The sequence below is a fragment of the Poecile atricapillus genome, chromosome 1 (genome assembly GCF_030490865.1).
Source record: "Poecile atricapillus isolate bPoeAtr1 chromosome 1, bPoeAtr1.hap1, whole genome shotgun sequence".
NCBI classification, from domain to species: Eukaryota; Metazoa; Chordata; class Aves; order Passeriformes; family Paridae; genus Poecile; species Poecile atricapillus.
The window spans coordinates 161,078,625-161,194,661 of record NC_081249.1 but is presented as its reverse complement, the minus strand read 5'-3'; the positions used below and the strand labels follow the sequence as shown (position 1 = coordinate 161,194,661).

The window sequence follows — 116,037 nt, the reverse complement described above, 5'->3', positions numbered from 1 at the left end:
GCGGGCGGCCGGGACTGCGCGGGGCGAGCGGTCCCTCTGCCCTACCCAGCCCGGCCCTGCCCAGCCCTGCTCTGCCCGGCCGCGGCGAGACCGCGCAGGCAGCGGGACCGGCCCGTCGAGACGTTTCCAAAGGCAGCGGCGAAACTCGGACCCCGACCATTCCTCCTGGCATCTTCGCGGAAAAAAACAGGAGGAACGGGGGCTGAGTAAGTGCCATACGCACCTGTGAAAGCAGTGAAGTTAAAGTAGACCTTTACAATCAGCAAATATTCACTGACTGCAAGTTAGATATGCATTAAATATAAAGAGGTTTAAAAAGCACTGAAAATTCAAAAGAGTGATTATGAAAATGACAGGATAAAACAAAAGAGAAGAGAGTAGCATTTTCCACATTATCAGACAAGATAAAATCCATTCACCAAAGAAAATAAATGGGGGGAAAATCTAACCCTGACAGAAATAAAGTGGAATTATTGCCACCTTAAGCAGGTACACAATGAGAAAAAGTCAATATAAATGTTTGTAATCTTCAGAGGATGAAACTTGAAAATTTAACCTATGCACAGTATAAATTAATTACAATATTTTTGGATCTTGGATAAAGAGTCCCCTTCCAGCAACATTATTCAAACATTTTGAGTACATCAGATACAGCAGATACTATTTTGGTACAACTCTTTAAAAGTACTTTAAGTCAGTTCACCAGTATGTGTTTCCTAAATGTAATGAATCCCCTCAATACATCTTTTTAAGGTAAGCAAATGATACTATGGCCAAAAGGAAACAACATAAATCTCGATCTTACAACTCATGTTAATCAGTTAGATCTTGTCTAAGTGAGAAATCCCATTAGTTACACTTATCCCATTTAGGATGGGGTATCCTTAGGGGCATCCCAGAGAGGGGACAAGCAGAGACATCCACAACAGCGTCCTAGAGAGCTTCACACTCCATTACATGAATTCTCTTAGAAACACTGGCTGTCCTATGCCCTGTTAGTCACGTCCTTCTGACACAGTGCTCACCTCTGTAACTCACCTGCAGCCCTAAGAGCCACTGCTCACCACCACTTTTTGGTGTCTGTACCAACCTGACTAAATAACAACAAAGCCACAGGCAGATCACTGGATTTCAAGGCAAATGAAAAAGAGATATACACATGCCACAGAGGCACAGATAAGACAAAAGTTGTGATTTAGACTTGCCAAGTCAGACATGCTTAGCTCTGTAGCTGTTCACCACTATGGTCAGTGGTAAGGGAGACAAATCCAGCACAGCATAAGCCAGACTGGCTTGCTCAAGGCTGCTAGACAGGTGTTCAAGGTTGCCATCTCTCAGCAGTGGGATTATGTTCTTTCCCTGCCAAGAGCTAATGACACATTTCATGAAGAGAAAGCCACAAAGCATTACAGGTTCTGATAGTGGAAACACACCTACTTCTGTTCTGCTACCCTGTCTGGTCCTGTCCCACCCATCTTGTCCTCTGTGGAAATGAGACACAGCATATCCTTCCTGTTTGGCATAGCTAAGAGTCAGCAAGTACAACATTGCTACAGTTGCTACAATCTGCAAAACTTGCACTCTTACCCAACACAGAGTAATATTGCCTGGCACTCATGAGGCATAGCCTGTCTTCCTGTTTTTGGAACTACAGACAGGATAAAAATTCTCATCCACCTATTATATCAGTTGTGGGACACAATTGTATTATTTAATAGTAATTTGAGGTCTTATTGATCTCTGAGGACTAATCACAAGAATAGGGTAGTGAGGCAAGCTCAGGGTTCCTTACTCTGTGTGCTCCATTCAATCCTGATGATCCTTCCCACATCTGGAAACACCACCTCAGTGCCCACTTGTACTGTAGGGAGGCTTTTGCCAGGATCTGTGAGACTTGCCTTCTTTTTTCTTCTCATGCTATTGTGGTTTCCATGGACATAATTTTTTAAAAATTAAATGCAGATATATCAGAGATCAAACAAACATAAAAGTTTAGTGGATTTAGGCCTTGGATCCCCTACCCAATGGGAGTAATCAGCCACTTAAACTTCACCTAGTATGTTACATTGTCCCATTATGGACTTCGTGGTTAGGTTCCTTTTCCCTTTGAACTGAAATTGATGAGAGAGAGGCAGTTTTCTCTGGTTTGGTCTTGGTTGTTTATTCTTTTCTTATCAGCATTACAAGGTACAAGGAGCTATGTGCACTATGGTGTAAAATAGCTAACAAAGATCCTTTTCAACATCTTTTATATATCTATTTACCCACTTAACAGATGCCAACTAAATTGTTTTTCTTACTGACCCAATGACCCAACACCTGTGTACTGCACTGCGGCATTCTTTATCTAACCACTTACTACTACCCAAAAACCTCTAGAAGAAGAAGATGAGGAAGAAAGAAGAAGGACAAGAGACAACACCCTAAATCCTCCATCTTGTTTTCTGCTCTCTAAACTAGTTTAAACTTTAACTTTTTCACCCAGTGACCTAAGAAACTTTCTAATTTACACACTTATATTTCAGCTTTTTTTACTTAACTCTAACATTTGTTTCCATGGTGCTATGTGAAATTCAGTAGTTTCCTGGGTGTCAGAGTTAGGCATTACAGATAAATGCATACAGATATCTTGCATCTCTGACCCCAACATTACATGTTACAAAAATCATGCTATACCTGCCTACATACTCCTCTGGTTTTCTGCTTCTTACTGCCAAAGTAACAGCTTGTCCCAAGAACACTGTACACCTTATTAAAAATGAAAAATGAAACTCTCTACTCCTTTCGTCTTTGGCGAAGAAATATTTTGGTTGACGCAGGCTGACACAAGGCATACAAAACCATCAACAAAACAAATGTATCATCAAAGGAATTTCTGTTGTCTTTTGGACCTATCTCTTAGCTGTCATGAGCCTATTCTACACCTGATTTCCAGGTGCAGGATACGAGTTAAAGTTGTTTCATCCAGCAAACAATATTACCTGGCACTGTCCTTAGGCAGCTTGTCAGCTTCAAGCATAAAATTCTCTTCCAGCTTAATCTCTGTTTTCTCACAACCAATTTTGATGACTTAGTACAACTCTGAGAACAACAGAGGAGTTCTTACTTCTCACAACATGACCTAGTTTGCTGGAAAAGACCAGAGATGTGTATTCCATCTCTAATTTCAGTACTGATGGAGTGATTTGTAGCAGTATCTTGTGTGTACTCTCTGGCAGCCCGTCTCTCTTCCACTTTTATTCCAACTTCAGAATTACTTTTTTTATGTTTCACTGTGTATGGACAAAGCAAAGGAAAACAGATTTATCAGTGGGAAGATAAGTAGTCCCAGGATTTGAGTCATTTCAGTAGGTTATCATAAACCAAATACTCACTAATCTGGTGTACTTACCTTTACTAATAGGGTAACTTGCATTAGCTACTCCATCATAATTGTGTTTCAGATTCCTAAACAAGAGGAAGTGTAATTTCTTCATTGCTCTTTCACTGAGAGCAATGTATTTTCAATTACTTTTCATTTATTAGGGAAAAGGAGCATGCATATAGATATTGGCATCAGAGGCTTTGGCATGGCAACAGCTCTGTGGCAGTGGTGATAGTCTAGAAAATGTTAATGGAAGGAAAAGTATCCTCCCAGCTATTTCTAGGGGATCAAAAATGGAAACTATATAAGATTGTATACTGAAAACGGCAAAGCTGACACAAAGATGTTCGGAACGGGTTATAAAATAAGTAAGAACTGCTTAATATATGATTTCTGGGCTTTAACTACAAATGAGAAAAGCAAGGGATTCCTGTCATTGAAGGCCTGATAGCGTTGAAGAAAACAGGACAGAACATGTACCTTCAGCCTGGGAAGAGCTCCAGGTCAGGATGCACCTCCTTCTGTGCTCCAAGACTTGGGCTGCACATTCTGAGCCAGGAACATCAATGGAGTTTGGGGAGAAAAATGACTGTTGCTAACCATGTGGTGTTTCCATGGACACTGGTTTTGCTCAGAAAAGTTATGTTCTAAGCAAGATAATGTTTGCATCGTGGTTTTTATCATGTTTAAGGAATTTTCTGGTTACAAGTCTGCAATCACCATTCAGTTGTTTCCCCCTGTCAGGGCTCCGCCCTGCCCACCCCAGCACCATGTACCCTCTCTGGTATTACCAGGGCTCTGGATCAGCTCAGGCCTGGGCTACACTGAACTCATGCACAGCCTGATTCCCACAGTTCTGTCTTGCTGACTGGTTCTCCTGCATTTACTGGGGACCTATGTAGAAGGTATTGTTTCTTGTCTTCTCTCCAGTCCTCTCCTTGACAGACCTTGGACCTACATTGTAGTCTTGTCTCCAGGTGTCTCTTGCTCCTCCTATCTGGACCCTGGATCTATTTTCATTCCATGCCTTGCTGTGACTGTCAGTATCACTGATCCAGTCCTGCTGAGATGTTGCAGGGTAGTTGGCATGGTCCCTCTCTGTGCTGTGGCCACGCTTGGCTCACAGCCTGCAGTCCCCTCCTGGTGCAGCCTGTCAGAGCTGAGAGCACTGATGGCCCTGACTGCCCCTGTCTGGTCTCCACTAGGACCTTCTCCCAGCCTGCACAAAACCCAGGACCGTGTCAGCCTGCAGGGCCATCAGTCCCTGCCCCAGCACCACCACACTGAGGCTGGTCTCCAGCTGTCCTGCCTGGCCATGGGCCCCCCTATGCCAGCCCTGACACCCAGGCTGCCATCCTGGCCAAGCCTTAGCCTGTCCCAATTCCCTGAGGAGGTGACAGTACCTGGGGTTGTGGCTGCCCCAAAAGCCACCAGCTGCCCAGCCCCTGGCTGGGCTGGTGTCCTAGTTTAGGGCAAATTAGGGAGGAAAACTCTAAATGGGGATTTCCCCAGGGAAATGCCCCTCTTCACTTTCTGGTCCGGGAAAAGAAAGAAAAAAATTCTTTGGAGGGAAGTGGAAAAAGCTGTTTATTTAACAGAAATTGAGTAATATTAAATAATAATAAAACCTCTTGCTGTTCGATGGGATGGCAAGTCTAGGAAGAAAAGTCCTTTTCATGTGGTGTAGCTCGGCTCGCTCAGGTTCTTATCAGTCCCTCCAGCGCTGGAAAAGTGCCAAAGCTCAGGCCCCGGTGGGCCACAGGCGTGAGCTCCCGGGGTTTGGCTGGGTGTTCAGTCCAGAGCAGGCTTGCACAGATCCAGGAAAAAAGGGAAAAACAAAGGTCCGGGGAACTCCTCTGCCTCAGCTAGCTAAAACTAACTAAAAGCCAGGGAGAAGCTCTGTCCCGCTGTCTGTCTGTGCTGCAGACAACACAGTCCAGGAGCGAGATGTGTGGGAGTGATGTTTTCTTTAACACAAACTGCGGCTTCTTCTACCCCCCTCTCTTGCTCTCAGAGTCAGTCTTAAAGGTGCAGAACTTAATATATAACATAAGCCAGACGACTGGGGATACCAGTATCATAAAGTCACCCCAGGACAGCTGGTGGGATGGAATGGGCTGCCAGTCCCTGTCTGCTGCTCTAGGGTGATCCCCTGTGGCTCCTGGTGCCTGGCTCTGAGGGAGCTGCTAGCCTTGCATTGCCATACTTTGGCTTCTTCTAGACAGCTCCTGCTCCTTCTGTTCAATTTTTCAAGAAGAGGCCCAGTGATGGGTAAACTAAGAGCATATTTGTAAGTCTACAGATAACCTCAGGCTAGGGAGGTCTCTGAACTCTGAATCAGAATGTAAATTCAGAATAGAAAAACACAGGTAGCTACATGTAATAAGACACACCCTGCATGACAGAAATATGGGACTATGTTGCAATTATTCCATTTCATTTTGTATTTATAGAGTCATCTGGAATACTTTATCATCAATAAATAGAAAAGCAGGATTATTCACAGAATAGTAAGGAAAATGGGAGGTTTAGAAACATGACCTCTATTGAAGGAATGACAGAACATAGTTGCTTGGCTTAGTCAAGACTGCAAGTGTTTTAAGCTGTAATAAAGAACAATAATCAATAGTTCTGATCACATCAGTTTTGAAAAGTGATGGCATTTAGCAGCTTAGAGTGACTGGAAACTTTTCAACCCTGTGGAATATTAATAAATGTTCCTCTTTTATATACTAAAACCAGTTAATGTATTAAAAGTATCACCAACAAGTGTACATCCACAATTATAAATATAATCCTAAGAACATAGTATATAAGAATATATATATAATATATATATAAATATAATCCTAAGAACAGACATGCAAAATCCTGTATGTCCTGAGGCTAGAGATATCAAGTAATTTTTATCAATTAAAATGTCTTGTGCTCTGACTGAAATAAACAAATAGGAAAGAAAATCACTTTTAAATCACAATATATTGCAGATTTTTTTCCTGGTTCTTTTTTAAAGACCCCTGCATGTCTCTATTAATTTCAACACAGCAAGAATTGACAAGCATATTTTTCCACTGTTACGGGCACTCCCTCTACTGACAGCCACAATTTCTCGTTCAGTATGTATCATCTCAGGCACTGCAAGGTTCCAAATTCCATTGTTTTTGTGGTGCTTTCTGAAAAAAATAACATTATTATCATCATCTGCCAGATTTGATGTGGCTTCTCACTTATCCATTCACTGCTTATATGGTTTATACACAAATCAGATCAACCACAACAGGTTCTAACAAAGAAGTAATTAGGTCTAATTGGTGCTCCACATAAATCACCACATATCAACAGCCACATCTAGGAATATCTGCATGAGGAAATGTTTAAACTGGGAAAATAAATCAGTAAAGAGTAGATTAAAATATTTGGTGGGGATTTTTTTCTGACTAATCCACATGCTTTGTCATGCTAGATGCTTGGAAGATATGCTAATTCCTACCTGTTTCTATTTCAGTATTGCAAATAATTTCTGGCCTGTCAGAAAAAAATACATTAGACACATTGCTTTGACACAGCATCATTCATCAAGTGTTTGAACAACTGTATGAAATAATTTTACTCTAGGTTCTTCAAGATTCATGTTGATATAAAAAAAATTTTCTTCTATTTCAAGGTAATTTTGGAGTTTTATGGTTATGGGATATTGAGGAACTCCTGTGCTTTTCCTAACTTTAAGAAAAATCCATGAAAACCTGTGATAATTGGAATACCCAGTTTGCTGAAGGATAAAGAGGAGGTACTGCTGTGTAAAGCCTTATAAAGCCTAACGCTGTCAATTCTAAGAATGCTCAGAAAGAAGAGCAAGATGAAACTATTTCTTGGCCTTAAGCAATAGGTAAGAATAATGAGAGCTGTTTTCAGGCAGGTATATTTGTCTACAGAAAGAGTTACTGCATCACTGAGTCACAGAATCATTAAGATTGGAAGGGACCCTGGAAGCCATCTGCCCAAGCCCCTGACCAAGCAGGGTCACCTAGATCTGGTTCCCCAGGACTGTGTTCAGACAGCTTTGGATCATTCCAAGGATGTAAATCCACAACATCTTTATGCAACCTGTGTCAGTGTTTGGTCACCCTCCAAACTGAAAAGAGTTTCCTGATGTCCAGATAGAAGGTCCTGTTCTGTTTGTGCCCATTGCCCCAAGGGGCAATGCCATTGGACACCATCATATCTACACTCTCCCTTCAAGTATTTACACACAATGATGAGATCCTCCAAGCCTTCTCTTCTCCAGGCTAGACAGCCCAGCTTTCTCAGCTTTTCCTCAATGGAGAGTTTAATTATCTTGGTGCTCCTCATCATGTCAGTAGCTACCTCAGAATGCATGGGTGCATTCCAGAGCCTATGGACTTATGTCTCTGTATTTTTTTTCCATCAGGCTCACATTCCCTGTGCCTCTTCATCTAAAGTCAGCTTTCTAGCCATCTTTGACTTCATTCTGCTCTGTCTGCATCTCTTGCATGGGCATCCAGGCTTAGAAATAACCTCTAGCAAAAATGAATTTACCCTCAAAATTCATACTTCAGACAGATCTTGTACTTTTTTTGACTTGGATATGGCACATATTTCCTTTAATAAGGAGACCAGCATATTCAATAGAAGAATTTGAGTGTTTATTACAACAATCATAAATAAAAAATTGCTTTTAAGCTCACTGACTTAGGTGACAATTCATCTACCATGCAGTGCTTCTCCTCTTCTATGCATTTATGCTAGTTGTTCATAAAAGAACTCATTTTCTGAGTGTGGAGGAAGGCCAGTCCTCCAAAAGGCTTCTGCCTTGGAGATAGGGTAAAACAAAACTATTTAGTTATGGTGACTATACTGTGGACCTCTTCATGCTTTGGGACCCCATCTTATCTCCTTGTAAACTATTGGTCATTTTACCCCAGTCTTAAATCATTGGTCCTTTTCCCAATTCTCCCCTTCCCTATAAAAACCCCAGCTTTTGCCCAGTTCAGGGGATGTGACCATCACTGGCCCCCTTCACTGAAGCCTGCCAATAAAGGACTCTGTGGAACGCTACATGGCCTCCCATCTCTTGTCCATGTGTTGGCTGGGGTAACCCCTGAGCTGAGCTGATCACTACAGAGCTGAAATCACATCTAAAAGAGCTGATCACTTGAAGCCCCAGGCTGAGCTTATACAGGTTACCCCCAGCTGGAAACTGCCTGAGACCCCTGGACAGCCGTTCCTTGTGGGACCCCTATCTGGGAAGTCTGCGGCAGCAGCTGGGGGTTGGGCAGACCCCCAGAACCAGCCACCAACATCTGAATACCATGAAAGATGAATCTGTAAGAGAATTATTTATTTTGTGTTGTCTTTTTTGTTTTGTTTTGTTTTTTTTTGATAGCCCTGTGAAAGAAATAGTGAAACAATCTCCTGAAAGCTATATGAATAATGACTTGTCATGGAGGACAAGTAGTATAGCATGAAAATGTATCACTAATGACAAATACAAGAATTAAAAAGAATTAAATTGAAGCTTAAAATAAAGAAATTATTTTCAAAGAAAGTTATATCCTTCTGGATTTTCTATCCTTAGGATCTGTGTCAGATTCAATACACATTTATTTATATATATGCAGTAATGTAATAGCTCAGAAAAATATTCTTTTTAAAAGGTTTTAGCCAAGATCTATATTTGTATTATATATTTGTATTAGTCAAGGGGTACAACAGTATTAATCATGCAGTACTAACCTGAAGTAGAAATACCATGCTGCCCTCTCTAAATGTAAGCACTGTCATGTTACTGTCTCAGCAGAGCATTCCAGATAAGAGAATGCTTGGATAAATGTTTTCAAATTCATCTAATAAAATAAAAGGGTTCTGTTCTTGTAAAGTTAAACTTCTTTATAATTATGTCTAGTATAGTGATTTGTAGTGCACAGTCAAATAATTTCTTATCATCCTCATTCCAAACTGAAAATGTTCTGTAGCAATCTTAAGCACACATTTTACATCCTTATGACAAAAGCAAACAAACAAACAAAAAAATCACAACACTATTCAGCTTCAAAAAGAGAATTCCAGAAATATGACTCTGACAGCTGTAGTGGGTACAGTATATCAGTATAAACTACTAGGAAGAATAAAATTAATGTATGCATGCTCTTTGAAGGAAGAAGCAGCTTTTTTGAAAGAGATGTTTCTTATATGTTTTGAAAGTCCTCTGAAGCTGTCAACTGTACTCTAGATACAGTTTATTTAAATTTTCAGTCTGCCTTTAGCACAGTCTTCAGCAAAGGCCCTTAAATGATGAAAAACCATAGAGTAGTAAAAAAGCACTTTTTCACACACTCAGAAGTAAGCTTCCAGAGACCATTGCTAGGAGGTTGGGAAGGCACACAGGATTATACAAACTTAGGGTCTACAGGCCTGTAAACAGACACCAAAGCAAACAGCCTTCTTAGAAACGTGCTCTGATGTGACAAATGTAGATTCCAGAAGAAGCTACAGAGGGCTAGATCATAGTACGTAGCCAGGTTTGTGTGCTCTCTCTAAATATAACCTCCTGCTGTCACTGATGAACACAGTATGCTGGGCAAAGTGGCCCACCAGGGCAGTGGACACAGCGACACATACGTGCACAAAAATCATAGGCCCCTCCCTACTCTAAAGGAAGTTGTAGTAACCTCTAATACATCCATCTACTCTGGAAATCAAAATGCACAGATACAAAGAACAGACTTTACTGAGCTGACAGATCATTGCACTGGTAAATTAGCAACCCTCATGAATACCCCATCACACTTACCTGTTCTTTCATTCCTCGAATTTTGAAGAGAACAGAAGACACCAGAAGTTGGCGCCATATATGTTGTACAAAACCCACAGAGCACTTGAAGTCGTTTTTTACTTTATACTGATGTTTACCGAATCAATGGAGTGTGAAAATATCAGTGAAATGCCACATTCTTCTCTGTTGAGAGTAGTGGGATCTGGATGGTTTGAATCTTTCTCATTAAAGATACACAAAATCCAGCATGTCCTGGTTCCAGTCAGGACAGGGTTTATTTTAGTAGTAACCAGAAGGGGGCACGGTCAGGACCCAAAGGTTATTTTATACCACCTAAGCAATTTGTCAGGTGCAGGAGAAAGGGAATCTTTCTGTGCTGGGAAGAAGGAGCTCCTTCCAGTTGAGGAAATGTGGTGGAAGGAGCCATCTGGTATTGTCTATTACTGCAGGGTTATTTTCCATGGATCCTTTTTTTTTATATCCTATGTAATTAGTATTTTTGCTGTTTCGAGTAAATGGTTCTTGTCTCAATGTGTGATCTTTATCTTCTGTGTCTCCAATTCTCCTCTGCAGCCCACCACGGTGGGTGGGGGTGGAAAGGGAGGGGGTAGTGAGGGAGCAGATTTGGGTTTTTTTCAGTAGGAATAATAAATTGGGGAATACAATTCCTAAACCATGACAGAAATCTTAGCATATATGCCTGCTTACATGTTTTCTGTAGCAGTTTTTAGTATCTCAATTTTTATACCAAGCAAGCCTTAACTTGAAGGGGAAGAAAAAACTATGTCCTAATCATTGGCATAAGCTTTATTACACATGCATATATGAAAGAGAATATTTGTGCAATGCTGCAGCTGACAACGTAGCTGTGTGCAGACAGACGTTTGAAGCACTGTAAGCATCTGTTTGTTCTGCTACAAACTAGCAAGTGCTCTTTGCCGACTAGCTACTTTCTCAGTCGGTGCATGCATGGTTAGCCCTGTCTTTAGAACCAATGGCTGTGCCAGGTATGTTGTCTCACGCACTGGCATAAACTTCCATTGGAAGTTTGCATTAGCAGCAAATCAGATGTGCTCACACTCAGCACAGATGTAACTACACTTCTCATATATGTACCAGTCACATCCAGGACATGATATTTACCCCTGCATCCTCTCTGTGCTGGTTTGAGAGACACTACTAAGGCAGGAAAAGGAATTTGCTCACAGATTAATTCTGTTGAGTCTGTGAAGTAGTAAATCCACTGCCAGGTGCAAATCTGAGAGAAAAGCCCTCAGCGAACTCAGGAAAATTCAGGGCCTTTCTCCCAGAAACCACCATAAGCAGAAGACTGACCAGAAGCCCTGACTCTCACCCTGCATTTAGACCTGCAAACACGACTGTGCTGCAGTTTGCAAAGGAAAAGCCAGGACAATGACCATGTATTGAAACTAGGGAAGACTTATTCACTATTCACTAATGCTTCAGGTCACAGTGAAATAAATTACGTCCTTACAGTCCTGTACTGTGTTTGTCTCACCTGCCTTCAGCTCAGATGAGGTTAATGCCTCTTAAACACGACCGCAAAGACCCAGGGGCCAACACCCACTGCCTGGATTACTGGTGAAAGCTGCCAGTGTGGGAAACCTGTCTTAGACCTGATGTGTGTCATAATCATATGGCATTCAAGCATGCCTGCTGCATTGAGGGCTCATGAAACAGTCCTGCAGCACAGGAATGAACGTGGGCACTATGGATTGCCAGCCATGCCTTAATACTGTGCTCAAAGAACAATGGTCACTGCCTGGACTCGATCCCAGGGGCAACAGACAATATGTATTAAAAACTCCAGCTCAGTGCATTTACCTTTGGCTGGAGTGCTCACCTATAGGTGATTTGCAGTCAAGTATTCCAGTGTCTGTTGGCCTATTGCAAGTTCTGCCCAAGTTTCAGAGGCCCAGGAGACATTTCCTGTAATCAGTCACAACACTCCTTATCCTTATAGCTCTTCAAGGCCAGTCAGGGTAGCAGTGTGTAATATTTGGTCTTTTTTACTGCACAGAAGGGTAATGGATACAACATTTGGGAGCAGGGAGACGCGTGGCTTAAAGAAACAAGGAAAGCCGAGAAACAGAAAGGGAGATGCCTCCTTGTAAGCAACAGCTGCTCTCCGTAGCTCTCCCAGCGCATCAGCCGTCTGCTCGAAACGGAGAAGACTTGCCGGCTTTACCAGGGCAACGGCTCTTGTTTCTGCTTTTCACAGTCATTTAGCTGACACGTTTGTAAACGCCAGTGTGCATTTTGTAAACATTTTGCGTTTCACAAAACAACTTTGACAAACAGCAGGTCTCTCCCACCGCTGCCAGCAGCGCTCTCCGCAGGCCCAGCGGCCTCCCAGCAGGGCGGAGCCTACCCGGCCCTCACCGCGCTGCCGCCGCAAACCCTCTCGGGAGTTGAAGTTCCGCACGCTGCCTTTTCCATGGCGGGCTCGTGGCTTGCGGACTTCCTGTCCCATGGACCGCTGCGGGGGCCCCCGCCCCGCCCCGCGGCCCCGGCGGCTGGCGGCAGGGCGGCTAGTTCAAGTTGCCATAGCGGCGAGGTGAGGCCGGCAGAAGGTGCCCGGGGACGGGACGGTCTCGCCTCGGAGCGCTGTGCGGTGAGGGCCAGGGGTGCGGGAAGGGCCGCAGCCAGGGCGGTGTGCGGGAGCGGCTGTCCGGCTTGGAGCGCCGCGGGAGGGCGGGCGCGGATGGGAGCGGCTGCGGCAGGCGCGGGGTGCGGCGGCCGCGGGGTTCCTCGGGACAGTCCGGAGGCCGTGCCCGGCGTGCCCGGCGCCGTTCTGGGTTCCGTTCTTGGTCCTGTCTGGGCCAAAGAACCAGGAGACTCTCAGAGATGGAGTCGGGTGTTAGTGGAGTTCCCTGCGTGCCCACCGGGAGGAGGATTTGCAGGGGGCATTGCTTGTTTATGAACAGTGTGAAGGAACTGTTTTCTGTGTTGTGTTGCTGAAGTGTGCCGGGAGCACGGTGTGACAAATTGATAATTAATTGTGGTGCTGTTCCCTGAGGGCACCATGGTAAAATATCATCATATGGGATCACCTTCCGGTCTTTTTCCGGGCTCAAATACAAGCGCTGAAGGAAAGGGCCTTTCAGGTGTCATGTTGTTCCTTTCTGGAACGACTATAATTTTTTTTAATTTTCCTTTGTTCCTGCTCATTCTTAGCTATAGGACTTTAACCATTCCTTTAATACTGAGTTAGTTACCTAGTGATAGATTCGTCTGTGTGGAGCTGAACAAATAAAACACTTGAGGAATAATCAAGTTGTGTACACTGACTATCTTTTGTTTACTTGAGCTGGAGAGCTTGACGTTGATATTGTCAGCTCTGCTTCTTACCTGGCAGATCTCTTAAAAAGAGTCCTCAGTGAAGCTGAAATGCTCTGCTTCCTACAGGAAAAGAAAATACTGAGTATTGATGCTTTTCATCAATTCAACAAAGGTTATGATCTGTTTGGGTAGAATAAAAACCAGTAAGAGCCAAATAATTTTTACTGTCAAGTTGGCCATATGATCATGTGCTGAAATTAGTGTAGCTTTTTGGAAAAAGTGGCAAGCTTTTTTTGTTTGTTTCATTGATAGGCAAATGTGCATATGGAGCATTCCTACAAGTTTCTACTACTTTGTGATTTTTGTTTTTTAATCTAAAGTGAAACTTGCACAGTTCCTTTAAAAAATGAGGATGTTGTTTTATGTGAAACAACTTCTTCACCTTAAAAGTATTTGTGGTTCCTTTTAGGTTGCTAATAAGAACAAAGAGGAATGTTTAACCATAAATAGTAAGTTTTCTTCAGACAAAATGTCCTCCTTATCCTGTGCTTTCTTTTATGTTTACCTTGATTACTGACCTTTCTTTTGTGCTTTGGCTAGTATATATCTTAATGAGCCTATTTTTGGACAGCTGAAAATAAACCCATTGTCCTTTCCTGCTGTAAATCTTTAGTTCCCTTTTTTCCTTCTGCCTTTGCTTTTCAGTAGTTGGGAACCTTATGGTTGGGTTTGTATTTTGTATTTGTTTGTTGGGTTTTGTAGAGATTTTTTTTACCAAATTTATTCCATGTTGTTATTTCTACCAGTGTTTTATTTATTTTATTTTTCTTTGTCTTTGAAAATATCCCCTAATTCCTGTTTCCCAGTGCTATGTCTTTATTCTTTTTCAGTCTCATTAAGACTTCATTGCAGCTGACTAGAGTGGGGCACTGGAATAACAAATTCTGATACTGTTAGTAAAAATGTGCTCTAGTGAAGTGAGATAAGAAGAGGAAAGATGAGGTAAATTCACCAGTTCAGAAAATAAAAGGAAAAGTGATGTGCTTGAGCACAGACTGAGCATGCTGGTTTGCTCTTTTTGGTATTTGAAAGGTTTTTATCCAAGTCTGGGGGACACAAATTGTCAACCTTTTAAAATTAAGTATAAGGACCTGGAAAAAGGTCAAGTTGCCATATAATATAATATAATATAATATAATATAATATAATATAATATAATATAATATAATATAATATAATATAATATAATATAATATAATATAATATAATATTTGAATCCATCCATTATTTCTTTTCGAAATTTCAGCTCTCATGACTAGAAGAATTACATCTTTGCTATGACCTTTTTTTTTTTTTTGACTACAGGAATTTAGGAATTTGCCAGTCTATTTCTTCTTTCACCAAGTCATCCCATGACCTTAAGGCAAACTGCTGCAGTGTGTAATAGTTGAAGAAAAAATTTCGATTTAACCTACCTTTTGAGGGTTGTTATTTTAATCAGTTACTATGTGACTTTACTATACTAGGCATTGCTGTCTGTAATTTTTAATAATTTCACTTGTCTGATGACTGTTGACCTATTTTTCCCTCTGTCTTGCCATCCTTGAGATTTAGCAATCCCCATTCTGAAGACAGCTTAGTGAGTAGTGTGAGTTAAATGAGAGTGGTTCTGCACACCAGGATGGTTGATAAAACATTGATGTCTCCACTGTATGTTTTGGGGGGAGAATTTGCTTTGGGCCATGATTTTATCATGAGAACTGAACACTTGGAAGCAGTGAAAGTATATATTTTGATTTAATTTGCTCCTAAGAGGCTCTGCATCCTGCATCTTGAGCATGCTTCATAGTGTGAACAAAGGTAACAACGGAGGAGCAGTTTGAAGATCTGCTTCAAAAGTACATCCTGCTGACCCAAACCAGAAAGGCTAATGTAAGTGTAATCTGAGTTTATGAAGTTGCTTTGGGAATATTGTGCAAGACTGTTCAGTTACAGGCAGGAATTAACAAACGTCACTTTTTCTGGTCTTCCTGCCTAGGCTTCAAGATACTCATGGCAGATTCATCCAGTGATTCAGACAACTTTCTTACGGGTCGAGTGGGAAGGCGGCCTTTGAGAGCATCCCACAATACAGCTCAGAACTATGGTGCTGAAGAAGTTACAGAGAAGATCCATACTTTAGCAAGCACTTTGCAGGTTGTTTACAAAATACAGTTTTAAAGTATTTATAGAGTGTGCATTTCTGTAACACAGGGTCAAATTTTCATTTCTAAAGTTGCGGAGTGTACTGTACAGATGGGAAACATTGCTTTCTGTGCAAACCAAAAAGGGTTTTGGGATATTGATCATACTGCTTTTGAGCTGAAATTGTGTGGCTTGTTGCACTTTTATACAGCTGCTATTTCAGACAGTAATAGAATGTTGTTAGTAACAGTGATATGTGGGGGAATACTATTTATAGTTAGCAAACTGAATAAGTCCAAATCAGCTTTCTTATATTCTCACAAGAGGCATTAAATTTTCTATCAGAAATTTTCAGTCTTGTCTTGTTTGTCTTTGTACTGTGTAAAATTTCCAAGTCTCCGATAAATATGTAAGCAGTCAATTCCTTCAGGATAGAGCTTACATTTTAAATATTTTCTTGATGTGAAAAAGCTAGATTGTTTCTAATCTAGTTTTAGCTAGCTGAAACTTTCTAGATGTGAGAAACATTATTTCTAAACTTGTAAGAGATACATACTCATACTAAGAGCAAGAAAATGTGGAGGGTGCAGAGGGAATATCTGAATTTGTTTTCCAAGTGGGAGGAGTCATTTAACTATCCTGACACCATTAGTGCTTGAGAATTTATTCCCATTCTTCTCTAGCTGACAGTTCTAAATATCTAGAGTCACTGGGTGTATGTTTTATTACTTATTGTTTTGTCAGCAATATTTTTTTTCCTTTTAATATATGAGAAGAGAAAAATCAATATAGAATGGTAATTTTAAACTTCAGAACTTCTTATCTGAAAAATAAACATCAATCTAGAAAAAAGATAAGTTAAGAATACAGTCTAACTGTTTTTTAAAAGAGATTCTTTGGTATTCTGATTCTGTATAGCCTCTTTCTAGCTGCTCTTCTGAAATTCTGATTTTAAGCTAATTGGTTTTTTGTGGGCTGCTTTTCAGTTGATCTTTCATCTGATCCAGGTGTTTATCTGGTCAGAGAATACTCATGCAGTGACCTTACCTAGTGTGTTCACCTTCAAAAATTTGTTATTTCTCAGATAACTATTCTGTTCTGCAAGCAGGTAATATTAAGATTTTTGGATTAAAAAGATTTTTCTACAGAATGTCTGACACCTGAAAAAACCTTTTATTTGAAGCTGAGGCCTTATTGTTGTACTGAAATTGTAGCGTTTTGTTTTTTTCTTTTCTTTAATTTTCCCCCCTTTAGCCATGCTGTAATCCTTCACATTCTGGTTACTTGAACAGGATTATGAATGCTTAGACCCTTTAGAAAGCACTTGTGTTTTCAGTTTAATTTTAGAAAACAGTAAGAATAGAGACAACAGTAATGTTTGATTACAGGAGGTTTCTGTTTTGACTTTTTTTCTAAAACTTTTTTATTTAAGGATACCAACAGAAATCTAAGACACGTTGACCATTTGCTAGGACAATACAGAGAATACAACAAGGAACAAACCAAAGCAATAACAACTGTGAGCAACTTTGAGTTTATCTTGACTTCTTAGGTCTTTTCCATTAGTTGAATTCATAGCTGAAAACTCGGTATTAATGGACAGAATATATAAAGAGTTAAGTAGCTATAAACAGTAAATTTTATAAATATTTATTTGAGCAAACTAATAGTAATATGTTAGATAATGAAATTCTGACAGGTTTTCTTGGCTCATTACTTTTCTGCTTTATAACTGCCCAGTAGATTATGTTATGGTACTATGCCAAATTCAAGATGTGTAGCTGAAATAGAGTGTTAGGGAACATGTTTATTTTGCATCAAGAAGTGATAAGATAAAAGCTGAATTATAGCAGGGAATGGGATTGTGATCATACTGGTGTAGTGTTCTTCAGTTTCTGGATCTGTTGACCAGCTTGCTCTAAATTGCAGAAAGGATGAAAATTCTAAAATGAGTCTTCTGCAAGTTTGAAAACAGGTTTTCTAGAGAAAGCAAAGCAAATTAGTGCTTCTAGGGCAAGGGAGGTTTACAATTTCATTACAAACAAGCTGCAGCAGGTGCTGCCTTGAAACAGATGCGTATGAAATATAAGAATATTTTACATGTGAAGGTAGAGCAAAGAAGCAAATGTGTAGAAAAGAAAGCTTGTTTTCTTCAGAGAAGGAAATCCAACACAGTGTATAATTCTGCAGGAGTAAGGCATCAATTTAACCATTGTTTATAAGCTTCTTCTAGAAAAAAGAGAACCTTTAGAAACTGATGTTTTGTGGATTGTCAAATAGAGGTGTGACAAAGTTAGTGGCTAAGGACCAAAGTTAAGAAATGCAATTGTAATATGTAAGTTTGAAAAATGAAGAACTAATTTTTGAATATAGCTAGTTCTGTAGTCTTAAATTGTGAATTGCTTCCTGTTCCTTGAAGTGAAATAGGGGGTTTCTGTAAAGCTGCTTAGGGAAATTTGATAGCCATATATAAAATTGATTCCAGGTACAGCTGGTGGAAAAATTCCAGTAAAAAATAATTTATTTGAAGTTATTATCTGGATTTTGCAAGACTGTTAATGAGCATTGCTGGCAAATAGATCTTATTTTGCCAAATAGAAGACAAGAAGAAGACAAGCTTCTGAGTTTTCATGGTGGTGCACCACTGTTTTAAGAAACTTGGTATTTGAAGCTGCCAATGTTGGAAGCATTTTGCTATAATTACAGGAATGTGACATATGAGATATTGAAGAAAAGCTGTTGTTAATTCATAGCTGTACTTGGCTTAAAAATAGCTTTTATTCTCTTAATGACTTTTAAATAATATTTAACGTGCCTTTTAAAAAACGGGTTTATGTTCATATTTCAATAAATTATAACTTTTCTGCAGTTAAAAGAAACACTGGAGCAATCTATTGGTCAATTAAGGAGCCAGCGGCTAACACGAAACTCTGGAATGAGAAGTGCATCTCTCTCAAGTTTATATCCCAGTGACCTGGATGTAGAAGGAACATCAGGTAAAATACTTAAAGGGCTTGAGTATGCTTGAATTATGTCATAGAACTCTGTTATGTGAAGAGGAAATTAAGAAAAATGTATAGAGATAGTCTTATGGAAAGTCATCATTGATCATCAGTGCAAAGAAACTGAGTTCAGATATTTGGGAGAGAACTGCATTATTAAGCTGTTTATATGGTAAATTTTTCCAGCTTTCTGTTAGTATTTTCTGCTGATATCCCAAGAGATTTAAATGAAACTTTAATTCTTTCAGCTGAGAAAATTAATTTTCCACTGCATGAGTTGTAGGTACATACAAGTTAAAGCTAAACCCAAAAGATATTGCAGCTTCTGAAGCTTGCTTCACAGCAAGATGGGAATTTAAATTTTATGTGCAGAAAAATGGAAAAGAAAAATGTGGAAAAGTGGAAAAGAAAAACCAGAAATTATTTATGACCCACAAAAGAGTAGGTTTTTTTCCTTGTATGTCTCAGAAAATTAATGCTATTTTGGGAAAAGGTATGTTTGGGAGGAGTATTCCTTTGAGAAGTAGTATTTAATGTATTTTAGTAGAAACCTCTAAAAGTTTCATTCCTATGTAAAAGCTGTGAAATATAATAGTTTGAAGCTCTGATATATGCAAGTGGAGGAAAAAGTGGTTGATTGGGCAAATAAAATTTGAGGAAAAACTACTCCTTGGAGAAACAATTCCTCTTTCTGGAATACTTGTATGTCATAGGTAAGAAATGTTTAAACTGAAGAAGAATCCTGAGAAGAGCTAAAAGAGTCATATGCATGTTATGTAATTCAGTAGTTGTCTGTAATGTGACCTAGAAGGATATTGTCAGGATGAAATACACGTTTTTCATGAAGCAAAATGAAAAATTTCCCATACAAAATTTTGTCTTCCAACTTATTTTTTTTATCTCATATCTCCTATAGGCAACCGCCACTTCCTGCCCACTTCTCCTCTCAGGGATTATGGAGATTCACAGGGCAATAAACATCGAAGGTCTAGATCTGCAAGTGTTCGATTTGTCAATGAGGCAGATAATGTGGACCAGGTACTGAGCACTGATGGGAGTGGCTGGTCTAAATAGGAAATACGTGGTCACCAGACTCCTTGCTTTTACATTAAATGAAGTGATTCTGAAGGTGCAGCTGAGGATGTTTCAGCTATGATTTGTGTTTAGTGTTACCTGTTTTATTCATTAGGCAGTCACTTCTGTCTGTCATGAAGTTTCATGAAAATCATTATAGAGAAAAAGATTCAGATAGTAGTGATATCAAAAGTAAAATACGAAAATTATCTCCCTACTTTTTTTGGCCATGTTATGACACAGAAAAATAATCTCTGAATATCCTGTTTAGTCTGGAGAAGACTGAGAAGGGAACTCAGTAATGCATATTAATATCTCTAACATGGGTGTTCAACAGGATGGTGCCAGACTGTTCAGTGGTGCAGTGACAGGACAGGGACCAGTGGCCCTAAGCTAAAACACAAGAAGTTCCACCTCAGTGTGAGGAAAAACTTTATAATGAGTGTGGCAGAGCAATGGCTCAGCCTGCCCAGGAGGTTATGGAATCCCCCTGTCTGCAGACATTCAGAACCCACCTGGACAAGTTCCTGTGTCACCTTTTCTAGGTGACCCTGCCTTGGCACAGGGCTTGGATGGGATTATCTTCAGAGGTCCCTTCCAGCCAACTAGCATTCACCTTCATGCTGAAGTTCAGTGAGGCTGTGAAGTGGATTATTCTGCTTTAGTTAATGGTGTAAGGTTTAATGCTTTTGCTTTTACTTCAGTGTAGCTTGGATTGATTTTGAACCAGATAGTTCTTCATCTTAGTTCTTGGTCTGACCTGTGAGTGGAATGATTTGAGCCTGTATTTCAGGTAGATGATGGGAGGAGGAGAGGATGTGTGTGCCACAGGTAATTTTCATATCCCTTAACTTGTATCTGCTTGCAGACTTTGCAAAAAATAATTACTTTAATGGATAAGATTATAGTGTTTCTGTTATTCGACAGTAGAGAAGAGATTTTACTACCTGTTTTTGCTTTTTCAGACAGGGTGGCTAGACTTGCTTGAGGGAATCTGTGTAGACTAATATTAAAGAAGCTGATTGTAAGGTATTCATATTGACTTTTTAAATCAGTGTCAGCTTCCATATAATTTTGAACTTAACTACAAGTTTTCTCAGTTGACTTTTTGGGAAGCTATAGAAATTCTAGACTTTTGTTTAACTCTGTTTCATTGTCTTTTCAATCTAGTTCTCCTATCCTTCCCTCCCAAGCTAAGTCTAGAAAACAATCCTTGGAAGGAAATAATGTTATATGGAAATCTTTCCTCCCAGACGTCGAAAATCCTTAGGAGTATTATAGATTATTTCTAGATATTCTATAAATATCTTGGAAATTTTATTCAAGGGAGTTCCTGTGATGCTACAAAGTTCTTCATATTAAGTAACTATGTGGGCAAATAGCTTTTTTTTCAGTGTTGATGATAACTGTTGGTTTATTCCATATTCTTGCTTTTCAGTGAGTGAATTTGGCTTTTTTCTTTTCATTAACTATTTTGTAAGAAGAGTACAGTGCTTTGAGAAATGATGAACTGGAAGTAGCCATTGATCATGATTATAGGTAGAAATTAGGCCTGAGATAAAGCAGTTCTGCTTATCTAAAGCTGTGGCTTTTTTTTCTGTAACCACTGTCTCTATTCCTATTCTGACTTTTACTAGCTGAAGTAATTTTTCAGCAAATGGTCTTTTAACACACTTAAGTCTCTCTCCTTTTCAGCAGATATATTTTGAAAATATGTGTTATTTCTAAGTCTCTCAGGTCAGGTTGAAATTTCTGGTTAATCACACAGGGGAGGTAGTAGTGCCTGTATCTGAATGTTGAGGGCAGTCAGCTTGGTTGTGGAAGGTTTAAATCTAGGACACAGAACAAAAGAATATTATAAATTAGGGTTTTTCATAACGATAATCCTGGCCATGGAATTGTTGACAGCAATAGGTTGCATTAGGATGGATTAACTTTCATTTTCTATCCCATGAAGAATGAATGACCTGTTCATTTTTTTTATTTGCTCCCTAAAACTCTGATGATTAGTTGGGAGTCTGCTGAATGGTGAAAATGGGAGGTTTTACAGAGGAAAGTAAATGTATGTTTTTGTTTTTTGTTTTTTTTCCCCAAGATCTGAAAAAAGAGTATGTAACATCTTGGGCAAGGCAAAATACCTATTCTTGGTAGTTCATGAATTCATTATGCTGTTCTGCTTGTTTTGTTTCATGTTCCTATGTAATCTGTTGTTAGAAGCATATATAGCTGGGCACCATGCTATATATGTTTTACCATTGTTTTACCATATTAGTATTAATTAACGTGAAATATGTCTTTTTGGAACATTTCTTGTTCAAATGTTTCAGTTTGCTTTGCATTAGATTAAAGAGGTGGTATAGTGTCTATACTCTGAACTACAGAAGTAAAAAAACATAGGAAACTTGGTTTATCAAGTAAAGTACTGAAAGTTAAGCTACCCTGAGGAAGTATTGTGAAGGGTGGATTGAAATAGAAGTGCACAGGCCTCTTCCAGGCTCAACTGGATGTTCATAGTGCTTTATATTTTTTTAGGTTATTTTTATCTGCTTTGTTTTTTTAAAATGTGTATATGTGTAGATATGTATTTTTGGAATATCACATTAAAAAAAGAGTTCCTAAGCCTTGGCTTAATTTGTGTACTTTTATTTACAGCTGCATTCTTTCCACCAGTCTCTTCGAGATCTCAGCAGTGAGCAAGTTCGCCTGGGAGATGACATCAGTCGTGAGCTTTCAAGAAGAAATCGGTATAAACAGGATATAACTCCATGTGAAGAACAGTGTGGAAAAAATTCTTTAACTTTTTTATTTAAAAAAATAATTCTGGGGAGAATGAGGGGTTGTGCAACATGTAGATTAAAGCAGGATTATGAACTGCTTGTTTTATATCATCTTCTGAAGTATTTATAAATGTAAATAACACCTACCAGATCCAATTTGTATAATATATAGGGCTTTCCTCATCTTTTTTTATTATATATATGCATAAAATGACAAGGACTAGGGAATTTCTTTTATTACAGCTTTGCTCCTAGTTTGTTCTTGTTACTGGAATCCCTTTGCAGCAAACTTTCCTGCAGGCCATAATGTATATACTTTCTCAACATATGATGCTTTGTTCAAGAGCAATAACAGGAATTAGACTGTTAATTCCTAGTAAGAAACTACTGTTCAAAAGGAGTATGTAGATGTGTCCATAATTTATTGACCTGATACCTAGCTGATACTTAGATACTTTGTTTCTTCACTTGAGGAATGGGAATGATTTTTATAATGAATTTTCCACTTGAGACTTGCTTCTAATTATGCTATAAATTATTATGTATAGGCTATGATCTGTTATGAATAGGCTGTAGAACAAATTAAAGTAGCAAAAATTCTGGGGGGTTGTTGCTGCTTAAAGTTATCATTGTTACTAGCTTTTGCACTGTAGAGTATTGTCTTGTATTTTTCTATGAAGGACTGATGCCGAATTAAGAAAGACTTTAGAAGAATTGTCTGAAAAGCTCACTGAGTCCCAAAGACAAGAAACGGTGAGTGTGACTAACATGAAAAGGATTATTTATATCTAGTATTCTAAGCAAGGTGTGGGCTTCTAGTTTAACGTGTGTGTTGGTAATTGGTATCACATACTGATACGTATATCTGAACATAGTCTTATTTGGACTACTATAGGTTGTTGAAATGTTACCTTCAATAATGAAATCAGCAAGACAAGTTTTATATTTCAGGTGCTTATTTTAAGTACAAGTGTTTTACAGGTGTGTGTATTGTGAATTTTTCTGTTTCAAAATTCGCAGCCTTGGAGAAAGACGCTTTGTAACTTAGGACATTGATTTCAATGCTGTTATAATTGTTGAAGGTAACTTTGTAAAGATACAAACTTTCCCATATTATGTTTCTTCTTCCTCTGTTCCTCCCTCCCTGTCCTTTTCAATCCTTATCATCTGTGTAGCAAAATGGAAGGAGTCTCTTTGGGCTGCACTCCTCTCTGAAGGCTTCCTGACAAAATGTAACAGAGGAGGCAGGACAGCCATGACATTCTTTTTCTGTTTTGTCTCCTGTATCTGCTGGAAGCAGACTAACTGCAGTCTGTGTTACTTAAATCTGAAAGAGATCTGCTATTGAGATCAAAGTCAAACAGCATATTGCTGTAGGAATAAGAGAAGCTGAGAATGACCCCAGTAATTAGTAGGTGAGAATCCTGTAGGTAGTTCTTGACACATAAGACTTGAGTGTATGCTTTATGTACGCATTTACTGTGATATTACTAGCAAAGCTGACTTTTCAGAGCAAGTGCATATTTTCCCATAGGTAATTCATCTTGCTCTAAAATTGCATGAATTGGTCCTAAGTGCTCTGTCAAGGGCTGAAGTGATGTGTTTGTCACTGATAACAATACTGTTGGCATGGACCACTTGTTGGTACCAGCAGACTCATTAAATGTACTTGTGTAAATTCCTGACTCTAGATTAAGTTGGACAGTGACTTGAGAGACACTATCTGTACCAGTTATGTCCTTAATATGATAGGGTCCATCAGGGAAAGAAGACTTGCTTTGTCAGCCTTTGTAGAAAAATATGAAGGGGTTGTCTTTGTTAGAACATTAATTTTGATTTCTCCTAGTAGTCTGGTAGGATAAAGTAAGTTTATCTGATAAAGAATTCTTAATACTTGTAAAACTTGCAAAATGTTTTTCTTGTAGCAGACTTCTCAGTACACTTATGTTTTTTGTTCTCTTTCATGTACCAGGAAATTAGCAAAGTCAGTTTTAACAAGGTTGTTATCAAGAAAATAGCTGCTATAGCTGGCTACATGACGACTGTTCAGTGCTTTTGTGTGAGAGAAACAAACCTTCCTCAATCCTCTGGAATGGAGGCATCCATTGTCTGTTCATTAATGAAAGAAATAACTAGCTCTTTGACCTCCTGCTATAGGGTTTCAAGATGTAAAATTGAAGGTTACAACTTTTGACCTGAGAGAAGCAAAAAATGAGAGAGGTGAAGTATAGCAAGGAAGTCTTTGGTAGTTTGTTAATGGTGAGGGTAATATCAGAAGAGTAAATCCCTTAGTTGGGAGGGAAAGTTATAATGCAATAAGGCTATGAAAACTGAAATATTTACTGATATTCTTTCAGTGAGGGCACAAATGCTGCAGTAAACTGCCGTGAGATGATTTTTATGGGTAGGACTAGTAAAAATTAACCTGGAATATTTTACTTATTGCTGATTACTGACTTTATGAAGAACATCTACCAAATGGAAGGAAGACTGGAAGGAGGAGAGGGGAAAAAAAGAAAGGGAAAAAATAAAAAGGGCTGCTAATTCAAAGACTTTCTTGAAAAGATAAAAGGATTGCTGTGGTTCAGTTTGCAGAAGAAACAGGTCACTAGGGAAGATCTAGCCATGTATGGTGAATGGCCAAGAAGTGGAAGTTTAGCATGCAATATTACCACAGAAAGTCATCTAATGATACTTCTGTACAATAGAAGTCTAATCACCTGTGCGTTAGGAGCTTCTTGGTCTGGAAGTGATCTGTATGCTTTCTGTACTGAGTAATAATCCGTCTGCGGATTTGTTTTTTGGAACTTGTCCAGTGTTTGTTATAACTTGCATATCTTTATGATCTTGTCTTATAGCAAGGGATTCTCCAAACAGATTATTGTGAGAGAAGCTGCCACTTTTTTTGTGATCTGGTTTTTTGGGATTATTTTGGTTATTCTGTGTATATGTGTTTTGTCTTAGGTTTTTTTGTTAGTTGTTGTAGGTTTGGTTGTTGGTTGGTTTTTAAATATAACAAGTGTGGATCCTTTGCCCTAGTTCAAAGCCTAGTGATCTCCTGTTACCTGATGAGTTTGGCAGAATCAGTGAGATGAGGTAAATGCAAAAGAGAGAAATTTAGTATGGATGGTAAGAATAAAAGTAAGTCTCATCGTATACATAGCAAAGCATGAGATTAGACTGCATGTAGAAACTGGGGTCTATTATCATAGATATTTGACATCCTTTATGTGTATGCATTTAGGAATACTTATGAAGAGATTGCTTAATTCAGAATTGATTGTCATTGGTGAAAGTGAGTTGGGTAAGACAAAATACTTTTTTCTCAGAACTTCCTTGTGCAAAGTTGTGCAGGAACTTTTGTCCTTAGTGCCTTTATGACTTCACTTGGGAGTGTTTATCACCTTGAGCATTGTCATCCTTTTATGTATATTCTGCTGTATGATTCTTGGCAATAAATTGTCCACTTGAAATCTTGATAATGTCACAGGATAAGCTTATGGCAGAAACATTCTTTTCAGTATGTTCAGTATTCAGTGTCCTTAAGTCTTTATTTTTTTAGGGATGTATGTCTAAATTCTTGCAGTTTGGTATATTTGAGGCTGTTTGAAAATCGCCTGTATGGTGATGATAAAGTCACTACAGTTCTTCTGCGTCACTAGTTCAGAATTTATTTTTATTAGATTTTTTTGATTCTTAGAGCCTTTTTGATGTTGAATTTGAATACTTTAAAATTCACACAACACAATCAAAACACACCATTTTTCCTGTAAAGAGAGCTTTTCCATCCCAATATAAAAACCAGATGACATCGAAGGTGGTCATCAGGCATAGTTGGATGCCTGTTTCAAGTCAAGCACTCTCCATGGCCTTGTACTTGAGAATCGATGTGCAGTTTTGCTAAAAAGCCTTTCTGGTTCTAGAACACTCTATATCAAAATCTCTCTCTTAGCTAGACATTTTATGAGATTCCTTTGTTCTTGAAAAGGGTTTCGATGTTCGCTAGGCAGACATATAAGCAATTGAAAGAATATTTACTTCCTTTATGATTATATAAGCTAGCCCTCTTGGATATTTTGTTGCAATTGATTGGCTAGAAGCACAGCCCAAATAGCACAAGATGCTGATCTTTATACATAAAAAGCAACTTCATCAGAGCACAGTTTAGTTAAAATTAAGTAAATGTGTAATTGAGATGGTGCTGTTATAAAAAGACAGTAGACTTTCTCTGGAAAAGGATAGCAATGTCAAGTGAAATGGGTCTTACATGGGATTACTGTGGTTATGTCTCAGAGGACCAGGATTGTTTTCTATTAAACTGTCCCTCAGAAGATCTGGTATAAGGAATTTTGGTACTGCACAGGTGTCTTGTAAAAGTTATAACACATATTATCATTTGCCATGATATTTAACAATATTTAAAGTTATATCTCTGAAAAAAATTTTGCTTTTTTTTTTTCATTTTAATACTCATGTTTCAAGTATGCATTGATGATAAAATGGGTTGTAACAAGAACATCAGCAAAAATCTGTTGAAATAGATTTCTGTTAGCAGGACTTTTGCACTAGAAATAACAGTGGAAAGCTGAAAAACAGGGCAGAAATTCAATAAGTAGGATGGTACTTTTTGTACAGCAAGCATCCAGCATCTTGCACAAGATTATGTTTAGCTGCATGACTTAATGTCACCCTAGTTTTAAAAAGGACATTCTGTTCTTTGTGTTCAATTGCAGGGGAAGGGAGGAATTTTTTGATAGCTTCAGCTGTTTTCATAGATTTTGCTGCTACCTGAAAGCTGTATGTGGAGACACAGCTCTAGTGTCATCATTGTTATTCACAGATAGTCTATGTTGCTAAAAATGCATGCTTGAAATCACATTCTAACATGTTCTGAACACAGCAATCTAGCACTAGTATTTCATGTTGTTGTGTGGAGCCTCCGTATTCTTTGTACTATTCTTTGGTGAACCACTTTTCTATGCTAAGATTTTTGATAACATTCAGAGGTCAAGATACAACCTTTTATGGTAGAAATGTCCTGAGTCAGGGTCATTAGCAAGACAGAGGAAGGCAAGTATGTTTTTAAGTGTACTCTGCATTTACTAATTAATAAATTAACACTTAACTGCTTATAATTTTTTTTAATCCCTACTGTTGTATGCCACAGGCTCTGTGACAATTTGAGGAAGGTCAGAGAGGTTACAAAAACAGGGAACATAATTCTGTGGGAGATTAAAACCTTGCTGAAGTGCCAAGATGTCACCAATACCATCCCAGTGTACAAAGTATGGGAAACAAATAAGAGTTTTAAGTTGCATCAAAATGTTTGGTGGTTTGTGTTGATTGTGGGGGATTTTTTTGTTTGTTTGTTAAAAACGATTATGTCTGTAACTGAAATTTCCATGACAAATACAATAATATATAATCAATTTTTTTAGTACCTTGTTAGAAATAACACAACAATTATATTCTGGAGTGAGTTGAAGAAAGTCAGAGGCAAGGCAAATCAGCTCATGAAGTTCCTTTCTTACTCGTTCTGAGTTAGTGATAATTTGTAGTGAAATCTGAACTTTGCAGGAATCTAAAGCCTGTCTAGTGCTGCCTCGTGTCATGCTGTCTGCTGTGCATGCTAGACCCATGACAGTAAAGAAGTTACTGAACTCTCCTTTGGAATGTCATCTTTGGGGGTGATGTTACTTTTGGATCTTCTGTTAAGTCAAAATTGTATATTTTCTTTCTTAATAGCTTTAGTACTATTAAGAAAGTGCTTCATTGAAAAAGATACATGAGAGAGCTGAGAAAGCTTCTGTCTTCAGAAACACATAGTCAAAACTTTTTTAAAAAATGTTAAAACATTATGGTTTAATTTCTTTATGTTGTTATTTCTTTAAGGTAATTTCTTTAAGTTGTTAGGTATGAGGAAAAGGATGAAAGCTTATTTCCTGGCTTTCAGCAAAGATGTAACAAGTTTAATGACAGTGTTATTTTCTGTTCCTACTACATAGTATCATTGTTTCTGCTAGATGGAGTATTTTATGAATTCCAAGAAGTAACACTTAGCAGTACTTGTCAAAACAAACATCATGATGTGGCCTTTATCTTTTATACATTAGTTTTCAGTAAGTAATTATTCTGGATCATGGCTGCAGAGCTTTCATAACTTACTTCATGAAAGTGTGTGGTTTGATGTAGTACCAGGCATCTCCTGATGGTTTTATGAAAAAATATAATATTCCAGACTGTAAGCTGGCTGTTCATCTGGCTGCACAAACAAGAAGTGTTTTCTGAGAGATGTATTCTGTTGTAAAGAAAGAGTGTTTTGTTCATTAAGCCTTAATTAACATACACAGTGTTTCTGTTACTACATAAGTTGTGTTGCTCATGGTAAAATTTTCTATCCATGCGTATGCCTAGTGCTAATAGAAGTGTGCTTAATGGGGAAAGATGAGAACTGACTCACCTCCACATATATCAAAAGCTAATAGTCAAATAGTGTTTTATTTTTTTATCTTTTTTTATCTCTATCTTTCTCTTTTTATCTAAATAACATTTGGTAATGGATATATTGCTTTCTAGTGGTTGCTTAAAATAAGTAGTTTTCAGATAGGAGGAAATGATACATAAATATTTTTCTTGCTAATCTTTTACAAAATAAATTTAATTTGCTGCCTCAAGAGGGTGCTGTCTGCTAGCAGCTTGAATTGCAAAAGTGAAGTAATTCTGATATTCTAGTCTGAGCTTTTATGTTCATAATCCAAGTTGCTTTAATAAACACCTGTTGCTGTTTGTATTAGTTTGTACATGGATTCACAAAATATTAGGGAAAAGGCTTAAAGTGATGTAATTACTTTGTGTTGTTACAGTCATTCTCATGTACTTGGTTCTTGTTTACAACTTTTTACTCACAGATTTTGGATCATGAGAGGCAAACATTGGTCTGTTTTGCAGGCTGGAGATGTGAAAGAAATATCCTTCCAGAGGTTAATCAGGCTTGTGACATAGAAGCTAAGACTTTTGTTTTGCAGCTGCACATTAGGCTGCTCTAACCTTGATAATGAGATATTTAATGCTTGAGTAGAACAATCCCTGTAGAGAAAAATATGCATACACGTAAAGGAGAATACTGCCAGTGATAAGAGTTTGGTTCCCTGCATGAGTACTTCTGGAGTACTCACTGCTATAACTAGTTATTTTCTCTACCATTCTAAATCTGCTTTAACAAAATACAAATTATCTTTTCTTTTTGCCCCATACTCTGTTTACATTTTTGCTATTGATATTTTTACATGTATTAAAAGGCACACCAATTTCCTACAGTATGGGTTTTTTTCTTTTGAAAGGTATCAGAACGAGTAGAGAGAAGACTTCAGGAGATAGAAGAAGAAATGCGTGCGGAAAGACAGCTTGTAGAAAGGCGCCAGGACCAGCTGGGACACGTGTCTCTTCAATTACAGGAGGTATGCAAATGAAAGCTTACCATGTATTTAGGATTTAGTTAGGAATGTGTTGCATTTGTGAACCTGTACCTGTCAAACTGGTAAAAGTGCTCATATCTTTGGCACATTTTTTAACTCTCAGTCCAGCTCATATTGTTTTGATGACCAGGTAATACCAAGCCCAGACTCGGTCCTTCATTGTATTATCTTGACTGTATTTAGACCTTTTTGGTAACTGCCAAAAATCTTCTAAGAATCTTCCCGCTATGTCCTTCCTGAAAACCCAAGCAAACAAAGGGAAATCATTAGCTGGGTTTTTTAAATGGAAAGGTTTTATTTTTTTAAAGGTAAACTTTGCTTGCTCATACAAATGAACACTTGATTTATTTCAGCAAGCAATCAAAAGCACTGTAGTGTCCAGACAACTTTTCATTGCATTTCAGTTTTATTCAAGAATACCTGATGAAATAAAAAATATTGTTTAGGAGACAAATACAAATGTTTAGAATAGAAATTAAAATTTGAGACAGCTGTTAGCTTTTTTTCTGCTTGTTTTAGAAAATGCATGAAAAATACTTATTTCTTTTTTATTTTATTCCTGTTTGGAAAATCTGTGTCTTAACAGTGTGACTTTTTATTTCACTCCACTCTAAGATATAATATGCAATGTTATCTCTATCTGTGTAATAGGATACTACAAGTGAGAAGAAATATGAAATTCCTTGTTTTTCACTTTTAGTGTTTACAACATAGCTTTTTGGAAGGCATTATACTGAGGAACCTTGCTCATGATGCTATGTATTTCATGTCAAGCTAGAGACTGTTCAACGACATCGTATTTTAGAAGATGAGGTTTTTTGGGTTTTTTAATATAGATAAAAAGTAACATTTATCAAAAGGTTTGGAATCCTTCTGCCAGTATTTCAGAAAGACTTACTGTTTCATTTTCCCCCCAGCTGGTGCCCTAGTGGGTGAAAAGGACTAGAGTGCTGAATTTCAGTTTTCGTTGCTCTTTAATATGCCTCTGTCCACTTCTAGATTCTTCAGTTGTGGCTTCAGGCTGGGGAAGGGATGCAATGTATTGGTGTGATTTGATATTGTTATCTGCAGAATGGAACACTTATATTTTACCCTTTTCAAGGGATGATAGTTTGTAACCTCTAAAGATACATTGAAGGGATGCAATGTATTGGTGTGATTTGATATTGTTATCTGCAGAATGGAACACTTATATTTTACCCTTTTCAAGGGATGATAGTTTGTAACCTCTAAAGATACATTGACACTGCCATAGTTTCTTAGAAAACTTGAGTTCAAGTGAATGAGTTCCAATGTAAGTCAAAGAAATTTCGTATGATCTTTCATAGATCATATGAATGATCACAGTCTATGTGATCACGAGCCTTCAGGCTGGGTACCTTTATTCTTGGTAGTTCATCTTTTGAATTTCATGCAAAAGGAATATGAAATACTAAGTACATCCTAGACCTTCTATTCCCCTAAGATATCCAAATGTGAATTAAAATGGTTTAATCCTTTCTTCTGTAAATTCTATTTTATTCTTTTTAAGTTATTTTTCCTGAAGAGCCCCTTTCCAAAATACAGTTTATGTTGCTGTATTTTAGAAAAAATGTACTTGAATTGCCTTGTGTACTTTTGCTTAGCCTAGTGAGAATAAAGTAAATAAGTATTTTGCTACGATTGTTATTTGGATGAAACATGTTTCTGCATAATTTTGAGCTTGTTATTTTGTTATTCTGTTTCTTGTCCATTGTAATTTGAATTGTGAGTCAGATGGACTCTTAACTCTGACAGTGGCCTCAGTCTTGCGGTAATCCTTGCACAGACTTAATGTTCTATTGAAGTTTACTTCTGTTTTCATTTATTTATTCAAGATGCTTCCCAAGTAACATTACTGGAAAGGAGAATAGTGTTTGGACTGAGTTTTGAAGTCCTGTTATTTAATATGGCCTGAATGATTTACACAGAAATATTATTTAAAGCATTTGTGGCTGTTTAATGATACATTTTTTTCATTAGTATGCCTGTTACGCATTTCAAACCAAATCAAATTTGACTTTTGCATGTGATCAGTAGTTGCTCTAATTAAGAAATCTTGTGAAGTTTGTGAGGATTAAATGCTATTCTTTTTTCAGTAAAGTGCAGTGCCTGTAACTGACCACTACTTGTCAGTGTTTTACTGTCTTAAGAGAATCACCTTCCCAAATTGCAATTATTAAATTATATACTTTCAGGACCTACAGAACAAGATGATACATTAATTTTGGCCTTTCTCTTGTCTGTCTTTTCTTTCTCTCAGTTTTTTGTATAATGTGCAAACTTCTTATTTGTATTGTAGTATGACTATAATCATAGACTGATTATGAACCAAGAAGATATCTAGGTCTGACCATTAAGAAAGCTTAATGTATAAAATTTTGTGTCTTTAAGTTTTAAAATTTTGTTTTGAATCTTTAGCCTGACTGTGCTGTGTGTAGTTGTATAAAAAACATTTTCTGTACATTTTGTCTTTTTAAACAGCAATTACTGCAAATAAAAAAATAGCAATTAGCAAAAAAATTAATGAAAATCGTATTTCTTAATATTTTTCTATATAAACATTTTTCTGATATAAACATGTTGCTGATTAGAAAGAAGAACAAATATTCTTTTCTTTTTCAGTGGTATTGACACATATACATGAATTGCTTTAACAACTGCATTTGTTGTGTAAATGAAAACTATTTTGAGATTCTTCAGTACTTCTTTTTTTTTGACTGTAAAGACACCATCACCTCTTACTTTTTGTTTGCATTTACACATCTATTTTCTAAAACAAAATCAAGTATCATTCTTAAAAATGTTTTCTCTGCATTCTTTTCTGGGTGTTGGGTGTCCTGGATGGCTTTACAAAATTATGTGCTTGGCTTCCTGGATTTTGGTGAAATGTGTCCATGTGGTCATGCTTGGCATGCTTTAGGTGAACAGAATCACCTTTATTGAATCTTTTGCATCCACTGACTGTGGTAAGGCAGTGACTACAGTTATGTCTTAAGCTACCAACTTAGGTAGGCTAGGAAGCATTTTTTAACTTTCTCCTTATGCATCTGTATACTTTGATTCTGTTCGCCTCTCACTACAAATACTGTCAACTGCAAGAAGCTGGTGTACAGAGAATGGGGTAAACTGATGGTCAATATGTTATTGAACATTGTTTTTTGCATATCTTTATCACTGATCTTTTCAGACAAACATGAACTTGATCTGTGCTCTGAGCCACGTGGATATTTTAGTGCATCATTGATACTTGCTCTTTGGCTCATGCTATGCCACTTGTGGCCAATGGTTTCTGTTTTGAATCTGACTCTTGCTTGGAACGTGAGCAAGTCTCATACATGTCTGTCACTGAAATAGCTAGGTAGTCTCTTTTTAACTACCTGGCTGTATGTTTAGGTAGTGTACTTGCAGCCATGCTAATCACAAATGTAGGAGGCTAGGAATGTATTTTCACTCAGATAAGGATGTGATACGTTTTTGCTGTACTTTATACTATAGCATGAGGTGGTTCTGCTTGTATGTTTGTGATAATAGGAAAAAACTCACTGATCAGTCTCACTTTGAAAGAGCAAGTTTGTTTGAGGTCTGTACACAGCTTTCAAAAAATCTGGTTTTATTTAAAAAAAAAACCAACACAGCAAAACCAAACTGAGACCAAAACCCAAACATTAAGAAAAGTTAGTAGGCTTAAGTTGCTGTAAAAGTTATGAGTTGTACTGGAAAGGTTATCATAAATTGGAAAGATTGAGAACTTGAGTTATTCCACATACTTTTCCTCATGTATAATAAAAATTGATCTATGAAGCAGTAAGTTATGTTTTTGAAGTTTTGGGGTTCAATAGATACTCTTTGTACTTGGATGAGATATACTCAGTTGGGGTATACCAGTTACATTTGTATTCTAATGCTGTCTTATGCTGGTGAGCTCTTTAAAGGCCCTTTTAAAGGCCCATAAGAATTGCTCTCCTTGGTCTAATCAAAAAATTGTCAAGCCTGACCACCGAGGCATGCAGTGGAACATGTAGCTTGGCCTTCCCAAAGCAATGCTGTGAAGACCTTTGTACATGGAAGTTCTGTCTCCTTGTGGTCTCCTATATACCTGTCCCCTCATCAACCTCCTCGTCAGTCTCTTCCAGACCAACCTGGACACTAATGCTTTCAGAGGAGGATCTTGGCAGGAAAATCCCGTTGTCTGTAGGCCTGTTCCCATTCTTTGGTGCTTCAGCTTCTCTGGGCAGTGTCTGCCCGCTGTTTGGGAACCATCCGGGAGGAGTATGTGATTGAACTGTTGTTCTTAGCATCCTTTTCCTAGTTCCCATTTTTGACATTTGGCTTTCTCAACCCCTTCTTTGGGGACAACAAATGAAATCAAAGAATCAGTTGGATCTTTACACGTTTTGTTTGATTTTTGTTTTTCTTTTACCCCTCCCAAAGGAAAGCTTAATAGTGATTTTTAGTGGAGGAAGAACAAGTGTGGCACAAAACGACAAGAGAGAATTATTTAAAAAGGAGTATAGGAAGGAGACAAAACACAGAATTAACTTTTACCTGTACAGTTTCTGAATTTTCAGTAACAGTTGACATTTGTCTGGCTGTGGATGACCAGATGTTTCCATTTCCTTAGGACATTTTGATTAACTGCTTACCTGGCACCTACTGGTACAATGCACATTTCACAGTCCAAGCAGTGCACATGTAGTATGTTTCATTTATTGTAACATTACTTCTTTTTTGCAGTATTTTAACTCTGGGGTATATATCTATATCTGAGCTCTTTTTTCCTTCAAGTGAAATGTGTATTGGCTATTTTACTATATGCAGAAAATAAAACTGAAAGTTATAGTTATAGTATCAGTTATAGTAAAGGATGCATTTTTGTTTGGAATTATTCCTATTTAATAGCCTGACTATCAGTCAGTGAAGTTGAAATGGCATATTTATTTCCACGGTTTCTTCTGGGAATTAAGATGTGCTACTGATGCAGAAATATTTTTTGCTTTCAGCAGGAATAATCTTTGGAAATTTTATAGTATTCCTGAATCCAGCCTGGCTATAATATTTTCTTTATGATTCTGACATCTATAGCCAAATCTGCATATGAAAACATGTGTGTTTGGTACTATGTTAATTATTAATTTAGTGCCAAAAATAAAGTTGGCCTTAAGCTGATGGTCTATAACAGAGCTCCTAATTTTGCTAGTAAAACTAGTGGTCCATTGCAGTTAATAGACATCATATATTCCAAGTAGGCTGTTCTGAACTGATGCTTCTGGTCATGAAAAATAAACAAAGAAAAAAAATGCAAACCGAAACAAAAACCCAATCAACTTGGGTAAAGCAAAAACAGCATTAGCTGAAGAGATGATCTTAGACTTTTGTCCATGTTGCTTTTTGGGATTTCTCCCAAGAGCCTTTTTGAGTAAAATGTGTGCAGTGTTGAGTTTTATAGTTGACTGGAATGACAGATTTAAATCTCTACTGAATACTTAGAAAAATACCTTAAATGTGTTACAGTCTTCTATTATCTGATTAGGGATCAGTCTGACTAAAAGTATAACTCTTTATGTGGCATAATATTTTCAGTGGCGTAGTTATGATTAATGTCTTCCATGGTCTCAGATTTTAATGTGAGCTGTTCAGGCAGATGAGTAATCCAAACTATACTGAAACCCTTATGTTTACTGAGGTGAGGTAACTATATAAAGCCATTTATTTTCTCCAGAAAGCTACTTTTAAAGCCAGAACTTCTAAGGCTGAATGCCTGGCTTCACTGAATTTGATTAATATCTTGTATTCTGTTTTCATACACTGAAATTGTTCTCCAGTGTACAGTGAAGAGAAAAATGTTAAAAAACTGAATGAAATGACACAATTTATAGGGACAAATTTCAGGTGTATTTGCTAAAGGAGATATTCCTTTAAAATGTAAAATGAAAATGCTGCTTGGGAACAACAGACTGGGAACAAGACATTTCTTTCTGGAAAGGCTATGTGTTTTTGTTGTTGTTTTAGCAAGTAACTATGGAATATATTTATGCTTCAAGATATGGGATGAGAGTAAAATATGTGTGCTAAGGTACCTAATTAATTGATTTGTGACTAGTGTGAAAAATACTTGGTCATGTTGAGCAGATAAAAATCTGTGATTTATAAACAGTTACAGAATGCATGGGAAATTATCAGTATATGGCTATTGATCTCTTTCAGCTATTCTTTCTATTTAAAATGAGCCAATAATTTTGCTTTTGCTTGAGATATCTAAACTTGGGTCAAGTTGCAACTACTACATGTCATTAATATTTGTCATGTCTAATACTTCCTCTGCCAGTGATTGGCTGTGTTTTGCAAATAGTGTTGGTTCGCAGGGGAACAAGATTTTAAAATTTATATTTAATGCACTTTTATAAGATGGTTTAAAAAGTGTACACATGTGGTTTTAGATACCTGAGTCTGAGAGGGAATGGGAAATGTCCCCATGGATTTGTTTTATTTTTTGTTATCATTGTCAAGGAAGGGCACATCAATGTTGGTAACTTTTGATCAGGAAAATTTCAGTTGATTCAGTTGTAGTTCTGTGGCTCCAAGCATCTGTCCAGATTCAGAAGAAATAACCTTTTCTTTTTCCTTTTGACTTATAACACTACCTTATGGTAGTGTTTTCTTGACTACAGTGCACTGTATTTCATAACATGCACACTTTGTTTTATATAATATATTCTTTTTCTCTGAGAAGTACACAGTTAGGGGATCTCTTGAGCCTTTTAGAACTTAATCTAAAGGTGTTTGGGGTCAGCTTGAGTGTCTGGAGCTCTATACATCGGAAGGATGTTAGCGCTGCTTTAGACTTTGTGTTTGTCCCTGTTCTCTGCATGGGTGTGTTTATGTATGCATGAACTTATATTTATCTTTTCATAACAATATACATTGGCTCTACATGGAAATATTAGATGCAGTCAGAAAGCATTTGTCTAGATCTTCTTTCTTAAATGTATCAGCAGATTCTTTAATTTTAACAGCCTTGGAATGATGGTTTCTGTGAATTTTGTGATGGAGTTTACAATGTATTTTTCTAATCTAAAGGTTTTAAGGAAGCAAGATGCTAAAGCAGATGAAACAGAAGAATTCATGAGAAACAAACTTGTGAAATATGAAAGTGAAAAGCATCAGGTAAGACTTAATTTTTTTCCTTTTTTTTGGTTTCAAATGAGTGTATAGTGTCATCAGTTACAGTATATGCTTCCTTCTTCTGAGAAACCAGCAAAACAAAACTTTCTTTACTCTTTAAGAATACAAGGTGTGGAGCTTTTTTCTGCATCAGAGGCACTGTGAATATAGCTATGCTCAGCTTGTGTCTCTCCTTCAAAGGTCTTCAGTTTTAGTATGTTACTTCTAATCACTCTTCCATCCTGCCAGGCAGACACATTTATAACTTGGGCATTATCCTTGATTTCTTTCTCTGTTTTCTGAATTTGTATGTAGTCTGCTGTTACTTATTTGCAGCAGCTCAAAGCAGCTTTTCTTTATCCCTGCAAGTAGCTCATGCTGGTTATTTTGCACCATAGTTATTATTTATTACTCTTACTGAACTGTTGCCATATTTCACTCTTTCTTTTCATGCTTCTATTCTAGCAGGATGCTAGAGCTGTATTACACTTTTCCTAGGTTTTTTTCCTCTTGCATCAAGTTTAGCGTCTTTCAAAGTTGTACCACTTTATGCTAAGCCTTTATGTAGTGTTTTATGTTATGTTGTTCTCTTCATTCCCTTAATGTTGGTCCTGTTTACTTTGCCCATTTGCCAGGCTCTCAACATCCTCCTTGAGATTGCTATCTCAACAATAACAGTTTCTGCTGTGAAAACCTGTATTTATTTCGAAGTGGATCTTTGAACTATTTATGGAAGAAGTCAGAAAATATTTTGTAGCTTTTGCTTTCATTAATTTTTATTTTTTTTTAATGCTTATCAGTTTGATGACTATTTCTGATTACACGTATTGAATATTATGGTTTTAGGATAAACTTCCAGTTTTATGAAATTCAGGGCACTTCAATTTTTTAGTCATCTTGTTTCCAAAATAATTCAAATACATCATCTTGCACAACACAGCAACCCCACAGGTTTTCTCAATTACAGTTCTACCAATACATGTCATCTTTAACACTTCTATGAATAAAATATTTACCAAAAGTGACTTAAAATATTAAGTAATTTTTAATTTTGAGTTTGAAAGTATGTTTCAAATGTTTTCGAAACTTTGTTAAAACTTATCTTCTATTTTTTTTGCTTTTAACCCAGGAAAAATTTTCTTTTGTGATTTTTGTTTTGGATAATATAAATGACTTTGTATCTTTATGTGATACAGAATTTTGTACAAAAATTGTAGACTGTAAATAAAATTCTCTTTATGTAATTTAAATAAATATTGCAGGGATTTAGTACAAATGAAGGTTTGCTTAAAATTTTGGACAGATAAAAATACTGTGTGTAATATACTGCATTTTAGATAGATGCTTATACGGATGAATATGTGTCAAAATTATATCTTAAAATACACTTTTATATTATGATCCCTACATGCTTTTTTTTCTTCATCATCCTCTGAAATGAAAGCTTGAGCAGGAATTAGAGCAGTCCCGGAAAAAACTGAGTGAATCTGAAGGCAGTAGAGAAGCTCTTTTGCATCAGGTAACTGCTTTAGTGTGGTAAAAATCCTAAGGTTTTTTGTATTAGGTTGTGTCTGTGTCTTTTTGCTTAATATTTCTATCTCAGCCTCTGATAACATTGTTTTAAGAAGGAAAAAATGAGGTATAGAAAAACAGGTTTAGCTCTGTATAATATATGGACTGAGCTCATTATACTTTTTCTGCTTTCCAAACTTTCACATGTGTATATGTTCATATGTGTGTTAATTATAGTAGTGATAGTAATGGTATGTTTTCAGTACATAAACACATGTGAAATTTCCTTTCATGATATGCTTTAGAACAATTTTTATGACAGTAATCATTGTTCTGCAAAGCATGTGTTATAATTGGTGAAATCAGATAAATCAATGACATAGGAACATTTGCTACATTGTAACATGCAATAAAAGTAAATAAATACCTGAAAAAGTATCTAAAGTGTGCTTTAAACAATAGCTATTGATGCATATATGATTATACTTAATATTTGTTGGAATTTGGATTATAGCTTCAGAAAAAAAGTCCTTTCTCCTAAACATATTTCTTTTAGAGGGGCTTGATAGAATGGCTGAAATAACTAGGTAGGGGGCAATTAACATTCTCATCTTGTAGCATTAATGGTCTGACTTGTGTATATCTAGCAGAAGTTTTAGCTATATTACTGTTTTGAATTTAAATCATTACAAATGGAATATAGGGTAATATGAATTAGAGGTATTTTTCTTCAATTCAGCTTTAGCATGCTGGATTTTCTCTATTTTTCTACATGTTGTCATCTTTGTAAGTGCTATGCTACATATGATAGAAAGAAAAATGTGAAGAGCCCCCGTGTTTCTTATGAATAAATACACTGTATTTTTAAGGAGCACAATTTAAATAAAACATATTTTTTATTAAATCTGTATAGATATTTTCACTAGCTATGTAAAAAGACAATTGCAACATATAATATGGCAGAATTTAGTTTGTCTAGAGAAATTAATGCTGCTCATCTGTGGTCAACATAAATTAAAAGACTTCCTTTAATCTAGATTAATCACTTTGTGGCCTGTAATTAGGAAGTAGTTTGTCTTTTTTTTTACCATCTGCAGGTCTCTCAAGATTTATTTGTAAATATTTTTTGTATGTAGTATTTTTTTAGCATTTAATAGAAGTATGGTATTTATTTTTTTGTTCTGTTTTCCAATAAACTTTTGATGCTTGTGCCCATTTTTTTAGATTGAGGATCTTCGATCCCAGCTTTTGAGAGCAGAAGAAGACCGTGCAGAATTGCAACATCAAATTTCATATGCTGCTATGCATCACCACAGCTACCAGGATGTACAAGAGGATGACAGGAGAATTAGAGCAGGTACAACTAATATTTTGCACTAGAGACTTCCAAACTAGTTAGTAGGCATGAACATTAATTTTATCTTAGAGTTGCAGTCTAATTCTTCTATTGTTTCAACAAAACCAGCCAAATAGTTCCTCGGATTTAAGTTAATACACTGACACTTGAATATTAACAGACAAATAGCAATGACAGTTAATTTATGATAAAATATTTTGATTTGCATGGTTAAAATGAATGAAACAATTTCAGTGAACTGAATACTATTTTTACAGAAGAAAAGCATGTGTTATTTATAACTAATAATTTTCCAGAAAGCTTACATTTCAGTCCATTTGCAGTTTGAGTTCTGCCATTTTGAAAATCGTAACAAAAGTCATTGACTAGGTAGCTAATAAGGCTGATGACTTTCTGGTAGAATTTCCAAGCAATATGTTCCTAAGTGGTTAACAAAATTTTTTGTATGATGCAGTCAGGGCTTCTGTTTGCATTGTGTTAGAGTTTTAGAGTTGAAATAGTTTGTTCAGAAGACAAATACTTTAAACAATTTCAAGATATAATTGCATATTAAATTACTACTTTAGCAAGGTCTTCAGTTAATTGTTAGTTATCTATCTTTATTTAATCTTTTCAAACGTAATCAAAAAGGCATTAGAGAAAGTCTATCTTTCTTCTTATTAACATAGAAATGTATTACTCAAGATAATAGAGAAATAGTGACTCTATTCTAGTGTCTATGGGAATGTTTAATTGGTTTGGCTAATGACGTATTTTTGTATTTTTGTACTTCAGCTTCTGAATTATCTTGGTTTTTAAAATAGGACTCTGACTCTATGTTTTATAAATCTCATACAGAGCACTGGAAACAGGCTAGATTTTGTATGTGGCTTATTTTCAGAAATGTAATGCAAAATAATAATTTCAATAGTTTTTCTTCAATCATGTTAATGTTTCTGCTGAAAAGTTAATTTATTAGAAACTACATGCCTTTCATGTTAATAAAAGAATATTTTAATTCTCCTATTGATCTTATAAATCAAAATAGTTGTAAAAATATGAAGAAAATAAAAATGTACTGTACCTGTAAAAATACATGCATACATTTATATAATTTTTGCTGTTGTGTTTCACATTGCTGTGTTATTTCTCTTTCTTCAAAGATATATTGGAAGAAGACAGAGATTTTTTTCTTTTGCCTCTAGTAGTTATTTATGACTAAAGACCTTTGAATTTCTGATTGTGAGAATTTATAGCTTACTCTTATCAAAACCTTTGGTTGTAGATGCAGGATTCAGACATAAAATTCACAGATAATGTGACTTTCAGATTGGGAGGTATTACTCTGGTGAGATAAAACCTTGGCCTTGAAGCTGATGGCGAAATTTCGTTTACACCAGAACTTCCCCACTGTTTCTTCCATCCTATTTTATTTTATTCAGTTTTGTTGGGGCTTTGGTTGTTTTGTTGTTCTGGTTTCTTTTTTGAGGGGAGCAGCTGTGTGCAGGGGGAAGAGTGGAAACCCCTATAAAATGACTGCAAATACTGTTTAATTCAGTAAAGTGTTATTAGGTTATGATAGAGGCATTCCATTTTTCACTGATATTTTGGTCAAAATTAATAGTTGTAGAATAGTCTCAAGTAGAGAAACAAATTGCCAAAAATTAAATGAGATAAAATTAATTTACCACAAGCTGGTATTTTTACTGAGTCTTTTGCTCTGTTCTTGCTTTTTTACAGTAACTGAAAGATATGAGAGAGAGAAGCAAGATCTAGAGAAACATATTTTGGAACTTAAAGCAAAGCTGAGTCATAATGCTGTAATGTCAGAGGTAGAAGAACTGAAGAGATGTATAGAACGTAAGGACAAGGAGAAAGCACAGCTTGTAATGCACATACAGGTAAGTTGAGTTTTGTTGCTTTTTGCATGGTGGCATTTTTTTTTTTTAAAATTTCCCATCTCTTTAACTTTAGGTGATATAGCAGATTAGGGATTAACCTTTAAAACTAAGAGTAACTGTCATCCTTGTTATTTATTGTGTAAACAACTTTGAAAAGTGATTTGAGTTTGCTGACTTTTTCCTCTCCCATGTAATACCAAGATAGGTATTTGCTATTGCCCATGATTTCATGGTTTGGATTACCTCTCTTTCCCATGTGCAAAGAAAAGCTGATCTGATTTTATCAAGACTTACCATTAATAATGTTTTTTGGAGCTACTTTCATGAGGTAGTACTTGCTTCCTTATTCCCCCAGTATATATCCCCCCAGAGTAGAGTAAAAAAAGTAGGTCACAACTTCCCATTTTTTAGTAATTAGATGCAATATAATAGTAGAATCGTAAGTATTAGTAGTCTTCTTTATGGTAAGCACATAATGTTTGATATGATTCTCTATGAAAAGGATAAGAGCAGCCTTTTGTACTGGAATTTTAGTTACAAGACTTTGACCATAAAATGAGATCTAAGTAGGCAGTGGCATTCTTATTTAAGATGGGAAATTTCTGTATTTCTTTGGTCTAGATTTGTCATTGGTGGTAGTATGCCTGAACAGTAACAATTTTCTTCTGTCTTCTATGATTGTTAGGAGAAAAGAGTTTGCAAAGCCATGTGTATTATTTCAGTAGTCAAGGACTTCACTTTTTGTTCTGCTCATATTTTGGCATCCTGTAAGCAAGGGATTTTGTATTTATTTTCCTAATGAAGGTACTTATCTTGAAACGGTATTGGATCACTTTGGAAATTCAAATGTAGGAATCATTTTTTTGTCTTTTCATAGATTTACAGGACTATACTGTTCAGTTTACTTCTGCTGCTCTTTTACCTTGTCAGCTTCTCTGCTGATTTAAATCAAACTCATACATCAAATTATATTTGGAAAAAAATGGCCTTCTCAAAATAAGTTCCTACATGCTATTTGAAATTTGGTCATTGAATAGGTTTAAAAAGACCTAAAGTGCTTCTATAAAGGATAAGACAAGCAGAAATCATTTCCTGGTGTCCATCAACATTTGTATTCTAGCTGGTCTATAAAACCCATGACTAACTGAAAGCATTCTGTTGTGCGTGAGAAACTAAGTATTTTGGTGACAGGAATTAATGTGGTAAAAACCCACAGAAAAATAATTTTTTAAACTTCTGCTTGTAGAACATGCTTTCTTAAGGGTCAGAATGATTTTATAATGCTAATTTCCTGCCCTGAAATACTCATGCAAGAATGCTCAGTTGGGGTCATTGTCATTTCTCTGATTTAGAAATTTTGACTTCCCTCATTTTCTCAACAGAAAATACTTTGTACTTCTTATCTGCTTCCCACTGCCTTTCTCCTACAGGGGCAGTAACAGGAAAGTAGCTAGTCTGTTTTTCTTTTAATGAGACATCAAGGAGTGCAAGGATGTGAATTTCTAAACTTGTGTACTAACAAAGCATTTTGTCAAGCCTATTCTAACAGCTGCTCCTGTCAGATAGTCTGATTCCCAGTTGGAAGTGACCAGTCATGTTTGACTTGGGTGTAATTTATCTTTGTTTAGTGGGGAGGATCTAACTTGCCTCTGATGTACATGTAATACTAGAAATTTCTTTTGATTTATTAAAATATCATTGTTTGCAACAATTTGAGTTGTGTGCGTTGAACATTCAGCCTCCAACAGTTGCCATAAAATTAGTGTGATGTAAAATGGAGAGGATGAAAAAGGTTAAAATGTATTCTTAAGCTCATGTTTAGAAGTGAGTTCAATCTTAAAATAACTTTTTAATTTAATTTAATTTAATTTAATATTTATTTCAGCTACTGTTTACTTAGTTTACCTAAGGGTGCAGCTGTGAGATCTTCCAAATGTATACAACTATCTTAAATACATTTTTCTACATGAAGCCGTATAGATATGAGGCTGTTACTGAGATTTAACTATGACTAAGAAATAAACAAAGCGCACTAATTATAAAGATGCAGTACCTCTCCATAAGTGCTTTTAAACTCTTGTGCCTGGGAATGTGTTTGATTTACGAACTACTCTTCGTTTGAATTTGGTATTAGTATTCTTATAGTATTGTCCAGTACAACAGTTTATTAAAATATTTCAGTTTTTCTGAGGAAAAATTATTGATATGTTTATTGAGAATCATGTTTTTAGAATTCTTCAGTGACATAGGTCTGTCAGTCGTATAAATATTGATACATATTCTCAATAAAATTTACTTTTTCATTTGTAGAAGAAAAAGTAACTACTAGCCAATTTAATGCCAGTAGCGCAAGCCCTTATCGATCAGACAGAATTTTGGCAACTGCACCCATGTTACCACAGAGATACACATTTATCATACATCAACTAGGAATTCAGAAGTACCAATCAGTACACTTGGGACTCCGGTTGTGACGCAGAAACAGTGTGGAGATACTTCCTGTATCCTCTTGCTTTACAGGGTTGGCTGCATGAAATGTTGACTTGCTATGATGCTGACTTCAAATGTTGGGTCTGTGCTGGCTTAACTCTTTTAAGCAAAGTGCCAACTCTTTTCTAATATTTACCTTATTTACATATATGGTAAAAATCAAACATTAAAAGTCACATTTATATTGGTACATCCATGTCAAAATCCAATTCTCCTCCTCATGCAAATAGTTCATGTTGATAAATTAGTTGCGCTTCAAAGTAAGTATCTAAAACAAATGTTCCTCTTTTTTATTATACTACAAATCAATAAGTTGGAGGTTGATTTACTTTTACACAATAAGAGGAATGTTTACAGTTAATTGAACATTATTTTCTGAGTTTAGGCTAGACTCGTATTTCATTTAAAAGTTTGTGGGCACTGTAGTTTTGTTAGTGAAGTGTGTACTCTGGGGAAATTAAATATAAAAAAACTATTTTTTAATGATGCATTGTTGAGTACTACATCAATTTAGTTTGACATCCTCTATGGTGTCTCCAGAAGGACATGAAATGGGAGATGATAGTTGTATGTGTAATCACATGACGGAAAAAATCATGACCTATTTTAGAAAACCTGTGGAACAGTAAATGTAATATCTGATTGTATTTTATGAGGCTATTTTTAACTTCTGCTATACTCAAATCTTTGTCTTTAAAGAAGTATTATAATCTGTTTTCATTGGAAATTAAGCTTGTTTTGATTACAATTTTACTAGTTGTAACTTGTGAGCTTGTTTTGATTATCTCTTTAGCACAGCAAATACTATCCTGAAGAGATCGGTACAATTTACTGCCTCCCAGACGGTGTTTGCCTGATTTGGAAGGGGAAAAAAAAACCAAACTGACAAGGGGAGAGCCTTTACCAACAAACCCAAGTCTCCCTCCTTCCCCCAACCTTTTGGAAGTATCTTTGTCTAAATAGTCATTCTATATCCATCTGTAAAGTTGCCTGTTCTTTGATAGATAAAATACTTTCAATTACTTACAGTTTCCCTTGTCCATTCTGAATTGCAGTCTGTTCATTTTGGGCTACATCCGCAGTTTTTTTCAGTCATTCTGAAATCTAATCCTCATCTCCAAAGTATTTCAATCCCCTGAGGCTTGATAATATGTTTGGCTATAGGTCTATTCAAATTCATCTTTCATTAATGAAAAGACTGAATGGTATGAAAGCAGTCTAAGTAGGCCCAAAATGCAGAATACTAATGTGAACTTCTGCTTGATGATCTTGGTAAAATATAATTGTGCTGTCATATCATCAAAAACTGATTTCTGAGCACATCCTTCCAGAAGGTATATGGATGCTATTTTTCCTGAGTTTCTTATGAGAGAATGTTCTTATGTTCAGAGAAATATGATTTGAGAAATGCAGTACCTTTTATTTTTAAAAGGTGTGTTTTCAATTTAATTCATTTTTGAAAGGCTTGTATATGCCTCCTACATTTTCAAACATCTTTGCACTTTGCTTCAGAAGCATTTGCCAAGCTGCTGTATTCTCTTTGTATTCAGTGCTATCAAATATACCTTTATTTAGCACATTGCTCTCATAAAGGCAACCAATATAAAACTGGGTAACAACTAGCTCGTATACTATAAATTACTGTGGTTGTGGTGAATGCTGGTTTTTCCTTTCCAAATCTCATTTTCCTCTCATCTGTTTACATTAATCTCCTTATATCTTACTGTTTAGTTTATTTCTTATTTGTATAGTGTATCATATATGGCCAATGACTGATCTCAAACATACAATGCAGAAAAATAACAAGAACCACTAGAAGAGGAAAAAATGCAGAAAGCATTGAGTAGTATGTATTTTATGTCTTGTGTTAAAGTTCTTTACCATTTCCGAGGGAGAGAGATTCTCTGGGCTAACAGGGCTTTCCTTGATATTCAAGCAGATCTTTTATGCTGTTCATATTTTAAATAAAAATGTGATTTAATGTCACTATATGTTGTTTGATAAAGTTTCAAACTGCATATCTTTAGAGAAAGTTTGTATTTTGCTATGATGATTCCAGGGGTTAACATCTGACCTGGAAAACAGGGAGAAGCAGCAGGAAAAAATGCTGGACCAGCTGAAGGAGATACAGAATTGCTACAAGGCTTGTGAGAACGGACGTAGACAAACTGAACTCCAGTCTGCTGAGTTAGCTCAACAGGTTGAAGAGAGTACCAAGGAAGCAGAACGGTATCTCACTGAATTCAAGCATTCAGAGGCACTCAGGCTGGAGATTGAGAAAAAAAGAGAAGATTTGAAAGTGAGAGCCCAGGAAACCATCCGCCAATGGAAACTGAAGTGTAAGAAACTTGATCGTGAGATAGAAAAACAAAATCAAACTATCAGTGAGCTGATGGACAAGAATAGTCAGGTAAGATTGGTTGATATTTTTTTTTTTTTTTTGTACCCTTCCTCTTTGTTTTAAAGATGAAGAGAAGGAGTTTATTTATGCAAACTGTGACTTAAACTGCTTTCCAAATGGTCTTTGTAGAGGCACTTGATAACACTGTACACATTGAAATTTTCTTTGTTAGTTAAGACTCCTTGACATGGATTTTACCACTTTTTATGTTGCAAATATATTCACATGCTAAATGCAGTGCTTGAGCTCCATTTAAGAAATACTGTCAGTATTTGTTCTTATTTTTAAGGTTGTGACCATCCTGCTAACAAGTTTGAGGTAACTGTCACTGGTGAAGAAAGTTGCTTTATTTTAAGATATGAAAGATCAAATAAACTGTATGTCATTGTGAAGGAGAAAAAAGTGCAAACAATGTTTCATGTTCTCAGTATAAAGCTGGAAACAGTTTACTTATAGAGATATAATCAATCTAGATGCAGCATTTAGTATGAACTTGAGATAACTAGGAGAACATAATTTAACTAGCTATGAAATATAGACAATTAACACCTGAGACAAAATTCTGTAAAACCAATAAGGAAAAGGAAGAAATGGCAATTTGCTGTCTTTGATTTCTGTTAGAAGGTTTCAAAGGGTTGATAGAAAATTTTCAAAACTGGGTTGCAATCATAGCTTGCAATTTTGAGATTTTTGAAATATTGGCAGACAATGGAGGGGCTATAGAAAAGTTGTTTAGGTTTCATTCTTTTGGAGTTACTGGGATAATTTGGTTGAAGTTTTGCCCATGTGGTTGTCTGTAATATTGTTTGACAGTGGAGTTTCTAACATCTTTTGACATGTATGTCCTTTTAGCTATGGAATATAGAAAACATACTCAAAGCAAGTAACTCATGGGTTGTAGTTTGAAATTTTACTGGAGTTTTGTTTTTGTTTTGTTTTTGGTGATGTTTTGGGTTTTTTTAGCCAAATCCTTCAAGTAGAATTACAAAATAGGTTTAGGAGGGTCTTTTTGTTTGGTAGTTTGTTTGGTTTTTTGAAAAAATGCATGATGGTCATCAGTCCATGTCCTCAATTTATTATATTTGTATTTTGCTTTGCATTGCTTATTCTTGATAATTGCAGATTGTTTTATTATTTTTAACTGTGCACTTTTAACCCTAATTGCCTTTTTGTTCTGAATTATTTCAAGTAATTTTGCTATATCCTTAAGAAATGTGTGTTGCTTGTGGAATTGGTGAAAAATGCTCAGTAAAATTTACTGTAAAATTTATTAAGTCAGTTTAAAGAACCTGATATATTCAAACAGATTGCCCAAACAGGTTGCATAGCCTCTCTCAGTGGAGATATTCAAGAACCATCTGGATGCAATCCTGTGCCTGTGTTCTTGGATAAGTCTGCTTGAGCAGGGAGGTTGGACCAGATGACCCACTGTGGTCCTTTCAAGCTTACACATTCTGTAATTCTGTGGTAATTTTAACATGAAATATATCAGTATTAGAAAAAACACCCAAATCCTTATGATCCTAGGAAAACAGTGGAATTTTTATTGCATTTGATTGATTTTTTTTTTTGGAAATGATATTTCTTCGTTTTGATGCGTAAGTGAACCATGCTTTTAACTGCTACTAATTCATCTACTGTGCATAATTTCAAAAATAAGTTAAAGTTGGTATATTTCTTATGCAATATTTTTGAAAATTAACGAAATAAATCACCATATGGAATGGACTATAGGTACAGTGTATATATCCAGTAGTCATCTCTGTATGCTGCTGCATTACTCTATTACCTCATTTTCTCCATCTTGCTATATGGAGGAATAAAGAAACACCTCTCAGTCTGCAGAGAGAGAGCGTGAGAAGCAGGGAATTAACCAAAACTATCCCTACTTAGAAGGCTAGATAATTTAAGGAGAAGTCCAAGTTTGAGATTGCACATGATCTGTGTGTAAATTTAAAGAAACACTGAGTACATTTGAACTGGGTTCATACCAAGCAAAAATTTTTTATTTTCACATACATATGCTAATTGTTCCATAGACATTCCTGATGTCTAAGGACATCCTTCCAACAATTGTCTTTAATTACTTCAGATCAGAATGAATTTTTTTTTTTCTTTTCTAGGCCCTCAAAGACAAAGATGATCTCAAAAGTCAGCTTCTTTCAGCTATAAACCAAATAGAAAACTTGCGGAAAGAGCTGGATGATGTGCTTACAAAGAGAGCCCAGCAGGAAGAACTCCTCCACTGTAAAGAGGTAAAACTGAATGAAATGCAGTCACATCAGGTATCTCTTGAAGAAGAGATCAAAGAAGTTCAAGGTACTGTAAAAAAATTGGAGAATGAGTTGAAAAAACAAGTCTTTCTACAAAATCAAATGCAAGCTGAGAAGGAACACTTGAAGACAGAGCTTGCAACTATTAATTTATTTCATAAAAAAGACCAAGAACAACTCCTGGAAATGCAAGCAGATGTAAAAAATTTAAGCGCTGTTCGCGTGGAACTAACAAACAGAATAGCAGAAGAGGAGAAAGCCAAAAAGGAATTACTTAAGAGCCTCTCAGACCTCCAGAAACAGCAGGGATCTAATCATGAAGAGATGATTTCAGCTAACAGGCAGCTGAAGATGGAAAGAGAAACTCACCAACAGGAGTTGGCAGATCTTAGATCAGAGCTACAAAATGTGAAAATCAAACATGAACAAAATGTTCAAGAACTCAGAAAACTCCTTAAACAAGAAAAAGATGATGCAGAGGCTCAGATAAGAATGCTAAAGGTACTTGTTGTGAAGAATTCCAATGTCAGACTTCCCCTCCCCTCCCACACATCCCACACACAGCTCCTGCCATTGAATGATGAAGGTAATAAAGCATGGGCTTTAAAGCACTTAACACACATCTTATTGCAGGCCATTGTAAAAGTTTGAAGTTTTGAGTAAAAAATGTAACAGTACATATTTAGGTCAAAACCTTAGTTCAAAAAAAGTAAAGCAGATATGTCTATGATTAAGATAAAAGGAAATATACAATGCTGTCACATTTTAATATAGCAGGCAGGTAAAGTCCCAGGTGACTGGAAAGGGGAAAGCATTGTACCCTACAGTCACCCCAGGACACCATCTTCTTAAAGTGTAGAAGGGAGAGCTGTGGGAACTATTGACCTGTCGGCCTCTTCTCTGCTCCTGGGAAGATCATGGAGCAAAACCTTTTAGAAGCTACACTGAACCACATGGAGGACAGGGAGGTGATTTGGGACAGCCAGCACAGCTTCACCAAGGGCAAATCCTGTCTGACCAACCCGGTGGCCTTCTGCTGCTGGAGTGCTTACATCAGGGGACAAGGGAAGGGCTACACACATCATTTATCTGTACTTTTGTAAGGTATTTGACACAGTGCCCCACAACATCCTTCTCTCTAAATTGGAGAGAGGTGGATTTTATGGGTGGACTGTTTGATAGATGATTAACTGGCTGAATGGTCCCATTCAGAGGGTTGTGATCAATGGCTCAGAGTCCAGATGAAGTCCCAATGTACAGCAATGATAAGTGGTGTCTCTCAGGGATTTCTGTTGGGACTAGTGTTTAGTTATTTATTTTATTTTTTTATTTAGTTATCATTCATGACTTGATAATAATACTTTAGCAGTTGGTAACATAGAAACCTTTAAGTGAATATAGCAATAAAAAAAACCCTAGGTGGTTGTTAGTAGGAGGATCATTAAAATTAAACATTTTGACAGCAATGCTTAACACTGGAGACTTAATTTTTAGTGTGTATAGTGTTATTTAAGTGGTCTGTCCAAAAGTAGTTTTTACTTTGGCAATGACATTGAAATTAAGAGTGTATCTTTGATACCAAGTGGACAGAAGGAAATTGTATTCTGCATGCTAATAAGAAAAAATAAGTTGATTGTGATTGTGTTTTTCCATGAAATGGCAAATCCTAGAGTTAGGACCTTTTTATTTTTACTGATTGTTAAACCTAAACAGAGTATTAAAGAAATTCACTTCCATATTTCATTTAAAGTTCCATGACTTCCCCAGAATCCTAAATCTACATATATTGTTTAAGAGCAGAAGATTTAAGGGAGATAAAGTTTCTAAGATATTAGGGTAGGCAATTTTTTTAGAAGTATACAAAATGATAATGCACAAGATTCTCTTGATTGAGGGACTGTAAATAAAACAAAATAGAAAGTCATATGCATCGCTAGGAAGATCTTATAAGAATGTGTCATCCTGTAGGTGATTTGGTTACTTTTTGTCTGAACTCATCATTACATTGCATTTGGATTTCAATTTTATGGACATACTTTTCTTCCAAATTAAGGTAAACTTAACATACATACATAAATTTTATCTTCTTTTTTTTTTTTTTTTAGTATTTTATTGTTAGAGTAGTGCTTAGGGAAATCCAACAGAAAAAGTTGTGGTTTTTTAACCTACTAGTGGTTTTTTTTTCAGGTTGCTAAGATTTTGTATCTAGCAACCAGCTATCTTTTACTGTTACAGTAATAATTGACCTTATTTATGCCTCAGCTGTGTCCAACCTTGTAACTGTTTTTGGAAAGGAATATACATATCCTGTCCAAAGCTAGTTCAAGCTTTAAAAATAAAGGTTGGTTGAGAGAGACTTGAAGAGTGAAGGGAAATTTAATACATTTGTAGGATCCAAAGCCTTAAACTTAAAAGTGGATGCATTTATGAGTTACTTCCAGGAAATCAAGGGTACAGAGTCCTGTGTTTAGAGAACTAACTTCTGCATAGATTGTAAAATGAAGTGACTTTCAATTTTTTTTGTTCTTTCCTCTCTTGCCTCCTCTGTATGGTACTTTCTGCCTCACTTTTGCCTGGTTTTCTATAGTGCAGCACTGGATTGAAAAAACTATTAAGTAGTTAAGGATTTTTTTGGGTAGTAGGGAAGGTACCATAAAAATATTGTATGATGCAATAGAATTAGAGAAGAACATAGAGTTTTTTGAGATGCTAGTGTTAAGAAGGATCTTACTGTTTCATTACTGAGATTCTGATGCTTAAACTTTTAATTTGGTTCTTGTTAGAACATCCTAAATGATTCCCAACCAATGTCTCTATGATGTCTTATTTGGTATTTAAAAGGATTGACACGCTAGGCATAGGAATTCAAGTGGTTTGCTTAGTGGTCCCCATTTGGCCATGTGCTCAGGAGCTCTGTATCTGTCCCTTAATTTTAATACATACTCTCATTTGCTTTAAAAACATGCTTGTTTTCTTAGAATGATGACATACAAAATTTCCTACTGCCTGACAGTATGGAAGTATTTGAAGTATTAATCTTTAATCTAAGGTTTTGTAGAGATATGTATATATACATATAAAATTGTGTATATTTATTTTTTAATTGCTTTCTGTACATTTTCCAATTGTGCCATCCATTTTTTCCTGAAGATTATTAAATGTTGAAATTGGGTTCAATAAAGATCAATTAAATTGTAGTCATATGTACCTTGTCTGTACTGGAAATTAATAAGTATTAACTTTGACTTCTGTGTCTCAAGGGTAATGTAGGTGAGGGATTTTTTCTTGGATTGTCTCCATCTGCATAGATATTATAATGCAATTACCTTTAGTAGGAACTGAAAAGTTGATTTTTATATGCATATTCACAGAAAATGTTTTGAGCATTGCAAGCTTGTCTTTGTGGTCTTAAGTCATTATAGACTGTGGTTGCCAAAGTTCTTTCCCAAATTGTCTTTTGGAAGCTTTTGTAATCTGTTTAGTGTCTAGTATCTAGTATTAGTATCTAGATTAGTATCTAGATTTAGTGTCTAAATGAATTCATAAAACTTCTCTCCTTATCCTTCTTCCTCATAGAAGTTACAGTGTATTTGGGAAATAGCATTTTTGCTTTTCCTCAGAAATTTACTTTACAAGTTTATTTTTTTAACTGCATCCCACACTTCAACTAATGTGAAACTGGCTTTGAGTAATGCGTGTGTTAATTTCCTGCATTGTATTTTTTTAAATTTTCTAGATATTTATCAAGCATTTCTCAAATCTTTCATTTTCAGTCAGTTATTTTTTTCAATGGGAAAAAATATATGTTATTTACTCATTCCTTTGGGGCTTTCTAGATCCTTATGCTTTCTTCATTTTTCTCTGCAAAGTTTCATGAGTAGTATTAATCGCACAAAATAATAGCACTAAACCCACACAATTCTAGAACTTAAAAGTACTAAATCTTTGCTGTTGTTTCCTTGCAGCTATAAATTTAGTACTGCTTCCTGAAATTAAATTATAGTTTTAGACTTTCTGATTCCAAATTATTTTAGTAATGGAAAAGCTGCATAAATACTAGGCTTCTCAGGGTGATGTAAGCTGATGAGTGTAGCAGAGCTGAAATAAAGAATCTGAGACTTCTATTTTCTACTTTTAAAACACTGTATGGTTCTACAGATCTGTGATGCATGTTTTCCATGTTCAGATAAGTAATTGCACCTAGTAGCACTTAATTTAATTTTTTACATTAATCATTTTGCAGTAGTGTTCCACTGATTTAAAACTTTAGAGTTTGGGTGTGTTTTGAAATAACCCATACAGTGACATTGTTATCTGTTTACCCTTTACCATCAGATGGAACTTTTAGAAGAGAAAAACATAATCAAGAATCAGTGTCGACAACTGGAAAAAATAAAGGTTGAGTATGATAAATTGACAAAAGAATTAACCCAAAATGAGGAAGAAAATATAAAACTGAAACGGAAATGTGAGTTTCTAAAACAAGAACTGGAGAAAAAGGTACAATTAACTGATTTTAACCATGATTTGTTTCTTTGCTGAAAAATACCTAAAATAAATTATGTATTATAGAAATAGATGGTAAACCTAAAAAACCCCAGCATGTATGTATTAAAGAATGTACCCTGTTGTGCCATAGTACATGATTTCTATATGAATGAAAGAAGACAAAAATGATTTGGCTGGATTATGAACTGTATCCCTTCAAAGATTTGCTAATATTATTTAGGACTAGAAATATAAATACTGTTGCTTGCCTGATCTCTAATATAGGTAACTAACACATGTTTAATCAACCACTTCTAGTTTTATTCATTTTTTTTCAAGATGCAGTGGAGCTATGAATAATTTAAAGGTAATTTGAAGTAGATATGCAATGTAAGCATAGTAAAAGAAATTCTGACTAATGTTGGGGTGGAGGATTTTTGGGTTTTTGGGGTTTTCCTTTATAGTATAGTATAGTTTTATAGTTAGAAAAATGTTAAACCTGGCATTTCTTTAGCTTGCTAAATTATCAGGGAGTGGTTTAAAAGCTCAGCTTGTCAAACTAGTAAAAAGTATCTGAAACGAAAACCCGAAAATGTTTTTTTTTCTACGTTGGCATTTTAGTTCTATAATATCTATTATATAGAAAATGTGTTTATAGGAATGTATATGGGCTTCTGTAGTCTGTTATGAATTAGCTCCAACCTCACCTAATATTGGGAAGACACCTTTTATACCAAAATCATCTCTTATCTCTAAATTGAAAAAGATGAGAAAAGCTTTTAAGCATGCAATCCTGTGGCCTTAACTTTTGAAGGTAAAGGCAGATGGAGACTTGAAAATTGTATTAATGGTTAACTTAAGAGAATATTTGCTATTTTGGTTTCGTGGATTGTCAAAAGGGATGTTAGGATGGGGAAAATAATACTACCTCTTGAGAAATCTCATACTAGCATACAATTGAGGCAATGCAGTAGAAGCTAATTGTGTTACAGAGTACTTTCTTTTCCATGCTTTTTATGCTTTTAATATTCTGTTCTTAATGCAAATACTAATTCAAAGAGACAGGTGTTACAGCTAGCTTAGATTTATTTTTTTTTCATAAAAGGTGAAGGAACAGAGCATAATGGGAAGTGTTTGGTTTCTTTCTTTCTTTTTCCTTCTGTGCACTTCTGAGTCATTAGTGACTTCTTTTCTCCTGTAGGCTCTGGATGATGTAGAATGATAAGGAATGTTGGCACATTCAGAAAATCAAGTAGATAAGAAATAAAAAAATAAGTTTATGTATTCTTTTTTAGTCATGGTCTTTGGGAATGAACTTTGACATGTGATGGACTACATTCAGTGAATAGTTAGGTAACAGAATACTTACACTTGAAAAATATACAGTACAATTTTATTACTTGCAGAATACTGATCTAGGTCAAAACTGTTATTTCAACTCCCATCTTTATAGTACAGAAATACTGGAACCTGTCCATCTTCAAAAATCTTATGATTTCTTCAGTTTGAAATAACTACTGTCTGTCTCAAGTGTTTTTGTATTAATTAAGTGAAAAAATCAGGCTGTTTATCAAGTATGGTTGTTTCACATTTGTAGGCCACCTATATTAAAACCATTAAAACTATTTTTCTAGTAGAAGTAACACCTATATATGTGTATATATATATATATGTATATGTATATACAACCTCCTGAAAGGAGGTAGCAAGGTGAATGTTGGTCTTGTCTCCTAATTAGCAAGTGATAGGACAAGAACAGATAGCCTTAAACTGTGTCAGGGGAGATTTGGATTGGATATTAGGAAAAAATTATTCATGCATTGGAACAGGCTGCCTAGGGAAATAGTCACCACCCCTGGAGGTGTTCAAAAGACATGTACATGTGGTGTTCAGGGATATGGTTTAGTGATGGACTTGGCAGTATGGGATTTTTAGTTGGACTTTATGATAACTGAGTTCTTTTCCAACATAAATGATTCTATGATTCCATATATATCTCATTCATTGAATTTGGGTGTTAGACATTACCTAACTCCACACTGATGTCTCATAAGAGCAGCATAGGAAGATTTCCAACAAATAGTGGAAACAATTGTACCTTGTCCAACAATTCAAACAATTGTACCTTGTCATTGTGGAGGTCCACAATTAATAAATTTCTGAAATCCTTGCTCTTCTCACCATTCTTGGTGGAATTTGCACACATTGGAATTTGCCTGTTAAAATGTTTTCCCTTTGCTCCATTACACCATCCTGATCTTAGCAGCAGACAGGTGTGTTTCAATTTCACTTATTCTCAAGTGAAAAAAAAGATAATTTTTTTCTGTATTATTTATGATGCGTAATTCAATATTTTGAGTAATCTAGCAGCAGTTTTGTTTGGTTTTATGGTAGCTCTATCAAAGATATAAAAGAAGCAAATCTGATTTTTAAAAACATATATAACATATTTAATCAACTTTCTGACATTAGGTGATAAGAAAATACTTTCCTCAGTGCCACTCACTCTCCTATGAGATATTCTTTGAGTAGTTTTCCTTTGAGGGCATACTGACTGCAAATAAAATTTTTCTTCTGGGATCTCTTTTCTGACGATAGAGATTAGAGGCCTAGAACAGATTCAGGGCAAAAGATAGTAATGGGAGTATCTGCTCTGGGCTCTTTCTACTCATGAGGAGATTTGTAATAGAACATCTATTTTTCACTTTGGAAATACGCTTTATGATTGTTGAGTTTGGATTTGGTGGCAGTTTCTTCATAACTGATTTACAGGATAATAAGGAGAATCAAGGGTGGAAGTTACAAGTGCTATTAGAAAATACTATTTTTCTAGGTAGGGAGTTGAACTTAGCATGACTGAGTATGGTCTGGTTATAAGATTGAAAGATACATGGCTAATGACATATATTATTAATGCAGTTATTTATCTTTGTTTTGTTTTCTCCTTTTTCACTCCAGGAAAAGCAGATCAGCAATGAAGATCATTTGAGAAAGATGAGTGAGGCCAGACTGCAGTTTAAAGATCAGCTGCGTCACTTAGAAATGGAACAGAAATCCATTCTCTCCATGATAGGAAGTGAAATTGATGCTGCGTGTGAGATCTTTTCTCGGGAGTCCATGGAAAAATTCAAAGTAATTCTAAGTTTTATGTATGCTGCAAGTTTTGTTCTCTTCTTAATGGAAGTTTGTAGTAGAACTTGTTGTGCATTGTTGTCACTGTTGCATAGATAATCATTCTAATAGAATTATGGATATTTAGCTGGTACAGAGGGACATTGCTTGGTGTTAGAGTGGAATACTGTGAAAAATTGTCCATGCATTAATTGGTTCTGCTTGCTTTTTTTTTTTTTTTTTTCTTTTTATTTTTTTTGACTAGTTCTCCTCTTGCTTGTGTGAAAGGACCTTTTATTAGGCAAAATTTTGAGGTAGGTTTTCTTGGGCCAGGTTCCTAGAATTGGGAAGTCCTTAAGAAATACCTTAAATGCTTTTAATGCTTTTTTAAAATTGGGAAAAAATGAAAGATTTTTTTTTTTTTCTGTTAAAAAATCATTTGGATGCTTTGTTTTTTTTTTTTATGTACAGAACTAAGCTCTGAAAATGAAATGAGTTTATAACCTTCACTTTTGAGGAGCAGGTCCTTGTATCCAGAAAGTTCACACTTAAATTTTCAGGAAACTGGCAGCTTCTTGTTGTCGCAGTTTGGTGGGTTTTTTTGCTATTTTACTACTTGTCCTGCAACCCCTGTCTCCCTGTAGCTTTTCTTCTGAGCATTCTCATTTGCTCCTCAGGAAGAGAAACCACTCTTCCTCCCTCCATATGAGTCTACGTTACTAATCCTCTTCAATCAACGTTGTACATTTCTGAGAATAAAGAGAACAGACTGACTCAGCTTATTGCTACACTTAAAAGTGCGTAATCTAGTGGCTTTTTAGCCTTAGCTGCAACCCAGAGTACACTCAGATTGCTTTTTTTGTCTTGCTGTTTAAACAGAGAATCCTTTGTAGTTCCTGGTCATTGGATTGGACTAGGCTGCTTTCAAAATCAATTTTTTTCACGATTGACACCATTTCTCCATTATAGATGGAGTTGGGGTGTTGCAGCACAAAACTAGATGAAAATTCTAAGAAAATGTATTTGACAAACAAGCTTTCTCCTCCATCTCCTTACAGATAGGTCTTTTTTTGTATTAAGTTTTGTAATCTGCTGTAGTCGCCAGATTTTTGATCATTGAGCCATGCCTTCTTGGAGTTGCTCCTCACCTTGTGCAGAGTTTTTGGTTTCTGGATAAAGTTTTGCAGATCCCTGTTTATACAGTTCTTAGTTTTTTATCACTGGTAAACTTAAACCAGTGATGAATGTGAATTTTTGACTAGACAGCTAATGTGAAAAAAAAGTTAATTTTGTGGTCCTGGTATAAATATTTTTTTAAATGTAAGAAATTTATTTTATAATATTGTTCCTGTGCCCAAAACTTCAGGTATTACCAAGGTTTCTATAAAGTTTCGCCCTTTACTTCAAGAAATTGCTGTTGCAACTTGGGTAAGCAGGAGGAATTTGATGGACTAATATTTGAATTGAGAGAAGTCAAGCACTAGGCTTAATCTTCCTTGATAAAAAATGCATTTCTTTGATGAATTTCCTGTAAGCAGAAAAGACTTTCTTCCCTCTGTGTCTTGATTCCCATTTTATGTCTGTTTGTCACCTGCTTTTTCATAGGCAATATCCCTTACACCAACAGTACTGAATGATCCTCATCGCTGGTTAGCAGAAGCAAAGGTAATAGTCAAACCTCCTGAAATTTTACTGAGCAAGCTAATATTCAGCATTTGATGGTGTAGTGGGAGGTGTCTCTACACACTGCAGGGGGTTGGAACTAGGTGATCCATAAGGTCCTTTTTAGCCCTAACAGCTGAGTGCGGGGGTGAATCTGTGAATGGATGGGTCTGGTTTATTTGAAAGTCCATTTAAAATGGCACTTCAAGGATAAAAGAAAAAATACAAAAACATTCCTTTAGCAATTATTCTGGCACTTCCAGACTGTTATTTCAACTGATAGAATGATTTTCCGAATGTTTCTATCAACAAGAAATAGCCATCTCTATATCAAAATAATTAGCAATGTTGTTTTCACAAAAATGGCATTGAAATAAGAGCAGTGATAGCCTATAGATCTGGTTCAAATTTTTGTAGACAAGTAAAGTATGAGAATGTAGTCAGCAGGTTAAGTTTCTCTTAACTTTCTAGCATTATCACAAGGCTAGAAATTATTTTAAATAAGACTGGTATTTATTCAATCTAAAATGTATTAGATTGTATTCTTGGAAATGAATGATTTTTCTGTCCCCATTGAAGCTTTCAAATCCTATAATGAGGAGGCACACATGCTTGAAAACATCTTCAAGGTGATGACTGTAACTCATAAATCTTGCCTTTCATTTTGCAGCTTTACTGCAGCTCCCTCAGCTCATGAACATAGCACACTTCTTACCCAGTATCTTTTAAAATAAGCAAATTTCTCATGATCAAAATAGATCACAAACTGTGGAAGACAACTGGTATTTTTGCTTCATGTAGAAAGGTCAAAGCCACAGGAGAATTGACTTAAGGAAAAAAAATTGCAAATGTTTGCATGCAAGAGATAGTTGATTCATACTATGTGGTCTGTGTAAGACTTGTAGACCAAGAAAGACTTCCACTGTAGATAATGGAGATAAGATTGGAATCAAGGAAAAATGTTATGGAGGAAGTATTTTCTTAATTTAAAAAAGTGACACTGACATATTATTGAAAAGAACTTTCAAAGAGCACCTAATAATACTTTGCATACATTTTTCACCTAAGTTTGTTTAGCTGCTAGAGGGATGCTTAGATTGAATGACTGCTTAAAATGCCGCTTTTATTTTCTTTTGGTTTTAAATAGGTCGTGTGAAAATATTCCAATTGATCACTTCTAGATTCACTATGTTGATCACAACCTTATCAATGAGATCTTTTTCTCCTCTGAGTGAACCTTCTGCTAATTAGAAAGGATTGATGTCACTTTTTTTAGAAAGGACAAATACTTTAAATTTTGTCAACTTAAAATAGAGAGAAAAAGGTATTCTGAAAGGAAGGCCTATCTCTTGGTGTCTATGTGTGCACTAATTCAATGTGAATTTCCATATCTACCCTAGAAAATTCATGCTTCTGATTTAAAAGAAATAAAGTAATATAAAAAAAAATCACTTTATACACACAGTTATCAACCAAAACATGTCTTTTGGGTCTCTTGAAAATCAACTTGTGTTCTCTTAATATATCTGAATGCCCTCTATTATTTTTATTCAGATAGCTACAAATGAGTAATCTGTGACTCCAAAGATAATTTGGTCAGTGAACATTTATGGCCTCTTATTTTTATTAGAATTCTTTACATTTTATTGTACCTTTTTTTTTTTTTTTTTTTTTAATGTAGACTAAGCTTCAGTGGCTGTGTGAAGAGGTAAAGGAAAGAGAAAGTAAGGAAAAAAAGCTGCGGTGCTACTTGCTGCAAAGCCGAGAACAGCTCAAGCACTTTACACAGATAAAGGAGACTGAACATCAGTCTCTCTTTAAACAGATAAAAACCCAAGAAAAACTTTTAGAAGAAGTTCACAGAGAAAAAAGAGGTATGTTACTGGTTCCATTTTTGTTAATAAAACAGAATTTAAAATTCTATTAATTATAATTTCTGTGTCACATTCATTATATCAACTAGTTATTTCAAACTTCAGTGGGCTAGTGATAACCAAGAATAACATTTCATTTGTGTTTTTTTGTTTTTCCTTGCTGACAAAAAAGGCAAATGCAACCAGCCACGTTTCAAACCAACACAGTGGCTGAATAACACACGAGTTTAATTCATGCACAGTGGATATAGAAATTATTTCCCAGCTGTACCATCTGGGACATTGCACGACCTGGGCAAAAAGGGATTATGCAAGAGTCTGACACAGGCTGAGTTGTACTGCTATTTGCATAGCTTGCTGTGTCATGGTACGATCTTTCCTTGTATTCTGTTCCCTCAGTTTTGAAAGAAAAAAGTTTTAGGTTTTCTTCAGAAATCTTGTTCCAGCCTTTAATCAGGACTTCATGCTGGTATAACTGGACAGAATAAGTATTCTCTTTCATTATTTCATTCGTTGTCACTTTGTGCTGATTGATGTAGTTTCAGATAAGAGTAAACTTTTAGTGAGTGTATTTACAGCTTCTAGTAGCTGACTTATTGAAACTTTTGTGAATTGCTGTGAAAGCAAAACTGCCTGGTTTTGGCAATAACAAAGTTAACATGCTGTGTTCTGGATTTAATATAATAGTAATGTTGATAACACACTGTTATAGTGTTGATAACACTATATGATTTAGTTGTTGCATCCCTAAGTCAAGTACTTTTCAGTCTTCCATGCTCTAATAGTGAAAAGGTGCTCAAATAGCTGCAAGGGAGCATGGCTATGCCAGAGGAACTGGCAAAGGCATATTCCATATATTAGAACATTTTTCCCAGTGTACAAACACAGGAGAGTTATCAGGAAGGAGCCAGTTGCAGCTGGAGAAGGGGCTGGACATTGCTTGGTGGTGAGCAATGATATTATACATCACTTGGGTTTTTTTTGGTTTTATTTCTATCTTTTTTGACATGTGCATGTCATGACAGTGCATGTGACAGTGTATGCAAGAATAATAGATTTACAATCTCCACATATTTGGAAAAAAAATTGGTTTGTTTCACAGTCATGTCAACTTAGATTTTTCTTTTTATTTTGAAAATTATGACCTTCGTTGTACCAAATCCGTTATTTTTTAGAAGTTGTAGAAGATAGAGAAATAACAGAATGTTTATTTGTTAATGTGAGTTTTGAGTACTGTAGTTCAACAAGGGATACATTTAAATGTTTAAAAAGGGTCTTCTATATAAAAAAGGGTGCAAGACAAAATCTGGTTTTATATCTTGAAGAAATGCTCTTACATACTCAATGAAAAGCACAGCCTTGATTATGATGCAAATAATAGAATGTAAACACGTAGATAGTTTAATGGATAAATTACTTGAATGTGGAAATTGTAAAAGCTACTTTCCCAGAGGGAAAAAACAAAGCGCAGCTAAAAGCATAAAGAAGGTGTTAAGCCAGAAGGAGAAAGCCATCCATCAAAATGACAAAAAAATTAAATTAAGGATACAGAATGTTGTTTGGCTTTTCTTAAACATAAAAAATTGAAGTACTTACACAATACTAAGGCACCCAGTAATGACATTTTGGGCAAATCCCAGGTGCAGGAATAAAGTAAATGAAGTCAGAATGTATTTAATTGATAAAAAAAGCACTTCGCTATTTTTTTTTAACACCAAAGTATCCTTTATGGTATTGCCAAATAAAATGGATATTCAGTCAAATTTGATCAAATGGATGAATGTATATTTTGCTGGAATGATGCAAATTTTAGATGTTGCATTTTATCAGATTCTGTGAGTAACCATGAATATCTATGGATGTGGTTGACTGTCCCCACTGACACACATCACTTGTCTGAGTACCTGATATAGTCTGAAAATACTCCATTAATTTAAGTTCACATACATCAAAACTTATGAAAAGGAGACATAGAAATTGTATTCTCAAGAAATTAATTTGTTAATTTCCTTTCTGTGGATCTGATAAGGTAGTTTACTCATGGGGTTTTTTCAGGGAGAAAGAATAAAAATAGAGATTTATGGTGGACATATCAAAAGTAGGTGGCATAAATATTTAAATTGCTTTGTTGATGAACATATTTAAGGAAGTTTTATTAGCTTAAATAGGTTTACTAAAGCTTTTAACTATGTATTTTTCTGTCTTTTCCCTTCACCAAAGCATTTGTAAATACCTTGGGTATTGCAGGCTTTTAAACCTCCTTATGAATCTCTGTAGAAGTGTTACCATTATCACAGTGGTACTTGTGGTGGTATCATCTGGCCATCCATGTGGTATAATCCTGACAAAACAAGTAAACTAACAAAGATTCATGAATGAGAAAATAGAGAAGGAAGCAAAATACAGTTGTGTAGCAAAGAGTTTCAGGATTGTCTACAGAGTGACAGAAGTTTCGTAGTTATCTGGTGATGCTTCAAGATTAGCTGCATTTGTTTTAGTATCATGGTGGAGAGTTTAGAAATTCAGAAGTCTAGCAATATTTATAAATGCAGAAGAAGCATGTGAGTTTTGATTTCAGGTTTTCAGACTGGCGCGTTGGATACATTTCATGACTTTATGACGTATTTATCTAGCATATCCAGTGGGATATTTCAGTAAGTAATAACTTGGATTCCATTTTTGCTTCTAGAGTGATTTTGGTCTTACAATCAAATTTATTTCACTAGCATTGCAGTAGGTATTCCATATGTTAACAAAATGGACAAAGGTCTGAGGAAATAAAATTAACAAGTTCCAGTTTCTTAACTAAGAATTTAATTTGCATTCTGGAATCACATGAACATGCCATGGTGCTCTTAAGATCAATTTAAAAATTAGTTTAGGTAACAAGAATTTAGTTTTAATTATTTGTTAATGCCATTGCCAGCAATTGTATACAAGATCTGGCACAAATTTCTTTTATTTATTGCATTTCTCTATGATCTAGCCAGACTGTGTAGTCTGAAAAGCTCATAATTCAAATCAGTGAAAGTCTATATTTTATCCTGGGTGGACCCATTGGTTTTATAACCTCAGATTTATTTTAATTGCCTTTCCAAGAAGACCTTAAATATATTGAAATGTATATAAGCTAGACATAATATGTTATATAGCGGTGCACATGAAGTCTGCACAGGTCTTTTGTTTCAGGATAATATACTGCTACTTCAGAGAAGACATGGGTAGTCAACAAATAAATGTTTAGCAAAATAAGACGTGACATATTTGGCAAGACCATATCTGTTTCTTTTTTTTAATGAAAAAATGTCATGGCTGTAGTGATGTAAGAAGAGGAGGTGCATTGCTCCTATTTACAGACTGATTTATCTCAAAATATTCTGCAAATACTGTTTTACACAAAGTCCCAGGTGATGCAGGACACATTCTGTACCAGTTCTCAGTGTCTACTGAGATAATGCTCTATAATCATATTTGAATTATTACATATTTAGAATTTCTCTTATATAGGTATAATATATATATACCTGTACTGCTTACATTGCTAAGTAAAGCTTAAGAAGGTTAATAGTTGGAGTTATATATAATGTATATATATATGTGTGTGTATATATAAATATATAGTATATATAGAATATATGTGGCTGTGATAGACTAATGTTAGATGCTTTTGTCATAAGCACAAAACTGTACTAGGCAAGTGTGTGGTGTTTTCCTTTTGTATTAAGGTTATCACTCATGCATTTATCATTATGCATTGTCTTAGATTTGAGGATACAAAAATAAAATTTTGACTTACATAGTAGCTGGTTTTAGCGGTGGAGTCAACTCTGTGAATCATACAGTTACCTCTAGTTTCATCACTTTCAACAAGTAAAATTTACAAAGATTTTGGTAAGTGATTCCTGAAGCAAGACATGCATTTATTTTAATTTCTTTTTTTTTTTTTTTTCTGTTAGGTTCAGTCAGGATTATCTGTTCTTCAATTGCTGTGTATTATGTAAACTCAAAAGAGCCTGTTAATTAAAGTAAACTAAAAATGTAGGTAAAATTTTGCTTTGACAAAGTGTAATCTTCAGATTATATTCCTGTTTTTTCTATTTAAAGCCAGTAAGTCCAACTTTTTTTTTTTTGAGTCAGAAAAACTAAAGCAGAAAGAGTAAAAATTTAGAATAAGAAACAGTGTAGTTCATTGAATGTAAATATACTGACACTGAGCAATCTCTGTTATTAAACTGAGGAAAAGTACAAGATTGGGAACCAGTGAAAATCAAAATAGTGTAAAATCTTTCTATTATGACCTATTATGTTTCATTTAATAGTAAAGTACATATGCTCTTTTGAGGACAACTTTAATCCTGATTCTGCCCTTTCAGCTTTGTTTCTTTCTTTTTTGTTATATTTCTTTTTCACATATATTACATGGTATTGCCCTTGTATGAATAAGAGTCCTTTCTGTGGCAATTAGAAACATCACAAGGTATTTTCAGGTCATCTTCTATTGAACAGTGAATGGGAACATCACCTAGAGAGAGCACTCTTTTAAGGATACATACAGGAAGGAGTCTGAAGGATTTCAAAGAAACTCTTCATAGTACTTGGTTTTCATAGTGAGCTTCAAAATGCATGAAGTTGAAATATCATTACTATTAAAATAATTTATTTCTTCTTAATAGTGTTCTTGCCCTTTAAATAATGCTTGGTTTTTTTAATGTGATGGGGGAAGGAGGAGGGAGGACTTCTAAGTTATTTTAAACATTGCCAAAATGAACCTGCGTTCAGAGTCTTAGAAGAATGGAAATAAACCCAAATCATTTAGAAATCTTGCCCTGTGGAACTTTTTTTAATCAGAAAACTGGAAATATCTGTCTGGACATGTATTGCTGCATTTCTTTAGTATTTTTCTGGAACCATTTTCATTTGACATTATCTTTTTATGCACTCATAAAAATATGGCTGCCATTGTAAAAGAGAAGGTAAGAGATGGCATCAAACTAGCTAAGATGTTTTTAAGACTTCCTTTGATTTCTTTTTTCTGTCTGAATCACATACTTCAGATGATTATCTGAAACTTATTTACAGTTTTTTGGTTTGGAAAGCATGATGAGTCCTTTAAATTACTGAGTTTGTACTGCTCATTAACAGTAAGAGACTAAATTTATTACTTTTATTTCTTGGTTTACCTGCACATTCTGGAAGCTAAATCAAAATTAACAAAAGTAACCTGGGGGATGGGGATTCAGTGCATATTAGATAATTAAAATATATTATTTAATTTTTTCTTTTTTCTTTAAACCAAGCTAAAATAGCTGGTGTTCTCTGATCTAGTGGGGTTTTCTACAGCTGTTGAAATGATGGCATTGGACTCTTTATAAGCCAAATTACAGTTTAACAGTAATTTAAAACAGTATAATAAAGAGGATCTTGTAATCAACTGTACAACCTTATCAAGACTCCTTGAATTAATATGAAATGTGCTGTCATGCTTTCAGGTTATGTACTAACCAAACTGATATCACCATTTTACAGCTATTCAATTAAATTTTAAAAAACCCAACCCCATAAACCCTACCCCAAGCAACACAGGCACTTCAACAATTGTCTTGAATTTGATATTTTTCTGAGAAGTATATAACAGAAACATGCTATCTGTCATTTATTCTTCTTCAAGTAACCGTGACATCCTGAAGATATATTTAATAGCTGAAAGATGTCAGTTTATTTAAATAATATGCTGTCTTATAGGAAATAAAACTGAACCAAGGGCTGCATGTTCTTCTCCTGTTGTGCCTATTCCCTTGGTCAAAGACATCTTAGTCTAAAGTACAAATGCATCATGTTAGAGATTTTAACAGGAATGAAAAAAATGCTATCCAAGATTTAGTATAGTAAAGTTTTTGAAATTAAAGAAGTATTTAAAATCTTTCATCTTTCTCTATCATAGATTCAATATGTTTCAAAATAGAACTTGTTGTATGTAATGGTTTTGCCTAGAATTTATCAGGGTGTAATAGAATATGTTTTTCAGTGTAGTTCATTGCTATGTTAATAGCTTTTATATCCTTTCAGCTGACATGCAATTTAAAATCCCTTTTTTCCCTAAAGTGAGTCCTAATGGTATTGTGTATTTGGAGAATTGAAGTTTTAGTTTTGTCATACCAGAAAATTCCTCACTTTCATAAGAGCTTCAGTCATCAGTAAAACCAATTCTTAATGTTGACTGTATACAACAAAATAATTTTAATTACAAAATATACATTTTAAGTGAAGCCTTGAAAAAAAGGAAGTCTAGCTGTTTTTGGATTTTAATATATAAAGATTAAATAAGTGATATTTTATCTGTTTTTATCATTTTTTTTCTTCTAGTGGGTTAAATATGACAAATTCCTAGGTTGAATATTTATTCTGATCAGCATGTTCATGGTAACAACTGTCTGTATCTAACATCTTTTTTCCTTCTTTGTTTTGGTTTAAGAAAATGGGAACTGTGATTGGTACTTTTAAATGCATTACATATTTTGTAGGTAAAGTGGTAAATCCTTAAAAATGTTTTAGAGTGAAGCAAAACAAGTGAATTAACTGTACATTTCATAAAGAATGAGCAATTAGAACAGTAAGCTGCTAATTGTTTTTACTAAATAACATATTTTATGTAGTTTTTTTAAAATTCACACTTAATAATGGGCACAATATATCTGAATCTTCTTTAGAGTGGGCAGAGAAGAGTCACAGTATTTTTCTTGTCTGCATCTATTATGTTTCTAGGGGGAGGTCATAAAATAGTCAAGGGCATGATTTGGATACTTCTGCCTATTTTAAAGGATTTGAATTGCAGGTTATTAAGCAAAATACACATGTTCATATTGCAGTACTTTTTCTTGAGTATTTGAGCAGTGCCTTTGTGTAACATTTTATATTGCACATATATTGTTTAATGGAAAATATTTAAACGTAATCCTCACCTTAATTTTTGTTTCATAATTCTAACACTTATGATTTTGTTGTGGATATTTTTTTTTGCTTTACTATATTGTTGAACTGAGATGCCTACCACTAGAGAAAGAAACCAAGTGCAAGCCCAAGAAAACATATATTCATTGAAATATATATGCATGTACCTCATGCATATGTACATACAGCATCAATATTGTACATACTTCAGATACCAGGACAAAAACTTTTGGTCTTCCTGGTTTTAATTATATTTGGTGACTCAGGTATAGAACATTACTTTCTTGATTGGCTTGAAATTCTAGGAGCAGCATATTATGAAAATAAGGCTTGAATGTTGTCTGTATGGAAAATTGCTTCTACTTGCAAAATCAAATCATCAGACAGTATACCATTTCTTGTAAGACACCATATAAAATGAAAAAATTGGAGTGAAATAATTTTGTTCTAATGCAAGGTGCTTAAAATCCATGGAACACATTTTTATTAAGGAAGAGCTCAAAGGACAGAATTAAGTTAGGACATTATTCAATATAATGCAATGATCTTATTAGCTATTTGGCAAACCAGTTTCCCATCAAGTTCTTAATGCCTATTACAAACCAGTTTATTTTTTAGCAGAAGCATATTTAAATTGGCAGAGAACTTAGTTTTTCAGATGCCTTGCTTCTGTCAAGCCAAGAGGCGTGTCATGGAACTTGGGAGGAAGTTTGCTCTGCATCGTTTCATGTCATCCTCATGTCTGAGGAAGAAGGGGCTTTCTTCTCCAAGCAATTGGGAATATTGAGCTGATGTTTCTCAAGTGTATTAAAGGGATTATAAGTCTGTTGGGCTATGTTTTCTTAAAGTGGCTTCTTAAGTAAGAATGGAATATGAATATTCTAGTTTATACATGCTTATTCTCGTAAAAGCTGGGTAAATATTAATACTTCATTCTTGGTCAATGAGACTTAGCTACAAAGACCTGTTTAATGAGTTTGTACCATGCACTGTTCATGTATGACAGTGAAACAGAGAAAATAACCAGTAGAGTAGGATAAGAACTGAACTTTTAGGTTGGAATGTTTCTACCTTGTTGCAAAAATATTTCAGATTTGAAAATACAAAAATACTCTATCCTTTCCGATATATGTATCTTATATACAACATGTATATAGTATAACATCTTCAGGCTGGCTTCAGATATTGTGGGAAGATTGCGTTGTGAGGGGAATAAAAACTGAAAGCCTTCTAAGATTTCTTTTTTGACTGTTTAAAAAATGATTGTATTTTAAAATCTAATATGTGTTTACACTGCAACTCCTGTTTTGATCTGATCTTAAAACACTTCAGTGTGTGACTTCTAAAATAACTTGATTAAAATAAGCATTTTGTAGTCTTGCTGTAAGCAACAGATTTTGCTTGTTATCTGGAAGAAATTTTGACTTCCAAAGAATTATTTACAATAAAGACAGTGTTATTACTATTAAATTACAAAAATTTCCACCCTTACTGTAATTCAGAATCAGTGGTATGATTATGCAGGCCATTCAGCTTCGTGATTATGCATTTTGTGTACATTAATCTGTTGTTGCTATAAGAATAGCAAAATAAAATGCTTTTAGTTAATAAAATCAGCATTTCATGTTTCCTGAAGTGGTAATGTACAAAAATAGTGTAATTGAATTTGAGTGTTCTATTTGTTGCAACTCATAAGGTTTTTGTAATTAATTTATTTTTATTCACTGAGAATTTTGTTGATGATGAATTACTAACTTTTAATAATCTATAACTTACTTGAGTAGTAGTACAACAGTATTGGACAGATCCAGGAACCATGCTGCATCAGGTTAGGAAGAAATGTCAATACTCATAGTGTCAATTCACTGGGATAGTGGCCAGCTGTGTGTTTTACAGAGCTATATAAGCTCTGTAAACATGTGTGGTCATCAGAAGCTGGGTAGTTTTTTTCTCCATCTGACTCACCAATATGAATAATATTTTATGATGCCAGGTCAAGAAAAAATAGTATCAGATGTCTTGAACCTTAAAATTTGTTGCATATATTCTGTTCTCATATGATGTGCACCCTGAAGTGTGCCAGTTGCCGTGTGCCAGTTGCATGCATACTCTGGTTCCAGTCTGACATTATTCTTTTTCCTGAGCAGTGCTTTTAATCTGTGACCTATAAGAGATGACTGTTTTTTAAAATTGCTCTAAAGATTTTGTTTGCACTGCCTTAGGTACTGTCAGAAAGCTTAAGGGAGTAGAGAAATCTAGCATGATTAATTTTAAGTATTACTTTGAAGGTTGTCTATGATTTGTATTTTATTGTCATTATTAAACCTGTAGATTGTTATACAGAAAAGAATTCCATCCTTATGTCAGTTAAAAGGCCTTTGGAAATAAACATGCCGGCAACAAATGGTGTTGCAGCAAAGGATAATGATACTAGACAAAGGGGTAAAATTATAGAAGCCACAGAAAAGCGTACAAACTTCTGAGTAAAAGGTAAAAAAAAAAGTTTCTGAAAAGCAAATTCAAGTTTTCATTTTGGTTATTTTGTTTTCTGAAGAAAATTTAGAACCATATTTTCGTAGTAGAAAACATATTTTGAGCTAATACTTAAACCTTTACTTTTGGTCTCAGGAGCTTTAATTTTTGTAATTATATTTTGTCATGCATAGTATAAAGACACAAGGGAAGAGAAATTTAGCCATTTAATAAGATTGTGAAAGGATATGAAAACCATACATAAACAGTATGAATTTTCAACATGGGGTGTACATTAAGAGAGTAGTTTTCTGTTATTTTCTCTATTCTCAAGAGGCATGAGCAGATCAATGCACATTATAACCTATGTCTCATAGCGGTTATACGCTTCAGAGGCATTTCCAGTGAAGCATATTGACTGTTTGCTGGGTAACTCTTCATTCCTAACCCAGTAATGCGTAAGAGACAAGGTGTTATATCATTTCTAGTTGCATTATGTTGGGTGTCAGTGAGACATACTGACCCCTGTGCATGTATGTTTGTTTGGTTAAAATAATGTTTTCTTAGAAGCTGTTTGGGTCTTAGTGATACATAGGGCCATTTAGTAGAATTAAAAGCTTTCTTACAGCATTTATCAAGGAGTGAATCCCATGAAGATAGGACTTTTTTTGTGTGCTTTACTCTTCTGACAAAACATCCAAGCCGCTAAAAGATCCCTTTTTTCTGAGAAGGGTAGGGAAACTTGATTTTTGGACCAGTATCTTTGAGCTTCCCATGTTATCTGTTCTTCTATGCTGTGAACATTGCAGATGGATTGTTTAGTTCTGATTTTCAAACAGCCCTATTAAGAAATGCACTTTCAGGCTTGAGAGAATTACTTATCTCAAGTAAAAAGAGACCTTTGCTAGAAAACCTTTGTCTTGCAGCTGTTGGCCTCCTTTGGTTTGCCCAGTTACTTCAGTTCAAATGAGCTGCACTAGCTGCTACAAAAAGCTGGATACCCGTAACTGTTGACCATTCCTTAGCTGATAGGTCCAATATCAGTTCTGTCTATATTTGCATTAATATCTGCAGCTGCCTTTCAGATGAAGCCAGAAGGAAATTTTCTGATATGCATAAATATGGTTGGGATTATAAACATCAAGAAAAGAAAATCCTAGGATATTGAGAGAGCTCGCTGAAGAAAATAGCATTCAATTTCCTATTTTGGCATTTACATATGCCATACCATAATCTTTATATAGCTACCATGCCCATAAATATATCCACATAATTTTCTAAAACAAGAAATGACAAATCTTTCTAGCTTGCAGTTGGTAAAGGAAAACAAATTAAGTTTCAATTTCTTTCTCTGTGTTCCTGAAAAATTTTATTCATTGTCAGGAAGAAAATGTTACTCCATTCAGGAAAGAATTGTAACAATTATATATTATATGCAGTGATAAAACTGTTGAACTGCATTTTCTGTTTAAAGTGTCGACTATTATGAGGACCTTGCTTTGAGACATTTCTTACTATATTTTCTTATATAATGCTGATTTTTTTTTTCTTTTAAGGCTATTTAATAGGTTTTCTAATCAAAACTATGGGAGAAAAAGCCACTGATCAGTTTCCTTGCATGGATCTGTGCTACAGACAGGTGTGACGATAGCTCAACGCACAAATCCAAGATAATGAGTTAGTGCGTCAAATTGAAGTTTCCCATTCATGGAGACATTGAATATCACTGCAGACAAAAGGCAGAATTCTTATTTCTGTTTCTTTTTCTCCCATCAGTGCTACTTTCTCCATCCGTTGTTCCATGTCTTCTCCTTGTTGAACCTCTCTAAAATTGTATATTACTCAGTATGAGCCACATAGAGCTGTCTGGTTTTTGCCACTATGCAGTTCTCATAATGAACTAAGACCTTTTGGAGGTCCAGGTTTGTCATTTTGCCAAGGCAGGACAAAGTAAGCAAGAGCAATGCACAACCAGAAGCAGGGACCAAAGAGAACTCCCTGCATTTTGGTAAATGCCATCTGTGATGTGACCTGAACACATCTGGTGGAAATGGAGCACTTGGTGCTAGCATCATGTCAGCTTGGTTGGACTGACTTCTGGGGACATGAAGAAGGAGTAATTACATAGTCATTAGCACCCAAACTAGATTATTTGAAGCTATTAATAAAGAATTCCATTGTAGTACAAATGTGCTATTAGATTGTTAGGGTTGAAAATTGATGGCTTCTCAGCAAAATTTTTGAAGTAAAATCTGAAGTGTTTATTCATAACCATTGTACATTAGATTTTTTTTTCAAGTTTGTTCTTGAGATTTATTTATGGTAGGAGCATTATTGCCTGGTTGGCTGTGTAACTGTTGCATGAGTAATCAATACATATATATATATATGATAACAGTTTCAGCTAGAAGTAGAATCAAGTAATTGTCATTTAAGGCCTTAGAAACATTAATAATCATCACACAATGCCTAGTGGCAGAAATTCAGAATGTCATTATGACTTGTGTTTTGTTTGAGTTTCTAGTGTCAGAATAAGTTCTAAATTCAGTAAATCTCAATTATTTCCTCAATTATCTTTATTTTTAGGGTCTTAAATCTTATTTTTTTCTTCATAAGATATTCTGCATAGTTAAAACTGAGAAGAGACCTCTGTTATTGTAGTCAAGCCATGCCACCCTAATTATAGTCTGAAAGAAGAGCTGGAGTCTTCTTATAGATGTTTCAGTAAATAGTAGCCAAAAGAAAAGCATAGCAGCATACTCCAAATCTAGTGTTTTAACTGTTCAAATACCATGTGTATGTGTGTTAATGAACACACATGAATTCTCTTTGGCATATGTATCTTTTGTAATAAGCAGGATAAATTTGAGCTTACTTTCTCGATTATCAAAGTTAAATTAATATTACTTCATTTAAAAATTTTGCCATGAGGAAAGCTTATCTTGTATGTAAAAATTTATTGCTTTTTTTACCTGCAAATAAAAGGCATAATCCAGAATCTATAATGACTAGAGGGATTTCACTGTTGTTATTTTCTGAGGTTTGGATTTTGTGTTTAAAGTGTAGTTACAAGACAATGTTCCTTAGCTCATGTTAGGGGAGAGCATAGACAGTAACAATACTGTCTTTTCCTGCCATATTCTTATCTTTTTTTTTTATCCTTAAGCATGTTAAATGGAAAAAACCCAATGATATTGACACAAAGGATGTTATAAGATGAGAGTAACTTGCAATTATTAGCGTTATTTTAATATAATTTAAATCACTAATTTGAGCATAGATTCAACCAACACCTGTATGACTTGTTTTTAATTTTCACAGCAACCTTCTGGTTGCAGCAGATTTGTGGATGTAGTTTTTATAACTAGATCATAATCAGAAAATGTCAACATTCTGAAACTCCCAAACCATTCTCAAACTAGCTATCCAAGGCATTTATTAAAAATAATGGAGAAAAAATTGTCAACTGTATTTTTGGTACTCTGTGTGTCCCATTTTAATTTTCATGGCGGAAGCCATGCCTTTCGGATAAACTTTTTGCTTTACTGGATCAATTTTCCATTATTTTGTTAATGTTTGGGTTTTCTGGTTTTTTGGTGGTTTTTTTTTTTTGGTTGTACCATTCTTGATATCTGTAGTTCTTGTTTTCAGACAAAGTTCTTATTTCTGTCTAAATTATTAATTTAGTGTGAAATATATGTATTTAAAGAAATTTTAAAAGAAATTGTTAAATAGAGGCATAAAGAAAATTCTAGCCTGCAATGGTTTTTCTTCTGTCAGTAGAATCATGGTTTAGTAAAGGCTTTGGTAAGAAAAGCTGTGGTGGTATCATCCTACAGCAGTGAAGCAGATTGAAGTGCATAGTGCAAGGACACTCATATAAAAGATTTGGTATTCTTGGCAATGATAAGTGGCTGCTTAAGACTGAGACAAGTTGATTGATTAATGAATCTGCCTAAAACTGAAATTCCAGTGGTGTGACTTTATATGCTTTTTATATGCTATTACATCTTTTTAGAGAACTGTTGAGCAAATAATGCAAACAGAAGGTTTTCTATAGCTCTGCAGTTGTGACTCACTGTGAATTAATAGCTTTATTGCTATCCCAGCTGTGTTAATTCAGATGTAGCATCTCTCTAGATTCTAGAAGAGACCTTTAATTCTATTCTGGCTACAATTTATCTTGCTTATTTGGACACTGCTTCAGAGAGCAAGCAATGCCTGGATTACCACCTCTGAATTCGTGATAGTGGCAGCTGTTTAGAGATGACATTCAGAATTCTAGATAAAAAAATCTTAGTAAATATTTGTGTTAGCATACAGACTGTTCCTCTTCTATGTACAAAGATGTGTTTGGCACTTCAAAATTAGTTGAAACTGATCAAAAGCTCAAAAGTTACAGTAAGCTCAAAAGCTACAGTAAGGTCTCCAGATAGAATCTGCTGCTTATAAGAGAGCCTCTATTTGAATAATAAGCCACACATTCTTGTTCTGTTCTTTTATTGTAAATAGTTCTAGTCTCAGTCTCCTCTTCCTCATTCTTCCCACACAGTTTCTCTTCCCATAGACACTCTTCTCGTTAGACCTTGTTCTTACTTGAACTTTGGTGTTTTTCCTCTCAATTCCATTTGTTACGATGTTTGCTGCTTGATGTATAAAGGAGAAGGAATTTCAGAATAAGAGACTAGAAAACATTTCAGCTTTACAAAAACTAAAAGCATTTATTAAAAAAAATCAAATTCTCAATGCTAACTGCCAGCCATAGTCTGCTTACTTCAGAAGTGAAATTGTTCCAAGGTTCTAAATACTGAACACTAGTCTCCAAACTTTATTGATTGCATGCCCCATCAGTAAAAAATTTGTAAGCATAGCACCCTAATATATATATATATTTGTTGATAATGAATACATAGAAATATATAACTTGATGATAAATAAATATAGACACCTTTTTAAGCTCAACCCCACAGAGCTAGAAGACCTGTGCCTTGATCACATTTTCATAATGAAACCATCTTTGAATCAGAATGAAATGTTTTTATTTTACCACTTCAAAGTTAGCCTTCTTATTTGTCTGTTTCACTAACTGTTTCTTAATGAAACTTACTGGAACTTACTAAAGCATCTAGGAGTGATGCTTGTTTTGGGAAGTTGTTCTTTAGTGATTTTTTTTTTTTTTTTTAGCTAGAAACCCTAAGGTCCCCCAGGAGCTTTTGGAATCCTCTACAGCATGTCTGCTGGTACATAAGTGTCATTCAAAGAAAACAACAGAATGCTTATAGCTACGCTTCAAGATGTGTTAACTGCATCTATATTCACAACCCTCCCTCATAGTCCTCCTACTGTAGTTTCAATTGGGAATCAATATGGTCCTAAACAAGTATAATGGACAAAATCTCTCTCTCCCAGCTCATACCTTGGGCAGTTGCAAAGATATAGTGAAGTTTTGGGCTGTCGTCACCTTTTGTATTCATAAGGAAGTTCATAGGAACATTTTGCATGGATTTCAGTGCACTTTGTTTGAGCTTCACGTCAGAAGATAGAGAAATATTTTCTTTAGCCATGTTGAAATGAAGCACAGAAAATTTCCCAGGAATAGAGGGGAGCCAGGAATAGAACTAACAGCTCTCACGTAAGCTTTGGGAAAAAAAAATTCTCATTCTTTTGACAAAGGCCTCTTAAAAAGCAGCACATTTGTGACCTATAATTCTTTGATAGGTAATCTTATGGTTTAGTTTTTTTAATATATTTAATCTCATATTCAGACAAACTACTCCAGTGCAATCATATTGGACTGTAGAAGAGGTTACAACAACTTGGCCAAGTTTCTTGTGTACTTAAGCTGTGAATTTGAATATATGTATATATCCACTCTTGAACTTTTGAATTCACTGTAAGGTAGACACTGTAATAGTTCAGGTAATGACAGGTACAGAGAGGTTATAAAATGAATGAGGAGAATTTTGGACTGTTTCTTGGGGCAAGTGAAAAGTTGGAAGAGGTTTCCTAAATGAAGTATGAGTGATATTCATAAGTGAATGATCTACATCAAATACCAATCATAATGAAAGTGAATTAAAGACAAATATCAGGATGAAACACAAGGAAGGCTTATTGAAGGAAGCAAATTAGAAGCAATAATTATACATACACAAAAGTCATTGACCGTCCAGACATCATGTTAGAAACAAAAGGAAACTTTTTGTTTTACCCAGTACATGCTTCAATTATAGAAACTCACTGTCCCAAAATGTTCTGGTATCTGGAACAATAAATAGGTTCATTGAATCATTGAATATACTGAGTTGGAAGGGACACACAAGGATCACTGGGTAGAACTCCTGACCCTTCATGGAAGGGTCCCAAGAGTCACACCGTACGCCTGAGAGCATTGTCTAAATACTCCTTGAACTCTGTCAGGCTTGGTGCTGTTACTTCTTCCCTTGGGAGCCTGTTCCAGTGGCCATCCACCCTCTGGGTGAAGAACCTTTTCCTAATATTCAGCCTCAAATCCTCTGACAGAGCTTCAGGCCATTCCCTCCTGTCCTGTCACTGGTCACCAGAGAGAAGAGATCAGTTCCTGCCCCTCCTCTTCCCCTCATGAGGAAGCTGTGAGATGTCCCCTCAATCTCCTCCAGCCTAAGCAGACCAAGTGACCTCAGCCACTCCTCATGTGGTGTCCCCTCAAGGCACTTCATGATCTTTGTAGCCCTCCTGTCTTTTTTATATTGTGGTGCTCAGGACTGCACACAGTATTCAGGGTGAGGCTGCCCCAGTGCAGAGTTCCAATGTGCAGTTCCAATCCCCTCCCTTACCCAGCTGGCCATTCTGTGCCTGATGCACCCCAGGACAGTGTTGGCCCTCCTGGCTGCCAGGGCACTGCTGGCTCATTTCCAGCTTTCCATCAACCTGGGCCCCCAGGTCCCTTTCCATGAGTGCTGTGGTCATCCTGTTGCCCTTCTAGAAAACAGGGATAACTTCCAGTCAACTGAGACATTTCCAAATTCCCAAGACTGCTCAAAAACCATTGAGAGAGGCCTCTCAAAGACATGAGCCAGCTCTTTATTCTTGAAAGAATCCCATCAGGCCCCATAGACTTCATAAGATCCAGGAGCAGCAAATCTGACATAAGTTCAGGATTGGCTGGGAGTTTTATTGGTCTCACAGCCATGGTTCACCTGCTGAGAGTACTGGGACCCCACCTCATCATTGGTATTGAAGGAGAGGTAGAGAAAGCATTAAACACCTCTGCCTTGTCTATTTCCCTGTTTGCGAGGGACACATCCTGTAATAGACTGATGTTATTTGTGCACTGCTTTTTGCCATTAACATATTTTTTAAAACTTTTTTTAAAAATAGTCAAGTTTCTGGAGGCCAGCTAGGTCATGGATGGTCCAGATGTAGTCCTGTTTCTCAGGTGCTTAGGTGTTCTCTCAGATGCTTATTTCTGGAAGCTGCCATTAGAGTAAATAATATTACAATTTTTTATTCCCCTTTCTCTTCTCATGCAGGAAGGATGTTGAGGTGCTTGAGCACATCGAGAGGAGGGCAGAGAGGCTGGTGAGGGGCTTGGAACACAAGCCCTGTGAGGAATGGCTGAGGGAGCTGGGGTTGTTTAGCCTGGAGAAAAGGAGACTCAGAGGTGACCTTCTCACTCTCTACAAATCCCTGAAAGGTGTTTGTAGTCAGGTGGGGGTTGGTCTCTTTCTCCAGGCAGTCATTGACAGAACAACAGGACAGTCTTAAGTCTTACAACTTGGCTGTGTAGATGTGAGCAAGATAAGTAATTTCTAGCCGAGAGAAACTGATTTATTCAACTGATTGAAAATTCCTTCATATTTGATGGAAACCTGCTTGGCTGCCTTTTACATCTACAGGAATGGTGCAATATCTGCTCAGCAGTTTTGTGGGAAACATACCCAAATGATGACTGAAAGCTGTAGGAAGCATATTTGAAGTGAGAATGATGGGAAATACTTGAAATAAAAAAGCCTTACAATTTTTGATCAAAGCAAATTTAAAGGTAATATGATCAGGATGTCTAATTAAGTGATTACTCAAGAGTTTGGTATACTCTTATATAACTTAGAACCTCAGTTTCTAGGGTTACAAACTTTGGGAAATATAAAATAGTTTTACTAATCTATAACTGAAAGCCTTGACTTGTGTTTTGGCAAAGAGCTTTTCTTAGCTTGATGATGCAAAAATTATGCTGACAATTTTTTCCAAATTGCCATTCTTTTCTGGTAATAACCTGGATTTCTTACTTTAGTGCCACATAGTAGCTGTATTTTTTTATACTATGTGAGTTGTCCTGTGTGATCTGCAACTGCTTCAAAGTGGTGAGAGTATTCAGTCAGATCTACCAGCAGACTGAAGATACCTAAGATAGTGTACAGCATATTACCTATGAATGCAAAACTGAATTGTGTGAATGTCAACTTCAGAGCACTCTGAATCACATTTTAGAATTTTTCACTGTATGAGTAGATATCTATGGCTATAAGAATTGATTCTGTGTGCACCTCTGTATTTGTGCATTGTCCTTGGCTAGAACAAGGTAAACATAAAAATGTGGTATTGGTCTAATTTGTAGATTTTTCTCTGGCATGTCAGTCTTCTCTGAGAATGTGAAGAGGAATGCTGTCTAGCATTATCTTCAGTTTCTAAAATGGGAGGTCATGCAGTGTTTGAAACCAAGAAATTGATGCTCCAGTTAATATAAAGCCAATGTCGTGTTTCCCACCTTTCTTACACCCAGCAGAGATAAAGGAGTTCAGCATTTTAGTTCATGAAGGAGTTTTAGCATTCTAGTTAGTTACTGGCATATTAATGGATCAGCTAGGATAAATAAGATAGTACTATTGCATTTTAGTAATTTCAATCAATAACTATCTGCTTCTAAATCTATTTTCTGGTACTTTTCACCAGCGGTAAAAATTACAGCTGGGGGGTGTGTGTGTGAAAAATCTGTTTGAATAACCCTTTTCTCCTCACTTGTCTGTGTACTGTGATGGAATATATCATCTTCATCTCCAGCTTAGTATTTGTAATGTTTTGCAACATACTGTGGTGGTTCAGTGTCAGGGAAACTGCAGGAGATAATGATTCTGACAGAATGTTTTAAATCATAACCTATATTTTTCCTGAAAGTCTGATTAGTCAAATCTAAGTCACTCCAGTGTAACTTCAAGGACACTCTGTGTTTACTGATGCATAGCTCAGTGAGATATAATCTTTACATGATCTGGAATTTAAGCACTGTAAATAAATTGTTTTTGTATAACTGCACAAAAGTATGATCCCTAATTTTGCAGACAATATCCTGAGCTTGTTGTTAATTTTGAACAGTTTTAAACATTTGAAATATATCTGATTTTTAATCAGTTTTAGCTTGTAGTTCCTTATTGAATTGCAAGCTTCATATTTAGCTAGAAATAAAAAGGGAAAATGTTGATGAATATCTTTATTTCTACATCTCATTTATTTTGTTGTCTTTTTCCATGTTTATTCATCTTTGGAGAAGAGCCATCAATGCCTAAAGGTGCCTTTTCCAATAATGCTGTTTCTTCTAGTAAATTTATAAATTGATGTGTTCAGTGCCCCATGAGAATAATGATGTATTGCTTTGAAATATCCCTGAGTACCCTGTGGTTACATTAGGCCTTGAAAGAAGATGATAGCAGGATTGTTGTAGCAACCCATGCCACTGTGCAACTTCATTTATGAACAAAATTTTAATTGGAAAAACTCAGAGGCTGTTCATAGGATGGATGAAAAGAGCCTCCACTAGGGCCAGTGATCGTCTTTGTTCTGTTGCAGGCACAATGCATTCTCTGTCTTAACTTAATTGCAACATTATTTTCAGGCACATGACATAAAACATATTTAAGTTTGCACAAGAACTTAAATATGGGAAGTGTTGTACAAATGATAAAATAAATAAAGAGAGTTTTTCAGATCAAGTAAGCAAAGTTATTCTGTCATGGTAAATGATGTCCAGAGGAATGATATAATATGTGATATATGGCTTTTTGTATAGCTGTTTAATATATGATGCTTTAATTTTTATTTTTTTTAGTTCAGCTTTGGAGAAAAGATGCCATTATTTTACATGGAACACTAAATGGAATCATCAGTTGAAACACAGGACTTGATTTTTAAATATATGTTCATAAAGGATGACTGTGCAGGTGCATATTTTTTCAGTTAGCAACACTTCAACGCCTGCCTACCCTTCTAGTGACAGAATTTTGTGAAGCATCCTGCAGGACAACCGATTTAGGCAGGGGTAGAATGAAGTAAATGGATTCTAGATAACCCTAATTTGAGATGCAGAGCTTTCAAATCTGTTTGAAAGAAACCTTGTAATAGCAACCTTTTCACTTAGAACAATCATGTCTATACAATAGAATCTTAATTACTACACTAGAATGAAAATAAAGCAAAGTCGAGTATAATAATTGAGGGGCTTTGGTCAGATGGAACATGGGGATGAATTTTTAATTTCCCACCCTTTTCTTATAGACTTATTCCTTGCTCCTAAATTTTTTTTAAAGCTAGCATTGCAATACAAATTTTTATCAACTAACATATAATATTGGAATATACCCAAAGAAAACATACAGGGCAGCTACTTTTTAACCCAGAATTCTTGTTTTATTGTTGATGGCAGCACATTTGACTACAGTAATTTATGTGGCAGTTGGATCACTGGACTGAAAAGCATACCAAGGAATAATCCAGAAAACATAAATGCACCAAACCAAAGTGAATAAACCGTAATTTTACTAATTTTAAGAAAGGATTTGGAAAAAGTGGCATAGAAGCTAAGAAGAAAGAATAGCAAGTCAATCTCTCAGCTTATGAAAGAATTAAGTAAAATTTTTTACATGTTATCTACATCTCCTTTAAAGGACTGATGCTTGGAAATAAGCCTCCATCCACATACAATCAGAATTTAATATTAAGTTATGAAGAAAGTGGGTTGGGGTGCTCACAGGAGGTTTCATAACAAGAGAAGGAGAAAAGTAAAATATTGGAGATATAAAGGAAAGATGACAAATTAATGTCAGTAGAATATTTTATGTAGTTACTATCTTAAATAGTTGAAGGTTATCTTTATGACTATGTAAGTATCAGTAAACTTTACTTCTTAAGGAAGTAAACACAGGTACTTTCAGTTAGCAGTTCTGTACTTGGATGCTGGGGGAACTGTCAGAATTCAGTCCTCTGACATTGTCAAGGCAGTTTCATAATCTCATAACTGTCCTAATTGCTAGCAAACTGGAGCATATCTGAATTCAAAGTCAGTCTCTGGCTTAGATAAAGCAATGCTTTTCTCATGCAAAACTCATGATTAAACTTCTGATAGTTAAAATAGCAATAAGCCTGCAGCATGGGTTTTTTTTGTTTTTTGTTTTTCCTGCTCTTTATGAGGTTATAACTTTAAGGTTTCCCAGAATTCTAAATATGTTGCAATTTATCAAAAACATGAGTTTAATCATAAAACTATGTGAATGAAATAAAAGGGAAAAACAACTCATAACATAAGGCACAGAATTCCAACAAAATTAATTTCTAATGTGAAATGTTACATATGTACATATATATGCCAATGTCTATAATTGTCACACGTGACAATATGAGATATTAGGATTTTACCTTGTAAAAACTATAAGAAACTTTTCTAGTATTTTGTCACAGTGAATTATTTTCCTTAGCAAAATTGTTTTATTTTCGTGAGAGGAGGAAATTTTTTTCAGTCAAAATAGTTTGCAGTATTCTACAGTAACTTTTCATATATAATTGCATAGCTGTGGTAATCAGTTTTAGTCAATTTTTAGAGAGAATCTCTTTGATTTTTTTCATTCAATTGTAAAAATATACCCCATTTATTTCAGTATAGAAAAGTTTATCTGTGAATCTTAAAGCTTCCCCCTCCCCAGTCAAACTGTCTGTGTTCTTGAGGCTGTTTTTTAGTCACCTCAACAACCCATGCTTGGAAACAATCATATCACTGACACATTTCATCTATTATTTAATCAGATGAAAAGGGGTGTTGTGAAATCTGTAAAATAAAAAACTCAATGACTGTTTTACACAGTACTTTTTCTATCAGGCTATGAGACAAGAAGTTGGATTTACAAGTTCTGTTTTTCATTTTGCAGAGCTACTAGAGAAGACACACAGAAGAGAGGAAGAAATGGGAGCTCTCCAGGTATATTACCTGCTCAATTACCTAGCTACATTTTTATTCAAATTCTCGAAACTACTATATTGTATTACAGCATTGATTTTCTGGACAGCCTTATAGCTTAAATTCAGATTTGGAAATGTGCAGACAAATGTAGACCCAATAGCCAGTAATACTCACTGGTGAATTTTTTCACTGGTTGGGTTAAATTCTCTGGGCTGTATTACTTTCTTTTGTAAAACAGAATAAAAATGAAATTAAAGTATTCTAAGTATTTAAAGTCTCTGAAGCATTAAATGTTCATAGTCACCTTTCTGAGGAAGAACAGGCCAGTCAATATTTGCTAGGACCTGATAAAATATTATAAATCCTTATTGTATATCATCTAGCAGTAAAACTGTTTGTGCTAAGCACTTTAAATTTTCACTTAAAAAGTCAGATTTACCCTAAGTTCAGCTTTGGAATAGTATTTAAGCATTACAGTCAAAGAAAACATACTCCTTTCAAATTAAAATGGCTAAGAAAGCAAAACAGGCTGGAATGTCTGAATTGTGAGGCTCAGGAGGCTATGAGGGAGGGTAATGTGTGTATTCTTCAGAATACAGAGACAAAAAAATAAATTTTTATCAACAAATTGCTACAAACAATATCCAGTACGAATGTAAGGAAAGTTTACGTACCATACAAAGAGTATCAATGAGTTAGCATTTTGTAAGTGTACTGAAAGCAGGACTTTTGTGAGGGAATTAATGAAGATAAGGCTCATAAGGAAAACAACATTATGTATTGACCTGAGTTTTGATCATAGGAGTTTAAGCCTTCTCATATAATAAATAGAAAGCATTTTGGGGGCTAGAGGTATCAAAGAAGTTAGTGTACAGTCTGATCCAGTAAGAAGAGACAAGTTACAAGACCCAAAAGTTACACAACACACCAATCCAGCTGTTTCCTGTTCAAACAAAAATCTTGGCCTGGCTTTCTGGCAGCTCAAGTTCAACAAGGCTGAGAGCTTGTCTGCGCAAGCAGTTTACACAGGTGCATATCTAGTTACATCAATGTAAAAAGATCTCCTTTCATGTGAAGCAATTCTGCATCTGCTTTCATGTGAAGCTTCATGGTTGACAAATTGTTCTAATGATATTACTTCTGATTGAATGAGGAGTAGTAATTTTAGACTGCAGGAAGTTGCATCATAGTAGTGTCTTGCATGGCAATATGTGCCTGCCTGACTGTCATGTTCCTGATTAAATTGCTTTATTCCTTTCCCTAGCTGGCAGTTCTGGTTAAGTGTGTGAATTGTAGCGCTCTGGCTGTTGTTCTTACATTCAAATCCTTGATAGCAGTTTTTTTCTCCCTTCACATATCCATGCTTTCACAGTCAAGTAGTGTATAAATTATCCTTGGTAAATTTCCTAATACATTAGATGCTAGTATTCAGAAAATTATCTGCTGTGAGATTTTAAGAGTTTATTATATTTAGAATTTGGCAACTATATAATGCACTTTATTTAATGCATGAGTCAATTTGAAAACACTCTTTATTCTATCATTGGAATCATCCTCACTCTAAGACCTCTGTTTTCAAAGTAGTCCTCTTTAACTGGAAAGATTTACATCTGAATTGTTGTTCATTATCACCAGAAATTTATGAGATCTGTAAATACCATCTTTTTTATGGTTCTGAGTATGTGTTTTGTTGCAGAATCTTTAAATAAATATAAGTGTTTGCCACTGCAGTTTTGTGGAGGAACAGACATCTCAGAATAAAAATTTCTGAGTTTTCAATATATTTTTTTATCATAAGTTTTTTCTGATGTACAGAAATAGTCTGTATCTCAGATCTGCTTCTAGGGAAGAATAAAGACTTTAGCATGTGGTACACTACCTTGCCTGAGAAAAAAATGAGTCATATTTTTGTAAGGTAAGAGTTCCTGTAATGTCTTAATGGTCACATACTCTAAATGTGGACTCACCTAAACAGTTGAATATATGTTTTGTCAAACTACTTAAAATACCATACCTAGTCAGGATATAGTACCAGAGTACACTATCTTGATTTTACTAACTTCATATTTTTCTTTAAAATACTTTGCAATGGTAAAAGAATGTTAAAAGATATAGAGTAAATTAGGTAATTCTGGATTCTCTGTATTTTGTGCTGGATTAAAACTGATACAAGGTTGTTTTATTTGTTTGACTAATTGACTAATGTCATCCTGTTATTAATAAAACATTATTCAGAGCTATTTCTGGATGAAAGAATAATGATATAGAATTTACTTTTTATTTTTCTAAGGAAATGCGTAAAAGAAAACTAAGCCTGATGCTAAGATGACATGAATTCCAAAGCATGCTAGATTTACAGTCAGAGATATCAAAAAAAGAAATCATTGTTTGGGATATGTAAGAGTAAAATCAGCAATATTGAAAACCTAATGCACTAACTGGAAAAAATATATTGTGGAGTAATTTCTTTCAAAACCTTTCTCACCTTGTTGCTGGATGATTTCTTATTTTTGGGGCAAATTTCTACGTGGGATAGTATGATAAAGACATTTAATTAAGTACAACAGTTCCTATTCAGTGAGTTTTTTACAAAAAGCTGTACATGTGAGACCACCAAAATCCCAAAATGAATCTTATTCATCATTCTTTGCCTTACACTGTGTTTTTATTCTTGGCTTTCTAATGGCATCTTGTATTTTGCTTTTAGGAACGTATTATGGCCTTAGAAATGGTAAGTTCCTTAAATTAATTTCCAAACCAATCCAAATTACATTTGTCTAAATTATGAAAATATTATTTATATATATTTTTATTTTTTTAAAAAAGTTTCCAGTTCTGGGTTTTTAACTGTCATTTTACTTTTAAGAGAAGATGTGATAATTTTACACTGCAGCTCTCTGTGTAGTTTTTTACTACAGTACTTGTGTACTCATTATATGGAATACAGGGTATTTCAATGTTGTCATTTGTCATTTTTCTGTACTTTAGTACAGAGTTTAGTCCTCATCCCCTCCCTGGGAAGAGAAATGTTGTAGATTTTATCAATACATAAAATGTTATTTTTTTAACACTTCGAATGTTTGAGGTCCATGTGATAGATCTAATTCTTTCAGTGAGTACTCTATGTGCTTACTTGTTTGGTTTGGGAGGTGTAGGATAGAATCAGTTTATCTGCCCATATCATCACTGCAAGTAAAAATGTAAATGATCACCCCCTTAAGGAGCCTGAGAACATTAGGAGAAGCTTTTGGATATTTTGTCTCTTTTTTCCAATCAGATTGATTCTGCTATATGATTCAATAGATAGGTACACCACTTCTTGCTCCAACAAGTTTTGCAGGACAGGTGCAGAAGCTGGAAGGTAAGGAAGAACAAGGTTTCTTAGACAGACTCACTAGTGGATATAAAGGGAGCTGAAGAACCTAGATGTTTTCTGGAATAATCCTTCAACTCTTGAGAAGTGCCAGAGGAGTATAGGCAAAACTGAGGTTTTGAGTATTTAGAGATTATGTGGGGTTTTTTTGGCTTTTTTATTTGGTTTAATGCTGTTAATTAAAGTGAATTTAATTATTTCATAGCTAAAAACGAGTAAATAGCCTTATTACTTTAGTGACCAATTATTTAGTCTGACATTTTGAGAGAATTAGTATGATTTATCCTTAAATAAAATGAGTTACTTTATTCTTGAATTGTTATTCTATAGCTATTCTTAGTTGTTGCATACAAGATTTGGCTCTGAATTATTTATTGAGAAAGGTATATGATTTTTTGGGGAAAAAAATCTGCCTCAGATGAGGCTACAATGGAAAGTGTATTTCTTTCTCATAAAGAGATCAGGATACATTTTGTAGGCGCCTACTGCTACTATGCTGTGCTTGAGATTTAAATTACATATTGTTCTTTGTTAGCATAAGCTGCAAGTCATGTTCCTCTGACTTACTAGTACTAGTCTGAAATAGAAGACTGCAAAATTTAATTTGAAATCAACCACATCCTGAAGTTATTCTAGTGAACATATGCATTCTACATCCTTTGATCAATGAAACAGCTTGTTGCTTTCAGTGGAGAATCCAGAAGTGAGTTTATCACTCTTAGAATACTTGGATCAGGCTTTTCTGGACACAATTCAACTTTTTGTTACAATGTCTATAAATCTAGGTTAACTCCAGTAATGCTATAAGTATTCAGCAAAATTGTTATTTAATATGAATTTTCTGTTCAGTAAGAACATTTATGCATTTTGTTATAGTGTATTTTTATGTTCAAGAAAGTAAGGTTTTGCATACCAGTAAAACAAATTTCTCTCTGCATCCACTCAGCAACGTAAAAGCTATTAGATTATTCTCCTGTTGTAGCAGGCTTAAATTTGCATCAGTTTTCTGGTTTATCATCCAATTTAAAAGAAGAATTGGAAGGATAACAATACCAAATGCATTTTGTAGAGAGATTATGTGACTGCCTGCCACCATCCATTTTTATGTGCTTGTTCTCCCTCTCTGTGTCTCTCTGTGTGCCTTCTATCAATAAGTAAGTCTTCCTGTTAGCTCTTGAAATTATTTCATGATTTTCATACTTTGCTTCTATGAATGTAGAGGAAATACTGAATCAAAGGGTTAACACTTTGTTTTCCTCTTGCTTTGATTCTGTAGTGTCTTGCCAGAACTACCATTACATCAAAGGCTTTCTGGTCCTCCCAGAACACAGTAATTCTTTGATCTTATAAAAATGACCAGGAGCAGTTTGAGATCCTCTGTCCTGCCTGCCTCACCCTTTCCTTTTCTTTCATCGTCAAGCCAGTGTGTCACTTCCCTTCTTTGGGCTTCCCAGAGCCTTTCCTCTGCTCATTACCACCAAGTAACTTTTGCTTCCTGAGGGTACTAGCAGCCTGCTGTTCCTTTTCTCATAATACTCAGCTTTCTCTTCCCTTCTTCCTTGATGTTGTCTTCTCACCCTATGTATTTATTGCTCTTGTTTAATACCCAGCTACTTGTCCATCCTCTGCCCCCTACTATTTGGTGTTTCACTTATTCTTTCAGGTTTTTTCCTAATACAATCACCTCTAGTTTTGTAGCCCTCAGAGTGAAAAAGCATTTCCTGTGTTCAGATGGAACCTCCTGTGTTTGTTTGTGCCCACTGCTTGTCACTGGGCAGCACTGCAAAGAGCCTGGCTCCCTCTTCTTTACAGATATATTCCCTCTTCTTCAGATATTTGTGCACATTGATGTGATCTCCCAAAGCCTTGTTTTCTCCACACTAAACAATCCCAGCTTTCTCAGATCTTCCTCACAGGAAAGATGCTGCAGTCCCTTAAAAAATTTGTTGTCCTTTGCTGGACTGGCTCTTGTATGTCTCTTTTGTACAGGAGAACCCCAAACTGGACCCAGCACTCTAAATGTAGGCTGACTAGAGGAGAGGGATCACCTCACTTGACTTGCTGGTAATGCTCCTAGTGAAAACCCTACATGCTCTATCTAAGCTCCTTGCAAAATTATGAAAATCTATTCCACACATTGCAAATATTGAACATTTTTGCCAAAGTCTAATAAACCAAAATACTTCAGCTTTTAATTAAAAAAAGTAAAAATGGCAGGAAAAATCCTTATTGCAAAAGACATAGGATATCTAAAGTTATTTCTTTCAGTTGAAATGGGAGTAGTATATACCATGTTCTCAGTTTTTATTCTTTTTTTTTAACATAGTAGGTATAATTACATGCAAATGTAATTTTAAAGACAGATCCTATGAGTTCCATCCACAGGATTCTCATGAGAAATCAGAGGATCATAGAATCACTGAGGTTGGAAAAGACCTCTGAAACCATCATGTCCAACCTTTGACTGAACAACATTTTGTCAACTAAACCATAGCACCAAGTGCCACATCCAGTCATTTCTTGAACACTTCCAGGGATGGTGACTCCATCCCCTCTCTGGATAACCTATTGCAATACCCTCTCAGTGAAGAAATTCTTCTAATGTGCAACTTGAACCTTCCTTGGAGCAGCTTGAGACCATTTCTTCTTTCCTGTCACTTGCCTGGGAAAAGAGACCAATCCCCACCTGGCTACAGCCTGGCTACAGCCTCCTTTCAGTCAGTTGTAGAGAGTGATAAGGTCCCCCCAGATTCTCCTTTTCTCCAGGATAACCCCAGCTCCCTCAGCAGCTTCTTACAGGAATAATGTTGGCCTTTCATCTGTGGAATATGTATCTGAGTTCTTCCTCAGAAAGTAACTTGATAAGACATAGATATGTGCATGCTTTATTTTTTTTTGTTTGGTTTATATATCACAAAATAAGTTAAATTTTGTTTGATAGCAGACTACTGACTAGATGGTTCTAATGTGCCCACTAGGTCCTTCATTTTAGATTTAAATGCTTTATATTTGATCTAGTTAAAACCGTAGGAGCACAGATATCAGAAACACCTATTGAGGCCACCACAGATTTTTTTCCTCTCATTATTGTGCAGCTTTTTATTAAAATAGGGAAATCCATAAGGAAAACTCCTAATTCTTTTCTTACTCTGATTTGCTGTGAAACCTTGTTTAAATAACTTCTCTTTGTATTTTAGTTTTTCTTACCTGAAAACCTGAATGATATTTCTTCTTTCCCATGAAGGCTGTATTAATTGAATTTTTGCAATGCTTTCTGGAAGCCTTGATGCAAACTTAAACATAAATTACATGTAGAGATTTTTAGCCTGAAATGCTTCATAATGTTAAACATGAGCAACAAGGAAATCTTTAAACCTTTTGAGAATGTGCTCCCATTAACATTGCATTACTTTATACACTCTTTGTGTTACATTTCTTTTAATTTCCAGGAATTATATCTGGATGTCTCTGATCAAAATTTTAGTAAACGATAAAGAATAGATTCTCAAAAACTAGTCCTATGGACCCCCAGAGTACTTGGAGCACTGAGTGATGATTCACAGAAAGCTGGCTTGCCAAAAGACAAGTTTCCTCCATGTTTCCAGCTGCTCATATGCATCAAACAACTTCAAATTCATAAAATACTTTCCTAATATTTTCCCATGTAAATAATTCCCCTAGTTAGCACAGGGATGTCATGTGCTCATGAATGAGGTAAAAGACAGTCAATGTCATTGCAAACAGGAAAGGATGCATTCATGAAGTTCCTTTAATTAAAATGTGGTCCACTCCATGGACAAACATCTAGAATCTAAGTTAAATGTTCAAGTAGTTTGATATTGGCAATGCTTTGTTAGCAAAGGTGATTTGTTTTTCATTAGTGTAGTTTTTGCTTAAAAAATCTTACTTATTAAAACTATCATGAAACAATTCAATACAGAAAAAAAAGCCAGTTGAGCATTGAAATTGTAATTTGATAAAGTTACATGTGTTGCCTACCTTTATATAGGTAATTTGACTTCTTGATGTGCTGAAATCATCAAAACAGTGGTTAATTGGAGTCATGATATATATGGAATATAAAGATACAAAATACATTTTTTTGTTTTCTCTGAAAGTTCCCTCTCTACATATGATGTACTATTCACAGAATGTCCCAGCTATCATGCTTGCCTGGCATATAAAAGTCAGCAGGGCATCTCAGGCCTCTTAAGCAGAACCACCTCCTTAAAAGAAAAGTGTATGATTTATCAGTGGAGAGCTGGAGATTGAAGCTGATAGTGCACAGTTTTACAGATCTTAACAGGGAAAGCAAAGGATACTTTTAAACATGCTGGGTGCATCCTGTTCTTGCTATTTAGATATTCAATACACTAAGGTCATTTAAAATAAGTCATTTTAGGTCACCTCTAACATTGTATCTTTCATTTGAATTGTAACTGCCTGCTGACATGTATTGCAGCCAGTTAAAATGACGTTGCATTTAATCTTTTTATGGTTATTCGTTGGGGATTAGCTAACTGGTACTTAAATCAACTCTCATTAAAAAAAAAATCTGTGCAATACAGATAGCCATTGGTTTTTACCTACCTCAGAAAAGAAAGGAGTACTGTACTTGAAAGTCAATGAAGTTTGGTTTCTGGTTTATGTGTTTTCAATATATTGACTGTAAAGGCAAACTTCAGGAGTACTATATACAAACCTGCTTTGATTTATTTATTTGATTTATTTGCATTTAGCATTGCAGCTTTGAGGCTAAAAATAAAATATGTCTGATTTTGATTTAGGTCTGTCCCTTGAGACAGTATGAAACTGTCTTTTACCAGGAACACATCAGTATAGGAGGATTAACTGTTCACATGCAGTTTAAGCATCAAAGTGTTTGTATGAAGTCATGGAAAATAAGTAATTTGTTTTGTCATTCTCTGTGAAAACATAGAACGCCCTTTTTAAAAGTAAATAGTCTTTATTTTGAAAACAGAAAGATTAGTAGCACTCAGTCTGTCGAAGAGAACTGTTGTTAAGTAAAATGCTATTAATACTGCCTCAGTCAGTACAGTGGGTGTTTTTTCCTCTTATCATTACCATCAGTGCACTGGGTCAGTACCTGCTGTTGCTTGTTATACATAAGCAGATGTGATTGCTGCCTTTAGGATTACTTGTATTCATTATGGTATACAGCTTTCTGATTTCTGGGAAAAAAATTAACAGTACTTAATTTCCCTCTATATCAGTTGCTTCCAACATACTTTTCCACATTTTATCTCTGTGGTTAAATCCATCTTTTTAATAGAATAGAGTGTAGTCATTAATGATACAAGCATGGCATTTGAACCATCTTGAGGAGGTTGCTGTGATAGTCGTTAATTACCAGACCAGTTCCGTGGGCCAGTTAAAAGCTCTTTCATCATCTTTCCCTCACATTCTTCAATGTATTCTTTCATTGCCACCTTCCTTATTGAACCTCTCCTAACAACAAACTTAGCTTTTTTTCTGTTTTTATTTGCATATCACTACCATTCTTTTCATTTGTTTTATGGAAGAGACACACATTTCTGTCCCTGGAAATGTTAGTGTGTGAGTTTTCCTATTCAAGTCTCTCAGACTGCTCAGAAAACTGCGAGAATTTTAGAATATAAAATGAACCATTCTGGTCAAGACCAAAGGTCAGTCTAGCCCAGCTACAGACATGGCAACAATGGCCAAAGTAAAATGCTTAGGGCAGACTCTATGAACAGAACTGACTGTCGCCCTGAAAACTCAGCTTCTGAGCTTGCTGACATGGTTTTCTAAAGACTTTCCCAGGACAGTAACTGTAAACATAGATATGTGTACATTCTTTCTGTTACACGTCTTGTGATGGGCATCTCTCATGGCCAGTGCAGTGAGAAAGTGTTATCCTGACCACCCAATCCCTGGCTGTGGTCAGGAGCCTATAAATCCTGGGAGGAAAAATAAATGCTCTCTTCTTTTCACCACACCTCGACCTGTGTCTGTGTGATCTATTCATCTTCAGCGGCAACAACTGACATGTATTTTGTTTCCATTTTTATTCATTCTGAATCCAGCCATTCAAAGCTCAAAGGCTTCCAGACTTAAATGTAGTTTCTGTGAATCTGGAACTATTCTATGGTCTTTCTCATTCATGAACTCACCCAGTTTTCTGCTTAAAGTGAAATAAAATTTTCTATCTTTATGTGAATTTTGATTTTATGCAAATTGGTCATTAGTCCCCTCAGGCATCTCTCTTCCTGGCTGAAGAGTCCTGTTCTTTAGAGTATTGTGTTTATAATTTTTCAGTTGGAAACAGCACTCCATGGCTTTGAAAATTCTTGTTCAACTTCTTTGACCTTTACCTATTTCCCTTTTGAAATAAAGATTCACATCTGCAATCAGTAGTCAAGATGTAATTGGATTAATGATCTGGGACAATTATGTTCTCTGGATTTTATCTTTCCTGATTATATTGAGTGTTGATTTTTCTTTTCTGATTGATACTGAGCATTGCATTAGCAAATTCTTGGTAATATGTATCACTACCCCATGATCTGCTTCCTGAGCAGCAATGGTTACCTTAGAGCCCCTCATTTTGAATGTGAAGTTAGATTTAAACTTTAGGAGTCTAAAACACCTTTCAGAAATCCAAGTAGCACATACCATTCTTTATCCACATGATTCTCAACAAAACCAAAAAACCAAGGACTGAATATGCATCTAACCCAAAGACTGGTCTTCTACTTTCAGGATTATATTTAATAATGTAACTAATAAGGAGTAGCAGAGAAACAGCTAAATTTTTTCTGCATGAAGAAGTGCATGAAATAGAGGGGATATATTTAGGAGACACTTTCAAAGAACAGATGGTTAACATCTTCCTTAAATCCATTTACAGGCAGTGTTGACATGAGGTCTTGGCATTGAAATCAAAGAAGGAATTGAAAAACAGGATGGCTTAAGACATAGGCTTACACCTAGGGCCTAAGTTCCTTTTTTGATGAGAACAGATCACAGGTGATCTGTATTAAAACAAGGTGGGTAAATAGATAGATAGAGAAATATATCCCTATACATAATATTTTTGCATACATATAATTGCAGAAACAGAAGAACAACTCTCATATCCTTTACCTAATTTAGTTTATTGGTACTGAATATTGACTACAAGTTCAGTCCAAGTTAGCTGCAAATGAATCCCATTGTTTATGAAATTTGAACTTTGTTATGAGTATGTCTTAAAACCTTAAAAACTGAATGTTTGCAACTAACAACAAGGCAGACATCATTGCTTTTAAACAGATGGTGTGTCTTCATTTAGGTTACCTTGTTCATTTCTGATTCTCCACTCCTCACTCCTAGTCTTCATCTTGTTGAAGTTGATGCCACTAGTGCAGAGAAGCTCCCCTTGATTTTTCTTCTCCTGTTGTGACTGAAATCAGGACTTTAGTCTGGGATCTAAATGGAATGTTTTTCATGGTGGTCAAATTGAGATTTTCCAGAACTAGTAACAGAGCTTTTGTAGTTAAGGGCAAGTTAACTCGGTTTGCACAGGCTTTACAAGGTAATATTTGATTTCAGGATTGATGGATTTCATTTATTTTAAGATTTTGCTTTAAAGTACCAAGGCAGTAATATGGTTAATGAAGCCCATTATCGGTAGATTGAATACCAGACTAGCAGAACCTTATCCAGAGAAGTGTGATTTTTAGAATTGTGGAGGAAATATTGACTGTTGTTCAGAAAGTACAAACAGTTCTGGTTTTACTTGCTCTTCGGCAAATAATAGAAGAGCAGACTTCAGCTGCTGAGGCATCTGGCCTGTGGGACATGACTGTTAATTGTGCATGATCAACCAGCTTCATCTGGACACAAAACCAAAACCATGATATTTATTTTCTTCAGTTCTCTGCAGTTTGCAACTGACTACATTTTTTGCATGATGGGTGTGAGTGTGAAATCTTATTGTTGAGTCCAACCCTAACTCTCCCTAGAATTGTAATTCATTTTTCATTAGTACACACCATATGCCTAATCTGAAAATAGGAAATTTGATTGTTCTATATTAGCTAAATGCTCACAGCATACATTTTTATTTAAAAAAAATTTAAAAAATAAATCATAGAATCACAGAATTATGCTGAATTGGAAGAGACCCACAAGGATCATCAAGTCTTACTCCTGTCCCTGCAGAGCACCATCCCCAAGAGCCACACCATGTGCCCAAGAGCATTGTCTAAATACTTCTTGAACTGTCAGGCTTGGTGCTGTTACTTCTTCCCTGGGGAGCCTGTTCCAGTGGCCAACCACCCTCTGGGTGAAGAACCTTTTCCTAATATTCAGCCTCAAATCCTCTGACAGAGCTGCAGGCCATTCCCTTCTGTCCTGTCACTGGTCACCAGAGAGAAGAGATCAGTTCCTGCCCCTCCTCTTCCCCTCATGAGGAAGCTGTAACTGCAATGAGGTTTCTCCTCAGTCTCCTCCAAGCTGAACAGACTGAGTGACCTCAGCCACTCCTCACATGGCTTCCCCTCAAGGCCCTTCATTATCTTTTACCCTCCTCTGGATGCTCTCTAACAGCTTAATATATTTCTTATAGTGTGGTGACCAACACAAGGTCTCAAGGGGATCATAAAAGGAAATCAAGTTTGATAATACCAGGACTTTCCTGTCATGAAATCAAGATGGCTGTGAGCACTGATGATATCTTTCAGGTGTTTTTCAATACCTCCTAGCATAACCTTTTCTATAGCTTTACCAGGCACTAAAGGGAAACTGTCAGTCCTGTAGTTCCTGGGGTCCTCTTTCTTGCCCTTCTTTAAAACTGTAACAAGGTTTGCCAGCTTTCAGTAAGCTGGAATCACTCCGGATTCCCAAGACCACTCAAAACATATCAAGAAAGGTTTTGTGATGACATTAACTGGCTCTTTGAGAAGTTTTGAATTAATCCCTTCAGGCCCCATTGATTTGTAGGGATCCAACTGGAGCAGCAAATCCCACACAAGTTTAGGGTCAACTGGGAATTGATCATTCTTGCAGTCATAGTCCTCCTGCTTTTATTGTCCTCCACATTTCTGGCCAGCTTCAACTCCAGTAGAGCTTTGGCCCCATGAGTTTTCTCCCTATAGTGACAAGCACCGTCTCTGTATTCTTCCCATATCATATTATTATTTCCATATTATATTTAATAATGTCTCTTATTTTAGTCCCTGGAGGCAGCAGACTTCTCTGTGAGCTGGGTCCAGTCTGCATATCGGGTCCTCCATTTGCTTTAGAAGGGTGTTTTCCATTACAACTACCCTTCATTTTCCTGTTAACAGAGGGCTTGGTGCAGAGTACAGGTGGTGTTGTTTTAGGAGGCCTCATTATCCCAGAAAAATCTTAACCCACCCCATCAGTAGTCTGGCCTTCTAGTTCCAGAGCCTCGCATGTATTGTGGAAGGTGCCAGTCCTACCTGTCGAATTCTGAGAAGGTGGAGGAACCTTCCTCCTAGGACATGCCCTCACCTGCTTCCAGCCTTCATCTTTAACAGACCCTTGCCTAACAGTCCTTTGACTCATTACCCTGCAGGGTTCTGTCCATCTGCCTCTCCACTATAATGGAGGTTCATGACTCCTTGAGACTGTGAGACTCTGAAAATACCAGTCTCTTTTGCTTGTTTGCTCAAACACAACATAGCCTGTTCACTTCCTCCTGTCACTCCTTCATCTGGTGACCAGCTCCTCAAATACAGCTCACCTTCTGCAAAAGAACTGTCAGCCCCAGCCTTGTGGTGAGGCATCAGGCGCTCCTGGCAGCCTCTGACCTGGAGAGCTCCATCTCCCATCAGCAGGTGTGGCTGGCTGGAGCCCCTGACATGGCTGCTTCAGTGAGTGCCACAGCTACATGTGATGGAGCTTCAAGGCAAGACAACACCCTAACTAAGGAAGCTTGACTAGTACCCTAATAAGACTGGGGTTTTTAATGTGTGAGATGGCTGAAAGAATAGATTAATTTTTAATGTTTCAACTTGTGTTCTGTTCTTTAGAGTACCCGAGTAGCTTTAAACCACCTGGAGTCTGTGCCTGAGAAACTGAGCCTGTTAGAAGATCGCAAAGATACTGGAGTGAGAAAGATTTCATTTGACTCTCTCAGTACTTCTAAAATATTTTGGTTAATTAATATTCTCTATGAATGTACTGTTAATAACAGTTGTTTAATAAGGTATTTACAGTTGCATATGTACTTACTATATAGACAGAAACATATTGAAATTTATTTTCATGTTTCTATGGATCTTTTTGAAGTTATAAATTTAGTTCTAATTATTAACACTGCTCCATAATGTAGGCAAACATTGATAACTGGGCAGAGCAGGTCATGTGTTAATTACTGTTTCAGAATATTTTTATTGAGTGGTAAATTCTGATATTAAATGTTAAAAATGAATATTTTAATATTAAGTAAATTATGCCAGTTGTTTCAGTTACTAATTTAATGAGTGAAGATAGATGATCATTACAACTTTTTGTCTTGCTTTGACATAATGATTGTACTTGTCACTGACTTTCTCAGCACCACTATCCAATCAGGATGTGTTTGGACACAGTAAGCCATACTGACAGTAGTGGCAACATACTGACTGTTAGTGATAATCTTCAGATTAGATTTTCAGTGGCTAAATGGCTAAGCCCCTGTACTATAGTTATTTTCCATTTATGGAATGTGTGGTTTAATAAAAAAGAATATGTAACTTCCTTGCACAATATAAATTTTAAATCAGTATTAAACCACAGATCAACAAATGCATAATGATTTGCATTTTATTTTATATGTAAAATTTATATAATTTTATATGTAAAATTAATCTGTGGTTGTCAGAAATATTTTGAAACTTGTTAGGAGCATTGTTTATTTTGTGTTCCTGCACGAGGTCATCAGTTAATAATTCTACACCATTCTATTGTTGTCATCATCAAAGATTTGGTAATGCAAGTACTGGTTAAAATGTTGGGTTTTTTATGAACAATATTGTATTGTTGAGATGCATAGTTTTAATTTCACATTTCAGGTATCCCCAGAAGAGTTTTTTTCCTCTGACAGAGGTTTGTGTTTACCTTCTGTTTCTACTAAAGGAAAAATTTTGTTCTCAGCAGGCATCTGCAATCTCCTTCCCACTTGCCCTCTCTCTCTCTTGAGGGCAAGTAATTTTCTGGTTTTCTCTAGTTATAACTTAGCCAATATCTGTGAGATTGGAATGCAAAATCTTTGGTTTCAATTGGACTCTCTCCTTCTCCATCATGCTTAATTTTTTAAAGATGGTTTTCTGAAGATGAGTCCCTATCAACACAGTATTTTGTTTAAGAAATAATTTATCATCCTAGAAAGCTAAGCTTTATGCTATTTGCAAATAACATATTGGGGTTTTTTATTCAATAACTAGCAAGTTTGTCCCTCAATGTTTTCATAGGAAGGGAGAGCGAAAGAGGAAGTAAGTTTTGATAAACCTCTCAGGTTGTCTAGGAGATTTGTTAATTCACGTGGATCATTAGCTAGTTCAGTGAGAAGCATTATTGAAAATACTGGTTGTTCCATATCCTTAGACCCCTTTATTCTTCAAGTGCTTGTTTCTATAATGTTGTAATTAATTTTTCATTACAAATTCATTAATTAAAAAAAATTCATTACAGAATTTTTGCTAGAAGATATGATATTGCTGAAGTTTGGAGAGGGTTACAAGAAGTCTTTCACCAATTAATGATCAGGCCATTTCCATTTTAATCTACATGTATTTTAAGATTATTTTTCTGTACAGAACATTATGCTTTTGGACAGCCCCTGTAGTTCAGCCTCTGATAGTTAGTACTTAATTTGTTCTTGCTATGGTGAAAATCCTTGACAATACCGGTGTTTACAATAGTCAGAATTTCTAGCTACTTTTCAAATTGTGAAATCATCTAAATCTTTAAATGCATTTCTAGGAGTCCCATTTCCGAATGGAGATGATTGAGGAGAGGTATATGAAGTATAAAGACATAGTGAGTTCTTTGCAGCAGCAGCTGAAAGATTCAAAGCAAAGAGTCAGGCAAGTCAAGGTATGTGTGTGCACTCCACTTTTGTGTCCCAATCACTTTCAATAACCTTGCCTTATTAACTCCTAGTACAAGCACAGACTGAAGTCATTTACGAATCTTTCTGTTTCATATAGCTACCATGACTGATGGCATGGCAGGTATATTGACATAGCATGAAATTTGATGAATTAAGAGTTGTCTTCATTGTAAGTGCCATGGTTACTTTCCAAAAATCTTTCAACTTTCACAGAAAAGTATCTTACTGTGTCTTACTACTCTCAAGTGTTTTCCCGCTTTGTCAAATTGATGTCTATTTTTTTATTTTTTAATTGTTTTGTTCAATTTTCTTGTCCTTTCAAGTAAAAGATATAGAAACCTGTTTCCTCTATAAAAAGGTTGACTAATGTATAAATCACATGTAGTAATTTTTAAGTAATTATTTGCATTCTTTGCAAACGATTCTGTGTGATGTCTCTTTCATACCTAAATGAAATCCTGGCAAACAGAAGGGAAGTGATTTGCTGAAGGTCACTCACTGGACTTATAGCAGTGCTGAGCATGAATAACTAACAATACAAATCCAGTGCACTTCTTTAGAAATTTTGCCTGTAATGAGTTCAGCTTTCCAATTATTAACATGCTTTCTTTCCCTTATTAGCTTGTTCATTGTCATATCACTGTCATAGTGATAGCAGCTTACTTCAGCAGAACTACGATTTCTTATGGAAGTGATTGAAATAAGTGATCAGACCTGAAGAATCATAATAGTATTTCTGCTACATATCTCAATCAAATCAGTTTCTCTGGCAGTGTATCATTCCTGTGTCTCTAAGCAATTGAGCTCAAATCAAGAATCACACAGTCTATCAAAATGATGTGTTCCCCAACTTATCTGTAACTGTCTTCCTGCTGCAAAATGAGGACATATTTACAGTATGTCTTTTAAAAAGTGGAAAAGGTAAAATAAATAAAGAATATTTCAGCTTAGTAAGTTGTTGTTGATGGTATTAAGTTACTTGAAAGTGCCATCTTGCTCTTCTGTAAGAAAGAATTGAAAGAAGGAAACAGGCACAATCAGTCTGTTGCTGATGATAATCTTCAGTACCCTGAATTTCTCTTCCCTCCACACAAGCGTTACTAAATCAGTAGCTATTGAAATTTGGAAAACATTGAAAAGCTAAGTGGAATGCAATCAGCTGACGGTAGAACATAACATTGTACTAAGCTGACTGAACTTACTGAGCTTGTGTGATTTGAACTCAATAATCAGAATCCAGTACAAAGCTGATTCCAAAACAATTCTCTTTCTTTAGACAACCGAGAGCATTTAATGGCTTCCATTTAGTCAGGCCTAATTGGGTTTTTGCATGACATACAGTACGCTTTGCTGTCACGGCTGTTGCAAATAGAACAGAATGTTCAAAACCGAGTAACAGACGGGTGCTAATCTGATTTCGGTGATCAGGCTAGCTTAGACAAAAAAAACTTTTTAATGCTTGCCTTTCTTACTCTCCTTTGAAACTAACTCAAATGCCTTTTTTTTTTTTTAACTTTACCGTTTGTAAGTTAAGAGTCGCTAAAATTAATTGCTGGAAGAGTGTAGGTTTGAGGACGACAAAGTTGAATTCTTTCTGATATTTTTGGTTCATGCTGTGTACATAGTGCCCCTGCTGTACAAAGTAGGCAGGTATTTGATAGGTGATAAGAAAATCTATATTTCTTATAAAATTTTTACATTGATCATTTTAGATGAAATTACTTCTGGAATTAATCTTTCTCCTCTGTTATGTTTTTCTTTCTAGCCTTTCTTATAATACACTTGTTTCAGCTTGCTTGCCAACATTGATCTCAGACAGGCATTATCTAATCTTGTGTCCCAGGCTTTTTTAATTTTAAGGAGGAAAAATTAAACCAAAGTTGAATGTTCCTCTGAAAGCAGGTTTTTTTCTTTCTTGTTATTTCTTTTGTCCCCACTCAATCTTCCTACTGTTCTGTAGTCTTGTCAAATGGCTTTGAAATACCTGTTGCTTAGAAGCCCAGAAAAATCATCTTTTCTATTTGTATGTGTTAAGATGGAAGATTTCCAGTAATAAAAATAGGCCATAGGCTGGCAAAATGCCATCAGCTACAACAATCTTGATTTTTCAACTAAGAAAGGGCCAAATAATAATAGATAAAGATGAAACTGGGGAGAAAACCTATAAATATAAGGTCTTAAAAGAAAATACCAACAGAAGCAAAATTAAAAGAGAAAGCCAGAAGAAAACTAGAGATAACTGTTTTGATGTAAAGATATAAGTATTTTAGGAGAGTTTCTCTGCCATAGACCATTAAACATCTACTCAAACACAACACGCAGATGTAATTTTCAGTGAAACACATGACAAAAGTCACGTTCTATACATTAATATTTCTGTAAAGAGAAAAGCATTTTGTATTGCAGATACTGGTAGAAGCACCTTTCTTGTTTAAAAGCTTTTCTTTTAAAGCATTTCTGCAAGCAGTATGGAAAGACAAAAACTTTTTTTATTCTTTAAAAATTGTTATTGTGCTATGAACACTTTAGGTATTAAGTCTCTCATCAGCACATAAGGGGATTAATATGTATAATTCCCATTAGTCTTAATAGGAGTAAATCCTTCAATGATGGAACAAAAGCTCATTGTATCTCTAAATTAATGTAGAATTATTTCTTTTCTGTTTAGTTTTCAAATCTTAGTATCAGTGTGAATGATGAATTGCAAGATGTTTTAACAAAATTCCCTAAGGCTGTTTACGATAAGAATTCAGCAGTAAAATTGTGTGTTTTATGAACTGATGCATTTATTCATTATAACCTCTTCTCATTTCAAGAAACTGAGTAATTTGGATACCAAGCCAAGCTTTTAATCTTATTTTGGATGGTATTGTAACTGGGGACTACTTGCTGCAGAGCTAATAGAGATTTTTCAGGGATTTTTGTTTAAATGACCTTTTTAAATTTATCTTCTCTTTTTAGCTTATAGACCAAATGACTTTCCTCACCAAGAAGCTATGCTGTATGGGTTTAGACATAAATAATAACATTGTACTTCAGGCTTTATTTAATGGTTTAAGAAAACAATTCAAAAGCACTTTTAGGTTTTTTGATATGAGAAATCAATGAACTTTTAAGTTTCCTCAGTGACAGAGAAAATAGATTTATATTTGTTACTACTTGTATAACTTCAGTGAATTAGTATGAACCATTCATTAATGAGGAAGTCATCATTCACTGATATCTGTCCTGCTGATATGGTATGTCCTGAACTGTGGATGTGATGTGACCAGGAAAGAACATCTTTACAACTTGCTATAGTGGCAAAGACTTGCAAAGCTGCCAGTGCTTTTCTCAAGGCAAAGCAGTTTTTTGCAGACATTTTATAGTGGTGAAATGGGGATAAAACTTGTAAGCAAATTAATTTGAACCTAACTGCAATACTGAGAATTCAGAGATTCAAATCAGTCTTTTCCAGTGTGTGTGAAATCACAGCATGTGCCTGTATGGGTGCTACTGTATGCTTTTTGAAAAGTTTGCAGATGCTTTATAGTAACAGATAAAATTATTTTTATTTTGTTCCTATAGGATGTGAAAAGGGATGCTGAAATTTCTGATATAGAAGTGGCTGCTCACTCTTCCAGTTGGCGAACTCAAAACAGCTTTTTGTGCAGCTCACTGCTTTCAAGTTCAGGTTGTAAGTATTATATCACAGAAAAAAATCTACAGGTAACTTATTTTTTTCTTCTAAGACCTTTTTTTACTTGAAAGAATGAGACACTACTTTTCAGAAAAGAAGTGCTAGAACTATCCTTTCTGTGTTTTAGTTTTAGATGCTGGATGGATGTCTTTGCCTAGGAAGTACTTCATTACATCCCACTGATAGTTGTTTGGGTTTTTTTGACTGGGACATACGGTATATTTTTTTGTCACCCAAACCTATGCCAAGGAAAAGGGCTGCCCTTGAATTCTGAATCTCTTCATAATGAGTCATACCTGACTCATTGTTGTATATCTTCTGAGGGACCAGAGAGATGTTCTCAAACATGGATTCTTTCCAAGATCTTTCATGTGCACCTGTTAGTATTACGCTTGTGTAATATTTTCACAATGAAAGTTGAATTCACTAATTCTACTTAAATAGTGTTTTTAACTGTTTTTTCTCTACCCACCCTGTGCATATACAGCTTAAGTTCATGTGAAGTCGTGGGATCTCTGATACGGGTGGGAAATGCTTAATAAAACATAGGACGTATTATGTCTTGATTGGGTACGTAGGCACACCTTTGAATAAGTGTCAAAAGTAACTTAAAACCTAGGTTTTTAAGGGGTTTTTTTGAGCATATGAATACATGAATATCAAAATACTTCTCTTTAGAAGGGTATCATCCTCCATTTCTTTTCAATATAGCTAGCTTGTGTACTGGGAACCTATTCAGAAAGTGCCATTCTATGTAGTGGAAAGTCCTATTTCAGGCTTCATTGCACTTTGAAAACATTGCATCTTAGAGTGAGTGCTGTGGTACATTACTGCTCACCAGTAAGTCCTGAGCTGATCTGATGAGGTTAAAGATAATTGGTCTATTTTCTTTTCAGAATCTATGAGTTGGAGTTAGTATCCTTCTGCAGAGTAAAACTGATAACAAAAATAGGAATAGTAACAATCACAACAGTAGGAATAAAGCATAGTAATACCTCTGTATCATCTGTACTTCAGGAACACCTTACTCAGAGTTGATTTTTCCGTTTTCCCAAACCTCATCTCTGTCAGTACTGCAAATCAAATCAAAGATGAGCCTGTTTTGAGTATAGAAAAGAAGTAACTGATGCTTCACAGCATGTTCAGATAAATGGCCTCCAGCAGTCCCTTCCAATCTCAAGAATTCCAAAATTGATTAATTACAAAAATTTACTGAAACTTGAAAATGCAGCATAAATGTTCCTAAAATATTACAATGTCTTTATACTGCTTATATTAAACAAGCTAGAACTTTGTTGCTTTAAAACTTTTAAATAAATTTTGGGCAGTTTTAAGAGAAATAGGATTCATGTGATCTGAATACCAATCTGATAAAAGAGTTCTGCATATTTATATTCTGATTCAACTATTTTTAACCAGCACTAAGTACTAAATTTTCTGGAGATAAAAAAAATAAGTGATTAACAAAAGACAGTGGTGATTCAATTCACTACTTAGTGCTTATGGCACTAAAATATGTGGATTTCTCCACAGACTTTGGTTTGTGGCCGATTGTCACTTTATTGTGAAACTGATTTCCACCAGTCAAATTTGTATTTAGAAGTTGTTGGTATAGTTCTTGAGGACAGTGAAAATTCTGCAGTGGTATTAGCATTAAGGAGATTTTCCAGTGGGTGGCAAATTAAAAGTCAGCTACTTCAGTCGTGATAATCACAAAAACATCATGAACTTTTAATTTCAGTAATGATATTAATTAATTATCATTTGAGGCTTTGACAGCGAAGTATAATTTGACATCATTGCTCCCAAACCTACTGTAGCTTTTAATAAATCTTCCTATACATGTCATCATCTGTTTTCTGTGATTAATTGTCTCCTTCAGAAACAGAAGGATGGATTTTTTTTTCTTTCATTTATCTTTTGGAGCAGTTTTCAAGCTTTTGTGATTTATGTTTCCCCATTCCATCTCTCTTCAATTCATGAAGCCTTAGAGACTGTAGAGTCAATAACTAGTACTAGAAGCTTCCTTCCCAGTGTGGGTCTCCTATGATTTGTAGAGAACACCTGGAAGAAGAGCAGACTCATTTGATATAATTTAACTTATCTGTGAGGGAGATCATGGTGTTTAAGTTTAAAATTGGTTGAAAAAAGAAGGACAAATAATAAGGGAAAATAAATAAGGGAACAACAATATGTTTCCATATATTTATATATTTACTAAAAAGTTTTCAATGCAGGAAGCAGTTAAAACGAAAGTAATTAACATCGATATTGTGTTTTGTTTCTGGTATAATTTCTGCAATTATAATAGGTTTTCCATTACAAACATATTTTAGAATATGTTGAGGGAACGTGCTTTTGTTTCTTTACCCATTTTCTAAGAAATGAAGATGTTTAAATGAGAATTTATTCCAGATGTAGGTTGCAGTCTACAGTATTATCGCACTAAAATGGTTGGTCCAGTCACTATTAGTTGTAATCTAAAGAATAATCCTCAGAAACTGTTTTTACGGCCACTGTATTTTCCTGAAATTTTGAGTACAAAAGTCCCTAGAGTTACACATGCTCTGCATTAGCTTTGTGAAATGAGTCCTGCCTTTCTCTTTGCGCATTTCATCACTCTGAGGGTTTAACCTGGATGGTTTCCCAGAAACCATATGTCTTAGAGGCTTTCTATTGTTGTTGGGAATTTATGCTCCAGGGCTTCATCATAAGTTGTGATAGACAACACTCTTGTGTCAACATGGTATGTAGTGTGACTGATACCACAGCTGAATAAAACCAAGTTGTCCTGAATGTAGGCTTTATTGTCATAACAATTAACTCTTGCACTGTATTGATGACGCCTGTCTTTATCTCTCTATGTACAGTTTTTAATAAGTTGTTAAGACTCTTTTTATTGGCATTTATAAATAAAGTAATGTACTTACAAGTAAAAAGACATTGCAACGTCACTATGCTGTGGACACCCTTCTAGAACAAAACCTAGGGCTGCTTAAGCATAAGAACTTGGAATGACTGGAAACTTAACATCATCACTTAGCAAAATGCAAATTGAATTAGTTAAGCATTGAACTTTCTTTATGATTTTTCACTTACTTTGAATACTGTCCACAGGAAGTGCCACTGACATAGCATACAGCAGCAGAGCTTTGGACCAGTTCTGAAAACTTTATGCTGAAAAATTAGAACTCACTGTAATACCAATGTCCCAATCACAGTGATTTCATTCTTCTGAAAGTGAAAACATCTCACTCCTCCTAACCAAACTGTGATGTCTTGTTCCTTATTAAATAACTTATTTTGGTTATGTATAACTTTTTTTTTTGGTTATATACTGCGTCAAATTTACTGGATCATTAAAACTTGTGCTCTGGATATTCAGTAGGACCACTTTTCTTAAATGCTTGTGCAATAAAGAAGGCCATTAGAAGAAGGGTATGTTGTATAAGCTGGTAGCCACTTTTCTTCCCTTAATTTTTACGTTTTGCTAAATGTTTGAATATTTGATTTTTTTCTTCAGCATTTTAATATAAGATATTTTGTCAATTTATATTGTCTGGATTTTGATGCAATACAATATATTTAGAAATAAGCACTATATGTGTGTCCTGTGAAGGTATATACACAGTATGACATTGTATGAGCATCTGCTCAGTATCACGTGGTGACTTAAGTCCATGCTGTTGGTAAACATATTCCTTCACAAATTTTTTTTTGAGAGGTTTGTCTTACTTAAATAAAAATTATGGAAAAATAAATGGAAAATATATCTTAGTGGAATAACCAATTTTTAAAAAATACAGTCTACATTTCTTGTGCATAAGAAAGCTCTTGGCTATGCCTGTATTATAGAGTATTAAAACCTATGTCTCTAGAAAAATAAGTCAGTTTCTCAATTCATAGCCTTATGAATATTAAATATTTATTAACACCATAGTACTTGCTGAATAAATTATAATATCATATAATGAAATACACATTTCAAATAAAAACTAAGGGTCAGTCAACCAAATCTGAGAATCATAAGTTTGAAAAGGCCTCTAAGATCATTGAGTCTAACTGACTTAATGTGTGATTCTGAAGATGCTTAATCACCTTTTTTGTGTGACTTATTTCTAGCACTTATGAAAGGGATGGTTCCTTTGGATGCAAGTGCCACCAAGGAAGATTCTCCTAATGTTGCTGTTAGTGAAATGAAGCTGCAAGCAGAAGGAGGAAAGCAGTAGAATATTTTACAAAACCACCCCAGTTTTCTCTGTGGTAAATTCCATTCTACTTTTTTTTTGTTTTTTGAACAGTGGTAATTCCATCTGCTGTAGGAGTGATGCACCCTTAATGATTCAACAATTGCCAAACACCTAAATGAAAGAGCACCAAGAGTGGTTCTGATGAACTCCTGTGATAATTTAGGTGACTTGTACATCAAAGGCTTTCTGGGATTTTGCTATTCCTTTGTGCTTGTTTCTGCAGTCCTCCTAGACCAAATTGATTGTATTCCTGAAATACTGTGAAGTGAAATACCTGTGATCTCTTTGCTATGAGTTTATTTACCCCTATACAGGAATTGTTCTGACACTTGTTTTTTTATTATGTTTAATAACATTATTAATAATGAAAGAATATTCAGAAATTGCCTATTTTTATGAGAGAGTCATTATACAGTGTTGTGCAGACACATTTGTGATTTTAGGTCCCTCAGTTTGAAAAAATCATTTAAGGAAGAAGGAAAAAAAAATTCTTAAAGCGAATGAAAATTTGCATCTTGGTTTCAGGTTCAGCGTACATTATCAGTTGTCTAGAGTTATTCTTTTGGCCAGAACAGTTTTATCAGATAGCCTTGGTTAGGCACTTTAAAGAATCTGAATCTCACCCATCTGTATCAAGAATGTTGAAAGGCACTTCTATGTGGCTGTGAAAATTTTAAAAGCAGTGTTTAATGTTCATTTATTTATTCTATTTTGTTCTGCGTTAGAAAAGATGTGTTGTATTGATTGTAAAATACTGTGGAAATACAGTATTGCACCCTTGTATTTGTTCAGATATCACTATTCTATACAAGTTGGACATAATTTTGCATTACAGAGGTCTCAAAGAGCAAAACACAGATGAATTTTCTTCTGTTTAAGGAAATGCAAGAGTTTCTGATGGTTCTTGTTTTATTCTCCTCTCAGCTACTTCTGGCTGGATCACTGATATAGGGCCTTAAAAGATTTGCCAAAGCTATCAAGAGTACTGTAGCAACATTAACACCATTCAAAGAATTTTGTTTTTCAGTCTTTTGTCATATTCAGGAAGCCTGTTTCTTCTCTGAAACTCTGTCATTTTTTAGCACTGTAGGTGTCTCAGGTATAATTCACAGGCCATGATGTGCCATCTCAAAAGAGGACTTTATTTTTTTTTTAATACTCTGATGAAGCATTCTGTAGTCTCAGTAGGTGCTCTGGACAGTGCACTTCCTTGACAATCACCTTGTGTTCAACCTGTTTCAAATAGAACAACATGCTGAGAACATCAAAATCAGACACAGAAATGAGAAAAATACTGACTTTATTCTACGTTCATTTTCCATGAACTTAAATTGCTTAAAATTAAAAAAAAATGTGATTTGGTTAAAAAGTTTTCTTTACCTTTTGTTGTGTATTATGATGTGCATGGTAGTGCTGGCATTGGCTTTTTGCAGACTTCTGGCCCATCTGCTCATTCAGAGGGTCAAGAAAACAAAACATGCACATCCATCTGTTCTGATCTCAAAGGCCATGACAGGGACAGGAAAAACATCAACAAATAAACTTCTACTCTCTACAAAGAGTGTGGATGTCATGAAATGGAGTTTAGCTAAGCTGTAGCTACTATAAACTAAACTTAAGTGGATCCAACATTTATAATTTTATTTTTTTTTATTAGATCAGAGCAGAGGTAGAAATATGGAATTGAAAATAGTTTAAATGGTTTGGTCTGCTGAAACTTAAAAAATTGAAAATTGAAATGTCACCAGCTTGCAGACTTTATGGTACCTACAAATTCCGGCCAAAACATAGAAAGGTCACTTTGAAATATATTATGAAGCAGTAAATCATGCTCTCAAAACACCTCAGGTGGTAACAAGGTCTGGTGCATGAATTGCTGATGGATACCCTAACTGTTTTACCAAAGTTTAAATGGTTTTTTTTGACATGAAAATGCCTGTCGGTAAATAAATAAATGGGGCTTTAAGTGTCTTGGCTGAGAAGTAATACCAGAAATAAAATTTCCTTTTTTTCCTAAGGAATTTGTAAAAATCTTACCATTTTAGGTATTTATACATTTTTTCCTGACTTGTAACTTAGAAATCTGAGGTATGTAGTCTTTAAACAGGATCACTACTGCTTTATATTGCTAGAAAACTAAGGATAAACAGTCTGATCTTGCTCACTATTACACTGAGTATTGAATGGAATTATCTACTGTACAGCACAGAAATTACTACTGCATGAATAATTTTGGCTTTAAAACTTAAAGTATGTTTAATGCTTAGTGCTCATGCCTTTGCCCATGTAAATGGGTTTTCATCAGTTCTATATCCTTTCATAAAATTTATAAAATTTTATAAATTTATTTATAATTTATAAAGTTTTCTAAAAGAAAAACACACATCTCTTGTGTGGAAGAACACAAGAGATGTCAAATCACACACCAAAAAAAATTAAAAAAAAATAAATTACTGAGTAGACTTATGGACTCCAAAACCAGGAAATTCTTTCTTTAATTTACCCTCTTGGCATGGCAGTCTAGATAGCATGTAATATTTGTCTGTCTTCCACCTTTGATAGAGGTTCATATTACAAAGTGAATTTTGTTTCCTCTTTACTGAGGGCTAAAGTTCCATTCATGACATTATGTGAAACTGTCCCTTTGTGGTTTAAGAAATAATATTTTTTCCATATTGGTCTGAAATAATACTCTTCTGCACAGTTTCAGTTTTTAAAGTAGAAAAGCAGATACTTTTTAAATAAAAACATTTTGTATATTTCACATCTTAAAAATTGCTCTTACTTTTGGTAGCCAAATTTTTTATACTTTAACCCTTTAATAACCTCTTATTCAATTTTTGCCCAAAGCAGTGGTTTTCAATAATCAAAAATGTGGTATCGCACACACAAAAAATGATGGTTTAAACCTTTGTTCTGTTTAGCGTTTGGTAAATCAGGCAATTTTTTATGTATGTACTAAGTACATACAGTCTTTATAAGCTAGTATCGGGCATTCGTTTTTTAAATGCTGTCCTGAAATACAGTGCTTAAATATTGTGCTTTCAAAAATGCATTGACCCTTGATTTTAGCATCAAATAATTGTCATATGAACAAGCTAGAAATTTTATGCCCTTCAGTTCTTAATTTTTTACAGCAGACTTGAGAGTACTTAATTACTTTTGAGATTATATTTACTAAATAGACAAAATAATTTATTTTTATTGTGTAATTATGTCATCCTAAGAAGAAATGTCAAAAATAAAAAATAAAATTTTACAGTGCAAAACAAAGCCATTTTCTTACATTTACTTCTCACATTTTTGATGGAAGCCAGTCCTCAATGATGATGAAAGTACTCCTTGGATATTCAAAGCTCAGTCATATTTTTACTAACTATTACAGCAAGGTAAATAAAGAAAATACATGAAAAAACTTATACAACAAAGAAACTACTATTCTAAAATAAATTTCTGAGCTAAGGAATCTACATACCAATCTCTGGCTTGCAAGGCATAGTCTCTGCACTGGGTAGCACTGAATGGTTTTTCATGAATGAAAATGCCAGTATTCCTTTGAAAGGAAATCACTAGGTAGTTTTGTAACATTGATACAATTTTTATGGCTAAAAATGAGAAGTCTGCAGCCTGCATGAATTCTCATATCTATTACATGCAGAAAATTTTTTTCATAAATTTTTGTGGCACTGTTTGTTACAGTCAAATTTTACAGTACCTATGTTAAACTCTTCATGTTTGCAGTGTGTTAGTAACAAATTTATCTCTCTCTAAGCCCTTGTCACCCCACAGAAGTAATTGATACTGAAGCTCTTGTGAGCTGCAGGTCAATATCTGACAATACAGCCTTGTCAAAAATGGATGAGCAGTAGGATGGATGATCACTCAGAGTCCTGTGATTTTGATGTAATTGTAGAATTTAGAAGCAGTGGTAGAGGACAACTAGCAGTAGAAGAGATGGAAAATAATTCATTATTAAATTAAAATTTCAGAACACTTTTATTCTTGATGCCTTAGCTTAAAAACTGCCTTATAGCTAGTATTTACATCTGAATAAAAGTGATCCCAAAATAAAATTCCATCTTGGATAATTTATTTTTTCATGCTTAACTACTTTCTACTCTAGCACAACTCAACTTTTTACTTGTAAGCATATTTAAACTGCTGTAAATATGAACTTACTTGCTTTTCTATGTAAATAACTAAATTAGATTTTAAATCTGAAGAATATTTTAGTGCTCTGTATGAGAGTACAACACAGCAAAATCCAATAACCAAGTCATTCAAAAATCTGCAATGCTTCTGGGAATGTTGACAGCAAAAAGGAAGGAGATTGCTGTGGTTAAAATCCAGGAACATCCAACATTTATCATTTGTGCTAACAATATTAGCTCTCGTGTTTCTAAAGCTGAAGTTGCACATCTATCATTTCTCTGGCTGAAACAATGAGATTTTTTTTCTCTTCCCCTAATAATGACAAAATCTGTGAGTGTGAGAATATGCTGTGATGATATTTTAAAATTTCTGGTCATTTTACTTAGGAATCTACCGTGTGCCATTTGGAACTAAATATTTTTTGGAACATGATTTTTAAAATGTTTTTGTTAAATCATTGCATTTTAAAACAAGAACTGCATAGAGTTATCTCTTTTAGGATAATTTTGCTTTCTTTTCTTTAGGGATGTGGATCCTTGATAGGTGTTTTGTTTAACTACAACAGTTGTTTTTGAGTAGTCTGTTATTTTCATTTCTCTTCAGACCAGAGTTGTTTCAATCTTAGACTGCTTTTCTCATCTGCCATGTACAGTGCACTAGTGTGTCAGAAGACATACCATCATTTCTTCACCTAGCCTCCATCAATAATTTTGGTAGTTTATGTTCCCATGGAATTACATTAGTGTTGATGGTGGTTGTTTCTTATAAGCTCTTTTCATATGAACTCTGACACTCTTTTTTGTTTACTAAAATAAAAGCTACTTATTAAATGGACTAACATCAGATCACATGCTGTCTAATTTTAAAGAGGCCAAAGTAAATGTCTCTTACTACATTTGTCTAGATTTTCTGATTGCCAGCATTGATTATACTATCAGTTTGTAGAACGGAATGGTAAAGGATAGACTTTGCTGCAAAATCCCTGAAATATTACTGATGCAAGGCAAAAAACAAGACTACAACAAATTGAGGACATCTGTCTAAGTGCTTAGTCTAGAACCTAAAATACTCATATTACAAAGGGTATTTCTCCAGTGTGTTAATATAAAATCATCTTCCTTATAAACAGTTGCTGACACCTAAAATATTTTTGGAAAGTGATACTAAAATTTGCTAAAGATGATCAAAAGGATTTCTGTGTCACTCACACTGTTAAACAAGCATGGAACCGGGAAATGGCCCAATTTATATTTCTGGCATGAGGCTCTTCACAGGAACCACCAGATACAGTTTTGTACTTAGTGTGGAAAATGATAAAGATAAGCTGTGTTTTGCTGCTGGCCAAGAGAAGAGTTTGCCTCTGTAGCTGTTTGGTGTATGGCGCTCGGTGCGTGCACCATTTTTATTGAGGTTTTCACTGCTGGGTGCAGCACTGACAGCACTATTTCACTCAAACAGCTGCAGCCATGAAGACATCATGGAGCTGGCAGAACTTTTGTTACATGTTTTGACTAACAGAATGTCAACAAGTCCGTCAGAAACCTTGGAGTTGTTTGTTTTGTCTTCACTGGAGCAGTCTCCAGTGCAGTCATAAAGCCAGAAAATGCAGAAGCCTTTGTTCAGTGTGAGCTACATCAGCGGGGAGGCTCACTAGCCATGGAATATGCATCCATTAGTATGTTGTCCATTGACCAATTAGAGGTCTATAAATTAACAAAAAACAAATCTAAAGAGTTTTCAAAAGTGAGACAAATTTTTCTTATTTGATAGTAAAAAAATCTCTGTGAATATGGAAAAATGAAGTATCAAAGTCAAGAAACGCTTCATTTTTCCAGAATGTGAGTAATTTCTTAAATCTCAGTAGAATGACAGACTAAAATGAAGCTCCTGAATACATTAATCAACAGACATCAATCCCACTTAAAGTGAGGCTTGCTCACTTTGATTTAGACTTAGCTATGTTCAATACCTAGGGAAAGTCTGTTATGTGTGCTGTGCACTGGGATAGCTGAAGTTGAAATAATTCCACTGGAGGCAGCTGATAGGCTACAGAAGGAACACTGGCTCTTGCAGTGTATTTTAACAAGTAGCTCAAATGTTCAAATTTCTGCTGTGGTATTACATTACCAGAAGAAAGTAACAAATAGAAAAATACTTAGATTGTACGTGAGGGTGTCAATACAATAATAGTGTATTACTGAGGCTTTGAAGGTGTATCATATTTAAGGCTGACATTTCTATATGTGCTTATTAGCAAATGCTGATATTCTATTTTTTTTTCCCCCTTGGAGCATATGAGAAGGAAATATGTTATTCGCTTTTGATTTCTGGAATGTGTTTCATCATTCCATGCTGGCAGTTGCTATTTAATTTGGGGTTAGCTAAAAAAACAACCATCTAATTCTGATACTTCATTACAAGCACTACTAATTAAGGTTGTTGATACATGAGTCACTTTCCTTCAGATCTTTTGTTTTTATTTCATTTGAATGAAATACAGTGGTTTTTTCCAGTTAGTGTCCTAAAACTGAAACAAAAATATTCTTGTGAACCAGCATTTTGGTTGGAACATTCCAAAACTAAGATTACCCAGGCACTTCATACATATGACACTGAATATATTACATCATATTTCCCAGTCAACTATTGTCACTGCAGTATAGTATAAAGTAACAACAAAGAATCTGCAGAACTTCAACAAATAATATGGACGGGAAGTGTTTCTGTGCTGGTGTGACATCAGAAAGGTCTGTTTAATACTTCTAAACCATACTGCATTGCTTAATGTGATAGAAATGGCACAGTGGAATGAAGTTCCTCAATATTGTATTTCTTCAGATAAAATCCTTGAATGTTTAGCAACTCTTTGTACATATTGAAGTTCACCTTACTGTAGTAACCAGAACTATTGCAGTTTCCTTCAGACTTGATTTCTGAAATGTAAAGGTGTGTTCAAAATTTCTAATTTAGAAATTAGAAGGTAGGTAGGTATTGGGTATATCCTGCCCACATAATTATTTCTCTTTCTTATAGACATTGACATATATAAACATGTTCATACAGTGTAAAATTTTACTGCTCAAAAAGAAAGATTTCCCTTTATGCTTGGAAATCCTGACTGCGGTAAAGGTAGCAGAGGCCTTATCTGTAGTATCAGTGGAGTTAAAATTTTGTGCTGAGTTTTAGAAAAGGGGAGAGAAATATTTTATTTGTCTATTTATTCATTGCATTCTGCAGGTCTGCAAGTCTGCAATATGTGTTGGTGTGATGAACAACAAATGCTTGCTGAAAAAGACATGATCTTATAAAAATCATATGGTAGCAAACTCCAAAACACTTGGGATAATCTGACACTATCTCATTTTTAAATTTTTTCAGAATTTGAGAAATGAGATTTCAAGTTCATTTAGGTTCCCTTTTTTTTTTTCAAGAAGAGTAAATCAAAATTAGTTATATAATGAAAACCGTAGTACTTCTAAATAACATCAATCCAAGCTTAAGGAATTTGAAAAATTCTGAGTTGCAGCTCTTTTTTCTACTTTAATGTGGTGTACTACATATTTTTCAAAATAATGAAGTCATCTCCAAGGAGAGATGGTTCATCTTTTATATGTATCAATTGTATTTCACACTCATGAGTAAATGTTTTGTTTCATATCATTTTTTCAACTGATCTAGTAATTCAATGAGTACCCCAATGGGGACTCCTATGTGTGTAGGGAGAAGCTAATTGTATTTTACATTTCAATTCCAGCACTATTGGTATTCTTTTTTAACAAAAGACTCACGGAATAAAACCAGTTTTTACTTTTTCGTCCTATGATATTTTTATTCCAAGATAACTTCACAAGATATTTGCATTCCACTTCTTCCATTATCTGCCATCTTCAAGGAGCTAAAAATCTAACTTGACTATCTTGGGAAGTATGTAATGAATTTATAAAATCTAGAGTCATAGAATTATTTAGATTGGAAAAGACCCTTTAGATCAAGTTCAGCCAAACTACTGCTTGACTATTACTTCCTGTAAATGTCATCAATGCACATAAAACTAAGTCTACAGGTTGGCTTTTCAGAACACCACATGCAGGTTTAGGAACCATGCATTGCAGAAATTTAAAAGGAGGAGCTGTTACCATGTTGGTTTGATGCACAAGTCCTTACTAACTTGTGAAGTTTGAGATACTTGGTTACATGCAATGTGTGACTCATGTCACACCAGAACATCAATTTTATTGTTGAGTTGCTGCTCTAACTTCAAAACGCTTGTGCCTGATTTATACCAATATGAAGCCAGAATGAAATCTCATGTATAAAGCCTAAGTACCAATCAAAGTACTAAGTGCTGAGATCTTGTCAAGTGATTGCAGTATGAAGTATATGAAAGCTGTCTTTTGTGCTCTGAGTATGTTGCTGCAAGCTGAAAGCTTGGCACAGTCTGCAGGTATGTTTAAGTTTGGTTAAGGCTCTACTAGGAAAGTTCACATGTTAATTTAACATCAACATTTGTACCTACTTTCTGCAATTAGACTATAAAATATTAGCCAATGAGGCAGTAACAAAAATATCAAACTACATTACCCTTTTGCTGACTTGGGACTTACGCCAAGCAATTCCTGAAGGCAAGGTTGCAAGGCTTCATTGCATCTCAACAGATAGTTGGTACCTTTGCAGGATCAAAGTTGCTATCTGTACTTGTGATTTAAAGTATAACATAAAAACTTGTCATTTTTGTAAGCTAACATAATAAATTATTTTTCCAAGCAATGCATAGCATCTGTATTCATTTACCTAACACTGCCAAACTTTTGTAAAGGCCTGTTTTATGTAATTAATCTTTTTTTAGTTTTGTGAAATATAGATGTGTGATATGAAATTGTGTTGCCCAATATTCTTCTTGTCTGTAGGAGCAATTGGATTTTTTGTTTCTTCTGCTACAATATTTGTATAAAAATTAAGATGACAGTTTCATTATGAGAATAAGGAGTTTTCTTCAAAAGCATGTATTCAAAATACTTATTTAGGTCAAAGATTTGTATGCTGTTAAGGACCCAAAAATCTGGCAACATATTATGGTGTTACAGTAGGAGTGGGTCTTTACATTGGCCATTATTCACAGTGTTTCCAGAGGTGCCCTTAGTTAGGACAGGGTGTTGTGCCTATAATCTCTTAGCATGAACAAGATTCATCTGATTGAACTTGAGTGTGGACAGAACACATGCCTCCATGTAATTGAACCTGCCTTTGAAGTCAACAGGATCTGTAGCACCCTTCATGTCAGTCCAAAGTAAGCAGCCAGGGTTTGATCAAATCGCAGCGAACTGCTCTAACTATATTGTTTAGATTTTCATTTAGTAAAAAGGAGAATAAGAAATCTGCCTTAGACACATATTGCCTGCATTATAGGCACCATGTCCATCCACACAGTGGGGTCTATCCATATGTGCTTTATCTGGATTCCAAGGTAAATTCTTCACTACCTTAAATAAGAGACACCTCTGGAGGCAGTGAAATGGGGTTCAGTTAAACAAGCAAAGAGATTGAGCCATGACAGTATTTAATGAAACAAAAAAATCATTGTTGCAGGGAAGTTCCATGCAGCTAAATTCTATGGAAGCATTGAATGGGAAAAAAAAAGTGTTATATTTTAAAATACAAAGTAAAGCAAAAGCTGGCAAGAATATAATCTCTTTATCCACTGAGAAATCAGTTATTGAAAGCCTGTAATCTTACTAATTTCATTCTTCTCAATTAGATATTCCCATGCCTTTTGAAATTAAGAAGGTTTTGCATGTATTTTACATAGTTTTGTGATCTGCAGTTGTTTTATGACAAACTTACTTTTCTTTGGACCATTTTTTTCCACTGATAATAGCAGAATTGTTTCTTTCACACATGCTTATTCCTCTCTTCTAGCAGCTGTTGCACAAGCTTTAGGGAGGGAAGCTTTCCCTCCTGAAATCTGCTATCCCAGAGGATCTACCACCATTGCTGAAGGGCTCAGACTTGGCCCTGACAATTGAGCTTTTGTGATGTAGACAAATAGCCTACATGCTCCTTTACAAGTGAAAACAAGTAGTTTATTCCAGTTCCCTTTTGGATACCTTCCGAATATGATCCTTAGGTAGAATTTCTAAAGCAGTACATCCTACTGTCTGGGCCTGAAAACTACTGCTGGAAGCATCAATGGTTCCACAGGAGACAAGATGCCTGTGAGGGCAGGTCAGTCAACATCTCTAACGCTCTTGGCAATGGACAGCACTACAGCTCAAACAATACTTCTCAATAGGTAAGGAAATCAAGTTGATAAAAAGAATGGACAAATTTGTTTCATAGGAATTTTAGTTGCATAAAAAATGCATTTGTTGTGACCTCAGATAAAAGCCCCAGCTGGCCCTCAGTTAGTAGTGTGGACCTTAACTTATGCTTGTTTTGTATGTCAGGAACCCACTGAACTATCAAGTGATGGTTCTTCCTGGCCTGACCCTGTGTACCTCCTGGTGCCTCAAATTCAGATAGGAACAAATCCAGAGTACAAGACTGGTTCTACAAAAGATTCCCTGAAAATGGTGAATAAGTGCAAGGCAATGCTGAAAATTACAATTTGGATTCTATCTCAGGAGCTGAGAATTTTGAAACAGTCTGTGTAAAGTGCAAGCCACAGTTAATTTTAT

General features: G+C 35.3%; 1 protein-coding gene across 1 annotated transcript; it reads left to right on the top strand.

Moving 5' to 3' along the window:
• The first annotated feature begins 12,673 nt into the window (after nt 1-12,673).
• CEP128 (centrosomal protein 128) lies at nt 12,674-108,452 on the top strand. Its single transcript, XM_058827577.1, has 25 exons — nt 12,674-12,792; nt 13,930-13,969; nt 15,499-15,656; nt 17,077-17,163; nt 18,514-18,640; nt 19,563-19,684; nt 22,373-22,464; nt 23,178-23,250; nt 29,838-29,954; nt 37,071-37,157; nt 38,599-38,673; nt 39,891-40,023; nt 41,743-41,903; nt 46,453-46,803; nt 48,918-49,568; nt 53,403-53,567; nt 56,514-56,687; nt 58,272-58,331; nt 60,010-60,202; nt 81,793-81,842; nt 84,532-84,555; nt 95,220-95,297; nt 97,153-97,266; nt 100,850-100,958; nt 105,084-108,452. Exons 3-25 carry the CDS (start codon nt 15,513-15,515, stop codon nt 105,188-105,190), a joined length of 3,294 nt encoding a protein of 1,097 aa, XP_058683560.1. The 5' UTR covers nt 12,674-12,792; nt 13,930-13,969; nt 15,499-15,512; the 3' UTR covers nt 105,191-108,452.
• The last annotated feature ends 7,585 nt before the right edge of the window (nt 108,453-116,037 follow it).

What these genes read in the sequence shown, in the direction of transcription:
- CEP128 (XM_058827577.1), top strand. Translation starts at nt 15,513, where the DNA reads ATGGCAGATTCATCCAGTGATTCAGACAACTTTCTTACGGGTCGAGTG. An exon ending in CTTTAGCAAGCACTTTGCAG is followed by an intron (nt 15,657 to 17,076) that starts GTTGTTTACAAA and finishes TTTTTATTTAAG; the next exon opens with GATACCAACAGAAATCTAAG. An exon ending in TGTCTCTTCAATTACAGGAG is followed by an intron (nt 29,955 to 37,070) that starts GTATGCAAATGA and finishes TCTAATCTAAAG; the next exon opens with GTTTTAAGGAAGCAAGATGC.